Raw genomic sequence first — 144,179 nt, forward strand, 5'->3', positions numbered from 1 at the left:
ATTCCTGCGAGGATTTAAAGTCAGATATATGGGGGGCAAACACATCTCACTGTGGAGTCGTCTTTTCAGCAGTCTGCACAGATAAAAGACACTAGATTTGCAAGACATTCAAGCCAGTGCTTTCTGGCAAACCCAAGACAGAGGAAAACAAAGCCCACTTGGACTGACACAACGCACAACACATAAATCTTGAACTCGAGATCTCGATACTCAACCTCCAGATGTCACTGATATGGGAACATTATGATTTGAAATAAATTCGTGCTACAATAGAAGTGAATGAATTCTGTGCTGTGTTTGATCTTGGCGTGATTTACAATTAAGGATTCTCTGCTTGAAATAGAGAAAAAAATTGCAGAGCGACAGATAACTACAGGCAGGTATGGTGGCTTGACTGACAAAGAGAGGGGGGAAATATTACAGTGCAGCTGAGAGATTTCAGTAGATAAGCAAATCATTTAATATCAGAATAGAGCTAAGAGAAAGCCGGCGCTTATCATTTTTTGAAGCATTGTAAAACTTACTAACAATCTTCCAAAGGAATATAAACAGCCACACATGTCATTAAAAAAAAAAAAAAAAAAAAAAAAAAAAAACAGCGCTGGTGACTTTCACAGTAATTGCACTTTGTTTTTATACTCCCACATTTTAGAAATCATAGAAAAGCTTGTAATCTAAGTCGTTGGAATCGAGCGTAGAACAGAAAAAAATAAATGAAGGACGGAGTCTTTCACGGAGAAAAAGTATATAAAAAACCAACACACAAGGAATTCAAAAAGATATAATCGAAGGCATTGGTGGGAGAAGTAGATGACAGTGTTCCCAGATTGTTTAAAACATTACCAAAGAATAAATTGAGCTATTATGCATTCGGGGAAAAATCATTTATCACATGGTTTTTTTCTAATCTATAAACCGTCTCGCTGGATAAGCACGTTCACAATATTGCATGTACCTTTGATGTATAGAAAAAGTGATGGCTGTTTTCCAAAGTTCATCGCAATAGATGCAGCCTATATGCATGATCGAAAGAATATGAAAAACAAATATTAAAAGTGTTTTCAAAAGTAAGGTATGAATCTTAGGGAGGAGGCAAAAATTGAAAACATTGATGTGACTGTAAAGAATATCAAAACAAACGCTTATTGGAGATCTTAACAAGAGCAATATTATTTGGTATCAGAACATTGCTATATCATAATCAGTACTGAGAGTAAATGATAGGCAAGATCAAAAAGAAGCCATGCAGACAATGTACATTTTAGGCAAAATGGCATTTGAAAGGTATTGCAAATTGCAAATTCAAGTGTAAACGTGATTATTATACAGTAAAAAAAACCAAACATACAAAGACAAAGACACACAGACATTTGACGGGTGCATGAAACATGAATTTACAGGCGAAGTGTAGTGGCTAGTGGGCCTTCTTTACAGACAAGAATCCAGCGCGTATGTATCTTGCCACTTGGTGCGCGCACCTACAAATAGCGCTGATGACGAAATAATGCTTTGCGCCTTCGCATGTGACCCAGCAAGCAGGTGCGCATGAATGTGCTGTTTTGATTGGCTGGCGCGTTGTCTGGATACCATCTCCCTGGCACACAGTGCACAACAAACATCATTCACTGATGATCTAGCGTGCTTGAAAGTACACACTTTGGGTACTCTCCTGCTCCTCTTGGTTCTTTTATAGCGCAGATTATCTTGAAACTTTGCGATTTGTGCTTCCATATCGAGTGATTCTGAACTGTATAGTCAGATAACACTTGCATGATGTCAGCTCAAAGAGATCGCCGAGCTAAAAGGATGGCATTACGACACGAACGGCTCGCCCTCGGGCCGGTCTCCGACCACCAAGCCGAAATCGCCCAAGCCATTCAGGCCTTCACCGCAATGGGTGACAAAGTAACTGTTCCTCAATATGACGAGGAGGATCAGGCCGACTTGTCGACTCAGAGACTGCGGCGTCTTCGTTGGATGGAGAGAAGAGGTCAGAGATTGCACCTCAAGCCAAAATCGCCGGACGGCGATGCAATAAGGCAGGCCATCCAGCTCCACCTCGCCCAAATTTCAGAGTCACAATGTCATAAATCCCTGACAAATCAACACCCAGTCAATGATAAGAATATACCTACTACATCAGCGAGCAATCATGCCGACTCTGATGATCAGTGGGTCATGAGGAAAGCTTCTAAGACTTCAGGTATAGCTTATTTTACCTTGATGGCAGGCCAGGGGGGTACTTTCATCTCTCTGCATGTCTTAATGATTTTGCAATCCGTTCTTAAGTTTTCCAGGTTCTTGTTGATCAATTTCATTGATCGGGTATCCATAAGATAAAGGTCTCTAACGTGTATGATGAGGAAAGAAGTGTCAGCTGTTCCTGATGAAATGCAAAACAAAATATTCGTTTCCATCTCCTCTTATAGACAGTTGTTTTGATAAAAGATTGCCCTCAAAGCTGACTTGCCCGAACGAAACAAAATAATATCAACTGGATGTGGGTGATCTCTTGCTGTTATTGAGCAGGCACTTGAAACAAAAGTCAACCGCCTCTGTATCAATGCTCAATTTCCCCTCTCTTTTCTTTCTATTCCCTTCTCTTATAGCCCGCTCTTCAAGCAGAGAAAGAAAAGCTTCTTGCTGGAGTTTTGGAAGATTCCTGCGAGGAATTAAAGTCAGAAATATGGGGGGCAAACACATCTCACTGTGGAGTCGCCTTTTCAGCAGTCTGCACAGATAAAAGACACTAGATTTGCAAGACATTCAAGCCAGTGCTTTCTGGCAAACCCAAGACAGAGGAAAACAAAGCCCACTTGGACTGACACAACGCACAACACATAAATCTTGAACTCGAGATCTCGATACTCAACCTCCAGATGTCACTGATATGGGAACATTATGATTTGAAATAAATTCGTGCTACAATAGAAGTGAATGAATTCTGTGCTGTGTTTGATCTTGGCGTGATTTACAATTAAGGATTCTCTGCTTGAAATAGAGACAAAAAAATTGCAGAGCGACAGATAACTACAAGCAGGTATGGTGGCTTGACTGACAAAGAGAGGGGGGAAATATTACAGTGCAGCTGAGAGATTTCAGTAGATAAGCAAATCATTTAATATCAGAATAGAGCTAAGAGAAAGCCGGCGCTTATCATTTTTTGAAGCATTGTAAAACTTACTAACAATCTTCCAAAGGAATATAAACAGCCACACATGTCATTAAAAAAAAAAAAAAAAAAAAAAAAAAAAACAGCGCTGGTGACTTTCACAATAATTGCACTTTGTTTTTATACTCCCACATTTTAGAAATCATAGAAAAGCTTGTAATCTAAGTCGTTGGAATCGAGCGTAGAACAGAAAAAAATAAATGAAGGACGGAGTCTTTCACGGAGAAAAAGTATATAAAAAACCAACACACAAGGAATTCAAAAAGATATAATCGAAGGCATTGGTGGAAGAAGTAGATGACAGTGTTCCCAGATTGTTTAAAACATTACCAAAGAATAAATTGAGCTATTATGCATTCGGGGAAAAATCATTTATCACATGGTTTTTTTCTAATCTATAAACCGTCTCGCTGGATAAGCACGTTCACAATATTGCATGTACCTTTGATGTATAGAAAAAGTGATGGCTGTTTTCCAAAGTTCATCGCAATAGATGCAGCCTATATGCATGATCGAAAGAATATGAAAAACAAATATTAAAAGTGTTTTCAAAAGTAAGGTATGAATCTTAGGGAGGAGGCAAAAATTGAAAACATTGATGTGACTGTAAAGAATATCAAAACAAACGCTTATTGGAGATCTTAACAAGAGCAATATTATTTGGTATCAGAACATTGCTATATCATAATCAGTACTGAGAGTAAATGATAGGCAAGATCAAAAAGAAGCCATGCAGACAATGTACATTTTAGGCAAAATGGCATTTGAAAGGTATTGCAAATTGCAAATTCAAGTGTAAACGTGATTATTATACAGTAAAAAAAACCAAACATACAAAGACAAAGACACACAGACATTTGACGGGTGCATGAAACATGAATTTACAGGCGAAGTGTAGTGGCTAGTGGGCCTTCTTTACAGACAAGAATCCAGCGCGTATGTATCTTGCCACTTGGTGCGCGCACCTACAAATAGCGCTGATGACGAAATAATGCTTTGCGCCTGCGCATGTGACCCAGCAAGCAGGTGCGCATGAATGTGCTGTTTTGATTGGCTGGCGCGTTGTCTGGATACCATCTCCCTGGCACACAGTGCACAACAAACATCATTCACTGATGATCTAGCGTGCTTGAAAGTACACACTTTTGGTACTCTCCTGCTCCTCTTGGTTCTTTTATAGCGCAGATTATCTTGAAACTTTGCGATTTGTGCTTCCATATCGAGTGATTCTGAACTGTATAGTCAGATAACACTTGCATGATGTCAGCTCAAAGAGATCGCCGAGCTAAAAGGATGGCATTACGACACGAACGGCTCGCCCTCGGGCCGGTCTCCGACCACCAAGCCGAAATCGCCCAAGCCATTCAGGCCTTCACCGCAATGGGTGACAAAGTAACTGTTCCTCAATATGACGAGGAGGATCAGGCCGACTTGTCGACTCAGAGACTGCGGCGTCTTCGTTGGATGGAGAGAAGAGGTCAGAGATTGCACCTCAAGCCAAAATCGCCGGACGGCGATGCAATAAGGCAGGCCATCCAGCTCCACCTCGCCCAAATTTCAGAGTCACAATGTCATAAATCCCTGACAAATCAACACCCAGTCAATGATAAGAATATACCTACTACATCAGCGAGCAATCATGCCGACTCTGATGATCAGTGGGTCATGAGGAAAGCTTCTAAGACTTCAGGTATAGCTTATTTTACCTTGATGGCAGGCCAGGGGGGTACTTTCATCTCTCTGCATGTCTTAATGATTTTGCAATCCGTTCTTAAGTTTTCCAGGTTCTTGTTGATCAATTTCATTGATCGGGTATCCATAAGATAAAGGTCTCTAACGTGTATGATGAGGAAAGAAGTGTCAGCTGTTCCTGATGAAATGCAAAACAAAATATTCGTTTCCATCTCCTCTTATAGACAGTTGTTTTGATAAAAGATTGCCCTCAAAGCTGACTTGCCCGAACGAAACAAAATAATATCAACTGGATGTGGGTGATCTCTTGCTGTTATTGAGCAGGCACTTGAAACAAAAGTCAACCGCCTCTGTATCAATGCTCAATTTCCCCTCTCTTTTCTTTCTATTCCCTTCTCTTATAGCCCGCTCTTCAAGCAGAGAAAGAAAAGCTTCTTGCTGGAGTTTTGGAAGATTCCTGCGAGGAATTAAAGTCAGAAATATGGGGGGCAAACACATCTCACTGTGGAGTCGTCTTTTCAGCAGTCTGCACAGATAAAAGACACTAGATTTGCAAGACATTCAAGCCAGTGCTTTCTGGCAAACCCAAGACAGAGGAAAACAAAGCCCACTTGGACTGACACAACGCACAACACATAAATCTTGAACTCGAGATCTCGATACTCAACCTCCAGATGTCACTGATATGGGAACATTATGATTTGAAATAAATTCGTGCTACAATAGAAGTGAATGAATTCTGTGCTGTGTTTGATCTTGGCGTGATTTACAATTAAGGATTCTCTGCTTGAAATAGAGACAAAAAATTGCAGAGCGACAGATAACTACAGGCAGGTATGGTGGCTTGACTGACAAAGAGAGGGGGGAAATATTACAGTGCAGCTGAGAGATTTCAGTAGATAAGCAAATCATTTAATATCAGAATAGAGCTAAGAGAAAGCCGGCGCTTATCATTTTTTGAAGCATTGTAAAACTTACTAACAATCTTCCAAAGGAATATAAACAGCCACACATGTCATTAAAAAAAAAAAAAAAAAAAAAAAAAAAACAGCGCTGGTGACTTTCACAATAATTGCACTTTGTTTTTATACTCCCACATTTTAGAAATCATAGAAAAGCTTGTAATCTAAGTCGTTGGAATCGAGCGTAGAACAGAAAAAAATAAATGAAGGACGGAGTCTTTCACGGAGAAAAAGTATATAAAAAACCAACACACAAGGAATTCAAAAAGATATAATCGAAGGCATTGGTGGAAGAAGTAGATGACAGTGTTCCCAGATTGTTTAAAACATTACCAAAGAATAAATTGAGCTATTATGCATTCGGGGAAAAATCATTTATCACATGGTTTTTTTCTAATCTATAAACCGTCTCGCTGGATAAGCACGTTCACAATATTGCATGTACCTTTGATGTATAGAAAAAGTGATGGCTGTTTTCCAAAGTTCATCGCAATAGATGCAGCCTATATGCATGATCGAAAGAATATGAAAAACAAATATTAAAAGTGTTTTCAAAAGTAAGGTATGAATCTTAGGGAGGAGGCAAAAATTGAAAACATTGATGTGACTGTAAAGAATATCAAAACAAACGCTTATTGGAGATCTTAACAAGAGCAATATTATTTGGTATCAGAACATTGCTATATCATAATCAGTACTGAGAGTAAATGATAGGCAAGATCAAAAAGAAGCCATGCAGACAATGTACATTTTAGGCAAAATGGCATTTGAAAGGTATTGCAAATTGCAAATTCAAGTGTAAACGTGATTATTATACAGTAAAAAAAACCAAACATACAAAGACAAAGACACACAGACATTTGACGGGTGCATGAAACATGAATTTACAGGCGAAGTGTAGTGGCTAGTGGGCCTTCTTTACAGACAAGAATCCAGCGCGTATGTATCTTGCCACTTGGTGCGCGCACCTACAAATAGCGCTGATGACGAAATAATGCTTTGCGCCTGCGCATGTGACCCAGCAAGCAGGTGCGCATGAATGTGCTGTTTTGATTGGCTGGCGCGTTGTCTGGATACCATCTCCCTGGCACACAGTGCACAACAAACATCATTCACTGATGATCTAGCGTGCTTGAAAGTACACACTTTTGGTACTCTCCTGCTCCTCTTGGTTCTTTTATAGCGCAGATTATCTTGAAACTTTGCGATTTGTGCTTCCATATCGAGTGATTCTGAACTGTATAGTCAGATAACACTTGCATGATGTCAGCTCAAAGAGATCGCCGAGCTAAAAGGATGGCATTACGACACGAACGGCTCGCCCTCGGGCCGGTCTCCGACCACCAAGCCGAAATCGCCCAAGCCATTCAGGCCTTCACCGCAATGGGTGACAAAGTAACTGTTCCTCAATATGACGAGGAGGATCAGGCCGACTTGTCGACTCAGAGACTGCGGCGTCTTCGTTGGATGGAGAGAAGAGGTCAGAGATTGCACCTCAAGCCAAAATCGCCGGACGGCGATGCAATAAGGCAGGCCATCCAGCTCCACCTCGCCCAAATTTCAGAGTCACAATGTCATAAATCCCTGACAAATCAACACCCAGTCAATGATAAGAATATACCTACTACATCAGCGAGCAATCATGCCGACTCTGATGATCAGTGGGTCATGAGGAAAGCTTCTAAGACTTCAGGTATAGCTTATTTTACCTTGATGGCAGGCCAGGGGGGTACTTTCATCTCTCTGCATGTCTTAATGATTTTGCAATCCGTTCTTAAGTTTTCCAGGTTCTTGTTGATCAATTTCATTGATCGGGTATCCATAAGATAAAGGTCTCTAACGTGTATGATGAGGAAAGAAGTGTCAGCTGTTCCTGATGAAATGCAAAACAAAATATTCGTTTCCATCTCCTCTTATAGACAGTTGTTTTGATAAAAGATTGCCCTCAAAGCTGACTTGCCCGAACGAAACAAAATAATATCAACTGGATGTGGGTGATCTCTTGCTGTTATTGAGCAGGCACTTGAAACAAAAGTCAACCGCCTCTGTATCAATGCTCAATTTCCCCTCTCTTTTCTTTCTATTCCCTTCTCTTATAGCCCGCTCTTCAAGCAGAGAAAGAAAAGCTTCTTGCTGGAGTTTTGGAAGATTCCTGCGAGGAATTAAAGTCAGAAATATGGGGGGCAAACACATCTCACTGTGGAGTCGTCTTTTCAGCAGTCTGCACAGATAAAAGACACTAGATTTGCAAGACATTCAAGCCAGTGCTTTCTGGCAAACCCAAGACAGAGGAAAACAAAGCCCACTTGGACTGACACAACGCACAACACATAAATCTTGAACTCGAGATCTCGATACTCAACCTCCAGATGTCACTGATATGGGAACATTATGATTTGAAATAAATTCGTGCTACAATAGAAGTGAATGAATTCTGTGCTGTGTTTGATCTTGGCGTGATTTACAATTAAGGATTCTCTGCTTGAAATAGAGACAAAAAAATTGCAGAGCGACAGATAACTACAGGCAGGTATGGTGGCTTGACTGACAAAGAGAGGGGGGAAATATTACAGTGCAGCTGAGAGATTTCAGTAGATAAGCAAATCATTTAATATCAGAATAGAGCTAAGAGAAAGCCGGCGCTTATCATTTTTTGAAGCATTGTAAAACTTACTAACAATCTTCCAAAGGAATATAAACAGCCACACATGTCATTAAAAAAAAAAAAAAAAAAAAAAAAACAGCGCTGGTGACTTTCACAATAATTGCACTTTGTTTTTATACTCCCACATTTTAGAAATCATAGAAAAGCTTGTAATCTAAGTCGTTGGAATCGAGCGTAGAACAGAAAAAAATAAATGAAGGACGGAGTCTTTCACGGAGAAAAAGTATATAAAAAACCAACACACAAGGAATTCAAAAAGATATAATCGAAGGCATTGGTGGAAGAAGTAGATGACAGTGTTCCCAGATTGTTTAAAACATTACCAAAGAATAAATTGAGCTATTATGCATTCGGGGAAAAATCATTTATCACATGGTTTTTTTCTAATCTATAAACCGTCTCGCTGGATAAGCACGTTCACAATATTGCATGTACCTTTGATGTATAGAAAAAGTGATGGCTGTTTTCCAAAGTTCATCGCAATAGATGCAGCCTATATGCATGATCGAAAGAATATGAAAAACAAATATTAAAAGTGTTTTCAAAAGTAAGGTATGAATCTTAGGGAGGAGGCAAAAATTGAAAACATTGATGTGACTGTAAAGAATATCAAAACAAACGCTTATTGGAGATCTTAACAAGAGCAATATTATTTGGTATCAGAACATTGCTATATCATAATCAGTACTGAGAGTAAATGATAGGCAAGATCAAAAAGAAGCCATGCAGACAATGTACATTTTAGGCAAAATGGCATTTGAAAGGTATTGCAAATTGCAAATTCAAGTGTAAACGTGATTATTATACAGTAAAAAAAACCAAACATACAAAGACAAAGACACACAGACATTTGACGGGTGCATGAAACATGAATTTACAGGCGAAGTGTAGTGGCTAGTGGGCCTTCTTTACAGACAAGAATCCAGCGCGTATGTATCTTGCCACTTGGTGCGCGCACCTACAAATAGCGCTGATGACGAAATAATGCTTTGCGCCTGCGCATGTGACCCAGCAAGCAGGTGCGCATGAATGTGCTGTTTTGATTGGCTGGCGCGTTGTCTGGATACCATCTCCCTGGCACACAGTGCACAACAAACATCATTCACTGATGATCTAGCGTGCTTGAAAGTACACACTTTTGGTACTCTCCTGCTCCTCGTGGTTCTTTTATAGCGCAGATTATCTTGAAACTTTGCGATTTGTGCTTCCATATCGAGTGATTCTGAACTGTATAGTCAGATAACACTTGCATGATGTCAGCTCAAAGAGATCGCCGAGCTAAAAGGATGGCATTACGACACGAACGGCTCGCCCTCGGGCCGGTCTCCGACCACCAAGCCGAAATCGCCCAAGCCATTCAGGCCTTCACCGCAATGGGTGACAAAGTAACTGTTCCTCAATATGACGAGGAGGATCAGGCCGACTTGTCGACTCAGAGACTGCGGCGTCTTCGTTGGATGGAGAGAAGAGGTCAGAGATTGCACCTCAAGCCAAAATCGCCGGACGGCGATGCAATAAGGCAGGCCATCCAGCTCCACCTCGCCCAAATTTCAGAGTCACAATGTCATAAATCCCTGACAAATCAACACCCAGTCAATGATAAGAATATACCTACTACATCAGCGAGCAATCATGCCGACTCTGATGATCAGTGGGTCATGAGGAAAGCTTCTAAGACTTCAGGTATAGCTTATTTTACCTTGATGGCAGGCCAGGGGGGTACTTTCATCTCTCTGCATGTCTTAATGATTTTGCAATCCGTTCTTAAGTTTTCCAGGTTCTTGTTGATCAATTTCATTGATCGGGTATCCATAAGATAAAGGTCTCTAACGTGTATGATGAGGAAAGAAGTGTCAGCTGTTCCTGATGAAATGCAAAACAAAATATTCGTTTCCATCTCCTCTTATAGACAGTTGTTTTGATAAAAGATTGCCCTCAAAGCTGACTTGCCCGAACGAAACAAAATAATATCAACTGGATGTGGGTGATCTCTTGCTGTTATTGAGCAGGCACTTGAAACAAAAGTCAACCGCCTCTGTATCAATGCTCAATTTCCCCTCTCTTTTCTTTCTATTCCCTTCTCTTATAGCCCGCTCTTCAAGCAGAGAAAGAAAAGCTTCTTGCTGGAGATTTTGGAAGATTCCTGCGAGGAATTAAAGTCAGAAATATGGGGGGCAAACACATCTCACTGTGGAGTCGTCTTTTCAGCAGTCTGCACAGATAAAAGACACTAGATTTGCAAGACATTCAAGCCAGTGCTTTCTGGCAAACCCAAGACAGAGGAAAACAAAGCCCACTTGGACTGACACAACGCACAACACATAAATCTTGAACTCGAGATCTCGATACTCAACCTCCAGATGTCACTGATATGGGAACATTATGATTTGAAATAAATTCGTGCTACAATAGAAGTGAATGAATTCTGTGCTGTGTTTGATCTTGGCGTGATTTACAATTAAGGATTCTCTGCTTGAAATAGAGACAAAAAATTGCAGAGCGACAAATAACTACAGGCAGGTATGGTGGCTTGACTGACAAAGAGAGGGGGGAAATATTACAGTGCAGCTGAGAGATTTCAGTAGATAAGCAAATCATTTAATATCAGAATAGAGCTAAGAGAAAGCCGGCGCTTATCATTTTTTGAAGCATTGTAAAACTTACTAACAATCTTCCAAAGGAATATAAACAGCCACACATGTCATTAAAAAAAAAAAAAAAAAAAAAAAAAAAAAACAGCGCTGGTGACTTTCACAATAATTGCACTTTGTTTTATACTCCCACATTTTAGAAATCATAGAAAAGCTTGTAATCTAAGTCGTTGGAATCGAGCGTAGAACAGAAAAAAATAAATGAAGGACGGAGTCTTTCACGGAGAAAAAGTATATAAAAAACCAACACACAAGGAATTCAAAAAGATATAATCGAAGGCATTGGTGGAAGAAGTAGATGACAGTGTTCCCAGATTGTTTAAAACATTACCAAAGAATAAATTGAGCTATTATGCATTCGGGGAAAAATCATTTATCACATGGTTTTTTTCTAATCTATAAACCGTCTCGCTGGATAAGCACGTTCACAATATTGCATGTACCTTTGATGTATAGAAAAAGTGATGGCTGTTTTCCAAAGTTCATCGCAATAGATGCAGCCTATATGCATGATCGAAAGAATATGAAAAACAAATATTAAAAGTGTTTTCAAAAGTAAGGTATGAATCTTAGGGAGGAGGCAAAAATTGAAAACATTGATGTGACTGTAAAGAATATCAAAACAAACGCTTATTGGAGATCTTAACAAGAGCAATATTATTTGGTATCAGAACATTGCTATATCATAATCAGTACTGAGAGTAAATGATAGGCAAGATCAAAAAGAAGCCATGCAGACAATGTACATTTTAGGCAAAATGGCATTTGAAAGGTATTGCAAATTGCAAATTCAAGTGTAAACGTGATTATTATACAGTAAAAAAAACCAAACATACAAAGACAAAGACACACAGACATTTGACGGGTGCATGAAACATGAATTTACAGGCGAAGTGTAGTGGCTAGTGGGCCTTCTTTACAGACAAGAATCCAGCGCGTATGTATCTTGCCACTTGGTGCGCGCACCTACAAATAGCGCTGATGACGAAATAATGCTTTGCGCCTGCGCATGTGACCCAGCAAGCAGGTGCGCATGAATGTGCTGTTTTGATTGGCTGGCGCGTTGTCTGGATACCATCTCCCTGGCACACAGTGCACAACAAACATCATTCACTGATGATCTAGCGTGCTTGAAAGTACACACTTTGGGTACTCTCCTGCTCCTCTTGGTTCTTTTATAGCGCAGATTATCTTGAAACTTTGCGATTTGTGCTTCCATATCGAGTGATTCTGAACTGTATAGTCAGATAACACTTGCATGATGTCAGCTCAAAGAGATCGCCGAGCTAAAAGGATGGCATTACGACACGAACGGCTCGCCCTCGGGCCGGTCTCCGACCACCAAGCCGAAATCGCCCAAGCCATTCAGGCCTTCACCGCAATGGGTGACAAAGTAACTGTTCCTCAATATGACGAGGAGGATCAGGCCGACTTGTCGACTCAGAGACTGCGGCGTCTTCGTTGGATGGAGAGAAGAGGTCAGAGATTGCACCTCAAGCCAAAATCGCCGGACGGCGATGCAATAAGGCAGGCCATCCAGCTCCACCTCGCCCAAATTTCAGAGTCACAATGTCATAAATCCCTGACAAATCAACACCCAGTCAATGATAAGAATATACCTACTACATCAGCGAGCAATCATGCCGACTCTGATGATCAGTGGGTCATGAGGAAAGCTTCTAAGACTTCAGGTATAGCTTATTTTACCTTGATGGCAGGCCAGGGGGGTACTTTCATCTCTCTGCATGTCTTAATGATTTTGCAATCCGTTCTTAAGTTTTCCAGGTTCTTGTTGATCAATTTCATTGATCGGGTATCCATAAGATAAAGGTCTCTAACGTGTATGATGAGGAAAGAAGTGTCAGCTGTTCCTGATGAAATGCAAAACAAAATATTCGTTTCCATCTCCTCTTATAGACAGTTGTTTTGATAAAAGATTGCCCTCAAAGCTGACTTGCCCGAACGAAACAAAATAATATCAACTGGATGTGGGTGATCTCTTGCTGTTATTGAGCAGGCACTTGAAACAAAAGTCAACCGCCTCTGTATCAATGCTCAATTTCCCCTCTCTTTTCTTTCTATTCCCTTCTCTTATAGCCCGCTCTTCAAGCAGAGAAAGAAAAGCTTCTTGCTGGAGTTTTGGAAGATTCCTGCGAGGAATTAAAGTCAGAAATATGGGGGGCAAACACATCTCACTGTGGAGTCGTCTTTTCAGCAGTCTGCACAGATAAAAGACACTAGATTTGCAAGACATTCAAGCCAGTGCTTTCTGGCAAACCCAAGACAGAGGAAAACAAAGCCCACTTGGACTGACACAACGCACAACACATAAATCTTGAACTCGAGATCTCGATACTCAACCTCCAGATGTCACTGATATGGGAACATTATGATTTGAAATAAATTCGTGCTACAATAGAAGTGAATGAATTCTGTGCTGTGTTTGATCTTGGCGTGATTTACAATTAAGGATTCTCTGCTTGAAATAGAGACAAAAAATTGCAGAGCGACAAATAACTACAGGCAGGTATGGTGGCTTGACTGACAAAGAGAGGGGGGAAATATTACAGTGCAGCTGAGAGATTTCAGTAGATAAGCAAATCATTTAATATCAGAATAGAGCTAAGAGAAAGCCGGCGCTTATCATTTTTTGAAGCATTGTAAAACTTACCAACAATCTTCCAAAGGAATATAAACAGCCACACATGTCATGAAAAAAAAAAAAAAAACAGCGCTGGTGACTTTCACAATAATTGCACTTTGTTTTTATACTCCCACATTTTAGAAATCATAGAAAAGCTTGTAATCTAAGTCGTTGGAATCGAGCGTAGAACAGAAAAAAATAAATGAAGGACGGAGTCTTTCACGGGGAAAAAGTATATAAAAAACCAACACACAAGGAATTCAAAAAGATATAATCGAAGGCATTGGTGGAAGAAGTAGATGACAGTGTTCCCAGATTGTTTAAAACATTACCAAAGAATAAATTGAGCTATTATGCATTCGGGGAAAAATCATTTATCACATGGTTTTTTTCTAATCTATAAACCGTCTCGCTGGATAAGCACGTTCACAATATTGCATGTACCTTTGATGTATAGAAAAAGTGATGGCTGTTTTCCAAAGTTCATCGCAATAGATGCAGCCTATATGCATGATCGAAAGAATATGAAAAACAAATATTAAAAGTGTTTTCAAAAGTAAGGTATGAATCTTAGGGAGGAGGCAAAAATTGAAAACATTGATGTGACTGTAAAGAATATCAAAACAAACGCTTATTGGAGATCTTAACAAGAGCAATATTATTTGGTATCAGAACATTGCTATATCATAATCAGTACTGAGAGTAAATGATAGGCAAGATCAAAAAGAAGCCATGCAGACAATGTACATTTTAGGCAAAATGGCATTTGAAAGGTATTGCAAATTGCAAATTCAAGTGTAAACGTGATTATTATACAGTAAAAAAAACCAAACATACAAAGACAAAGACACACAGACATTTGACGGGTGCATGAAACATGAATTTACAGGCGAAGTGTAGTGGCTAGTGGGCCTTCTTTACAGACAAGAATCCAGCGCGTATGTATCTTGCCACTTGGTGCGCGCACCTACAAATAGCGCTGATGACGAAATAATGCTTTGCGCCTGCGCATGTGACCCAGCAAGCAGGTGCGCATGAATGTGCTGTTTTGATTGGCTGGCGCGTTGTCTGGATACCATCTCCCTGGCACACAGTGCACAACAAACATCATTCACTGATGATCTAGCGTGCTTGAAAGTACACACTTTTGGTACTCTCCTGCTCCTCTTGGTTCTTTTATAGCGCAGATTATCTTGAAACTTTGCGATTTGTGCTTCCATATCGAGTGATTCTGAACTGTATAGTCAGATAACACTTGCATGATGTCAGCTCAAAGAGATCGCCGAGCTAAAAGGATGGCATTACGACACGAACGGCTCGCCCTCGGGCCGGTCTCCGACCACCAAGCCGAAATCGCCCAAGCCATTCAGGCCTTCACCGCAATGGGTGACAAAGTAACTGTTCCTCAATATGACGAGGAGGATCAGGCCGACTTGTCGACTCAGAGACTGCGGCGTCTTCGTTGGATGGAGAGAAGAGGTCAGAGATTGCACCTCAAGCCAAAATCGCCGGACGGCGATGCAATAAGGCAGGCCATCCAGCTCCACCTCGCCCAAATTTCAGAGTCACAATGTCATAAATCCCTGACAAATCAACACCCAGTCAATGATAAGAATATACCTACTACATCAGCGAGCAATCATGCCGACTCTGATGATCAGTGGGTCATGAGGAAAGCTTCTAAGACTTCAGGTATAGCTTATTTTACCTTGATGGCAGGCCAGGGGGGTACTTTCATCTCTCTGCATGTCTTAATGATTTTGCAATCCGTTCTTAAGTTTTCCAGGTTCTTGTTGATCAATTTCATTGATCGGGTATCCATAAGATAAAGGTCTCTAACGTGTATGATGAGGAAAGAAGTGTCAGCTGTTCCTGATGAAATGCAAAACAAAATATTCGTTTCCATCTCCTCTTATAGACAGTTGTTTTGATAAAAGATTGCCCTCAAAGCTGACTTGCCCGAACGAAACAAAATAATATCAACTGGATGTGGGTGATCTCTTGCTGTTATTGAGCAGGCACTTGAAACAAAAGTCAACCGCCTCTGTATCAATGCTCAATTTCCCCTCTCTTTTCTTTCTATTCCCTTCTCTTATAGCCCGCTCTTCAAGCAGAGAAAGAAAAGCTTCTTGCTGGAGTTTTGGAAGATTCCTGCGAGGAATTAAAGTCAGAAATATGGGGGGCAAACACATCTCACTGTGGAGTCGTCTTTTCAGCAGTCTGCACAGATAAAAGACACTAGATTTGCAAGACATTCAAGCCAGTGCTTTCTGGCAAACCCAAGACAGAGGAAAACAAAGCCCACTTGGACTGACACAACGCACAACACATAAATCTTGAACTCGAGATCTCGATACTCAACCTCCAGATGTCACTGATATGGGAACATTATGATTTGAAATAAATTCGTGCTACAATAGAAGTGAATGAATTCTGTGCTGTGTTTGATCTTGGCGTGATTTACAATTAAGGATTCTCTGCTTGAAATAGAGACAAAAAATTGCAGAGCGACAAATAACTACAGGCAGGTATGGTGGCTTGACTGACAAAGAGAGGGGGGAAATATTACAGTGCAGCTGAGAGATTTCAGTAGATAAGCAAATCATTTAATATCAGAATAGAGCTAAGAGAAAGCCGGCGCTTATCATTTTTTGAAGCATTGTAAAACTTACCAACAATCTTCCAAAGGAATATAAACAGCCACACATGTCATGAAAAAAAAAAAAAAAAAAACAGCGCTGGTGACTTTCACAATAATTGCACTTTGTTTTTATACTCCCACATTTTAGAAATCATAGAAAAGCTTGTAATCTAAGTCGTTGGAATCGAGCGTAGAACAGAAAAAAATAAATGAAGGACGGAGTCTTTCACGGAGAAAAAGTATATAAAAAACCAACACACAAGGAATTCAAAAAGATATAATCGAAGGCATTGGTGGAAGAAGTAGATGACAGTGTTCCCAGATTGTTTAAAACATTACCAAAGAATAAATTGAGCTATTATGCATTCGGGGAAAAATCATTTATCACATGGTTTTTTTCTAATCTATAAACCGTCTCGCTGGATAAGCACGTTCACAATATTGCATGTACCTTTGATGTATAGAAAAAGTGATGGCTGTTTTCCAAAGTTCATCGCAATAGATGCAGCCTATATGCATGATCGAAAGAATATGAAAAACAAATATTAAAAGTGTTTTCAAAAGTAAGGTATGAATCTTAGGGAGGAGGCAAAAATTGAAAACATTGATGTGACTGTAAAGAATATCAAAACAAACGCTTATTGGAGATCTTAACAAGAGCAATATTATTTGGTATCAGAACATTGCTATATCATAATCAGTACTGAGAGTAAATGATAGGCAAGATCAAAAAGAAGCCATGCAGACAATGTACATTTTAGGCAAAATGGCATTTGAAAGGTATTGCAAATTGCAAATTCAAGTGTAAACGTGATTATTATACAGTAAAAAAAACCAAACATACAAAGACAAAGACACACAGACATTTGACGGGTGCATGAAACATGAATTTACAGGCGAAGTGTAGTGGCTAGTGGGCCTTCTTTACAGACAAGAATCCAGCGCGTATGTATCTTGCCACTTGGTGCGCGCACCTACAAATAGCGCTGATGACGAAATAATGCTTTGCGCCTGCGCATGTGACCCAGCAAGCAGGTGCGCATGAATGTGCTGTTTTGATTGGCTGGCGCGTTGTCTGGATACCATCTCCCTGGCACACAGTGCACAACAAACATCATTCACTGATGATCTAGCGTGCTTGAAAGTACACACTTTTGGTACTCTCCTGCTCCTCTTGGTTCTTTTATAGCGCAGATTATCTTGAAACTTTGCGATTTGTGCTTCCATATCGAGTGATTCTGAACTGTATAGTCAGATAACACTTGCATGATGTCAGCTCAAAGAGATCGCCGAGCTAAAAGGATGGCATTACGACACGAACGGCTCGCCCTCGGGCCGGTCTCCGACCACCAAGCCGAAATCGCCCAAGCCATTCAGGCCTTCACCGCAATGGGTGACAAAGTAACTGTTCCTCAATATGACGAGGAGGATCAGGCCGACTTGTCGACTCAGAGACTGCGGCGTCTTCGTTGGATGGAGAGAAGAGGTCAGAGATTGCACCTCAAGCCAAAATCGCCGGACGGCGATGCAATAAGGCAGGCCATCCAGCTCCACCTCGCCCAAATTTCAGAGTCACAATGTCATAAATCCCTGACAAATCAACACCCAGTCAATGATAAGAATATACCTACTACATCAGCGAGCAATCATGCCGACTCTGATGATCAGTGGGTCATGAGGAAAGCTTCTAAGACTTCAGGTATAGCTTATTTTACCTTGATGGCAGGCCAGGGGGGTACTTTCATCTCTCTGCATGTCTTAATGATTTTGCAATCCGTTCTTAAGTTTTCCAGGTTCTTGTTGATCAATTTCATTGATCGGGTATCCATAAGATAAAGGTCTCTAACGTGTATGATGAGGAAAGAAGTGTCAGCTGTTCCTGATGAAATGCAAAACAAAATATTCGTTTCCATCTCCTCTTATAGACAGTTGTTTTGATAAAAGATTGCCCTCAAAGCTGACTTGCCCGAACGAAACAAAATAATATCAACTGGATGTGGGTGATCTCTTGCTGTTATTGAGCAGGCACTTGAAACAAAAGTCAACCGCCTCTGTATCAATGCTCAATTTCCCCTCTCTTTTCTTTCTATTCCCTTCTCTTATAGCCCGCTCTTCAAGCAGAGAAAGAAAAGCTTCTTGCTGGAGTTTTGGAAGATTCCTGCGAGGAATTAAAGTCAGAAATATGGGGGGCAAACACATCTCACTGTGGAGTCGTCTTTTCAGCAGTCTGCACAGATAAAAGACACTAGATTTGCAAGACATTCAAGCCAGTGCTTTCTGGCAAACCCAAGACAGAGGAAAATAAAGCCCACTTGGACTGACACAACGCACAACACATAAATCTTGAACTCGAGATCTCGATACTCAACCTCCAGATGTCACTGATATGGGAACATTATGATTTGAAATAAATTCGTGCTACAATAGAAGTGAATGAATTCTGTGCTGTGTTTGATCTTGGCGTGATTTACAATTAAGGATTCTCTGCTTGAAATAGAGAAAAAAAAATTGCAGAGCGACAGATAACTACAGGCAGGTATGGTGGCTTGACTGACAAAGAGAGGGGGGAAATATTACAGTGCAGCTGAGAGATTTCAGTAGATAAGCAAATCATTTAATATCAGAATAGAGCTAAGACAAAGCCGGCGCTTATCATTTTTTGAAGCATTGTAAAACTTACTAACAATCTTCCAAAGGAATATAAACAGCCACACATGTCATTAAAAAAAAAAAACAGCGCTGGTGACTTTCACAATAATTGCACTTTGTTTTTACCCCCACATTTTAGAAATCACAGAAAAGCTTGTAATCTAAGTCGTTGGAATCGAGCGTAGAACAGAAAAAAAAAAAATGAAGGACGGAGTCTTTCACGGAGAAAAAGTATATAAAAAACCAACACACAAGGAATTCAAAAAGATATAATCGAAGGCATTGGTGGAAGAAGTAGATGACAGTGTTCCCAGATTGTTTAAAACATTACAAAAGAATAAATTGAGCTATTATGCATTCGGGGAAAAATCATTTATCACATGGTTTTTTTCTAATCTATAAACCGTCTCGCTGGATAAGCACGTTCACAATATTGCATGTACCTTTGATGTATAGAAAAAGAGTGATGGCTGTTTTCCAAAGTTCATCGCAATAGATGCAGCCTATATGCATGATCGAAAGAATATGAAAAACAAATATTAAAAGTGTTTTCAAAAGTAAGGTATGAATCTTAGGGAGGAGGCAAAAATTGAAAACATTGATGTGACTGTAAAGAATATCAAAACAAACGCTTATTGGAGATCTTAACAAGAGCAATATTTATATAATATTGGATGGCCTTGAGATTAATACAAGGAAATAATGGACGAGCTATAATGCACAAATATTGGACGAGTCGAAGACGAGTCCAATATTTTGCTGAGCGAGTCCAATATTTCCTTGTATTAATCGAAAATAGGACATTCAATATCATCATTATTATCCTACAGAGGATTTTAGCAAAGAATGTTTTCACTTTAATAGGCCTACCCTTCCTGTCTCCGACTCCGAGTGCTGTATGGTCTCCTACTGTGTAGTGATCCTGACATGGGGTATGGTATATACATGTTGATGTAGGCCTACACTCTTCAGTGCAAGTTAATCCACTTCAGTCTCTGATAAAACAGTGATCTATGTATCCAAGGTAGCAATCATGTTACTGTTAGACCGAGATCTAGCTAATTTAGACCAGAATTAGATGTATTTGTATCCGAGATCTGAGAAACAATTCACGTCACATCTACCGTAGATTGTGAAAGATCGAATTAGGCTATACTACCACAACTAGTAGTACTGTACTTAGTCCTACTGTAGTGTGTGCGTACACGTCGCGGTACAGTAATATGCATATCGCGCATGCAAATGCAAGCGAGCGGCGGCCGGCTACATGTATTTGTATCGCGCGCGGGCTATCTAGCAGTAGCGCTGAGCATGCAGAGCTGCAGATCAATCGTCGCCTTGCGCCTGCATGCACCCAAAAAAAAAAAAAAAAAAAAAAATGCAACTTGTTTTCATCAAACCTAAATTTAACTTCCTGTTATGAAAGTGATATTTTGAAAAATTGTATGAAAAACAATTTCAACTGATTGATATATGAAATTTGTTTGTATAAACACATAATTTTAGAAGAAACTATATTCTAGTTAATTCGTGATTGACCAATCACAGACGTTTTTACTTCATATTTCAGGTCATCTCGTATATATCTCAACCAATCACGGTGCAGTTTATAAAAACTTTGGGGAATCCCCTCTTGCCGTCCAATATTTTAAATATTGGTCGCCTCGGCAAAAAATATTGGTCGAGTTCAACAAACTTTTTAAGTGGGTTGGAGGTTATGAGGTGCGTCGACAAAATAACACTTGTATTTGGGCTCTAAAAATCCTCTGTATGGATAATAATATTTGGTATCAGAACATTGCTATATCATAATCAGTACTGAGAGTAAATGATAGGCAAGATCAAAAAGAAGCCATGCAGACAATGTACATTTTAGGCAAAATGGCATTTGAAAGGTATTGCAAATTGCAAATTCAAGTGTAAACGTGATTATTATACAGTAAAAAAAATAAACAAACATACAAAGACAAAGACACACAGACATTTGACGGGTGCATGAAACATGAATTTACAGGCGAAGTGTAGTGGCTAACACAGTAGTGGGCCTTCTTTACAGACAAGAATCCAGCGCGCATGTAACTTGGCACTTGGTGCGCGCACCTACAAATAGCGCTGATGACGAAATAATGCTTTGCGCCTGCGCATGTGACCCAGCAAGCAGGTGCGCATGAATGTGCTGTTTTGATTGGCTGGCGCGTTGTCTGGATACCATCTCCCTGGCACACACTGCACAACAAACATCATTCACTGATGATCTAGCGTGCTTGAAAGTACACACTTTGGGTACTCTCCTGCTCCTCTTGGTTCTTTCATAGTGCAGATTATCTTGAAACTTTGCGATTTGTGCTTCCATCGAGTGATTCTGAACTGTATAGTCAGATAACACTTGCATGATGTCAGCTCAAAGAGATCGCCGAGCTAAAAGGATGGCATTACGACACGAACGGCTTGCCCTCGGGCCGGTCTCCGACTACCAAGCCGAAATCGCCCAAGCCATTCAGGCCTTCACCGCAATGGGTGACAAAGTAACTGTTCCTCAATATGACGAGGAGGATCAGGCCGACTTGTCGACTCAGAGACTGCGGCGTCTTCGTTGGATGGAGAGAAGAGGTCAGAGATTGCACCTCAAGCCAAAATCGCCGGACGGCGATGCAATAAGGCAGGCCATCCAGCTCCACCTCGCCCAAATTTCAGAGTCACAATGTCATAAATCCCTGACAAATCAACACCCAGTCAATGATAAGAATATACCTACTACATCAGCGAGCAATCATGCCGACTCTGATGATCAGTGGGTCATGAGGAAAGCTTCTAAGACTTCAGGTATAGCTTATTTTACCTTGATGGCAGGCCAGGGGGGTACTTTCATCTCTCTGCATATGTCTTAATGATTTTGCAATCCGTTCTTAAGTTTTCCAGGTTCTTGTTGATCAATTTCATTGATCGGGTATCCATAAGATAACGGTCTCTAACGTGTATGATGAGGAAAGAAGTGTCAGCTGTTCCTGATGAAATGCAAAACAAAATATTCGTTTCCATCTCCTCTTATAGACAGTTGTTTTGATAAAAGATTGCCTTCAAAGCTGACTTGCCCGAACGAAACAAAATAATATCAACTGGATGTGATCTATATCTGATATCATCTCTTGCTGTTATTGAGCAGGCACTTGAAACAAAAGTCAACCGCCTCTGTATCAATGCTCAATTTCCCCTCTCTTTTCTTTCTATTCCCTTCTCTAATATAGCCCGCTCTTCAAGCAGAGAAAGAAAAGCTTCTTGCTGGAGTTTTGGAAGATTCCTGCGAGGAATTAAAGTCAGAAATATGGGGGAAAAAAAAAACACATCTCACTGTGGAGTCGTCTTTTCAGCAGTCTGCACAGATAAAAGACACTAGATTTGCAAGACATTCAAGCCAGTGCTTTCTGGCAAACCCAAGACAGAGGAAAATAAAGCCCACTTGGACTGACACAACGCACAACACATAAATCTTGAAGTCGAGATCTTGATACTCAACCTCCAGATGTCACTGATTTGGGAACATTATGATTTGAAATAAATTCGTGCTACAATAGAAGTGAATGAATTCTGTGCTGTGTTTGATCTTGGCGTGATTTACAATTAAGGATTCTCTGCTTGAAATAGAGAAAAAAAATTGCAGAGCGACAGATAACTACAGGCAGGTATGGTGGCTTGACTGACAAAGAGAGGGGGGAAATATTACAGTGCAGCTGAGAGATTTCAGTAGATAAGCAAATCATTTAATATCAGAATAGAGCTAAGAGAAAGCCGGTGCTTATCATTTTTTGAAGCATTGTAAAACTTACTAACAATCTTCCAAAGGAATATAAACAGCCCCCATGTCATAAAAAACGGCGCTGGTGACTTTCACAATAATTGCACTTTGTTTTTACTCCCACATTTTAGAAATCATAGAAAAGCTTGTAATCTAGCCGTTGGAATCGAGCGTAGAACAGAAAAAAATAAATGAAGGACGGAGTCTTTCATGGAGAAAAAGTATATAAAAAACAAACAGACAAGGAATTCAAAAAGATATATTCGAAGGCATTGGTGGAAGGAGTAGATGACAGTGTTCCCAGATTGTTTGAAACATTACAAAAGAATAGATGGAGCTATTATGCATTCGGGGAAAAATCATTTATCATATGGTTTTTTCTAATCTATAAACCGTCTCGCTGGATAAGCACGTTCACAATATTGCATGTATACATTTGATGTGTAGAAAAAGTGATGGCTGTTTTCCAAAGTTCATCGCAATAGATGCAGCCTATGCACGATCGAAAGAATATGAAAAACAAATATTAAAAGTGCAGGGGCGGATCCAGGAATTCTGTAAAGGGGGGGGGGGGGGGGGGGGGCATGACTAATATTTTCTGGTGCCACTTCCGGGTTTCATTTCATTGTTTTTCTTTTTATTTCTTTTGTTTTTTACGAAAAATAAAGGGGGCGTGCGCCGGTTGCGCCCCCCTCTGGATCCGCCACTGAAAGTGTTTTCAAAAGTAAGGTATGAATCTTAGGGAGGAGGCAAAAATTGAAAACATTGATGTGACTGTAAAGAATATCAAAACAAACGCTTATTGGAGATCTTAACAAGAGCAATATTATTTGGTATCAGAACATTGCTATATCATAATCAGTAATGAGAGTAAATGATAGGCAAGATCAAAAAGAAGCCATGCAGACAAGGTACATTTTAGGCAAAATGGCATTTGAAAGGTATTGCAATTGCAAAACCAAGTGTAAACGTGATTATTATACAGTAAAAAAAAATAAACATACAAAGACAAAGACACACACACATTTTACAGGTGCATGAAACATGAATTTACAGGCGAAGTGTAGTGGCTAACAGTCAGACCGCAACGCTGCTGTTAATGAGCTCAAATCAAAAATTTATCGTACGCGCAGGTTTTTGCGCATGTCCTTCTCAGCACCCGAGATTTTGCGAGATAATTCAGAGACAAAGTGCATGGTCTACGAGATTCACTTATTGACGACATGAAGATCTACTATCCGCGACTAATTGACATGGTTTGTGAATATTTGAAATAAATCACACCTTTTAATGCTTACATTATATAAAATGAGCTTATGATACCATTATTCATATCTCTGCAATATATCGATATTTTCCAAATGACCCTGAGACAAATTAGAACAAGGCTTTCTATTTATTGCCAACCCGACCCGTTCACAGGTTGAATCACCACATGAATGATAGTCAACGTTTTAGATATACTTGTTATAATAGCACAGTAAGAACTGAATTGGTCCCTCGCTTAGAAAACAATAAAAATTGAAAGTCTAGTCGAGTAAAAATCATATTGTGGCAATTTGAGATACATGAATGATCATGCGCTCCCAGGGTATCAATAGATAAATTACTCAGCGATGTGTACAGTGGATTAATAAGGAATGATTATTCTAACACCAAATAGAGAGCCCCAAAGAACTCATGTGCGCAAACTTTATAGTGCTATATCTTTTATTATTGATTTGTATGCTATCTATTAATGCACGCTACTCTATCTAGTTGTGCAAACAAAGTTCAAGCCAAAGTTGAGCTGTCGATCAGAGTGGAGTGTTGTTCTTGTTGTTTACGTGGAGATCTCAGCTGCAGTTGCCTGAACCTGAGCGCGTATACATACATTGTGCGCGCGCACACACACACACCATAGGGTCCTACACTGTCATCTACACACAGTGTATTACTGTTATGTAGAGTACACGTTTACTGTAATTCCGCCAGGTTCGTTCAACTCTCCACTCAGAGGGAATTAACCAATCAGAAACGCGTATTCGCGGCAAACTGAAATCTCGTCAAAAATTAACTGTACAACGCAATGATTTATTTGCCAACCTGACCCGTTCATAGGATCAGTCCACATAAAGTCATTATGTTTTCATAGAATGATATTTCCACTTTCATTTTATAACTCTTCCATTTTGGTCCACCTTAATTTCGTTGGTCTAGTGTACCCCTTAAGAAAAATGAAAAATATGCAAATTTTGTGTTTTATAATTTCCTTGTTCAGTATACTTTATAAGTCATAACCTTTTAAGTGGTCGAATTTTATCAAAGTACAACTCTTTAGCTTTTTATCGATGTATAAATCATGAAGATTGATAATGTCGTTTAGATTTACAGACACTCTAAAAATGTGGTCTCCCAGCTCATTACGTATTCATGTCCGCGAGGTCCATGCATGTACGCGTACGATAAATGCGAAGGCTTTTCAGGGGGGCGTTTCATCAACGAGTTCGTCGGAGGTTTTCACCGACAAATTTGCTATCAGCCAATCAGACGCAAGGATTTCATTAGCTTTTAACAGTTGTCAGTGTAAATCCTTCCGTCTGATTGGCTGATAGCAAATTTGTCGGTGAAAACCTCCGACGAACTCGTTGATGAAACACCCCCCATGACGTTGCGGTCTGACTGCTAACACAGTAGTGGGCCTTCTTTACAGACAAGAATCCAGCGCGCATGTAACTTGGCACTTGGTGCGCGCACCTACAAATAGCGCTGATGACGAAATAATGCTTTGCGCCTGCGCATGTGACCCAGCAAGCAGGTGCGCATGAATGTGCTGTTTTGATTGGCTGGCGCGTTGTCTGGATACCATCTCCCTGGCACACAATGCACAACAAACATCATTCACTGATGATCTAGCGTGCTTGAAAGTACACACTTTTGGTACTCTCCTGCTCCTCTTGGTTCTTTCATAGTGCAGATTATCTTGAAACTTTGCGATTTGTGCTTCCATCGAGTGATTCTGAACTGTATAGTCAGATAACACTTGCATGATGTCAGCCCAAAGAGATCGCCGAGCTAAAAGGATGGCATTACGACACGAACGGCTTGCCCTCGGGCCGGTCTCCGACCACCAAGCCGAAATCGCCCAAGCCATTCAGGCCTTCACCGCAATGGGTGACAAAGTAACTGTTCCTCAATATGACGAGGAGGATCAGGCCGACTTGTCGACTCAGAGACTGCGGCGTCTTCGTTGGATGGAGAGAAGAGGTCAGAGATTGCACCTCAAGCCAAAATCGCCGGACGGCGATGCAATAAGGCAGGCCATCCAGCTCCACCTCGCCCAAACTTCAGAGTCACAATGTCATAAATCCCTGACAAATCAACACCCAGTCAATGATAAGAATATACCTACTACATCAGTGAGCAATCATGCCGACTCTGATGATCAGTGGGTCATGAGGAAAGCTTCTAAGACTTCAGGTATAGCTTATTTTACCTTGATGGCAGGCCAGGGGGGTACTTTCATCTCTCTGCATGTCTTAATGATTTTGCAATCCGTTCTTAAGTTTTCCAGGTTCTTGTTGATCAATTTCATTGATCGGGTATCCATAAGATAAAGGTCTCTAACGTGTATGATGAGGAAAGAAGTGTCAGCTGTTCCTGATGAAATGCAAAACAAAATATTCGTTTCCATCTCCTCTTATAGACAGTTGTTTTGATAAAAGATTGCCTTCAAAGCTGACTTGCCCGAACGAAACAAAATAATATCAACTGGATGTGATCTATCTGATATCATCTCTTGCTGTTATTGAGCATGCCAGGCACTTGAAACAAGAGTCAACCGCCTCTGTATCAATGCTCAATTTCCCCTCTCTTTTTTTTCTATTCCCTTCTCTTATAATAGCCCGCTCTTCAAGCAGAGAAAGAAAAGCTTCTTGCTGGAGTTTTGGAAGATTCCTGCGAGGAATTAAAGTCAGAAATATGGGGGGCAAACACATCTCACTGTGGAGTCGTCTTTTCAGCAGTCTGCACAGATAAAAGACACTAGATTTGCAAGACATTCAAGCCAGTGCTTTCTGGCAAACCCAAGACAGAGGAAAATAAAGCCCACTTGGACTGACACAACGCACAACACATAAACCTTGAACTCGAGATCTCGATACTCAACCTCCAGATGTCACTGATATGGGAACATTATGATTTGAAATAAATTCGTGCTACAATAGAAGTGAGTGAATTCTGTGCTGTGTTTGATCTTGGCGTGATTTACAATTAAGGATTCTCTGCTTGAAATAGAGAAAAAAAATTGCAGAGCGACAGATAACTACAGGCAGGTATGGTGGCTTGACTGACAAAGAGAGCGTGGAAATATTGAGAGAGAGTGCAGTAGATAGGCAAATCATTTAATATCCGATAGAGCTAAAAGAAAGCGGCGCTTATCATTTTTTGAAGCATTGTAAAACTTACTTTCTTACTTACTTTTAACAATCTTGCAAAGAAACATAAACGGTCACACATGTCATGCAAAAACAGCGCCGCTGACTTTCGCAATATTGAACTTTTAAACTTTAAAGTCACAGATCAAACAATTTGTACCTGCATCCTGTTGAAATTGTTGGAATTGAGCGTTAAGTTTCAGAAACAGAAAAAAAAAAGATAAATAAAAGACGGGGTATTTAATGGAATTGTAGGTCCTATGTAGAAAAGAAAAAAATAATAACATCGTGCAACGAATTAAGAAGATATTGAAAGTACTGGTGGAAATAGTATTTTATAAGTAATGGGCCTACTGATCCATATAGGCCCTATAGTGTTCGCAGATCGTTTAAAACATTACAAAATAATAACTGGAACTTTGATTATACAATAGGAGTCAAATCGTATATCACATGTGGTTTTTTTTTTTTTATTTATGTAACCACCTCTCTGGATATGAACGTTCACTGTATGATAGATTGTACATATTATAAAACATAATAATACATACATGATTATACATACACACATACAACAACCATTTCCGTTCTGGTTGAATGCTCAAGGCGCTTTACACCAATGCAAAAAGACTGAAAAAATTAATATACCATAAAAGAAGAAAAAGAAGACGTGAATGTTTGTCTTCAAAACTCCACTGTTAAACAAAGTGTTTCAGGTTTCTCCTAAAAGACGTTATGGAGCTTGAGTCTTTCAGCTGATGATCGAAAAAAAAATTGATGGTTTTATGATATCGATAATGAAAATTGTTCTACCTTTATTCAACTCCAAAGTTCATCGCAATACATGCAGCCTCGAAAGAATTGGAATAATGACAAAATATTAAAGTGCTTTGACACATATGGTATGATCTTTAAGGCAAAGATTGAAAATATTGATGTGATTGTATGGCAGATCCGGGGCGCGCGCATCCGGGGCTGGGCCGGGAATTAAGAGGGGGCAAATTGGGGCACAATAATTTTCAAAATTGAAAACGCATGGTCAACTTGTCAGCAACTTGGCAGGTATTTTAGGGTGCACAGCATATAGAACATATATTAAAAAGGTTTGTACATCACACATGAGTACCATTATGTCCCGCTTAACGCCTCCGGAGGGAGCCCTTATTATTAAAGAGTTCTTTAAATACATTATGGATATGCAACATGTATTATGATAGGGGTTATAGTACATTAATTTTGCATAAGTGGGTTGCACTATGCCCTACTTTCAGGGCCTAAAAGGGTCCAAAAACCCCCATTAAAGAATATTTAAATTAGTATTCCTCCTTGCTCTAAAAACAGAACTGCCTTAGAATTGAAATGTTTTGTTTCTGACACAATTTTCATTTCAAGATATCATGGTGGCCCAGTTTTGGCAGGGCCTGTTTACACATTACATCTTCTTGAAAACAAGTGGTCAAATTTATCACCAAACTTTTCAGGCACTATCTCTACTGTGATAAAATAGCATAGTTGAACAAAAGTAGGCACCATGTGCCCTCTCCTTTCCCGGGGGTCCCCATTGGGAACCCCAGAACCCCAAAATTAGAGACTTACCGTTGAACTGTAGTAAAATTTTACTCTTTTTTTATCAGACTAACTTGTTCTTGGACTGGATTTCCCCTTTGATGCCAAAAGACAATGTAACAAACTATTTCAATTTAATCATCATTTTGTAGGTGATTGTAATATACCCTTGGTGTAGGTTCACACTGGTTGTAAATGAACATATCATATGATACTGTGACTATATTCTCTGGTGAAGTAACAATTCAGGAGTAAATTTAAAACCCAAAACAAAACAGAAAGTAGAAGAAAACCAGATATAGAATATCATATTTTTTTAAAACAAAAGTAGCCACCATGCCCCCCCCCTCCTTTCCCGGGGACCCCCATCGGGAACCCCATGAATCCCCAAATATATAGAGACTATTTTAAAACAGCTCTTATCCATGCACAAAATCAGAAATACTATTATGTGAACGGTATTTATACCTTCATCGTTCAAGGTTTTGCGTTGTATCACGTTGACCTTTTGGCAGTCATTGCTTTGTGAAAGAGTGTGAACTTTTTTTCAGATTTTTTATGCTCTTTTTTTTTTTAACAGACCCTGTGCTCAAGGCATGGCGTATATCGATAACATTACTGATAGTCTGATACGGTTACGCTAAACTTGTACTGTCCTCTGAATATCGAATATCCCATCCAATTTCACAACTGTCTCTGTTTTTCTTCCTTCCCCACTTTTTTTTTTTTTTTTGTGTCTCTCATCTCGGCCCTTCCTTCTGCAATATATCATTTTCACTTGTCTGCATATAGTATTCTGTATTTTGCGGGACCTTGTTTAACAAGCTCTGTTTTTTTTTTCTAGGTCCCACACAACTTTCTATGTACGACGGTATGCGTACTATAGGTCCTACCTGTACAATGTTTCCACGCAACGACGGGTTTGCGTATATATAAGCTGATTTTTTTTAATTTCTGAATGTTTGTGAATTAAGTTGAAATGGAAACATATGACTAACAGTTAGATTTATCAGTCAGTAGCAGGAGCCAATAAAAGGGTGTCATTTTCATGACTTGGGTCACGGGCACTGCAGTGGCTGTGTTAGTGTAAAATCACTCGTTTGGGGACGATCGATTCATCAGACTAGCAGCTGACCACCGGAATCAACAATCACCTGTTCCCAATGACGACGAGTCGCTCGTGCGTGCGCGATGCCTCAAATTCCACCTGTATTCTGCTCTGGGTCATCTCCCTTTCTCATCTTTCAGCGCACTCACCGAGCACTTCTGCGACCCACACACAGAACCTCTTTGGGCCTGTGGATATCATCACCGCACACTCGACTTCAGCGTAGCGAGATAGCGCCCGCCGCCAGTGGAGGGTACGTACCACCGGTTCGCGTTTATCGGATCGGATCGGAGAGTGGAGCGCTAGGCAAACCTGTGTGCTGAATACGAACAGCACCGTGTGACATGATAAAGGCTGAAATATACAGGGAAGTGTCAAACGTAAGTTCATGTTTTTTCCCTTTTTCTTTGTGTTTGTTGATATTAACTAGGGAGTGGCGAGAGGGTTGCATATGTGGGACATGGGGGACGTTTAGCCATATAGAAATCTAGCTCGTGTTGTATGATGCCGATGCCATGATCGATGATGGGCTAGACTAGTCTATTAATTGCAGTATGTATAAGTGTACCATTGCATTGGCTTTGTCATCATTGGGCATTGGCCATTGTGTTTGGCTTGCATTATAAATGTGATGTTCATCTTCTGATTAAGTCTGTCTCCTTGAGTTGGCGAAGATTCTTGTTCATTGACGTCTATAAACGTCTAACGTGTTTGACCTCCTAACTAGGTTAGACAAGCTGGACCATGTCCGTCTGACAGTTCCACATTTTGTTTTCTAATCAAACTTTCTACCATAACTTGGCATAGATCTAGAGCTAGAGTCTAATAAATTTATAAAGCATTTTCAGGGGATGCATAATTGTCCCTAATAATGCAATAAATGGTGTCTTTATAAGTTTATTCCAGCATATGTTGAAATCTAAGGCCTTTGTAATAAATATTGTACCTATATAGAAGCTATGTAACAGTTACTTGTAATCTGCTAATACTACTGCTGCACTAAAGTATACAGAGCTGATATAAATTTACCTGTTGGCCTAACCAGTTACAGTATCTGATGTTAAGCTAGACTAAGTGTAACTATTTTTGTCCTTGTTTTACACCTTCATTATTTTACACTTTACAGCTTGACTCGGCATAAGCCAAGGGAGAGGAGTAGAGTGATAATCCAGTATGGGTTGTGGTTCTTCAAGGAGTTTACCTTACGAGGTGGATCAGCAATGGGAGAGTGTAAACCGAACTATTGAATCACGTGGTAAGCAGAAGCGGGTGGTTGTACGACGATCTGGCTGGAAAACAGTACGCGTCTTTGTGTCGTCCACATTCCGCGACTTCCACACTGAGCGAGAAGTGCTGATCAAAGAGGTAATTAAAGCAAGCTGCCCATAATTTGACCATGATGCCGTCCAAAATTTGGCCACCTTCTACATGTAAAACTTATAGCGTTATTGTGTGCGGTTGAATTTTGGCACAGGGAAGTCGAACCTTGGCATTTTTGCTTTACAATACTAAGCAACTAATTACTGTACAAAAGAGAAACATCTGTACTGTAATAAACGTTTACTCTTGCCAATTATAATGTTATTTACATGACAATTAAAAAAAAATATGTAAATGCCTCTTTCATTTCCAGGTTTATGATCTCAAACTGATCACTCAGTCTTCAGTACTCAAGCATTTTTTGTATCTCTTGTTTGTTTTTAATTATATTCTATACAGTATATATGTCACTTTAATCTTGAAGTATTTTTAAAGACCCTATGCTTCAGTGACAAAGAAGTTGAGTTTTTTTAGTGTTGATGCAATATTGGCAAGTATAGTGTTGAATTTAGTTTGTTATAGTAATGCCACCTTATCTTCTCTATGTACCTGGTACTAAAAATCAGCAACGTGTATGAATGAAGCATAAGCTTTGAAATTTTGCCCAAGATAGATTGCAGCTATTGTCCAAGATAGCATTATAGGAATATATTTTGTGTCCAATACCAGAGTATTGTCCTGATTTGTCAGGTAGATGTTATCACAATTCTACATCTGTAATTCACACCGGTTGCACAGGACAGTTCCATGACATTTGCAACAGGACCAGGAAATATTTGCGTGCTAAGCCAGACATAAATTTTACCCTCAAACATGACCCTAACCCTATCACAGCCTTAACCCTAAACTTAACCTTAAGTCCATGGAGAAAATAAGACCAGAGCAATTGCCGTGTCGCCCCACGGGACATCTCTAGATTATTATGAAAAATCTTTCAAAGCTGAAAGGGAATGACAGTTTATGTTTGCCTTTTCAATTTACAGGTCTTTCCAGATCTGAGAGAATGGTGTGAAAAGAGGAGGCTACATCTTGTCGAGTGTGATCTGAGATGGGTATGTTAAATCAGTGTATTGATGCATCAGAGAGAATAATACTGTATGTTGCTCATTGTACCATTGTACCAGAGGGTCATTTTTTTAAGGCCTTTTTTTTTTTTTCTCGTTAGCTGATGAAACCTGGAAGTGGCACCTGAAATAAAAACTGCCCCCCCCCCCACACACACTTTTGAAAATGTGGTGTCGGCTGTGCACAAGAACAAAAGAGAACAGTTAAAAAGTGAGAAAAGATGCATGCATGTTTTCATAATTATTCTATGGAGTCTGCATTAATTAATATGATCTGAGAAGCCGTTGTGGCTCTGCGGGTAAGACCATGGGCTGTCAATCATAAGGTCCCTGGTTTAAGGTCCTGGGTTTGAATCCCCTGGCTGCAACAGTTTTGCCCCTCAGTAAGGTGCTGTATCCTCATTGCCTTGCCCATCGAGGAGTTTAAGTCATTGATCCTAGATTTGGTAAGCATCCATTGCTTCCGTAGCAGCCATATACAATGTAAAACAAAACCAACGCAATTTCTAATAATCAGCACTAATCTTTATGTCATTCAATACCCAGGGTGTAGGTTCTAGATGTGCACATCTATTTACATTCATACTGTGACCATTTTCTTGGGTAAATTAACACTTTAAGAGAAAATATATCCAAAAACAAAACAGAAATCAGGAGAAAAACGGTGAGGAACAGTGAAACTAGATTGGATAAAAACATATAAAGGAAAATGGAGATCATTCGCTCCTTGCCCTTGGTAAACCTTTATTATTCAGCAAGTGTTTGATAGAAAAGCAGATGTACTGAATTATGATATTGTCACTTATCCAGCTGTGTTTAACTGAGATGGTGGTTGTCAAAATGCATGCATCACTTGGCAAAAGTGTTTGTGTAAAGTTGGTTTCTAGAATCAGCAAAGCCACTGAACCATACAGATCATTTACCATGGTAATATTGTTTCTGTTTTTCCACAGGGTGTACCCAAAGATACCACAACTGAAGAAACACTCCGCACCTGTCTTAGTGAGATTGACAGATGCTATCAGGAAAATATTATGCCTTTCTTCCTCAACATGACCAGGTATGGACAACTCACAGTTACCAGAGAGCACTGCCATAATAGAGGACATACTCAGCACATTCCATTTCTGACACATGCCATGTCTTGCTTGACTTGTATAATGGTGTTAGGTTTTGCTGAATATGCAATTAAGTTGACAGAGTTTCATTTGAAACCGCATATTTGTTGTCGTTGCCATGCACTCACTGAGCAGATTTGGAATAGCAGTGATTGAATGTTTCAGTTTGATATCTTGATTTAAAAAAAATACTACCATGATAATACTGGAGTATCTACCATTGTAGTATGGTATGCATCAAAGTGGGTAAAAATGAGCAGGAATAGGTAGGAATGTGCATTAAAATAGTGATTAGGAATAAGAATGTATGATCAAACCTGCCAACAGCAGCCACCCAAGACAGATAAAAATAGTGGCAGTTATAGACAGGTAGTCTGTTGGCCAGCATGACTGTGAGTAGAAAAACACACTGCACTATCATCTAGGCTGCTGCTCTGTATGGGTTTTTGGCTGCTAGATACACAGTTGAAAATCTACCTTGGGACACAGAATTGGTGCCTGCTGGCTACTGTATGTTGAGACAGGCTGCTATGCACAGTCTGATAGTCTGCTATATTATCACCTCCCCCCCCCCCCCCCCCACTTTTTGACAGTGAGCGATGTGGATGGATACCCGCCATGGATGATGTGCCCTCTAGTGTCGCAAATGAGTACCGCTGGATCAATGGTCTGTCAATCACTGAAATGGAGATCATGCATGGAGCCTATCGGAAGGACAACCCAAATTGTGAGTCTTTTCTTTCAAAATGAAACTCTGTTGCTAAGAGGGATTGTCTCATGATGTTTATATCAAAGTTGATGTGTTTCTTGTAAATATTCATATTTGATGTTCTTTGAAGGTGTTATTGAAAATAAGTGATCGAAACAATGTCATGTTTACTTGTTCGATCAAGTGGTGACTGATATTGCAAAGTTGACTGTAAATCATATCTGACGTATTGATGTGTGGACTTTGATTGTCTTCTAAAGAATGACAGTTACGTTCTGTTACGCATAATATTTTCGTAAGTTTCATCCTTGCAGTGGACATAATCTAATGTTATACCAGGCATGTATCATAAAATGTGCATTAGTAGGTATGCTGTACAGGTAGTGATGTAGATGTGCTGATTGTATTGTGAATGTGATCAGCTTTAGATGAAAGATAGACCAAATGCCAACAGGTTCAGTCTAGTGTTTGTTTTGTTACCTTTTATTCTATGTTATTTGCATTATTTTGTCTTGTAGCTTTGTTCGCCTTGCGGGATGAATCCTTTGTTAGCTCCATACCAGACAAATATCAAGAAGAGTTTGTGGACACAAACCCCATAGCCCCACACAAGCTCAAGGTCCTCAAAGAGATGCTGCAGAATCGTTTTGGGGTGAGCCCTACTATCTCTCTCATTTGTAGTGATGGTAATAATCAGAAACCGATATTAAAATGTACGGCTGTCAATAAAGATTTGCATGTACTCGTTTCGGAAAGAGATTAATACACATACATTGTAGATCAGGACTTTTAATCAACTTCACATAGTTTTTTTTTTTTTTTGATACTATGTTTCATACAATAAGATTATAAATCCAGAAAAGTTGATACTGGAAAGAGTATTTTGACTCGAGCATTGATGAAACACTGAAGACTTGTTTTGCACTAATGAGGATGGTATTGAAGCTTATATGTATTTGCTTTTTGAAACTGCAGGAGATAACACTCAAGAAACATATCAAGATATTATGATTATTTGACATGATACATAGCATTCGGGTATCATTTGATATAATCTGTTCATCTAATTTTCTATTCGCATGTCAATTTTTTGTTAGGTTACATACATGTATGTAGGGAATGATACAAGATTGGAATGGAGTTGTCGTGACCCCACCATGTCAAATGGGGAAAGTTATCAAGTATGACTGTGTAGACACAGAGTTAATGCCAATTGCTGTATTAAAACTGTCTTTTCAAACCATTTCAGTTGGAGAGAGTTTTTAAGTATGGTTGTACATACTGTGGAGTGAATGCAGACACTGGCAAAGTGGAGCTAGATGGCCTTGATGAATTCAAGAAAAAGGTAACATCTATAAACAAAAACATCCTATTGCAATCACTTAGATTTATCCATCAGTCATTTACCAGTCAACCAAATCCATGAGCATTGTCTTCCTGCTATACAGAATCACACTTCAAAATAGATGTCTAACCACTGCAATCTTTATTTTGTGTGTGGGGGCTGTCAGCACTCTTGACTCTGTATTGCCATGGCTTCAGAGATATTCTCTCTACCTTGATAGTCAAAGGGATTTCTGCATGGATGTAAAAGTTCCAGCTTGTGTTTTACATAGATCAATGCTGAGACTTGTGGAAACAAAACTTACAAAGTGTGCATTCTGCTGGAGATGACAAGCTGTAATGAGTTATGGAGAGCAAACAGTGTTGACTTTGCCAATGTAGTGGCATACAACAAAGACCATACAAGACAAAACACAAACAGAAATGAGCCGCCATAAAGAACAAAGCCTGTGGTGTTATCTTCACTTAAGAATTTATCCTAAACATGTATATTCTGTATGTCAGGATTGATTGCAGGACTGTGTTAGCTTAAATATATTGACATTTTATCTGTCGTTATGTCCAAGGTCTATGACTTCTTCAAGAAGGCTATTGCAGAGCAGTATCCCCTCGACGAAAATCGCCAGCTTGACCCATATGAGCAGGACAAAGAAGCCCATGACTCTTTCATGAGGAGCCGCAGTGCCATCTTGCTTGGGAGGAAAGACATTCTAGAAAAGGTGGGAGGCTGTCCACTACCTGCTATCCTTCAACCCCCCCCCCCTTTTTTTTGTTTTCTGTCAGTGTTGATTTGCAGAACTTTGGATGCAGTAATTGCAGTGACCTTTGTTGTATGCATGTGTTTATTTAATATACAACATGTTGACTTGATATCATTTTCAATTCTAGCCTATGAATGGAATAGGAGTAAATAAAAAAAAAGGGGGGGGGGGGGAGAAGTAATTTGTGTCACTTTACATGACAAGAGGGTTGTTATACCCATGTCAATCTGTTCAAAATTCTCTTGTGTGAGTGCATGTTCTTGCTTTGTTGAAACTAATATGAAAGAACATTGGTACTAAGCTAAATGATGAAGTGTATTTGGCCATTGAAGCTATGCATTATGATTTCTTTCACCAGATTGAAGCCCACATTCTTGACAAGGAGCTCTGCTGTCCCCTTCTTCTTCTTGGAGGCCCAGGGAGTGGGAAGTCCTCCCTGCTGGCACGTGTTGCTGATGTAGCTTGCCTTAGATCTGAGAAAGGAGAGATACCAAGGTGAGAAAAATATCTTTCAGAATCTTTCTCTATAAACTACATATAATTTTTCCTTTGTCCTTCCACTGAATTCAGATCATCTTTAAAATTGAAGTGTGTGTGCATATGAGAATGCAGTAGATGATTATACTTATTTGTACGGTACCTTATATGGTCATGTACATTATTCTATTGTATGCTTTTATGCATTGCTGCAAGACTTCTCCTGAAAATTCGATCCGGTTTCGAATCTGCTTGGGACCAGTAGTTCAGTAAGTAATGGAGTTTAATTTGTCTTTGCAGTTATGATGGGAGATGAACGAACAACTGCACAGCAGGAAACATACATGTACGAGATCACTGTTATAAACTGAAGGATGAATGAATGAATGAATGAATGAATGGGTATCAAATCTATGTCATGTTCGTATTGCTATGATAAATGTATAAGAAATTAGAGCGTTGTGAATACTAGGAACATCAGCTACTTTTCAGGGATAACACTCTGTAAATGTCCTCATAATCTTAATGCCCATGACAGCGGTGGAGGCAAGTGGCATATCTTCTACCACTTTGTTGGGGCCATCCCTGGTTCCACCAACCCTGAGAGGATGGTCAAACGGCTTCTGAGGGAACTCAAAGTCTGCAACGTGAGTGCCAGGTTTACAAGTCAATTACTTTTACAGTTGTTTTTATGTTTGGATACTTTGTAAAAGATTCAATTGCTGTTACTGAAACTGAATCAGTACAACTGTGTCTGAAGTCATACCCTATATCTTCTTTCGTACAGTTGGGAAAACGTTGTTTGATGTATTTTGAATAACTTTATCTCTCATCATGTTGAAGATGTCTTTCTGCATATATGATTGCAGTTACTGTTCGTGATTGTATTTGATGTTGTAGTGATGGTGATGATGATGATTATGATGACAATTTGTTGATAGGGCTGTGGTGCCGTGTTAAAAGATTACAATTTATTTTCATTTTCAGAATCAATACAGTCTGTAGATTGAGACAGTGGATAGATGTGTTGCCTGTGGAATGTATTAATATCTGACTGGAGAAATATGTTGTTAGTTTTTGTGCAGTTTTGGACATTCTGCTATTTAGTGTCCATTGGAATCTCCTTGTATGCCCACACTGAAAGGACAGTAATGCTCATTCAGTATTCAAATTCCTTGTATCACTAGCAATCCAGACAAATGTGTGGCAGTAAGACATACAATATTCTTTCAAATTTTTGATGTGAAACAGGATACCAACATGCCAAAGGATTATGAGTCAGCCGCCCAGATTGCAAGCAGTGCCCTATCCAATCCAAACACTGTGCCTACAATAATCATCATTGATGCACTAAATCAGGTAAGTCTTCAGACTCAGGCAGCAATTGCTTTAATTTTGTCTTACTATGTTTATTTGTTTGTTTGTTTTTTAAAATTTCTGAATATGTTGCATATTTTTGAAGTTCAAATCTGTACATCTTAAAGGTATTGAAATAGCAAACAATCAAATGAAAGCATATGTTTCATACTTACTGTACAGAAAGAATACAACTGCATTGAAAAGTTATCACTTGATTCAAGTTTGGCTTTATGTGTTTGATGACTGCATAATGATTAAGCTTACGTCGTGCTTATCATCATGAAATAAACTCGGCATGTTCTTATGCCGTATATTTGGTTGGAAAATCCTGTGACCATTGCCATGTTCTGTCTCTTTATGTATCATGTCACTTGATGAGGATAAAGTTGTTTCAGTAAAGCAATTCACTTGACACAGCTGAATAAGGGCACAGGTACTTCTGTGGTATAATTTCTGTTTCATGAAAAATGAAAGCCGACGACCTTTCTTGTGTTACATGTACACTATATTAGGAATAAATTGACATTTTATATCTGTTTCGTTTTGAGAATGACGGCTGGTGAGTTTTGTCATGTCATATCACTGTGATGTATCTTGTAGCTCGACGAGGACCGCACTGCATCAACACTGAGGTGGTTGCCACGGAAACTTGCACCCCAGATCAGATGCGTGTTCTCCACAATTGATGACACGCCTCCCCACAGGTTGCTGAGAGAGAGGACGGTCAAACCAAATGAAGTCCCAGTGACACCACTGGACATTGAATCCAGACAGGTGAGCTGTGAGACCAGGGTCCCAGTGCATAGATAACCAATAACCAATAACCAATATTCATATATAGCTCCTTTTCTGTAAAGACAGAAAATGCTTCAGCAAATTCAACAAAATACAAGAAATCAACAATGTAACTAAACAAGAGAAAAAGAACAAGACAAAACAAAATAAACAAATTATGACATAATAGTAAATTGTCTGCTGGTTGTCCACATCAGTTATCAATTTTGAGTACTGTATGTAATTGATCATTACGCTGAGGGATTATTTACCAAGTTGTATGTTGCATGTAGTTGCATGTGTGTTGTATGTAGAGGAAAGGAATGGTTATAAATGACCAATATTCAAATACTAAATGTCAGAATTGCACCAAGCTAAGTAGTCATGTTTGTTTGTTTGTTTTTTTATATAATAAATACAACCGCACAATGCAACACATGCATAGCTCGAAAAACATAACTAAACTACAGGAAGCGTGACTTTGCCAGCTCTAGCAATTTTTCTGCCTTCGAAAGGGTCCCCAATGATGAAAAAAAAAATTGTCAGGCTAACAAATGAAAAAGTGCATTATATTTTGCTTTATATGCCCACTTATGGTGCGGGAGAATACAAGTGTTTGATATCAATGCAAAGCTTAGGAAATGGGCAATGAGATTCAACGAAAAAATGAATTTCAAAATTTCTGACTTTTGCCTGGAACCGTTGTAACCGGTCATATAATATATGTTCCAGTAGTTTATGTCCTGATTCCACGAAATTAAAAACATGTGAAATTTGTGTTACCCGGCCGAGCGCAAGAAATAACTTGTGTGAAAATATTCACTTTTACAGTGGTCCAAATGGTTGGACATGTTTTGTAACCATTCAGAGTTTTGTACCGAGATCCATCTGGTTCTTAGCCATTGATGTATGAAACTGAACCTGTTGACTTGTAGGAGATAGTGTCAGAGCTGCTGGGAAAGTTCAACAAGCGGCTGGACAAGGAACAGATGGTGAGTCTGCTGAGTAAAGAGGCTTCCCAGAATCCCCTCTGGCTTTCTATTGCCTGTGAGGAGCTCCGAGTCTATGGTGTCTTTGCCAAGGTCACGGACAAAATCAACATGCTAGCTGATGGTCTTCTAGAGTGAGTAGCATTTTTTTCTTGTCACTGTACCGGGCATTCACATGTACTGAGATTGCTTAATTTGAAACAATTTTGTAATCAAGCAAACTTCAATCAAGTTTGTAATCAAGCAAATTTGCCGTGTGAATGGATACTGAAATTGCGGAGGGCAATTTGAAACTTGATTACAATCAAGTTTCAAATCATGGTCTGGAGGTGTTTTTCAATCACTTATCACCAGAATTAAGCAACAAAACTAGTGTGTGAACATGACTTAACTCTAACCTTGTTTTAGGGGGCGGGGATGACGGTGACCTTCCAATCACTCTCAAAGAAAGAAGGCTCAAGAGTGATTGACGGAAACTGGCCAAGAAGTCCAACCTCCCCTCCTCGCTCTGAAATTTAAAATGACAGAATCCACAAAGCTTCTTCCTGCGGTGTGAATGGACGGTGATTTGAAACTTATTGCAAACAAGTTTGTAATCGTGTTTCAAATTATCAAATTAAGCAACTTGGTACATTTAGAAATTCCCTTTGTTGCTTCAATCAATATTCAACAATGTTAATATTTGGCACTGATAGTTAACAACAAAAACTATGATTATAGACAGAAATGCTTTAACAGGTATATTCCTCATATTGTGGGGTCAGGTTCTGTGTATCGTCTCTCTAGTAATGGCTGCATGGCTATAAAGACAAACCAAACACATCTTCCTCAAGAACCTCTGCATATTAAAACCAATTTTTTTTGATATCATCAGATACCTGGAACAGAATAATTCATTATTCCTGAAACACACAAACAAATGAAGGAAGTAAATGAGTACCTGTTGTACCATGTCCCACATACTGTACCTGTGCATGTGCTGTTAGCATTGAGCGTACATGGGCATCAGTAAAAGTTTTTGTAGTGTTCCTTGATCTATGGTGATCTGGATAGTAATAAATGAAGAGCACCTTGTGTATCCAGTCATGTAGAATGCAGTTGCAACAGCTTGCATCAAGACAAAGCTACCATGGTCATTGGCGTAAAACAATTCTATAGGTGCAATTAGACTGGCAAAAGATTGAGAAGTTTAAAATCATGATCTTTAAGATCTCGAAGTTTTGCCAGTGTGACTGCAAACTTCCCGTGAAACTTCTCACAAAACTTCCCACTCCAAGTAGGGATAGATATTTTCCCCTATGCCAGCCCACCAAACTTCTCAATCTTTTGCCAGTGTGACCAGATGACAAAAGATTGTAAAGACTTCGCAATCTTAAACTTCTTGATCTTTTGCCAGTCTGACCGCTCCTATTGTTGACTTTATGAACTGTTCAGACTCCTGGCACAGGTCCTGGAGAGGTTTGAAGAGGAGAGCGGAGGGAACCTGATGACAGCCACCCTATGTCTCCTGGAGTGCTCCTCATCAGGGCTCCTGGAGACAGAGCTGCTCAGTATCCTTGGAGATGAGGACAACCTGATGCCTTGTGAGGAGGAGGGAGAGAAGGAGAAAGGTGAGGGGACATTGCCCTTAACCCATTGAGGACAAGCTGACTTTGCTATAACACACATTTCCCATAGACACCTGCCCAAATATACTCAGGGCTAGTCTTAATTGGGTTAACCTCAATGTGTGTCAGGACCCCCCCCCCAAAAACAACAACAACAAACAAACAAACAAACAAACAAAACAAACAAACAAACAAACAAACGAACAGGGGTACAGGCAAGTACACATCATGTTTCAGGCAAGTGGATATCATGTTTGAGACAAGTGCTGTAAAACATTAATTTGTTGTTGAGAAATGACAGTGTGAGGTGTACAATATCTGTAAGACATTGCAATGGCTTAGTCTGCATAGTTGTTAATTTCTTGATTGTATGCAAGTTATGCATATGGTTACTATTGCATAATTATATCTTTACTCATGTCATCTGCTAATCTTGCTCTCAAAATCCATCTTGCTTTATTTTTATCTTTCCCTCTCTTTCTGAAAAGTTTTTTTGTGTCCTTTTTTGCTGTTCTCACTCTTTCGCATGTTTGCTAGTCTACTCTTGAATTCCCACAGTGCTGTAGCCAGGGCTCAAGATTAGCAGTGGCCTGGTTGCCCCATGCCACTTGAGATTGGTGTGGGGTCACCAAATTTATTTTTTTTGTGGCCTGATCAGGAAACTAAAATTCAAAATGGACTTTGATCTGTCTGTTATTTCAAGTCAATTCTTAGATTTAAAGATTTTATAGGCAGCCAGAGAAACCAAAAGCCCACGTTTAGCCCTGCTATAGCCATGTATTTATGTGCTGTTAGGAATGTCAAATGATTTTTGCCAATATTTTGTTTCCTCAATCTTCTGATTCCTCTTATACTAGTCTTGCCATCAACTATTCCTCATTGTTTGTGAGCATTTCAGTTAATATACTCGAAAGGCTTTCAGACAGGATCTGCAGGTGTGCACATTTTAAAGGGACTGTACAGTACCGGTTGAGGGGAGGATTCAGGTTCATAATATTTTTCGGTGAGATAATGAGAACCACTTAATGTGAAATAGGAAAGAGCTTGTCATTTCAAGAAGGATTCAATGTTTATTTGATGAAAATTGGCCATGAAATTGCTGAGATATCAAAAAAAAAAAAAAAGATAATGAAATAGGAAAGAGCTTGTCATTTCAAGAAGGATTCAATGTTTATTTGATGAAAATTGGCCATGAAATTGCTGAGATATCAAAAAAAAAAAAAAAGATCGTAAGAAAATTGATAGGCCACTACTTTTATTAGGACCTCTGTGTATTACATTGTGTTTAGATATCTCAATCATTTCAAAACCGATTTTCATCAAATAAGTTTTTGATTTCCCTTAGAATTGTATGCTCTTTAACATTTCATGGAGTGCTTTCTAAATATCTCACAAAACGTTACAAGCTGAATCCTCACCTCAACCAGTACAGTACAGTCCCTTTAAAGTATGATTGTTGTGAGATATTCCATGTTAAATATGGTTATCATTTGTACAGGTGCCAGTGAGAAGGGTGAAAAATCACAGAAGCTGCAGATTCTACCCGCTGTGAAGTGGGCACGAGTGTACCGCGCCCTTCGTCCTTTCCTGCGCCCCTTTGGTGACAGTGGGGAGGGCCGATTGGACTTCTACCATCGATCCCTCAGCAAGGCAGTGCGCAAGAAGTACTTCAACGTGGAGCTTGGGTCTGGGGAGGAAGGGGCTGGGGTACCATCTCCCGAGGCTACGAGATGGTGGAACAACAAGCTGGCAAACTTCTTTGAGACGGTGCCCAATCTGGACCGGAAGTGTGAGGTACACATTGCCTGATAGAGTGAGGCTACGAGATGGTGGAACAACTGATAAAATGATTGCTTGTGGGTTACTTCCTTGAATTAGTGGCTGTCTTACCTGTGAAAACTGCAAAAATACAATGCCAATATGATGCAAGTATGACGCAAGTGATAGCATACCTCTGCCTTCTTCATTGTTCTATCTGGGCAGAGTACTGTAAAACGAGGAATGTTTGCGTGCATTCTAATTCGCAAATTTCGTGAGCACCAAGATTTGCGAAATTGAAATGCACACGAAAGTTCTTGTCTACACTGTATGCACTGAATGCCAGTGGCAGTTCACGAAAATTTCATGCTGCAAAAAAGACCGTCGGCTCCAATTCGCAAAAAATTCATGCTGCGAATATATCTTGTTTTTACAGTATGTAGGCTGCACTATATAATGATAATATGTTGCAGTGTAAAGTGCTTTGGAACAACTTATAATTTGTAAGAGCGTATTGTATTGTATTATATTGTATTATGTTGTTTTGTATTGATTATTTCCCAATATATATATATATATATATATATATATTATGTTACTTTTGTATGAACAGGAATATCCATATCAGTTGATTAAGATGGGGGACACCAAGAGACTGACAGAATGTCTGTGTGAGTGGGACATCATCAACAGACTTTATGACACAGACTACAGCTCACAGCTTCTTACATACTGGAGAAAGGTAAAGACTGTTTGGCTCTTTGTCTGCACAAATTAACTGGACTTTTTATGTGGCAGCAGACTGTACATGCCAGTCATTCATTATCTGGCACAGCAGGAATGTTACACAAATAGAGTGATGTGTATTCATTGACTTTGTATTTGAGAAAAGTGGGACTGTATAGTTTGTAAAGTAATTAGAGGAAAATGAGGCTTTTGTATAATGGAGTAGCAATGGATAGATATAATTCGCAATTCATCCAGGTTATACTCACTGGAGTGGAGATGATAATAGTGCAAAGATGTGGGATGCGTTCTGGCCAAATGTGCATAACTTACTTAGCTCTGTATCCAAAACAGGCTCTATTTACAGTTGTTGTCTAGATCTTCTAGACTTTATGATGATGGCCTTCCACGCTTTCTTTCCTGTCACAAATGGTATTTAAACAAATTGTATTTCTTGTTGTGCATTGTATGCTGCTAACCATTCAACTATAAACACTTTGCAATGAAATGGCCCCTTTCCATGTATTTAAAAGTTGTATCACTTATATGGTATGAGGAAAATACCTTCAATAGTGAAAAAAGGTAGAATCAGTCATATCAAATATGCATAGACCAAATGTCCCCTCAGTTATGAAATGTATTAGTTAATGCTTTGAAATTAAAAAAAAAAGAGAAGAAAAACTGTTGAAGGAGCCGTACACTCACTTTATAGAAATACCAGTATTATTGGAAAGTTTGATATTAGTCCAGAGATGGACTCTCCAGCTTAAAGAAATATGTAGAAAACAGATTGTTCCAATTAAGAGAGTTTGTGTCTTTTGTACAATGCACAGGTTGATGAGAAATACGAGACCATGGTTGACAAATATACTGAGATGAGTGAGAACATGACTACAGATGACTCCCAGCAGAAGGCAGATCGACTCAAATGTCTGGCCCACATCCTGTGAGTTGACTTAGCCCATTGGGGCCGTGTTTAACTAACATTGGAACTATAAATCGAGATAAGCAATGAACCCAAAGTTTGGACAGGTTCAAGTCAGATCTAGTTGAGAAGGATGCATAGATATTCAAGACCTACTCAATGTGGCATGGTTGTCACAAAATGTTATTCCCAAATGCCTTTCTTAAGTGAAACATTTAACCTCTGAGGACTGATTGATCCAGAAATTGTCCCTAAGATCAGTTGAATTAAACTTTAGGATTCATTTTGGGGCTTAGTGAAACAGCCCCCAGGACTCAGAAACCTCATATCTAATGCTGGGTGTTTTATCTCTTGTTAAAATTGCTGTCATTCTTTGTAAGTATTTCTTAAGTGAGAATTAAAACCTCTTTTTCATTTGATCCCTATAGAGGTCATGTTCTGACTGTGTAATTGCGTTACCTTATTAAAGCCCCTTAGTGACTAAATTCATAAGTCAGCAACATATTTTAGAAAATCAAACTCAATGTTTCTCTCCAAGGCAAGAGTTAATAATGATTGCATGTCCCCCTATTAATATTTCTTTCTTTCTCTATTGATGTTAAATGTCCACAGTATCCAGGCAGGGCAGTATCAGCCAGCCAAGGGCATGGTTGATAACATTCTGGTGCTGGAGACAGAGGAACTGGGCTCACAGCCAGAGAGACTGGTGGAACTGTATGACTTGTGTGGAGAGCTCTTTGATGAGGTGTGTAATTGTTTGTTTATTTGTTTGTTTGTTTGTATGTTTGTTTGTTTTTGTCAGCACTATTATCTATGCTTCTGCCCATGCCCACTTCGGGGCCTCTTGCATGAACTTTATACCTGAGAAAACTCAGGTTACGTTTGAATTAGCAGAGCTCTTTCATGTGTTTTAAGTCAATGACTGACTCATACTTATCCTCATTTTCATTTCTTACCAGAGTTTCTCTCTGGTAGAAAGTTTTATGCATTAGGCCTCTGGTCAGTATTTTAGTGTATCTGATATCTTGGTTGTCTACTTATGGGTTAATATACTTGTATATGTGACCTCTGTCTGTTATCTGTCCCTTTCAAATGGCATTCTATGGTATTTCCAGAGCTTTTTTCTGAACTTTTATACCATTGGTCATGTAGCCTTACCATGAGGCATGAAACAGTTTCACATATTATCAATGGAATCCAGTGAAGGTCAAAGGTCACATACTGTCACTTTAATTTCAAGAGTATCTGAGTGGATTTTGATCATACGAAATCTTCAGAAGTATGTCTCCAGAAATATGCCTCTGGAAATCAATAACCTGATTACATGTGAAATGAAATATCAAGGTAGACTTGTTTGAACCCCACACAGATACAGCAAGAAAGCAAAACTGGTGCACGTCAATAGACTAAGAGAGCTGTAAAATCTATGTCAACAATTTCAAATTTTTGATGAGTTCACGTATCAATGTGAATTTTACATTCTGTGACCAATGCCATGTTTTCTTTGCTTGCAGATTGCCAAACTGCATGACTTCATCACCAGGGAGCAGCTAAAAGATCTGAGGCCCACCATCGACTACTGCAGGAAGGCTATTGGAATCAGGAAAACATTAGAAGGACCCAGACACAAGGTGAACAGTTTTGCTTTTAGGACCGTTCCGTTGCAGGACACATTACATTTCTTGGTACCACCATTAGTGCCATGAGTGCCATGATGTTTATAATTCATGTTAGGATATGACACCAAAACAAGAGAACCAGCTCAAATAGTGCTAAGGATTGAGAGCACATGTCTTCTGTCATAAATAGAACTTACATGTCCCCAGTAACATCAGAAAGTTTTGATATATGTAGCAAGCTTGGGCAGAAACTTAAAGGAGTTGTGTAAAGTCAAGGTAGGAAATGTACTCTCCTGCTGCAGATTAGAGAGAGAGAAAAAAGAAATTACCTGTATCAAACTTTAGATAACAGAAGGATACATCAAGAACTCCACAAAAACTGTTCAGATCCAAGGTCAGTAGTATTCTTCCTTTTCAAACCAGGGAGTAGTTTTATATGAAATGTGACCCGCTACAACAAAACGATCCTAAAGTTGGGCGAGGTCGATTATTTGAAAATTGCATGATATAATCCTCTAATCTTTCTGCTTTAAATTTATATATAACACATTCTATAAAAATACTCGGCTGCGGAGATATCGATGTTTAAAAGAGAGCATGTCGAGACGTCTGGAAAAGAACTGTTTCGAGAAAAGTGCCCTAAAAGTCTTCGTTTCGACGCAATCACGATCAAGAGACACGCAAGTCAGTTTTCACCTCTGGACAATAGAAGGTAAGCCCTAGCAACCCCCGAAGAGTTCATTCAAGCACATCGTGATCAGCGTCGGCAGTACTCTCCTCACCAACCAATCAGTGACCAGGATGTGAGAAGCGGCTGAGCATAGCGCACCCTGCCCGCACGTGCACCAGTCGACTGGGCAGTGTGCGAGCTTCACGCTTCAGTTAGCAGCAAGCAGCAAACTGACCAATGATATCACTCTGGTCGTTGTTAGGGGCGGAACCTATCTGTGGCGCTCAATCCAAATTTTCGAACCAGTTTCTGCTTCGTTGAAATGCCAAAAACATGGCTCAGAAAAATGCTATTTTTTTATCTTTCCTTTGATCATTTTGCTTCAAAATTTCGACAGATGATAGAAGACATGTTAGACTCCAATAATATAGCAAAATCAGAAAATCGTAAGTTTTGACCAATTTTAATGCTCTGACTTCAAACTCGATTTTCACGGCTTCAACCGTGCGCGACTTTAGGACCTTTTTGTTGTAGCGGGTCACAAATGTCTCAAGTAATCCATGGATCATTTCTGTTGCTGGTGAAAGAGGATGCATAGTATCACATTCTTGTGTGCAGGCATTGTAGTAAACAAGTTGGATTGTTTCTCTCTTCATGCTTTCTGCAGTTTAAACTGGCCGACACCCTCATGCGTCTGTCTTTTGCCCTCAACACCTGGATGGAGTGTGGTGGAGATAACACCCTACCCTCAACAGAGGCTCAGGAGGAATCTCTGAAGCACATAACCACCTCTGTCAAGATGTTCAAAGAGGTATATTAGGGACTTTTTGATTGTGTGGACATGGACGCCTTTCTCGTACAAGCATGGTTCCAAATTGCTGCAGTCCCCGCGTTACGTCCGCAGTGTAATCACCCATTTTGATTTTCAGTGCACGCCATACTGCTATGACGTCGTGGCCCGGTCCCCTCCCCGCAGGCTGGCAATTGGTGCGCCAAACGATAATGTCACTCGCATCCTGAATCTAGGGGGACCTGAATCCCTTGGAAGATGCGTTCGCAATTCTGGCCCCCCCCCCCCCCCCCTTGACGTTTCGCGCTATAATTCTGTTACGCGAGAAGGCGTAACAGAATGTAATCTTTGTAGCAGAATGTCGCCCCAAAATGGGCACAATTTTGTGATTTTGTGTACATTTCCTATGGAAAACAGTGCTCTGTCATGAAAGTCATAAAAACCTGATTATTTTTACAATTAATCACTTTTACTGATTAGTTTTGGGCTAATTATTGTAGAAAAGTGGTCAGTGACAATTTCCAATGAAAAAACAAAGAAAAAACAAAAGTTGAAAAACAGAGAAATACATAAGAAATTCTGAAAACAATAAAATACATAAGAATTGAAATGAATTTTGGAAGTTTTTGTGATGTACAATCATTGAATATGCTAAAAGAGATTTACAGATCAAAAATTAGACTCTCAATGCTTTTAATTAGGCTAAAATATGATCTTGAGCTTAATTTGCATAATTAATTAATTAAAATTAGAAATTGATTGTTTCAAAAAATCTTATGACACAATCTTGTAGATTATGACGCCGGTCTCACGCATGCAAAATTTCATCGCGATCGCGCCACCGATGGCTGAGATGTCGGGAGGGGGGGGGGGGCGGAATCCATCCCCCCTGGCCTGAGCATAGCCAAAAAAGCCCGGCCCCTTTAGGGTTAAAATGACAACATTACCTCGACGTTCATCTCCAGGGGGTGAAATGGAGAAGTTTCTATTGCATGGGTCCCTATCACTGGTCCCCCATTTCACAGTCTATGCCTCATAGGCCCATGTGACGGGGGGTTTAGATTATTGTTGTGCTGTGCGTCCAGTGCTTCATCTCGTATATTTTTCTCATGGGAATACTTTTTGTGTCATCTGTTATCACTAACTTTTGCCTATGCGTTAAGAAGTATTAAACTGTGATTCCATTCAGACCAATAGATAGGCAGAGTAGGAGGGTGATAGTAAAGCAAACCAGTATTTCCCATAGGGCCATGAACATCAGTCATAGATCAGTGTGCTGGTGCTATTCTACTGTTTATCCATTAGTACCGGTACAGAGTTGGTTGTCTGAGAGGAGGATCCTTGATGTTTGTTCTCATGTGTTGGTATGATTTGCAAAGCATTGACAAGGCTTAGAATTTTCTAAAGTCTTGTAAATTTTAAGGGTGCTATCACAACATAATTTCTTTATCATATCATGTTGTAGTCTGGAGCTATACATGTATTTAGAAAAACAAAAACAAAAAACCCCAAAAACAAATGGTAGCATTTAAAGTAAGACTTTGCAGAATTTTGAAGTGCAATACATGGTCCATATGAAAATATGTACTCTATTGGATGAGAGTAGTGTATTGATTATGCTATGTGACATGTCACTATGTTACCCTGATACAAAATGGTAATCGTAAAACTGAGCAAAATGTTAAAGAAGGTCAACTGAGTGAAAAGTTCAAAATTAATGTCTGTGAAATAAAAGATTGATATCTTTTATGTACCTCATATCCAAATATCTATATCTAACAGTAATCGTTTCTAAGTATTAACCTTTTTAGTTTTATCCTTTTACGAACATTTTGCTGTATTGTTTTGACTTGACTTAGTGAATTTTAGTGCATTATGTCTTGCAGGCTTGACTGCATTTTAACACCCAAGCATATCAATTTGCTCATAATTGTGTTGAACAACGTAGTTGCTGGCTTTCATACCATTTCTGTGAAAGGCCATCGAAATACAGTGGGACAAACTAAATATCATTGGAAAGCTCACAATCTGGAGAATTCGAAAGTACCCAAATTAGGAATTTTGTGTTCATTGACTTGATTTGTCTTCACAATGATTGGTTATATATTTTAAAGAAAAAAACAGACAGACTGAGAGAGGCTTTACCTTCATATTTTTTTTCTTATTACAGATTGGAGATTTGGGCAAAGAGGCTGAAGCCAGCATGACAAGGGCCATCCTGTATGAGAGAGGGTCGGATGAACAACTAGAGGTAAGGAAATTGGGAGGTTTAGAGTGGGATCAAGGGTCAGTATGGTAGTAGTGGGGTCAGTCAATGTCACACTCTAGTGGTTTGTTCAAAACGTTCTGCCCATTAGGAGTATTGTTTGTATATGAACACCTCCTGAGTTTGTTATTATTAGCTAGTGTATTTTCTCTACCCTGTTGCTTCAGAATGATCCCGGAGGCCTTGAGTCTATTGTGAATGAATGCCTTTACCTTCAGTAGACCAATTATATGATGACAGATAATCTCATGCATACAGTTGGCAGCAAAATTATTCAACCCCCCATGCTTTTTTGACATTTTGGCGAAAAGAATAACATTGCAACTGCAGACTGTTACTATATCATTCACGTAGCCAACAGATAGTTTATCACAATTGAATACCGAAAAAAAAGTCAAGATTTACTTCAAAGTCCATCCAAAATTGCAATTTTGACACAAAAACCATGTTGCAAAATTATTCAGCCCCCTATAAATACACATGGATGAATACACAAATAATGACAAATTAAAAGCTACATGCAGAATTTTCATTTGATGTAAATTGAACTCTGACTACAATTGTCTTATGCTTGTATTTGACTTATGCATGATTCTGAATAATTGATTTAAATAAAGTCCCTCAAATTGAGGACAAAAAAAAAAAAAAAAGCTACATGCACATGTTCTGAGGTGAATGCCAGATTTTATTTATAGTCCATCCAAAATTGGAAAGTTTACATGCACAAAAAACAGGTTGTTACGTTACTCAACCCACTAGGGTGTGTCTTTAGTACTTAGTGCAGCACCCATTTGCTGCAATGACCTGCTGTAGATGAGAGGTATAGTCTCTCTCAAGCTTCTGGCAGCGCTCTGGGGGGATTTTGGCCCATTCCTCATAGGCAATGTTCTCTAGGTCAGCAATGCTTGTAGGTCTACGTGCTGTAACATTACAACCTTTTTTTTTTTTTTTTTTTTTGACAACTGTGAAGCTTGCTTACACCTAGCGACAAGTTACACATTTGAAGTGCATTACAGCTAACATAAGAGATTTGAGAGCAAAAGCTAACATCCATAGAATTCAAACCTCCCCAAGAATTCCACCAGATATTTTTGGTCAGATCCTTCCAATCCTTCCAACAATGAGATTATTGTGAAGCTTTTCTGTGGCATTAAAATCTCTCTTGCTTCACTGCTATTTTCCCCCCAGTGGTATCAGATTTCAAGGGAACAGTGCCAGCAGGCCTTTGGTGAGAACTGCAAGCTCATGACACGAATAATCAGCAACACTGGAATTTACTACGAGGACATCCAAGACTACCACACAGCACATGACCACTTTGTCAAGTGGCATCAGCTGTGTATTGAGGTAAGTGCATGCCACATTTTGGATGACCTCTTTTAATGGCTCCCTCGCTGTAAAGAAGAAGTCCACCCCCAAAATGAATAAACTTCAAAAGAAAGAAAAAAATATTCTCTACCGAACAATACAAAAATTACAAAAGTCGAATAAGAAATAAGGAAGATGTGACATATTGAAATTTCAATTTTTTTCAGAAAATATTTCTTGACCAGTCCTTATGAATATTCAAACAGCAAGTTGACAATGTCATGCTCTCACAATTTCTATTCATTTGTAAGACAGAATTGACAAAAATTTCATATTTCAGCTGTATAAATCTAACATTTGTCCTATAGCCACCCAAAATAAAAAAGAACAGATGTTAACTCTGACATATCTTGGTTTGGGAACATGGCATTACTTGTATTAGCTATAAATAATTTGTTTTTCCAAATTACATATGTGACCATGCATCACAAAACGAACAAAAAGTCGCACCCCTTGATTTCATGTGAGGACTCAAAAAAAAGGTGAAATGGGTCAACCGAGTCAATCTTGAGTTTTTCATATTTTCTGAAAGAGCTATCCTCCTTCTACATTACTCTTTAGTTTGGGATCATAACATGAATTGGAAAGTGTGTTTTCACCAGTTTTTCTACAACACATTTTGATTCTGCAGCATTAAAAATGTGCAAAATTCATCTTACCGAACTGAGCATGAAAAACTACAAACCCAAAAGTTTCCACTTTTACAGCACACAACCTGCATAGCCATTTACTTTAATATCTACTTCAAACAAGAAAGATACTGAAGTGAAAATACATGCATATACTGTAAAACGAGGAATGTTCGCGTGCATTTTAATTTCGCGAATTTCGCGAGCACGAAGATTCGCGAAATTAAAATGCACACGAAAGTTCTTTTCTACACTATATGCATTCAATGGCAGTGGCAGTTCGCGAAAAATTTCATGCTGTAAAAAAGGCCGTCGGCTTCAATTCGCAAAAAATTCATGCCGCGAATATATCATGTTTTACAGTACACTCTTCCATATGTGCATACATTCAAAAGCAGTGCTCAATCTGGGTGAATTGACCTTATATGAGGGCAACTGCCATGTTATGGTATATCCCTGGAGCATTTTGATGAATGCAGCATTGTTTTCTGGTGCAGGTCTTTGGAGAGACGCATCCAAGAACCATCTCCGCAGAGAGCTGCCTAAACGAACCCCGCTACCGGCAGATAGCCAACTTCAAGGCACGCCAGGCTGCAATGAATGAACGGAATGCTGACGAAAATGTCGCTGTAGAGGAGGGAAGGGAAATTGACCGTAACAACGATGATGACAATGATGCTTATGCTGATGAGGATGATGATGATGATGACTTCTAAAACTATTCCTAATTCTTGAAATGGCATTTTAGTCACCATTAGGTGTTGTTTTTTCCAGTTATGTTCAAATGTTATACTTACTTAAGCATTGATTATCATGTAAGACCACTGTCATGTTATATTTTGTATGCTTTCTATGCAATTTGCAGTACCGTACTTGAAGTGAAATAGCATTGCACATTCGTCACAATGACTCAAATGAGCATTATGTGCAGTGCAGCATCCCTTCAATCAGGTCATTTAATTGGCTACACACTCTATAGGAAATATTATGGCTGATGTTCTTTGTTACTTGTTCTGATCATTTTGTAAAAATAATTGTTTCTACTCTTATTGATTTTTAAGATAAAACTTTTTTTACAAGCTGCAGTTTTCTGTGAGTTAAGAGAGAGAAAGAGGGGAGGAAGAGAGAGTGAGGGAGAGTAAAAGAGATGACTTACTTTCAGTATTTTGCATGGAAGTAGTGTCTTGAAAAATATTTTTTACAACATTTAGGAAGGCAAGTTCACTTTAAGATGCATTCTTAGATATATGAAAGTAATAAAGTAATCTAGGAAGAGTATGTAGTATCTGTGTTTCTGTGTTTTTACAAGTGTTTATGACAAGTGACACATCTGCAATTCTTTCAAAATGTGACACCTTGTATTAAAGTGAAAACATAGTTTTGGTAAGGGTTTGAGAACCCGTCTGGCACCATTTCATATTTGCTTGCAATATATCGAAAGAGTCTGCAACGAAACTTACCTGGCTGACACGATTTGCCGGGATGATGAGTCATTTTGGAGTATTTTGAGAAAAATAATAAAAGTCGGAAAACCAACTTTTATTCCAAAAGGAACCAGACTAACTCGGTCTCAGGGAAAACTCGACCCTATTTCAGACAATTTACTCGCAGTTCGTGATCACCCTATTCTACTGACTGTATAATACCAAACGAGGCCTAACTGAACAGACAGAAAAGTGCGTGCTAATCCTGTACAAAACAAATGGACAGCGCGCGGTCCTCAAGCCATACGCCCATCACCTCAGTTGTTGAGACGCGCTGTCTCTGAAGTTTTTGTTGTTGTTTATCAAGCGTCTTTGATTGTTTTTAGAGGTGCTTGATAGGCGCACACTAATTTTGCATGCGCGCCAAAGAGGTTTTTGATGCGCGCGTTGTAACAACTCGGACCATTACTGCGAGTAGCCAGAATGCTACAATGTAGTTTATACAGGCCGCTCCCATAGTACAACACTGTACAATCCAGAGGGATAACCGATACATAGCGAGGCCGAATTATCCCCGAGTCCGAGTTTAGCCTGACCCCGTTCGGGTAAGTTCTGAGACTGAACCTTTTTGGTTGATATTTCGCATTTTTGTCATTACCCATCGAATATCTTGTTATTGCAGCGTTATTCCGCACATTTCCTAAGCATACCTTCACATTTGGGAGCAAAATTTGACAACTTTTGCAGGCGTATCAGAACTATGTTTTGGCTTTAGAGAAGGAATATGTCTTTGGGAAGGGCCTTATGCCATCACGTGTGTCATGTAAGGTGTGATAACAGTTTTACCATTGTCAAATGGGTATAGTGTGAATGTCTTTCAGTTCACTCATTGTCTTTCTCTCCAATGATGGCTTATAGGCAATATTTTTCACTTTGAAAAGCTGAATGTTGATGAGATCTGTGTTCAAAGTTGTAGAGTATTTATATATGCTGTATATATTTGTATATAGAAAGTAGCAGAGTTAGATACATATTTTGTATCTGTCCAAAGAATTGGACCATATCCAGCATTAATTCAAATCTTAAAAGCCATATCAGCAGGGGGACTATTCCTATCCCTTCTTATCCCAGTCGTAGCTGGTCAAAAATACATAAAAACAGAGAATGGAGGTATACTTATTCAGGGACTGATTATAAAGTAGCTGCCTCAAATATGCCTTAACTAATTTGTAATGTCGTACATATGATCAATGCTAAAAATGCAGCACTACCAAGTGTTTGCTCTGTCTCAAGATTTTGTAAGAGGGATAGAACAAGCTTTTTGTCAGAGGTCATGTTGTGGAGGAATGCTTTCTGAGTGATCTTACCAGATTTCAAAATTGTTTAATGCAAAAAAGGAATTACAAAAAAAAGAAAAGTCCTTCCTGTGCACCAAGTTTACTCACCAACATTTCTGATCTCTTCAATCATTAGATTTATGTCCTAGAATACAAATGATGTTCAGCTCGATGCAGACAGCCACATTAATTTTCGGAAGATTAGTCTTCAATTTACCAAAATAAATATTGAATTATGCAGAAAGTTGTATGAACAGTACACATACAGGAAGTGCACTCAGCCAGGTAGATACTCAAGGTTCATGCAGTAACTCTTGATTTATAAATGCAAGATCCTATAATCTTCCTTCCGGCATGATTTTTAGAGGTGTGAGAAAGGTGGTGTGATTGTTTAAAGAATTTTGCAAGTATGACGTACTACCATTAGTGTAGTAAGGTGCGTGTCAAGCTGAATTGAGAAGCTTTAGTATTTCCAGTGTCTTTTAAAGGTTCTTGCATCTGTGCATTCCTATGATTTTGTAGAATACTCTCTGGGAGAACATTTCATACACAAGTGTAAGAGAATCAGTGGCAAAGCTGTTTATGGCATAGAATTATGATGTCATCCCTCCAGGTTTTTTTGCTCACGTGTGTGCTAGTCCTATAAAGATTTATAACTTGATAATGATATGAAAGGCTGCATCAATTTTTATACAAGAGACATAGCTTCCCATGTATTCTTTGTCCACAAAGATTTCGAACGAATCCAAAGTTCTGATAAAGTGTGATTATATGAATAATGCATTATTCATGTCTTTCATTGTACTTTGGTTACAAAGCAAACGATACACTTGGTAGCATAAAAAACAACAACAGAAGAAACCTAACATCTCAGGGTCTTATCTTTTATGTATTGTGATTGCAAAAAAAAAAAAATTGTACTTTAGTAGTGTTCATTATTTGTTGCAATGAACACATTTGTACTTAAATGCAATCGTTGTTAAAGAATAGTGCGCTTACAGAATGATTATTTTTATCTCATGCATAAAGCATCAGAATATGATGCTTGTCTGAGCATTATTCTACAGTGATTGTTTTCGACAGGTAAGTTTGATATAGTTGTTCTAGGTGATTAATCATGTAGAATTGCTAACAATGTCAATTTTGTACTTGATGGTGAATATTTTTGCACATGTGGTGAAGTGATTTTGTAATGCTTTCTGTAATTTTTCTACTTTGGTTATAACATTTGACTTTGTAAGATATAATGTGAAATACTAAACAAACAATGTGCTTGTTATAGATTGGAATAATCTCCTTGTTCCACTTGTCTTTCTGTCATGTATTAAAATCCATCACCAAGATAGATTATTCTTCAGTATTTTTATCAGCATCAGGTTGTGTGTATTCCATAAGCTGTTCTCCTTGTCATTAGAAATTCAATAGCCTTGATATGCAAACCGTCCTAATTTTCAGCACCCATGTGCAGAAAGTATTACAGTATCATTTTGTTTGGGGTCAGGAAGGTGTAATAAAAGTAATATTATTCATTTAGACTTTCTATGTACCTATATGGCAGTGATATATGACAGTATTCAGTTGCATTTGATCTGTCTCCTGCATTATGAGTCAGCCATGTGGAACCTATATTTCCACTTAGGATGGCTATGATATTTTAAGGTTGAAATGTAGATATAAAGTGTTGTGCTGTTTGACTGAATATTTTGGCAGGCAAGTCATTTATTTCACCCATGAAGTCATAAATCCCAAATTATGATCCCGAGTTCCTTTGTTAGTGAGGACTACTGGTCAGTGAGATTATATGCTGCTACCCTGGTGTATGCATAATGGTGTCTTCAGAGCTCCTGTGCAATATTTAAACTGGGTGAAGACAGTTGCCCAGAGGGATGAAAAGTGGATGTGTTGATGTGTGTGGTACATGTTTTTTTTTTTTTTGTTTTTTTGTTTTTGAGGATGCTTCAGAGATGCATGTACTTCAAAGGGGATTTCAATCAACTTTTAAGATACATGTAAATGAAATTGGTGAACTCCGGCAGCAGATCAGTAATATACAATGCTTAAAATTGAAGAAATCTTACAAACGCAAGTATGAATGTCGGTAGGTCAAGTATATGAACCCTTGTATGATATGTTTAAAGCCACAATATAGTTTGGCTCGAACATTTCATTTCAAGAAAAACTAAAACCTAAAATCCACTTGGAATGAACTTAGTTGGTATGATATGATGTAATTTGCAATGGCAAAATGAATTCATTCAGGCTGTTGGTTGCTCAAATATTGTTCTTAAAGGGATTTCCCTCCCCCTTCTTTTATCCAATCCTTCCTTGAACATGAACTGTAGTATCATAGTTACAATGTATATTCTGTCACATGACTTGATGAGAAAACAACTTTTAAAGTGTCAGTTCTGATGCATTCCCTGAACAATATTAGGGCTTTAAAATGGCAAAGTGCATGTACTTGTAACATAGCTCAACACCCATGTACAGCAATGCAAATGTCACTTTTTGAGGCTTTCTGTTGCATGGCAGGTGCTACATTTTTAGAAGTGGGGGGGGGGGGGGGTATGGGGAGAGGGCTGTTTAAATTTCTGGTGCCACTTCCAGTTTTATCAGCCGACAAGCAACCCCCCCCCCCCCCCCCCCCCCCCCCTCCTCAAAAAAAAAAAAAAGAAAGAAAGAAAGAAAGGCCTAATCACTTTTTTTTTTTTCTGGTGCCACTTCTGGGATAAAAAAATAAAATAAAATAAAAGTGGAGGGAGGAGCCCAAGTAGTTAGATCCTGTATATTCCTATGTATTATGCAAAAATAGTTTGGGGAGGGGAGCACTAGCCCTGTCTTGGTCAAAGGTTTTGATAGTATCCCTGTTTTTTAATGTATTTAGTTAACAAAATCTCTGTATGAGTGTGTCCTGATTCTTTATGTCAGATCACTGTATTATATAGATATCTGAGAAAACAGTTTATATATCTAGAGTGTGGCATTACTGTGGTTTTTGCTCTTTCTGCAGGTCCATTCCTATGGCTGAAGTATATTGTGAGATATTGAATGACATATATTTAAGTTATTCAGAGCTGTGTTTGTAGTTTCATGCTTCTTTGAATTCCATTGTTTCTTAAAACTTATGAAAGCTGTGTCCTGTTTACAATCTTTAGTTTGTCTTTCTTTGTTTCTTTGTTGCAATGCTGAACTGTCAACATTTTGTGTGTGTGTTTTTTTTTACATCACCAAGGCTTATAATATATATGTTTCTGTCAACACCACTTTTCTCTTATTTACCTTGCATGTTATTTTTACTGGGCTGTTTACATCATACAGACATGTTAAGAGAGACATAGGAGAGAAGAGGAGAGAGAGAGAGAGAGAGGGCCAGGGGGAGGGGGAGAGGGAGGTAATTAAGAGCTGAATATGAAGATATCATGATATATTAAAATCAGTGGTCCAAGATGGTCATAACATCTCATCAAATGCAAACCTTATAAGCTCCCATTGTTTTGCTTTTACAAATTTCATTTCATTTCATTTTATCCCTTTTTCTTGGTATATGCCACTTTTGATATACAAATGTAGTCATCTTTGGCAGGGTTACCACAACATATATGACACGTACCAATTTTGCTGGGCTGTATGCAAGTTTCAATTATTTATTTCATGTTAAAAAGTGGAAATTTATTACAGATTTGTGTGGTAGGTCTGTGGGAGACATGCCGCATCCCTATCTATTCTGACGCATGATAATATACAATGTATTCTCGCGTTAATTGTTAAAAATAATAAAAATGTATTTCATACAACTTAGTAGTACATGTAACTACAACTATCGTCCACGTCTGGCATCTGGATTTCCACACCACTTCATCACCAGAATGGATTTTACCCTGTCTGTCCTCAGTTGAAGGTTTGTTTCGAGGTCATGATCATCGGAGACGTCGCTGAGGAACGTTCTGGGATCGCAATCTGTACGTTATCAAATAACTTCCTTCAGGTTGGCTGCTCAGACTGTCACCGTTGCAAGGGCCAGTCAGTCAGTATCGACCCCTAGATTTTCCTTTCATCGATCGTGTTCCCACGTCCTCCGTGAGCCGTGTCACAGAATTCTGTGGGGCCGTGTACGCCAAAGCAACAACGCCAGCTGGTGCTAGCAGTCTAGCCAACGCAACGCACGCATCAGCATCACACAAAAGATCGCAGGACGTACACATCATCGTAGAAAATGTAATCGTACCTCGTATGCCTATTCTCGTTTGAGACCAGTTTATGAAGAAGAGGGTGTCGTACGATTTGCTCGACTTGTTCGGCAGAGAGTAAAAACAAAACTGGCAGAGGTAAGTTACGCGAAGATGAATTATATTACCGGTATAGTAGACAATACTGGCGCTGGCAGACGGTAGTCCGTCTTGATTACGCAATCAACCTGCTGACTGTTGAGCCACGAACAGCACTCGTAGTCGTACTCGGCTGAGACCGGGCGGCTAGCCTAGGCCGCTAGGGGCTGCTCCCCCCTGCACTCACTGCAGGGACACTTCCCCTTTCGCACAAGAAAATCTAACGCTAGCCTTGGCTTTGGGGTTGGGCTACCAGGTCCAGCGGTAATTTTTTTTTTTTCTTTGTCGTCCGCTCGGTGAGAATGTGTATGATGATTTATAGAATAAGTGCGAAAGACGTTGATTATTTCATTGCAAAAATCGTGTCCGGAATTATAATCTGATTTTGCGCCGCGCAAAAAGACAACTTTTTGGAGAGGGGTATATTTAAAGTCTATTTTCCAAAAATCGGAGGGAGTAATTTTCAAAATTTTGCCAAATTTCTAATTTTCAAGACTTAGTGAATAACTCATGTAATTTTTTGCTGAAATTTTGTCCTCTAAGTACGGAATTCAGAGCAAAAAAAAAAAAAAAAAAAAAAAAAAAAGCGTCCGGTAATACGATCAACTCTCCTACCCTCTTTGTTAGAAAACACCCAAAGCTGTAGTGAAGATCCTGGGTTTTAGGGGGCTAAATCATTTTGATAGGCTTCTAACTTCGATCAGCACAGCCCCTAAACCTAACTGCAACCAGCGCGAATGCTCCAGGAGCAACCTGAGGTTTAATACCCCTAACTAGCTAGCCCTTTACCTGCCCTACCAACTGTGTGTGTAACTGCGACCAGCCCGAATGCAAATGCGAGTGTGTACAAGGATCGCTCCAGGGTTAACCCTAGAAACCCTAACCCTAAAACTCTAAAGCGTAAAGCCACCGGAATTTTGATAATCAGAATTATTACTTGATACGTAAGACCCTATCACCTTTTTTTTTTCAATTTTAGCGGGGGTAAATTAAATATTGCTGTGCTGTCGAAGTTATTCTGAAATAATTTAGCCCCCTAAAACCCAGGATTGCTCATTATAGAAAATTTATATCTGATACGAATAGGAGCCTTGTAGTATGATCATTAAACTTTATAAATAAGTGTTGAAAATTTTGCAAACGTTCTTGTGAAGGGAATGGGCTGATACAGTACGTAATATTTTGCAATTTTTCCCAAATATTTGTTGGTTGCAACTTGCACTGTGGTATCCCTTTATGAAAAATTCATCATGCAATATCATGTGCAGTCTATTACTGGGTACTATTAGTACGCAATGAAATTAAGATTCATGGAACAGATTCATAAAATTGATACGATATTAAAGAAGCACTCCAGTGTCACCCCCGTTATTGAGTTATTTTTACTCTAGATTCAGTTTTTCAGTGTATCTATCATAATAGGTCCTACACTCAGCAAAAAAAGAAAGTAAACACTTTTTCAGGTTTATCTTTCTCATGGACTAACTGGCTGAAAATGGTGTTTTATATACCATGTTAAAGGTAATTTAATTAGCTATCAACCTAGTAGGTCAATGAGAATGTTAACTTTATGCATGAGTGAACACATTTGTTTTTCTCTTCCAAGGCGCAAAAGTAAAAATTGCAAATGGACAAGTAATTGTTATTCAAGCGTATTTGCTCTTCCATATGATAATGAGAACAAAAGACAAATTCAACACAATAGAAATGCAAATTAATTTGCAAAAATCAACCCTTGATCTCAATAATGTCTCTGTAACCCTCCAAAGATAAAGAAAGGCAAAAAATAATGGAGGAAAATGAAAAATCTTCTGTCAAATCCGCAGTCAAAAGACATAAGAGAAAAATTATGGTAACAAAGAAAGTTAAATTTGAAACGTTATTCCAAATTAAGAAAATTTGAAATAATATTTGGTTCTTGAATTTGTCTCGTGCATTCTTAAATTCCTTAATTAAAAGGTAAAATGAAGAAATTCTGTCGATTTTACCACCTTTACGGTTTACTCCATGTCATTTAAAGTTTGAATTAATGGAAAATGCTTATGTTCCACCTTCAGTTTCCCCACTATGTTTTTGTTTTGAATATAAAGGGAAACAAGGGAACGGAAACTTATTTCTGCTGTTTCATTCATGTCTTCCATTGCGTTAAATTGGTCTTTTGTTATCATTCCTATCTTGGAGGGCATTTGCAAATGAATTTCAATTGATATGTCCAATTCTGCAATTTTTACTTTTCTGCCTTGGAAGACAAAAACGAATGTGTTCACTCATGCATAAAATTTCTCTTTGTATAAACCTACCAGGTTGATAGCCAATTGAATAATTTTTGATATGGTATATGCAGGGCTCGACACTAACGGTGGCCCGGTGGCCCGGGGCTACCAAAAATGAAAGTCGGGCCACCAAATTTCAGAAAAGGGCAAATTTGGTGGCCCACCTCGGGCCACCAAATTTTTTTGAAAAGTGTGTCAATAAATTCGTAACTTTTTGCGCCGGAAATGCATAAATGCATGCTGTGAGTGTGCGACTTAATAAAAAAAAAATTTGACTTTTATCAATTTTTTTTTCGGGCCACCAAATTTTTCTTTCGGGCCACCAAAAATTTGAAATTGATGATTTTGGTGGCCCCATCGGGCCACCGAAAAATAAAGTTAGTGTCGAGCCCTGGTATATGACACACTGATTTTTATCAAAATCTTCTATGAAAAATATTAACTGGAAAAAGTGTTTACTTTCTTTTTTTGCTGAGTGTATATCTTTCGTGCAATATCTTTCATCAAGAATATACATTAAAAAGGTCACAGTTATAAACTTCATAGTTCTCAGGTACAACTTTGGTCACCAATGCGGAACACTAGAGCTTGTATAATCAATACGTTGATCATACACTAAAAACAAATATGTTATATATATCTACATGGCATAACTGTGGTATAATTACGATACAATTATAACCTGATCTTAACTTTCATAATTGTGCATCTTAAATCATTTATGACACACTTCCCAGGGAGGTGTATCAGAGTCCATCACACCATGAGGTTAATATGGGAAGTAGGCTTTCCTGCATTGCACAATTCATACAGCCAACTGTTTGCAAACTGCGTGTAAAACAATGAGGGGCAAGTCCAAGATAACACGCGCGTTACGTATGGGACATTCAGAGACTTTTATGACCTGAAAAATAGTGTTAATGGCTTTTGATCATATCAAACTTTATCATGGTGATTGATATCTAGGAGAAGTATAATCATGCAAAAAATTGAGAAAAATGACCCTCACAATTATATTCTAGAAGAGAAAATTAGTGCCGTTACGTATGGGACCAGAAAAATTTTGTTTTTTTGAACATTTTTTTCAACCTCAAAACTCTCTGAAAGTATTTCATTCTACAACTTGTAACTCACTGTGATGAAAGTCACAACACTCAAGATAATCACAGGTAAGTTTCGTGTCATTAGGTAAAAAGCTCTAATTACAGGTTCTAATTAAAGACAGACATGACGTGTTACGTATGGGACAGTTACGTATGGGACAGTTTGTCCCCCATTCATTTAGTGTGTGAAGAACCATGTTTATGGGTATTTTGCATAATTATTGAAGTAAAATCAGTTGAAACTACTCAAATACTGATCCAGATTGTCAAGGAAACAATATTCCCCAAATATTCACCATCCTAATCATATTCAATCATATTTTTGTATTTTTATGACCAACCTGAGTATGCATGCCCTTTGTCCCCCATTCGTTTAGTGTGTGGAGAGACATGTTTATGGGTATTTTGCAAAATAATTTTGCAAAATACCCATATAAATTTTTTTTTTTGCATAATTATTGAAATGGAATCAGTTGAAACTACTCAAATACTGATTCAGATTGACAAGGGAACAATATTCCCCAAATATTTACCATCATAATCATATTTAATCATATTCTATATTTTTATGACTAACCGGAGTATGTACACGTGTATGCCCTATTTCTATCAGGATAGTTACTACTGAAAAATTGAATAGTTTAAAGTCTTTACTTCCATTGATGATGGCCAGTTTGCCATTTCGTTTCAATAAAAAAAAACTTGACACAAGAAATATTAATTTTTATAAATAAGCAATACCTGCTGCATGGAACCTCAGTGATCGAGTAGATATATGATGTCTGTCTAGCAGTCAGGTCATTGATTCGAGTCACACCTCAGTATGTATACCCATGAATTTTGTCATGGCTATTATTGAAACCTGAATAAGGACAATTTTTGTATCACTTGCAATAAAAAAAAAATCATTTTACTTTATATTTTTTTTTAATATTTATATCACAACCATTTCAAATTGGATCTCCATCACTAAACTTTGAATTCCTCTTGTCTTAGGATTGTATGCTCTTTAGTAATTCATATGATTGGTTTCCAATCATCTCATCAAATGTTGAAAACTGAATCCCCATTTCTACAAAAAATTATACCATCCCTTTAATGCTGATTTTTCATTGTGTATTTTGCCATTTTCCACTCCCCCTTTCTGAAAATTGTTCAGTCAAGTACATGTATTGTTTAAAGTGTCTATAACTCAAAAAGTAGTTACAATGTTGGGATGCTTTCTTCAGGATGGTTGACCATTTGTGTACTGAGAGACCTTCCCAGCTAGCTACATGCATTCACATGCATTATGTATGAGGATGTCCCATACGTAACGCATTTGTCCCATACGTAACATTATTTCAATGCCTCATAAAAAATATTCCTTTTGCTGTTTTTTCTTTTTTCTATGGTATTTAATTTCTCTAAACAATAAATTAGAACTTTCCAAAAGGGAATTAAAATAACCTTAGCAATTTCAGAAAAAACCTAAAAAAATGACCTCAATTTGTTACGTATGGGACATCTCATGATAGGACACGAGCTAATTTGCATAATCATTTGCATAATCCCTAAATTTTCATACCAAGTTAAACTATTTGATGAACTTCTTATGTCCACATATTAATCAAATATCATTTGCTTTCCTTTGAATTAATATGAATTTTTATAAATGTCCCATACGTAACGCTGTGTTTCACATTTATGCAAATGAAGCCCCTGAAATTTGCATAAATTTACATAATATAATTTTTTCCTCCATGGAAATCAAAACTTCAACTCATAAGCTTCAAAATGATACCAAACATGTCAATATTGAGCAAAGATGAAATTTTGCCTTCTGAGGGGACCTTATCTTGGACTTGCCCTGAGACATTTCTTGTCGCCTAGGTAATTTGTCTCAAGGATGCAAACAATGTGTTACATAACATTATAATCACATGCACTGTTTTTAAACAATCTCAAAAATTATCAAGCTGAGTGTTCATGCAGTGTAGCTAAGTGTTTGCAAATTAAAGATGTGAATAGTTGACAAGTCATTGATCAAGGTACAAGGCTGTTGGTTATTTTAGTTGTGTGCTTTTTTTTTCTCTCTCTCTCGTCAAACATTTAAAGGGCAATATAATACATAGATGTAGAATGCAGTATGCAAACAAATCCCCGGTAAAGGTACACAACTGACATTTATGGGGGAAAAGCAGAAAGTTTGTTCAAAATTATACATTTTTACAGTTTTGGTTACGTCCATGAGCCATCATCACTTGATTAGAAGGCTACAGAAGTCCATGATGTCTTGGCAGCTGAAATATAAAGAATTTGTTAATAGATTACCATATATTTTCATGTTTATAGCATTTAATAAAAGAGCACTCTCCTCTTTCAGAAGGCAATAAATAATTTCCTCTCAACATATGTATAACATGTCAGTAATGAAAAGAAAATTATACGTAAGTAGAGTGTGAACTGCAATATGGCTGACAGTGCTCAACTATATAGGAGCCAACAATATATACACTGTACATAGTAGGTGGAAGGCGTTGCTTTATTAGTAACTTATACATTGTAGCTGGACAGTCTGTTTCGGCCCAAGCCTCATTATTATGTGTATATCTATGTCTATAATATATAAATTATTTATTTATTTTTTGTACAAGATGTGATCAAGTTCTCAATTGTGTGAACTCAGTGATTCTTAGACTCAATCATATCCCATCAAGTTGGATTCAATACTCTTTCATGAAAGATATAAAACAAGATGGGAATGAAATTTGCTTTTAATGATCTCAAGGAGAAAGCAACAAATCAAGATTACACTCCATAGCCACACAGAGAATGCACAGTCAGCTGGTCAAGTTACTGATTATAAATTTTGTCGTAATCATAGCAACATGCAGCAATTTCTCTAGTCAAACCTGTGTACACTTTTAAGTCACAAAAGCTTGCAATATTTCTGTAGTGCCATAGGATGATTTTACATTGCAGTGTGAATGGGGAGGTCTACTGTTGGGACTGTAAATGCTACAAAATTTCCAACTGATGATGAGCTTCACTGTCCACAGTTTCATGATTTTTTGACTAGAGGGCATGTCATATGTAGGTCATGTGCACTTGATGAGGCTTTCAAGACATGTTCAAAAACAGATCATGAGCTAGTCACAACCCAGAATGTAGTAAATTTTCCCAAGAAATGTCAAAAGATTTCGAAATTCCTGCCAAGCTAAAAGCAATACCCTCGACCAAACCCCAGCGCTGGTTTGGCAATCTTTTGCAGACTACATACACCTAATATGGATGTTGGACTTTGCCACTTTTATTGACATTAGCATCCTTTGCAAATCTTTCACATGCTCCGGTGAAATCAGCCCTTTACTGTGGGGTTCCAGCATTAACAGCTAATAGATTGAAAAGTAAGTGGATGTTCAAAAACACTTTTCCTGGCCTGGAAAAGTCGTAGAAGCTTAGGGTAGTGAAAGATTGTTTTATGCTTCTCAGAATCACTTTTTAGTGGTCGCAATATTCAAATTGTACTGGAAAATGGGAAGGTCATGGAATTATAGTAGAAGAAAGGAATCCCGTTTATGAACCCCCCAGCCAAGTTGACCAGTTAAAGTTACCACATATACACAATAGACAAAGGCTGGCAGGTCACCAATAAATTCCGGAAATCCTGTGGGCAGTGGAATTCCTGGATCATGAGTGCCTCATACAGCTGTTTTGGCACTTCAAATATAATTCACCTTAGATACCAGTTTCTTTTTTTTCTTTTTTTCTTATTTTAGTGTATTTTCATCAGAGCCACTGGAGGACTGGTCATTATTTTTATGCCAAGGTTACAAAGCTCATCTGCAAATCCATATGCTACAAGTGATAAGAAGGGTAGTTTAAATCTGGTTCAGGAAATATGCACATGTGATTGTGTAAATGGGCACAACACATTGTAGGCCTATATAATGTCGTTCAATACCCAAAAGTGCATACTGACACTCATATGGAAATGGAAAATATGCCTTTGTTTGGATATGTTTGTTTTAGTTTTAAACTATGGCAATTTGATTGAAGACTGTACCTTTGTGAATTTGGGCCATATTTCTCCAGATACAAAGCAGCACTGTACTGTTATGCCCTGATTTACCTGTCAGGGTGTTAGAATTTTGTTTCTTTGCCTTTTCTTCCATTGAATTATTTATGTTTGATAGCAATTCACAGTGATAATTAAAAAAAAAAGTAATGACATTGTCTTTCTTGGTGTTTAATTGATCTGTTTTTGTCATGAATTAAATACTTCTTAATTGTCTTGATCTAAGATGTTAGTGATGTTAACACACATGGTTCACAAATTTATGTTTCTACAAAGTAGGTAATGCTTCTAACCTTTTCTACATTTGTTGTGTTCCCCTCTCATCCCTTTCATGCTTCACTGGTTTCAGCGTTACTGAGGAAATTGGATCTTTCATTGCACACTCAGACAATCGGCAGATTACCGTACAGGTTCCCAGACATAACTTAAGGAAGAAGTGTGTGATAATTCCAACAGGGCTCCCGTTCAGACTGTTGCGAATGCACAGAAGCCGCATTTGAGAAGAATTATGGGATCCAATGCTAAGGTGAGTTGAATGTGTTGAAATATTCTGCTTATAGCCAAATTGTATCCATCTTAAATATGGTTTCGGTGTTCTCTTACCAGCACTTACTTTTTGTGTGTGTCATTCTTGTCGCAAAACAAATTGCAATTTTCATTGCATTTTCTGCGCTGTTTGATTTCTACAGTTTACCATAATACATGTATACAGCTGTAGATGCAATAGGGAGAATTTTCCATGATGTTAAAGTGCATCCAAGGTAAAATTTTGCTATGCAGTAACGTACAATTTAATTACACCCTTTTTAAACAGGATAGTGAATACCTCCATTCATCGTATATGGCTTAGTTCGCTTCAGTGCTTCTGGTCAATATATTTCTGCTATTTTTTCCCTCTCTCTCTCTTCCAAAGTATAATCCTGAAGGTCATGTAAAGTGCAACCATATAGGTACCGGTACCAGCTTTGTTTGTGCCTCAATTGTTTCAGATTTAAGTGAACAACAATAGGCCTACTCCTTTGGTCAACATTGTGGGATACACCCAAACTTCCTCTTTGCAAAGAATATAAGCTATATACAGGGCCCTGTTCCATAAAAAATGTGAGGATAGTAACTCCTGCTGGAATAGCAACTTCCAGTGCCAACACACAATCAGGAAGCTGGATTCTTACCGTTATCATGACAATTGCAAGAGTTGCGATCATATCAAGTTTTCATGAAATGGGGCTGTTATTTCATTCTGTTCTCACTGAAAATTTGATTTCATGTCAGTCCAGACAACCCAAAATATATCTGCACCTTCTCAATGGATTCATCAGAGAAGAATGTCATAATTTTGATTTAAATATCAAACATCTTGTTTGCTATTTTATCATTGTCTACATATCATTTTTAGTTTAATTATTATGTTGCTATCATTTTTTTTCTACTGTACTATTATGACTACTGCTGTGCATAGTACTGCTGCTATGTTATTGTTATAGTTTATGAAACAATGTTATATTAATTTTATTAATTGATTAATCATAGTGAGCATCTAGAGAGTCTTTATATTAAAAGGGATGTACAGTTCTGGTTGAGGCAAGGATTTAGCTTTTGATATTTTGCGAGATATTCAGAAACCATTCTATGAGATGTCAAAGAGCATGCAATTCTAAGGGGTATCAAAAGTTTATTTGATGAAAATCAGTTTTGAAATGGCTGAGATAACCAAGCAAAAGGTGAAACAAAGAGATCCTAATAAAAGGTGTGGCCTGTCGCCTTTATTATCACTTTTTTGGATTTCTCAGCAATTTGAAAACCAATTTTCCTCAAATCTTCTCATTATTTCACTTAGGAATGTTATGAACCTGAATCCTCACCTCAACCAGTACTATACACTCCCTTTAAAGTCATGTGAACTTCAGTATTCAGTGTTGGCTGTTCATTGTACATAGGGCCTACATGTACAGTGTACATGTAGTCATATTATTGATCCTAGCCCCAGTGTTTTTAAAATGCAAAATTCTTCAATGCTAATGTTTTGATTTTTTTTTCTTTGATTTTTATTAAATGTTTTTTATCAAGTTGAAGTATCAATTTTACTTCAAGTAATGGTACTTGGTATTGTTTGCCTTCTGCAAAAATGTTTGTGATAATTCATCAGGTACAGTCGCCCCCACTTGATTTGGACATCCCATAAGTAGAGCTTTGTGCAGATCATTATTAAAAAGCCATTATCCCAATTAAATGAGTCAAATATCTGATATTTGATCATCTACATACTTCACAAAGTTCACTACATGGGGCCAATACACCACACCACAACTTGAACACACTTGACGCGATGTCACTAAATCTCAGACTGTATATTGTGGTCTGTAGACCTTCATCAAAGACATCTGTATTTATCTATTTTATTTATTTTTTAGTTTTAGTTTTGGCAGCAAATTTTGTTTTTATAGACCTACAATGTATTAAGTGGGGTTGATATGCACAACTGTAAAACTAGCATGTTTCATCAACCTATTGTACTACATTGTAGAAAAAAAGGACATGACTGTCTTCTAGCACTACTCCAAAAGCTTATCAGTTGTATTTAGAGTAACTGTTTGCAACACACCTAGTTGATATCCGTATGTCCTTAAATGATATTTTGTTTTGTTAGTCTTTGAAAACTATAGCCGTTGTCCCTTGCTTTAGAGGGCATGGAGGCTGTTACGTAGTCGACCAATAATGTTTGAGTTGATGGATTACATAATGCATTATCCAGCAAGAAATTCTCTGCTACAGTTGAATATTTCATCATAATTGTCCCCGCCGAACGAGTTCGAGCAGGGGACTATGAAACGGGCTCCGTACGTGTGTGTGTCCGTCCGTGCGTCCGTGTGTCCGTCCGTGCGTCCGTGTGTCCGTCCGTGTGTGCGTCCGTGTGTGATCAAAATGTTCAAAATGCTACTCCTTCGCCATTTCTAACCCGATTTTGATTCTGTTTGCTTTATATGATAGCACTACATGGGAGCTTTGAAACTTCTATACAGAATTTCAATTGTGACCTTTGACCTTGACCTTTGACCTATATTGTACATTTTGCTTCAAAATGCTACTCCTTCGCCATTTCTAAACCGATTTTGATTCAGTTTGCTTTATATGATGGCACTAGGTGAGGGCTTCAAAACTTCTACACAGAATTTTGACCTTTGACTTCTTTGACCTTTGACCTTGATTTTTGACCTATATTGTACATTTTGCTACAAAATGCTACTCCTTCGCTATTTGTAACCCGATTTCAATTCCGTTTGCTTTAAGTGATGGCACTAGGTGAGGGCTTCAAAACTTCTACACAGAATTTTGACCTTTGACTTCTTTGACCTTTGACCTTGATTTTTGACCTATATTGTACATTGCCTACAAAATGCTACTCCTTCGCCATTTCTAACCCGATTTTGATTCCGTTTGCTTTATGTGATGGCACTAGGTGAGGGCTTCAAAACTTCTACACAGAATTTTGACCTTTGACTTCTTTGACCTTTGACCTTGATTTTTGACCTATATAGTACATTTTGCTACAAAATGCTACTCCTTTGCCATTTGTAACCCGATTTCAATTCCGTTTGCTTTAAGTGATGGCACTAGGTGAGGGCTTCAAAACTTCTACACAGAATTTTGACCTTTGACTTCTTTGACCTTTGACCTTGATTTTTTTACCTATATTGTACATTGGCTACAAAATGCTACTCCTTCGCCATTTCTAACCCAATTTCGATTCCGTTTGCTTTATGTGATGGCACTAGGTGAGGGCTTCAAAGCTTCTACATAGAATTTTGACCTTTGACTTCTTTGACCTTTGACCTTCATCTTTTTACCTATATTGTACATTTTGCTACTAAATGCTACTTCCGGCGGGGACATATATTACGCACCGCGTAATTTCTACTTTTCCTTGTTATTTGTAATGTACTTAGTCTCAATAGTTATACCTTCAGATGGTGATGCTTCACCTCAAGAAGCTAACTTTGAGAATAAGCTTTGTGGGGCATCATTGAACTTGGCACCCTATGGCCTATAGCACTTATCCTTGAGGTTTTACATAGCTGTCCTGGAGGATCACTGTCTGAACATATTAGAAGGCAACATATCTTGCTATATCAGTGACTACTTTTTATTCTGCTTCCTCCTGTAGTAAGATAAATTTTAGACAAAATTTCTACATACATGTATGTTGTACTCGGATCCAGGAATTTCGTGAAGGGGGGGTGCAAAGAATATTTTTGGTGCTACTTCCGGGTTTCATCTCATATTTTTCTTTTTATTTCTTTTGTTTTAACAACAAGTAAAGTGGGGGCGCGTGCCCGATGCACCCCCCTCTGGATCCGCCACTGCTTTTAGAAATTGTATTCCTCGGTAATGTAAAGTCGAGATGTGTCCTGTTGCAACCAGCATGCATTCCTCTTCAAGCAGTAAACATACCGTGATACTGGAAATGTTAGCATGCATTTTAGTTTTGCGAATTTCGCAAGAGCCAGGATTTGTGAAGCTTAAATGCCCATGAAATTTCTTGTCTTCACTATACATGCGTTGAATGCCATTGGCAATTTGTGAAAACTTCATGCCATCAAAATATCTTGCTTTACAATAGCCTGCTTGGGAAATTTTGCGTCACTTATGTACACCCAAGTAATGTTCCTGTTCATTTCAATCCCAGTTTAATTATCAGCGGTGACTGTCCTCAAGATTGAGTTCATACATGTACAACATTCATTGGCTTACAGTGGTGCAGTTTCATAAAAAAGGGAGAAGATTTAAAGATTTGGGTAACTCGGGCGTGCTGTGCAGAAGTATCATGAAAATCACAGTGAATTGAGCAGTGCCTGGGGAAAGAAATATGGGTCCAGAATAACTGATAATGATATGCATCAATTTTGGTTTTATTTTAAAGCCACCAAATATTGACAGTAAGTAGAGAAGTGATTACCGTCCCAGGTAAGACAAACTTTAAACATTTGAGTAGGTCAACCCAAATGACTATTTTGGTCCATTACAGAAAATCCTAAAATGTAATTTTTGTAGATTTTTGAGCTTTTTTGTCACATGCTGTATGTATGATGCTTTTCACCTATTCTACAGCCATTCACCTATTCTACAGCCATTCATAGCAGCTGGTAATATGTCTTGGTAGTACAGTTCGACCTCGATTATCCGGCCTCCTTCTATTATCCGGACGCGTTCACGCAATGAAGGACTTTTTTTTTTCACCCAAAAATTGAGAAAAAACAGTGACTTTAAACTCAATTAAGATTTCTACAAAACTCACACGATTTACCTGCAAGATATTCTTTATTTTTGTGAAGAAGGGACTACAATTTTGTGCAGGCTAGCATAGCATAGATTACACCACCGTTGTGGGGTACGCTACCTACATGGTACCTGCCTAGCTGCCAGTGCACTGGGATGGCAGCTTTGACGGCAGCTATATACATTAACATTGTGTCTCCTATATCCGGCCAATTCGCTTATCCGGATGAGTGCCGGTCCCGACATGGCTGGATAATCGAGGTCGAACTGTACATTCTCGGGGGTGTATGTGGGAGCATATGGTATGACAGATTATAACAGCCTCCGATTGTGTACCCTACCTCTAATCTCTCACATTTTATTCTCGTACTTGCAGGAAGTGTCATCCTTTCGACTGAAAGGGATCATTGCCGCCCCTTTCACACCATTTCTTCCATCTGGGTTAGTAGTTGCATGGATTTTTACCTCCGCCAAGGAGGTTATGGTTTTGCCGGTGTTGGTTTATTTGTTTGTTTATCTGTATGCAAAATAATTGAAAAAGTTGTGAACAGATTTGGATGAAACAGGAAAGGTTGATAATGACACAAGGAACAGCTTATTAAACTTTGGTAGTGATCCAGGAATTTTTATGGATTTTTAAAGGATTTCTGATCTTTTGGTAGACAGCGTCAATGAACTTGTGAGTTCAAGCTGCGCATATACATTTGTATATGCGGTTTGCATACGAGCACTCAGTGAAACATGTTTTGTTCCTCTTGCCTGAATTTGGGGCAAGAGCCCAAATGTTCAACAGGTTGGTTTTTATTCATATTACTTGCCCTACAGTAAGTTGTAGTAGCTAGAGGCAAGCAGATTTTTTTTTTTTTGTGTAGCATCCTGACAATAGTATGTGTGCCTTTGTTAGTGGCATTGTAGCATTGAGAATACAAAATCCTTTGTAAAGAAAAGTTTGATTTCATTTCATATTTTTAAAAAAAAGGTCCATGAGGAATTTTCCAGAAATTGTTTAGTCACTCTGAGTCACTTCAGAAGAAAAATGTCATAATATGATGAAACAATGTGATATGATGACTTTGATGAAACAAGTAAAATCAATAAGCCAGTTCGGAGATAGCTCATGTGCACATGGGTACAAATGACCTTTCATTTTTCTCAGTTAGTTAGGCACTTCACTTGATTCAAAGCGACTCTATGCTTCAGCTTGCCCAACATAGCAATTTATGGAACTTGTATTCAAACAAAGAATGAACCTGATGGGGAGTCAAGTGAGCAGAATAGTTCGTTAGTCAACACTTTGGGAAGCATCCATTTCATTGTGCTGTATTGAATACATTATAAAATGGGTTAAAGAATGTAGCCAATAGGAAGCGCTGAAATGAGTCGCGTGTGCTTTGGTTACTCAGTCCCATTGCACTGCGTGTTAAATCCTATTGCCGATCGTCTGTGCGCGCGGCGGCTCCTTTGAATTGCATGCATACGCGCTGTCAATCCAGTAAACAACTTCTAGTTCGGGCTGCCGGCCGCCGGCCTTTCTTGCCTTGTGCATATGTGTGGCGTACGTAACTCTACTTACGTACACTTTGTACAGTACAGTAGACCAAGCGTTGTGGGATCGGACGCGTACATGGAGTCACTTTGAAGGGCAAATCCAACGATTTAGCAGGTTAATTCTCACGCCGTTTTCAAAGTATGTTGTCTAGTAGGCCTATATGAGGAGTCTATATCAAGTCTTTAAGGTAAAGGGTGCATATTCTATGTAAAATAAGTAAGTTTTCATGCGGGAACTTAAGTGTCCGGAAACCCAACCCCCCATCATACAAATATGTGCGGGATTTCCGAGTGCGACGTGCGTAAATGTTTGGGACGAACATCTTCGGACGTCTTGACCCTCAAAGGTATCTGTATCTGTATGGTTTAGTCAGCAAAATGTCCAGGAAGACACATCCACGCTAACTTGTACGTGAAAAAAGGTACGTGAAAAACGCTGAAAAATGCTGTTAGTTTTCGAATTTTCGACCCATTTTATAAAACAAATGATGCACAGGATTATTTCGTGGCGTTAGTGGAGGCGTATAGCTCACTCTCGGGTATTTACAATGTAGTGCAACAAGCACTCGGCTTCGCCTCGTGCATGTTTCACAATTGTAAATACCCTCGAGTGCACTATACGCCTACACTAATGCACTCTATCCTGTGCATCATTTGTATATTAACAAACTTTTTTCTGTTAACATCCATTGCCAACCCAGGCTTGCTGTCAGGTGGATGTACTGGCAGGCATCATTAATAAGGATTGCATGAATAATCATTGCATCACAGATACCTATTTCAGTGAATTTAAAAACCAACCTGTCTCTCGGTACAGATGACCTTTTTCTGCTCATGCGCAACCTGGAACCCCGAACTGGCTTATTGTTCCCTCTAACATTATGTGTGTGCTGGTGGTGTTAAGTATCAAGGTAGCTATATCCCATGTGGGTGTATCACCTGGGTCCCATCTCATAAAGCTTGTTATCAGTAACAAATGCCACATTTCTATGACAAATTTGCTCTCAGCCAATCAGATGCAAGCATTTCAGAGCTTGTAACAACTATCGTAACTTGTTATTGAAAACAAGTTTTATGAAATGGGGCCCTATTCTGTACCTGCTATAAACCTGCAGTTGTGTCTTAACCGGTGAACTGAGAGTACACAGTGTGTATCTTCTGACATTAGTATCATTCAGGATTTAAGCTGACTAAAATTATGATAAATTGATGTCACTAGAACTTGATATTTGTTCTCTTTTTTTCTACTCTTCACAGGGAAGTAAATTACGACATTCTAGAAGCATACATTGAGACGTTGTTGGCCAATGACGTGACCTGTGTGTTTGGTAAGATGACAGGAATAAAATCAAGGAGAAAGTACTAGAATGTAAGATATTGTAATAGAAAGGTTCATACACTGTATTAATTTTGATATGCAAAAAGGTACACCTGGGGGCATTTCATGAAGCATTTGTCAGACCAATTTGCTCTCAGCCAATCAGATGCAAGGATTTCAGTAGCTTGTAACAGTTTGTCAGAAAAATATCTAACCAAAATACTTCATGAAATGTCCCCTGGTGTGATATTTGTGAAAATTCATTTACGGCACTGTGTTAAAATTGTCTGTCATTTGTTGAATTTGACTTGGTTTTATTCTAATTGTAAAAACAAATTTAAATTGTTATTCAGTACTCTTAAATGTTGTGCAAAACTATTCCTGATAAGTGAATAAAAATGCTTGCTTGGATTTCATGGACTTCTAAAGTATGAAATAGAATAGTGAAGGGCTATTAATCAACTTTGAACTACTTCACCACCCCCAATACAGAGAAGAGTAAAAAGAAACAGTACTACTTCTGTTGTCACACTAGTACCAATTTCTAGCAATGCTGTTAACAATTGCGATGTGATATGGAATATGTCTCCTCTTCTTCTCCCCTATAGTGAATGGAACCACAGGAGAGGGTTTGTCAATGACCATTGCTGAAAGAAATAAACTTACAGAAAAATGGATATCTCTCGGGAAGAACAGGTAAGCAATTGATTTCCCCGAGCTCAATGTTGTACTCAACCATTATTCTATCTAACATTGCTGTAGTGTCAATAAAGACTACCAGCTTTGGATGGTTTGTTTTATGCCTCGATCCGCAAATTAGGAGGGTGTTAACCATAAGGGGCATGCAGCAATCTTGGGCGTCATTCACACACTGGAGTTGTCGGTTTTATTTAAAACCATTCACTCACGCCGCGCAGGACTATTGTCTTGAGAATTTCAAGCAGTCAAGCTGGAATGAAAAGAAAAAAGGATCACTGTGTTGCAAATGAAACCACGTGTAAAAAAAAAAATGACCAGAACATGACACTTGGCAGCTGAGTGTACAGACTTAGATGAGTTGAATTATGGGATTAAAAAAAATCAATGTTGTTGTGGTTTTTTTTTCGTGTGTGTGTACGTGTGCTGTTCGCTCATGCCACTCAGGGCAAATATATATTTATCTTTTAGTGATCGTGAATTCTGTAATCTCATTGGTCAATCAACCACTTAATATATCCCGTATTACGTGGATATGACGTCATGATACTGTATTACACAGCCAGCTGCGCGTGTACCAAAGACGCTTAATAGGAAAGTGCGCGCTAGTCCTGTACAAAACAAATGGACAGCGCGCGGTCCTCGAGCGTATTGCGCACATAACCAGAGACCACTAGACGCTTGATAAACAACAGCAACTTATATCTATCTGGCTACTGCACTGCAGTATCTTATGGCGTGTACGTACATGCGCGCATCGCATGCAGTAATCAGCTCGCGAGACGTAACGTATAGGCCTAAGTCAACATGGTCATGGCTGACAGCTGGCGATTTCAACATCATTCACGAGGGGAAATCAGCGAGAAGAAGGTTAGCACTTACACTAAAAGATAAAATTGTTACCCCCTGCTTGTTCTTACGAAATATGGGAAATATCTGCAGTCTGGTGCCATATTCCATTCGGCCTTCGGCCTCATGGAATATGGCACCAGACCGTAGATATTTGCTCGTATTTCGTGAACAAGCAGGGGATAACTAATAGTATTTTGGGTTTTTGTCAATACAGCTTCTGAATTTTGACATATTTGCTATAGATTGCCTCCAGTGAAGGGCTATGAAGGCAAAATGCACTGCTCTGGTGAGCACTGCTGGGTCTCTTGTGTGTTGTTGGTTTTTTTTCTTGTGTTTGTGGTGTACAATTTCCTTAGCCCCAACAAGTTAATGTGAATATTAAATGCTTTTTGGCTCATGTACACAATTGTGTGAATTCACTAAACATAGACTATTAAGGGGTCAAGGGTACAATGTAGTAATATATGGCATCGTGACGTTGCACATACGTTATAAATCTATCTAGAATATCATGTGCGAACACATGCACGTATGTACACTGTGCCTAGAAAAATTCTCTTTGTTGCATTTGTCATGTTATTTACTGAAAGAAGTAATAAAAAGCAACAACACTACATGTAAATCTGAATTGTCAAGTCTGTAGAAATGAACGAAGTGATCAACTACCACATTCAATGGTCAACTGTGATGGATTTACCATTCTATGTTTAATAGCAATATCCAATGTGAGTGTGCAGAGATCGTGACACTTTCATTACATAGTGTATTTACAAAAGTTCAAGTTCAAGTTCAAGTTCATATTTATTCGTTTTTTCCACAATATACAAACATAACATAAATCTCACTTTCTTGAGTGACAGAAACAATGCATACAATTGTACAAAGAAGACTACAATAAAAGAAAAAAAAAAACTAATAGTAGCGATACATTGCAATAATTGCTAAGATAACGAAAGTGAAATACTTTTCAATATATGCAGAGACTCCAACTCTCCCGTTTTCGACGGGAGATCTCCCGCCGAAAACCCATTTTTGCAAAATCTCCCGTTCTCCCGTTTGAGATTTGATTTCTCCCGCCCTGGCTCTTTGTCTCCTGTTGGAAAGGATTTTTTACATATTTCTATCGTATGTTGAAAAAAATAAGCCTTAGATACCACCAGAGAGCATTTAGGTCCCTGGGAATTTCACGCTTCGCACACGTCAACTTTGAGTCTCCCGTTTGCTAGGGGTTTCAGGCGGGAGAATCTCCAGATCAGAAGGTACTTTGGGTTGGAGTCTCTGTATATGCACCGTGTGAAAAAAACGGAGGGACCCTCTAAAAAGACAAAGCTTGTAGAGTGTGGGCCCCTCTTGTATAAGTCCAATGCAAAAATTGAATTGAAAACAACAACAAATGGGCACAAAAAGTTTGTCACAAAAAAGTTTGGCAGCCCACTGAGAGACAGACGAACAAACAGTTATACATAAAACAACAACAAACATAGTAATGAGCATAAAACAGGACTGGGACAGCAACAAGACTACTTTTTAGGGAAAAAAAACTGACTAGATGACACAAGAGGAAACAAGACTATAGCGTGATAAAGAGGTAACAGAATAGACAGGAATATGCAACAAAGACAACGATCCTCGGAGGTTTGAGGAAGAAAGAGAAGAAGAGAAAGAAGAAGAAAAAAAGACTATAGAACAAACCCTTCAACTGCAAAGTATAGGTTAAAGAAGATATAGTCAAGGCTTAAGCAATAGTAACAATAATAAAGTAAATGTAATATTTAGAGTGAATGCCTGTGATCAACGTGTCAACCCCACCAAGTAAAATAAATAATCCACTTCAAATCTTTTAGGATTGTGTGCATTCTATGAAGTGCTGGTGATCCAAACATGCCATCATTTGGTGATATGTCTGTAAAAAAAAAAAAAAAGGAAAAAAAGTGAGGAAAAAACGCATACATGTTGCTCGGGGTCTGAAGATAGTTGAAATGACAATATTCAGTTGTTTTCTGCAAGATGTTCTCTTTGCTTTTTACCTTGTTATCCCAGCATAGTTGGTTTCTTCCGGCTGAGTGCTTCACTGTGGTGAAGATTATTGGTACAGGAATCGTCAGGCTTGAAACAGACTATTTTGTAGGGAGTGTCAAATAGAGATATTCTTCCTTATCACAAGGTCATCCATGTTTGTAGGAATGATATATTATTAGCCTTATGCCGCTTCCTCTAATGACTTTATTTCTGTGCTCTGTTTACATTTTGACAGGTTTCAAGCGGTGATCATCCATGTGGGTGCTACAAATCTGAAAGACATGCAAGAAATGGTCAGATATAACAATACTCTGCTAGTGTGTAGTTCACTTTAACCATTCCATCTCATGTAACATCTTAATCACATTCTAAACTTTCTACCCAGTCAAGAGTTGTATGTCTTGTACACTTCCATCATGGTGTTTAGTCCCATTGTCCATAATTTCTTATTACTTTCATAATCTTTGTTTTTATTTATCAGTGAGAGAGCATGCAGATTACATATTTATAAAGCATATGTGCAAGATTTATATCGTTTGTGTTGCCTTTCGTCTCCTAGTAGTTTTTAGTTGTTGTTTTAATTCTGACTCAAAAGTCTTTCAACCCTAGTGATGTTCAATGCATCAGAAATGTTTCAATTGAATCCTACTGCATGAACATACTGCTTCATGGAATGATAAAATGATGATTTCATTAAAATTCAGTAGATCAGTATGTTCATTTTTGCCAGTTCAAGTGCAATTGTTACATATCCTTGAGATAGAGACTTTATTTTTAGTATTTTCCATCCCTTATCTCGCCCTACCTAATCCTGAATATGTCACGCTCTGTTTAACCACCTCCTCTAGACCTCCCACTCTACTGGAAGTGATGTGTTTTGTGTACCGCCAGACAAGGGAGTGCAACATTCTTATTTTCACACAGTCAGCTTATAAAGCAGTGTCTGGTTCCTATTGATCTTACGGCTGATTGGAGTTTCCATATGACTGATTCTGATATGTTTTTTTTTTCTTCTGTCTCTTATAAATTCCCCCAATGTTCTACATTTTACATGTTCAAAGTTTGCCATCATGTTTAATGTATTCTTCTTCTTTTTTTGTGTATGTGCATGCTCTACCATGCATGATTATTTGATGGATTTTTTAATTTTTTTTTTTTAAATTCGTATAGGAGGTGCTCTATGGTGAAACTTAGCCCCCATGTTTTTTTTTTTTTATTATTGTAAATTTTTTGGTGATGCTGCACCTTGTGTTTTGCCTTGCATAGGATCAAAGGTCTTTTTTTTCTCTCTCTTTCTTTGGTTGCTGTCTTGAGTGTGGCCTATGGGCTGTATTTCTTGATGGATTTTATCAAAATTCTGTATCATTTAAATTTAGCTGCCTATGACTTTTGGTGATAGTGCCCTGGCTTGTCCCATCTTGTTTCACACCCAAAGAGGTTAAATTTTAGGGTCCGCCTGTTTGCATTCTACTCGCCTCATTTCCAGACAGATTTTGTTCAGATATTGTACAGCTCTTTTATCATAGTCAAATATAAACCCTACAGTTTTTGGTGACACTGCACTCAATTTTCTGCCTTCTATGAGGTCAGAGAATGCCACCATGATGTATTTCCCGTGTATGCTCTACTGTCCATGTATTTCGTAGTTGGTTTTCTTCAAAAACTTGTATGGAGGTGCTTCATGGTGGAACACAGTATTTTTGATGATGCTGCCTTCATGAGGTGACAGTATCCGCACTTGTTCTGTCTTCATACAAAATGCTTGGTCTGCTCATGTGTGCTGTAGCCACATTTCTTGAAGGATTGTTTTCATATCTTGTGTAGATGTTTTTCATGGTTAGACTCTGTGGCAGAGATTTCGTAACAACGGGGGATACTGTACACTGTTTCTGTTGCGTTGCAGAGGACATTTCTAATACATTTGCATACATTGGGATAGACCCAGAGAAATCTGATTTGTGTGGTAGAAAATATGTCAAACTGACACCCCTGTGATGAAATTGATGTAATCAGTTTGTTCCTGTGCACTTTTTTATGTCTCCATAACAATACAGGCCAGACATGCTGAGGAGCATGGAGCAGATGCAATAGCCACCCTTCCACCCCTTTTTTACAAGCCTTCAAATACGGGTGAGTTGTATTACCTGCTCCTGTAGTAACTGTAATATCAGGGCTCTGTTTTATGAAGAGTTATAATTGATTATATAGTTGATTTCTATCATAAGTCTTTGGCTACCTGTGTGTTAAGGAATTTTATAATCGATTATATCTTTTGATAAAACGGGGCCCAGGTAAATGAATAAAAATGGCTACATATAGACATCGTTCATAGTTGTAACGTGTAGCGCTTGAAAGATGCTACCACAGAAGTGAAGCTCAAATGCTTGGTGGTTTGTCATCCTCATATCAGGATTAACTCTTTATGTGCCATGGTGGAAACCCCCTGTATGCCACATTATACTGAGACACCAATGTAGTCATACTTTGGGAAAACATTCTGTTTTTCAAATCTACATAACTTATATAGATTTATATTGAGCTGAATATGTAGTGAGCAAAGTTGTAAAGAAAAAATGCCAGGCTTTGCTTTGATGTAAATTGTATGACAAATCTATGACTGTTTTTCTTTCAAATTACCAGGAGCTACATTATTGTAAAGGCATGACTTTTGCATACAAAACAATGACAGAAACTTTACACGCAAATCCAGTAGGAAACGCTGCATACTAGTCAATCACCACATAAAATGCAAGCTATGTGTGAGAGGAACAGAATCGTGAGAAACACTTTCATTGTACTGTGGCATTTGGCGATTTATCAATTTGTTTCATCAGGTTTGTGCATTTGAGCAGAATGTGCAAAGTTGGCACGCCTTTGACTGAGTCGGGCATGTCAACTTGGCACATGAAAAGTTGAAATGTTGTACAGCTTCAGTGAATATCATGGGGTCACAGATTGTGAAATGTGGTACTGATATGAATTGTTCCTGACACTGTCAGCTATGAAACCACAATTCTTGTTTGATTGTCCATGTCAACTCTGAAATGATGAAATGGTAACCCAGTCTTTAAAAGAGAGCTCCTAGAATTTTAGGAACTAATTTACATCTCCTGTTCATGCAATTTACTATACTAAACAGCTTTCTATGAGATTGTAGATGTTTGTTTGTTCATGAGTTTGATTAAAAACAAATTTCACATACAAATCTTCACATAGTTTCACATACAAATCTTTACATCTGAACTTGCAATTCCCAGAGGGTAACGAATGTTAATTGACCTTCCAATACCAAATAATGTTAATGCTGTAAGAACCACTCCTGTACACAGTGTGTAGATGGTAGTTGAGACTTTGTTGAATGCAATTTTCAGATTCGCTGGTTAAGTACCTTCAGCAAGTGGCATCGGCTGCACCACACACTCCGTTCTTCTACTACCACAACCCCTTCATGGTGGGCAACATGGCAAGTGAGTGGGAAATACTCTGAAATCTATATGAGTGTGTTTGTATTCCTCCTCTGTGTCAATATGTGTGAGTATTAGTCCGTGGGCCAAGACCCGAAAAATGGGTTGTTGGTACCATCTGAGGTGGCACAACCTTTTTGGTGTCAGTTTGTTCGTCGGGCATATATATGCTTATCGAGCTATGATAGCATTAGTAGCTTAGTCATAATAAATGAATTTTTAACCAATTTGGTCTCGTTTTTATATCCCTATACTTCTGAATCGAAACTAAACCGCTATACAAAGAAGAGCACTGCCTTCTGTATGTCCACAGGTGTTCTGTTGTAAACGCGGTGCGCTTAGTCTTTATTCAAGGCAGCGAAGGGAATATCCAAAGGGTTATGATGTCCACAGCTGTCACACGGTGCGCTTAGTCTTTATCTAGACCAATGTACCGTTATCATATCTAAAGTTCCTCTTAAAAGGGATTATCTATACTGTTTTTATACTACCCTATCAACAAATACATCAGTTTTAAACAAAAATTACTCTGTTCATTTACAATATCATTCATTATAATGTATCGTAGTTGGAGGGAAATGAATATATTGTTGGAGGGAAATAAAGCGACATTGGCGTGGTATCATCGTTTTCACCGTAGCGTTTTTGCCCGGAAAATGATAAATAATTGAAAGATACGGTAAAATTCACGAGGAATTGCTTTTGTTGTTGTTGTTGTTTTTAGATAAAAGGATATACACTGTATCATACGCTTTGGATATTCCCTTCGCCGTCTAGAATAAAGACTAAGCGCTGTGGACATCATAATCTTTGGATATTGCCTTCGCTGCCTTGAATAAAGACTAAGCACACCGCGTTTACAACAGAACACCTGTGAACATACCATAGAGCTGCATTTTTCATCTCTATGAAACATACAGAAGACAGTGCTCTTCTTTGTATAGCGGTTAGTTTCGATTCAGAAGTATAGGGATATAACAACGAGACCAAATTGGTTAAAAATTCATTTACTATGACTAAGCTACTCATTTGGAAATGCTATCATAGCTTGATAAGCATATCTATGCCCGACAAACAAAATGACACCAAAATGGTTTTGCCACCTCAGATGGTACCAATATCTGGCCTGGCCCATGGACTAATACCCTATATTTGGGCTGAATACTTCACACATATTGTCAGCTGAGAGCCAGAAGGGCGCTATTGCGTTCTAAGATTTGAGTGTAAGTAAAAACAAAAATCAATTTTCATGAAATTAAAAAATATTATTCAAACAAAATTATGAAGATGTATAAGCATTTATTAGTTCCAAATAGGGGGTACAATTATAACACCCTTGTGGTTTTCAATTTTAACATTTACTGAAAATAAAGATGAATCAAAATTGACACTATAATGTACAGGAGATCGATCTCTACAACATAATACCAGTAACTCAATACCCCCAAAAACTGCAATAAATCCCATCTGATTCTCACCTGGTGATATGTAGTGTTGCTTGAATGCACGACTAACCTCAGATAACCTTCAGATATGGACGGTCCATGTTTTTGTTTTTGGGGATCTGTGAGAAAGATGATGAAATTGGTCTGCCCTTGATATCATACTTACGAAGTCACAAAGTGCTCAAGGATCACTAGACACAATGAGAGAGATATCAGTTTTTATACCCCCGCCAAACGAAGTTTGAAGGGGGTATATAGGAATCAGCGGACAGTTGGGCGGTCGGGCGGTCGGGCGGTCGGTCGGGCGGTCGGTTGGGCGGTCGGGCGGTCGGTCCGTTGCAAATCTTGCGTCGCGAACTACTTCCTCAGTTTTCAACCGATTCCCATAAAACTTGGCACAGATGTGTGTCTTGGGTTGTAGATGTGCAAGACGTATTTTTTGACAGTACCCAAAAGTACGTTGCCATGGTAACGGCATATTATGGGCAAAAATGGGTACAAATCTTGCGTCGCGAACTCCTCCCACAGTTTTTGATCAATTTTTATGAAATTAGGTACAGATGTTCATCTGAATATGTTAATGTGCAAGACACATATTTCCGCAGTGGCAAAAAGTGCGTTGCCATGGTAACGGCATGTTATTGGTAAAATATAGGGCAAAATGCTTCATGGCAAAACTGCTTCATCAGTGTTCTTCCAATTCTCATGGAATTCATATTGAATGTTTGTCTTAGGATATAGGTCAGCATGACACATTTCTTGACAGTGACAAAAAGTATGTTGCCATGGTAACAGCTCACATATTATGAGCCAAAATGATGGAAAATTTTGTGTTGCAAACTACTTCCTCAGTTTTTGCCCAATTTCCATGAAACTTGGTACAGATGTGTGCCTTTGGTTGTAGATGTGCAAGACGCATTTTTCGACAGTACCCGAAAGTATGTTGCCATGGTAACGGCATATTAATGGCAGAAGATCAAGGAAAGATCTTGCGGATTTAACTACTTCCTCAGTTTTTTGACCAAAGCTTATGAAATGTTGTTTTGACCAAAGCTTATGAAATGTTGTTTGGCGGGGGTATGACCAGTCGCTGAAGCGACATTTCTAGTTTTTTCTAGGAAGGAGTAAAAATGGCCAGGTACCCATATTGACATTCTTTCCCACTTGATCTTCGAACCCTAATTGGTGCATTCAGCCTTACACAAGATGCTTTTCCCACAATATCCCTCTTGACCCATGAGTATAAATGAGTGCCTTGCAATGCTTGGGCTCATAACTTCCTCTGGTAGGGCAGTGACAATACAAGAGGCAACCTTGGGGAAAGAGAACCATCATACTTTATCATAATCATTATTGTAGAATTAATTGGACCATATGTGAATATTTGTTATTTTTCGTACTCCCTAGGCTTATGTGTCGTAGCGTACATTCATTATACACAGGTCTCTCTCTTTGTCTTGTCCAGCTTGTTTATAGTGAAATATACACACCTTTTCTTTTTATACGAGCCCATTATGAACCTGAGCTAGTATATTTTGTTCAATTTTATGATTTTTAAACATTCTGTTGACAGCTGACTGTAAAGAATATTAAGGCAACTGCTCCCCTAATCCAAGCTTTTGTGAAAGAAGGGGAAATGAGGCACTCTTGATTTATAACTTCTTTGTATACAACCACAATAACATATACACCAGATCGATGAATCACCATGTTAACCCATTGAGGACAAGTCCCGAGTATACTCGGGCAGGTGTCTATGTGAAATGCATGTTGTAACAAAATCATTGCGTCCTCAATGGGATAATAGATGCCAGTCCATTCATGAGTAACACCAGTGTAATGTCAGATGCATATAGTATCACATGTTTTTGGACATAAGTATATTTTAACAGAATCACTGACCTCATAAAATGACACTGCATGCCATCAACTTCACGTGCATAGTGGCATGTGTATATACAAGTGTGTGTGTGTGTGTGTGTACACGTAAATGTGACCTTTTTTATCAGATTGTGATTAATCTTTTTTTTTTAATCCTTTGTACAGTCACCCTTGAAGGCCTTGTAAAAACCATCTTTGCTGACAATCTTATACCCACACTCTGTGGTGTAAAGTACACATCTGCGGATCTCTACGAGTACGGACGGTGTCATGCACATGTCGCCAAATATTGCCAATTTATGTATGGCATGGATGAGGTATGTTTGAAAATTATGGTGAAATATCTTAGATTTATATTTTGATGTTGGCTAAAAAAACAAGCAAACCCAAGACCAAGTGAATTATACTTGTAATTCGCTGTTCAACATACCTTGAGTGTCTAGAACTTGTTAGTATTGTGCATCTCAGGAAATTTTTGTAATTGTATGGATTTTACTGGTTGGCACTGACCCAATATATGAGTAAATTTGGATACCAGTTCTCAGATACCTTGCGGCCAGTCGGTACGAGTTAGTGCATCAGTTTGAATTTCATGTGCAACTTAAAAATTATCTATTTCTTACATTATATCAGTTCTTTATCCCATTTTTTGTTGAATGAATTCAATTAATTTCGTTAATCTATCAAAGACAATGTTACTGTGATGTGGATTGGTGCTATAATGTAGAGAGCGTTTGAAGAACTTAATACCAGATGATATTCTATGAAATGAGACATACTACTTTCTACATTATTGTTTACAGCAACTCTTGCCAGCATTGACCCTAGGTGGAGAAGCAGCAATTGGCAGGTATATCTTTACTTTATGTATCAATTTCACGAGATTTTCTGTGATATATTCTCATAGTTGTCATGCTGTAAAGTATTGTATGATCATGAAAAGGGGATAATTAGTCAAGTTTGTCATGAAGTTAATAAACAGCCCATTTCACTTCTATTCAAACATTTGTCAGTGGGAAAATTTGTGATGAAATTTTTTGCAGATTTCATAGGGCCTGACTTCGTGTTTTCCACTCCCGTATTGCATGTATGTTTAGCTCCATTTACCGTGATTCAGAATGCGTCCAAGTAGGATACGATGAATACTCGAGTAGCATGAGCCCAACATTAACATAATTTTATAGTTGCTCTGAACGTAGCACAGCTGTAGCAAGGTCGTGATGAGCATACGGATATCATATTATCATTGTTTTGATCGCAAAAGCAACATGTCTCGGCCTGGAAAAGCGGCACCAATGTGGCAGCATTGTACTATCATCATGGCACTATCGTCTTCAGCACTGGTTGAGCATAGAGAAGCTGTGATGTGATCGCCTTGCAGGCCAAAAATGGAGATTGAGGGCAATTGGGCCATGATTAGTAAATTTTTCACAGATTGCCATGGCTGCCATGGTCGCCTTCGTAGTAAGATGGGGGTATCAGGACATTACTGTTGATAATGTTGCCAAATGAAAGCAATGCATGTTTTTGGGTATACCAAGTTTGGAGCAAGCTTTAGTAAATACAGTTATAGGCTATATGGAGAAGATTCTGGGTAATTATTATGCCAACTTTCAGTTCCATAGAATAAGTACCAAGTACATAGTTCAATATGTTACACATTTAAATCCTATATTGAGGCATTTTGTGTGTGACAAGCACTCTTCTGTCATTCAAACCAATAAGAAACTTTTATGCAGTATGTGCACACCTCCTGTGAAAGATATGGGCTACAACAGCACATTTTCATCTATTTCCCACCCAGTACTTGGAACTACCAAGGCAAGACGGCTGCCAGACTGATAAAAGCTTTTGAGGTCGGCAACATTGAAGAGGCAAGGAAAGAACAGGTGAGGGCAGCAGACAGTTTGCACCAAGCTGAGCCCACAGAGATAGTAGCCCTCTCTTCTATTAGCCATATTGATGTTTCACAGAGAAAGTGGCATGTTTTTTGTTTTGTTTTGTTTCTAATTCAGCAAATGACTAGTGGAGTCAGTGTGCTTAGTAATTTAACTTGTCATGTTGCAAATAGGTGAAACCTCAAGGATTTTTCACTCTGACTGGAATATTTTGATATGATGGAGGTATGCAGTGAATCTCTCATTTGAAATATATGTCAAAACTTTGGTAACACTTGCTCTTGCACAGAAAACCATGAACTAAAATTTCTTGACAAAAATGCAAATAGTTGTTTAAGATACACAAAGTATGATATCATGTAGGACTATCTAAACACTCTCATGTGCACAATGTGTCAGGAGCTGAAATACAGTCAAACCTGCCTTAGTGGCCACCTGTCTATAGCGGCCACTGAAAAATCATCCCCCCCCCCCCCCGAGATAAAAGCCCTGTGTATAGTGGCCACCTGTCTAACGCGGCCAAAGGCCACAAATTTTGTTTCCCCGCGGTAGATTTTAATGTGTATGTAGCAGCCACAGACCTGATGGAGCCGTAGCGGAGCTAATAATTCAGTGTGTTTTTCTGCTTTGTAGCCATGCCAGTCATTCATGGGCAACGATCAGTGATCGCCACCGCTGCATTCATCACTCATTCAGTCATAGCTTTCTTTACGACTGTACACATGCTACTGTGTAACAATTTCATAAACACCGGCATTGTTCAATGCATGAAACACACATGTGCTTATGTGTACACATGCATGTACATGCATGTAAGTACTTTATATAGATGTATACAATGATGATACATGTACATGTAGGCAGTGCACACAAAGTTGTATAAACCTGTCTATAACGATCACCTGTCTATGTCCTTTCCCTTGGGTGGCCGCTATAGACAGGTTTAACTGTATTATGAAGTTTATATGCAAAAAAAAAAAGGCAAAGTGAAAGCCTCACTCAGATTTGGTTTGTATGTATCAGTATATGACTGTCACTATGCATCTGTTCCTCCTTTCTCATAGAAATTTGACAGGATTCCATGTTTTAATGGCAAACTTTTGACTGTGTCCATATTATGGTTCTTTCAGAGACACTGAGTGAGATCTGTTTTGTACTTTTGTTCAAACATGTGAATTCATTTCACTTTCTGATCTTCCTGCACAGTTTCGAATCCAAGCTCTTGTGTCTGTCCTGAAAAAGTATGGTGAGTGCAACCTTGAATTAACCATTGGGAAATCTGCCATGGACATGAACATGGCGAAGGTCACAGGTCACATTCAGTGGTTAGCATGCTGCTGTCTAGAATAGGGTGTGTAAGACTTGAAGTCATCTGATGACAAGAAAGAAAATGACACCCAAAAGTCCACTTAGTGATTCAGTTCAATTTCAATTGGTAGATGACTTTTAATCTTTGCAGAGCCATCACTTGTGTGAGTATCTTATATTCAGAATATTTGTTGATTATTTTTCACACAATCAGTATTGACAGAGTGTATGATATGCTTTAATGTGTAGTATATCCTCTATTCTTTGTCTTTGTATGATTAAACAAGTAATGGGGATTAATAATCATACAATACTCATCATTGACAATGGTGGCACTGAATTTAAAAAAAAAAAATGAAAATATGAATACATACAGGGTGAGGCACTGTGAGGTCTTGATATTTGTTATTTTGGGGGGCATTATACATTTAAAGGGATTGTATAGTTTTGATTGAGATAAGACTTCCATGTTTCCAACCTTTTTAGTGAGATGATGAAAAACCTCTTTTGAAATATAAGAGAGCAATTCTAAAGAGGAATTCGAAAGAAGAATGGCATAGATATCCAAAACCAGAGAAGTCCTAATAAAGGTGGGATCCATCTTTTATTAGGACCACTTTGTCTATTTTTCTTTATATCTCAGCGATTTCAAAACCAATTTTCATGAATTAAACTTTGAATTCTTCATAAAATTGTATGCTCTTTAATATCTCATAGGTAATTTCTAATTATCTCGCAAAGCGCTAAAATCTGAATCCCTCATCTCAACCAAAACAAACCACCCCTTTGAACTATGAACAAATGTGAAACTGTTTCACTTTCCTCTCTCCTTTCATTCTGGCTCCAGGAGGTCATCCAGGTGTGGGCAAGGCTATCTTCTCATTCGTTGGGCCGGACCTGGGCCCATGCCGCCCACCGATCTACAACCTGACCAAAGAGGAGAAAGACAAGCTCTACAAGGATCTCACGGACGTTGACTTCTTTGAGTGGAGAAATTAAGGAGAGCCGTGAGGAGAGAGAAGGACCTTAAAGGTCTTGCTAAGCATCAGGGTCAAGAGGAGAGATGATTAGGTTAGGATAGGTTGACAAATGTTAGGGAGAGATTAGTAGAAAAGGGCTGTGAGATATATCACTCTATTGTGCTTTACCGTGATTATTACCCTTTTTGTGGGTCATTTATCTCCGTTAATCAGTATTTGTTGATTTAGGTTAAGACTGACTTATTAAGTTCTATTAATACTCATTGTAAGTTTTATTGAGATTATTGCCATGTTTTAGTAAGATCCTCACCTTCACAGACTTGTCTTAGAGTGCTTTCATAATGACAGGACATTTTGTTCTTCTGTCGAGCAATGTATGTTGTTTATGTTGAATATGTGGGGGCACTGTGGCATAGTGGATATGACTCCCGGCTCCTAATTGGAGGACCTTCGTTTCAATCCCGCCCAGTGCTTACGTCCTTGGACAAGATGTTTTTACCCACTATGTCCCTCTCGACCCAAGTGTATAAATGGGTACCTGGCAGTGCTAGGGTAGTAATGATAGCAGGGCTCTCTGGTAGAACAGTGGCAACACTGAAGAGGCTACCCTGGATAAATAAGACCTTATTATTATGTCACATATGTAATATGTGTTTAGCTGAAGAGAAAACAAATATTTTGTGCATTAATCTGAAGTGCTTCCAGTTAACCAAAGTCCTAGGAGATTCTATAAGCCCCATAGGATTGTACAGGTTTGTCTGGAGTTATTGCCATAGGCAATGGTTTAGGTCTCTGAATATGTTTCACTCTATCTTTGAGACATATGATTATATATTTGATGCCTCAAATATTATACACAGTTGTCAAAGTGATTGTCTATTTGGTTATTTGTAGGAGCGTGTATTCTGTTGAACCCATTCCCTATAAGATTTTAACCTCTCCATAGACTTTTTCGCGGGACCTAGCCTATTCTGCGTGTGCAGGGGCTGAACTTGGTAACCGAACAAACTCATTATCCTTCATAGAGTCTGTAGTTGGGGGTAGGGGGTGGGGGTCTTCAAGACCCATGTGTGTAAGATATAGGAAAGCTTCAATACCTTATAATTGTGTTTGGTTGTCAAGTGACACAAATGGGTTGATATGATTGCCTTGGTGAAGGTCCCCTTTGTGATCAGATGGACGTGCCAAAGTAGCTTTATCACATTTCTGTTGCATACTCTTTAGTGAATCCCTACTGTACTGAGGTAAACCACTCACTGCTATGTTTACTATTAAAGGATTTTCATTAGATTGTAGCCTGCAGTAGGTTAGCCCCACCGTAGGTTGCCCTGACCATCCACAGTGTACAGGGCTGGCATGGGTATTGTATTTTCACTAGAGTCACAAGGATTCCAGTGGTAAATTGCAACCCATGTGCATACATGTATGTCCGGAGCCCACATGCAGGGAATTAGTGTATGACTGTAATCAGGCTTGTGTGTGGAAATATGCGATGAATGATTGATAGACATACACATTTGAAAATTTCCTGTGAATCTGTATATTCTGTGGTACTTGATAGTAAGATGTACTATTGGACAAGATTTCTTGTCTGTTTGGGCATTATTTATGGTACAAATCACACGTGAAGAAATGGGTTATCTTGAATGATGTAATTTATAATATCAACTGGTGATGGTGACAGCATATTCCAGACTTTTGCTGCTTTTAGCTCACTTGAACCAAAGACCAGCAATCACAATTTTTTTTTTTTTTTTTTTTGGGGGGGGGGGGGGGATTGGGAACACCATGGTCAAATTTCCTACGAACTTGGCAGGTATTGCCGCGTGTTGGATATAACATACAAATGGAAATAATGCTCACCTAAGGCTCCCCGAAGCCCTCCCACTTTGGGCACTACGTTCTGCCTAGGTAATAGTCGGCAAGAATTTGTGGAAGATGAATTTGCGATACTCAGGTGAGCGGGAAACCGTCTAGGTCTCTTGTTAGAGTGTTGTGAAGTTTTGGGACATCCATATGAGTCTAACTTGCCTGCATATTTTGTGACTTTAGCTTCGAGCCTTTTTATTCCTGGCTGACATTGATGTAGGCATTATCAGATCTCAGCAACAGCAACATCTCAACAAGGTGTTTTTTTTTAATGTGTGTGTTTGGGTTTGGCCATGTTTTTAAAAGTTCTTCTGTTTTGTTCTGCAGTGACATTGTCAGCCATGCTGGAGGTAATGAGGATTGAAAATGTTCTCGTCATTTGTTTGATGTTATGATTTTCTCAATTTCCTTCTGTGTTTGTGTCATTTCATGTACCAGGTATCCCTTCATTAGCAAGTAATAATCATCGAGTGATGTTTAGTGATGTTTTTATGAACGTCAAGAGGGTAGACTTAAAGTGAAGCAGTCCTCACGAATTAAAAAAAAAAATATGTTGTTGTTGGTACCTCCAATGAACTACTTTCACCAAAAACAAACTTTCAAATCACCAAATAAGCCCGTAAATTTTTGTCGAAAAAGTGTGAATCTGCATGGTGAATATGCCAATGAGTGAGTCTTGGCGGAGAGTCCGACGTCACCGAGGCACAACTCTTCCCAGCCATGTTCTGCTTGTTATGCGTACGGATAGGCAACGTTAGACGGACTACTGTGTACATTAGTATGGTAAGAATTCACGCGCGAGAGTGGTTTGTACGCAAAGTAGCATGCAACACGGACAGAAGCTAGAAAAGGACCGTGCCTATTTGATGTCAAGTACATGGTATATTTGATTTTAGAATATATATAAATTTGTTTACAATATTAATTTACATGAATTATATATAACTAAGCTTGAAATGCTTTGTTTGAAGTAATAAAATCACTTATTTTCACATTTTATGATAAAATTACAACTGATCATTTGAACACTTAAATTGGTTTTTACAGGCACGGCTGTCAACTTGAGAGTAGGGCATCAATGACGTAGCATCTTTTTGCAGGCTCTTACACGATCGCTTGCAGGAATTATTTTTCAAAAATCGCATACGGAGACAGTTCTTAATTTCCACGCGTATAAACTGGTGAAAGGTTATATTTTTTACTCTTTTTAATTATCAGTGCAGTGAAAATCTCAGGACTGCCTCCCTTTAAGAGGAAAGCAAAAGTTATCTGATTTAAGACCAAAGCAAGATGTTGAAAAGCTACATTTCAAGTGTGTCTGTCTACATAGGGAAATGTTCTTTCAAATGAAAGTGATACTGAATGTTATTATAGCTATGTGGAATAGATATTTCAGTGACATCACACTAAAATTTAAGCTTCATTGTTCAGCTGGTACTGATTAGGTGGTGCTGAGAGAGCATATACGTACCAGCAAATCTTAGACATGACACGTTTACAAAACTGTGTTGTCAAAACCTTGTGTGTCTGTGTTTTTATACACAGCCGTGCACTCGCCAGTTTGTGTTGAAATGATATATATTGTGCTCTACGCTCTCAGAAAACAGTCTTTAGTACGAGACAGAAATATTATGGATACAGTCTGTAAACTTTATACTGTTCTATGTTTTTGCCTAAAAAGTTAATAATATTTTATGGAATATTCTACCTGAAAATCAACTATGAGAATACGAAGGATGCAGGAATTAACCTCAGGTGTTCTCTAATCTCTTTAAACCTTTTCTACTCTTTCTGACAGGTCAGGTTATTTCATATAATTATAGGTGTCATTTTTTAACCACCAACTCTCATTCCAGTCATTGTCCATGATATGTGTACCAGTATTTGTACGTGTGTGTTTTGAATCTTGGCAATGTCGACAATTGAATGTGTTTCTTGAGATATAGAATTTAGTTTACATCTCAATAGCAGCATATGTACATGAAATACACACGTAAATATATTCTTTCTTTCTTTTGTGCATTTACTTTGTCACTTTTTGATCAAAATATTGCCATTTTGATATTCTCAGGACTACCTCCTACAAATGGCATAGATGTGAGACAGTGTATGATTGAATTCCTCTGAAGGGGGATTCCTCATGCGATTGGGTGGTAGTCTAAAGTGGGTATGTCATTTGCGTGGAGGCTAGGTGGCGACCTAGTGGCAACTCGAGTCTCACTAATTGTGGAGCAGTCTCCATAACATCTCAAGGAGACTAGCCTGGTCTGTGAGGAGTGTTGAGAAGATTGAACATTTTTACTCTTTTTGGGGGAGACTTTTCCCAGTCTCCAGTTGGTCTCAGAGACATCTCCTTGATGTCTCCTTAGTCTTGGTAAAGTTGCAGAGATTGATTTTAACTGTGACCTCACAGAGACCCATTGGCGACATACTAGAGATGTTGTGGAGACATCTCAGTGACTGAGAAGATGTCTGAGAGAGCATGTGCCATTTCTTGGTTTTAAAGGACAAGTTCACCTTCATAAACATAAGGATTGAGAAAATGCAACAATATTAGTAGAACACATCAGTGAAAGTTTGAGGAAAATGGGACAATCGATGCAGAAGTTACGAATTTTTTAAATTTTTGTGTTGGAACCGCTGGATGAGGAGACTACTACAGCTTGTGAGTCATATGCGTACAACAGTATAAAGAAAATGTAAAAGAAAATTCAACATATTTTCACTTTTTTCGCATAATAAAAGAGCACTTGACTTGCCTCTTTCTAAAGGCAGGGGGAATAATATTACCCATAACATTTGTCGGTAACGAGTCAGGGGAATGTGTACTTTTTTCAAAAGATGGAATTTTGTGAAATTCTCTTTATATTTTCCTTATATTGTTGTACGCATGTGACATCTAAGTTATTCATACACTGCAGTAGTCTTCTCATCCAGCGGGTACTGCACAAAAACTTCAAAAATTCATAACTTTTGAACGGATTGTCTGATTTTCCTCAAACTTTCAATGATGTGTTCTACTAATATTGCTACATTCTCTCAATCCTTATGTTTATGAAGGTGAACTTGTCCTTTAAGAGTCGCATGAGTTGTAGCAGTCACGACGAAGTCTAGTAAAAAGATAGGCCTTTTACCACCATGTACAGACCGTGACTTAAACATTCTATATTCTTAGGATATTATAAGACATCATCAGTAGAATTGGCGTCTTAGTAAGAGTTGCTGTCTTTCAGAATATGTAGTACTTTGTGGTTTTCTATATGTCTTTCTACAATTTAGGAGTTGTGATTTAACCACCTTTAATAAGAAATATTGCTCCAGGCATTTTTCAAGTTTATTAGAAGTGAGAACAAAATGTTGGTAAATGTCTTTGTAAAGGTTTGATTAACATCCTCACAATATACAGTTTGTAGGTGATATATTTATCAATAAACCTCACTGTTCATGCCACCTTGTATAATTCACTCATTCCCCTGTCTTGGGCTGCAGTTACCTTTTCTTTTAATGAAAGGGGAAGGGCATTTTCTCTAAAACTTTCCCTACAGTGCGTGGACAAACTCTGAATTTGATACATGTATATGGTAAAATTTCTTCTCTGGTACCTTAAAAAACATAGAATTCTTATAAACCAGTAGGTGTGAAGTGCTTTCATTGGCATTTACAGTTATGTGAACCATTTGCAGAACATTGCATATTATATTATAGCCTTTCCTTTCTTTGAATGCATAGGGACATTTACACAATGTGTCATGCACTACCGGTATATTATAAGCCATAACATTTGAGCATGGCAACTTTAATTCTTCTTTATTGTCCAAGTTTTTATGGTCATTATTATTGACAGGTCAATGATTTTGTTAGTGCCCGCTCAGAAAAGTCAGCAGGATTTTGTGTGTTAGCAGTAAATTAGCAGGATAGATGCTGTAAACAGTTGGATAGACGCTGTAAACATGCTATCGCATACTGTACTTGGCAAGTGTTTGCGCACCTTCCAAGAGATGGCTGACTGTTGCCTTGCATCCAGTGATAGCAAGTTGCCCTAGTGTCTCTGTTTTCTCCGCTCTGAAATGCAATTCAAGGTGTGATTATTACGACATTGATTGCCAATGTTTTCAAGAATGTTCTAGAGGTCTGATTTTGTGAATCATGGTAATATGGACTGGCTACTTTCAGGGGATACAACATTTGTAGTTGCCCTTGCTAGAATTGTATTGCTCCAGTCGTGGACTCAGCCAATACAATTCTAGTTCAGGTAATAATGTTGTATCCGCTGAAAGCAACCTGAAAGTAGCTTGTACTAAAATTGCTCTACCTGTCAAATGTTGCTATTCCCCAAGCCTGAAATTAGCTTTTACTATTGAAATTGCTGTACCTGTCAAATATTCTGTTCTTTTCCACAAGTGATATTCATCATCCTAGCAGGGAATAATGTCCTAATGATAGTGATATCAAATGGTGACAGTCTTTCCCATTGTTTTTTTGCGATGAATGCGTAAGCATCATTTTGTTCTGCATCTTTCTGATCTCTGTATCCCAGGGATAGGAGACTGTTGAAGAGAGGTAGAGTGTCTGAGAGTCACCGACTGAGGTGGACATTTTTAAGACTTCATGAAGTTTATCAAACATACCGTGTTGCAGCATATGTTTTGAGGAGCGGTTAGGGCTTTTCTCTTTGGGCTGTGGTAGAATGTTTCATAATTGGCAGTGATAGATGATCCTAGCTCTCTTTTAAATCCAATCAGTTCATGAGCTGCAATTGCATCAGTGTTAAACGGAGAATGCTGATTGTGTATTAGCTCTTGTTACTGTTGTGCTGTGTGCTTAGAGTGCATGATGTTTTAAAGTAGTGTAATTGTAGCTGCCATTATTCTCATACAGTTTCTTGTTCTTTTACTGCCAACTGCAGACTGATGATCAAACATTGGAAACTATTTACTTTAAGAAAGATTAACAGAGCAAACCCTTACTTTGACCATTTTTGTCCAGTGTGATTGTATTATTTCCATAAAACTTTCCTTGTTCTACTGTTGCAAAATTATGAATTTGTGTTTTTGGTGTGTGGATGTGATGAACCTGTTATGTGAAATATGTGTAATCATTTGCATATTGCCCTTTGCCATTGTTAGATATTTCTGAAATGTTGTAATAGACAACTCAAAATAAGTACCCATAAGAAGTTCTATATATCTTGTTATAAAAGAGTTCCATGCTCCTGGCCTGTTCTGAGAGTCAGTGTTGCAACTGCTCAGATTGATAATTAGTATTCTGTGTGTGCATCTCATAACTTTGTACTTGTACTTTGTACAGTATGGCAATGTTCAGTCACGAATGAAGCAAATTCTGCCAGACTGAGACTGAACAAGGCCAGACCATGGAAGAGTGCTTTCAAAGTGAAACAGATTTAATGAAGATATGGCTGGCAGAGATGACAACTGAACTCAGGGAAATGCCATCGATTTAGTGATTAGATGGAATTTCTCCCATTTGATATCTTTCATGACCCGAGAACTTAAATGAACAAAAATTGAAAAGAAATGCCTTCTTGTAACATGTACTGAAATTGCCTTAATGAAGCTTTTTAATTCAAATGTTAAACAATGCAACTTTAACCAGAATGTCTGTTTGTCTGAATGAATGTGTAAAGATTGATGTGCAAATATTCCTACTCTTGTTCTGTATCTATGTAATTGCACCCATTCCTTTAAGGTACACTATTAATGAAAGTTGGGTATAGAGGTTCAAAAACAAATTAAATGCTCTGATGAGTATGGCTTACATGACAGTGATGAAGATTTGTTATTTAGGTGTCAATGTGTCCTTTACTGTGTTTGTCTATTATTGAATATCCATCATTCTACTACTGTAGTGTAATTGTGTGTGGATTGAATTCATAGTTCACATCATACAATACCATATTGCAAATTAACGTTACAGCAGAAGTTCCATATTCCATCCGATCATGAGACTATGCAAATTAGGGCAGTGCCAAGCCTCACTGCCAGCGAATTTTTCTGATTGTGATTCAGCGCATGCTGGTGAGAATCACGTGGCTTGCAAAATCTTCACTGATTGCTAGACGCAGAATCTAATCACCACATTTACCACAACCATGACACCCAATAGCATCACCGCCACTACCATCACACTCGTGAGTACAAACACTGCTACCATCACAACTGAAATCATCATCACCATCACCACTATCACCACACTCATCACAATAAACATGGCTATTATCATCATCATTATCATCATCATCATCATCATCATCATCATCATCACCATCACCACTACCACTATACTCATCATGATAAACACTGCTACCACCACAATTACAGTTATCATTACCATCAACACTTGACACCATCATTATCACCACTGCCACTGCATTTGTCATGTAATAAAGACTGACACCATCACAAAGTGCAATCATCATCATCATCAATTGTCGCTATGATCACCATTAACATCATCAACATTGATAAATTATCAATGTCATTAATTCCATCATGTGTTCATCATACACATATAGGCCACTCCCACCCGTAACAGTGTATATCGAAATCCTAAGAACCATCAATTTTCTTTTGTCATATCAAAATTTCACAATATCCGAATTAAGTGTATAAGGATATGTGTAGATGATAATTCTGGGCCCTGAATGTTACTTTGTTGTATCCAAAAGTTGTTATAAACGTGTTCATTACAATATGAGTGCACTAAACATTTCTGTAGACTTTTCATTGCCAATTTAGCAGCAGTATGCTGCAGTGCCTGTTATACTGTATACACCATATATTTGGCGAGTCTAAATTTTTGTGAATCGCGACTTTCCGACGATTTCATAAGTGGTTAAATTCACGATCACGGAGTACTCTACTGAACGGAGAAATTATGTACACATGTGCATCACATTCATATCGGGATCAGAGTCATTATTTTTGCGTGTCTTTAATTTCGCGAATAGCACCTGACTCGCAAAATTCGCGAAAATAAAAACCTCGCAAAATATTTGGCGTATACAGTATCTGGTATGTTGAACTCACTAGAAAAAAAAAGCTTCAAACATTATTAAAAGCTATGTCGACTTTTGGAACAACTCTTATTTCATATGATCATTTACACCGTAAAATCTCAGAAAATGACATCACAGATAAGATACAAGATACATGTACTTCTTTGTTTCAAAGTTCTTTTATTTAGTAAACCCCATTGTCCCTGTCAATATACAAGATGAATTATATCTCTAATGAATTCAAATGAAGTAAAAGGATCAAGAACAAAAAGCACCTTTTCCACAAAATACAACAAAAGGCAGACATTTCAGGATTTCTGCCCTGTCTCCTATAAACCACAGCCGTAATCGCCAACAACTGATTGCATGAAAATATTTTCAAAAGTCCAAAGAAGTTATCTTGGGGCATAACATTACTCTTACTTCAATAAGATACATTCCTCTTAAAGATACTGTCAAGGAGGCAAGTGTCACCTTCTCCAAAGAATCAATTACTTATCCACAGTAAATATTAGTAAATGATAATCTGAAAGTAATAGCAGATCACAAAGGTGAAATTCTTACCAGTTTGGGTCAATGTGTAGGGGGGAATACTGTGGCATTCATTGAAATATCACTTGTAATTTCACAGATTCTGAGGATATTGATAGAAACTTCTCAAGTAAAGTTAAACAAATAATAGAAACAGAGTGACCATAATTTCGCAGGCAAATTGAACATTTAGAGTTGTGCAGTCACAAAATATGTCCCATCATTATAATAATAATAATTTTAATAATTGCTGGTTTTTATATAGCGCATTTCAAACTTGTGCACTATTATATTATATCATATTACTGTATAAGTATTATAAAGAAAACTCTGGCTATGTCACTCTCCTTGGAACCTGGAGACACTGCATGCCAGTGTCAATGCTGTTCACGACATTATTCTTACAAGGATTTTTGAGATACTGTATTTACACATAAAGCATTGCGGCATTGCACTGTCATAACATCTTGGATAACTTTAACAAATACTGCTGAACCTCATTTTAAAGAGATTTAATTCTGTAAAAGTGGATATTTTCGCGTGTTTTCATTCCGCAGAATCAAGGCATCAACAACTGGAACATATGGCAAGCAAAAATATTCACGTGCTTTTATTTTCGCGCTAGTTTCTGGTTGCGCGAAATGCGCAAAAATGTCAACACCTCGAAAATTTCAACTTTTGCAGTACATGTATAAACTATTAAGTTTAAAGAAAATACATTCAGGTTTGCAGATTAAAGGGGAAATTGTAAACTTACAGCATTTAACCTTGACCTTTGAGATTTGACCTTGAGCATGTGTGCCCAAAAGTCGTCTACTCGTACATCCATAGGCCTCATTTCATTTGGATACCTCAAACAGTTCGTAAGTTACGCTATCAACAAAATTGATTATGGACGGATGGATGGACAGACAACCCAAAAGCATAATGGCTCCATCGCTGTATGAAAATATGATTGTGCACAAAAACTTTGTTTAGTTTTTTTTCTTTAAAGGAAACCCAAAACTACAGTGTGCAACATGTCAGTAACAAAACATAAAGTATAAAACTTGTCTCTAAATACTCGCAAGATTGCAAAAATGTACCACTCATTGATCTCCTCTTTTACAAATACACATGTACAGCAGAAGTTCATTTCAGTACAAATTTTCAGCCACATTGATGGACAGAATGACTTACACTTTAATCTGAAACGACCATGAAGAGACAATCAAGGCACTTTGGGAGGTAACTGTGGATAGCTGGAGATCTGGGAATGCAGCAGGCAATTGAGTCAATGGTGTAAACCTTGCATACATAGAGTGTGTTGAGCACTTCATAATTGCAGGTGACCAAATTTTCCTGCAATTCAGCTGTATTTTAACAACATACTACACTGGCCTTCAATATGATACTACCATCCACTTTTAAAAAAGAAGAAGAAGAAAAAAAAAGTTTTAAACAAGGTGTATGTATGTGTCTGAAAAGGTGCATTTCTGTGACATGGCAAGAAATGTCAGTTTACACCATACAATGCCAACATGGCAACATATTCCTTCTACTGACTTGGATGAAGCAAGTTACAATTTTCTATTCAAACCCGCAGCACCTGTTCACTGGCAATGGTATCGATGCGACTTTCAACTGGTTTCCTCGACAAGCATTAGGTTCAAACTGCCCAGCAATCACCTCTAACAAAGTCTTGTTATCTAACTTTGGTAAAATACGGTCATAAATTTTAATGGACTTCACAGAAATATTTATGCAACGTGTGACCTTTCAATGCCTTTTCATGTCAGTGCAAGTATTAGTTTACTACATCCACCATAAAGTACCATAAACTTCTACCAAGGACAACACATGTAAAAGTTATGCAAAACAGCAAAAGAATTTTAGGATGTCAAGTTTGATGCTCAATAGTTCAGTTATCAATAATTCAATTCTACAAAAATAGGCTAAGTAAGATGAGTTAATGGAATGTGCTCTTCATATCAAAAAAGAAAAAAGAATAGAAGAAACTGCAGAGATTTCATGAGTTGCTGGTAAGAGAGATGCCATCATTTTGTTAAGAGATCAATACATTTTAACTTCTCTGAACTCTGAACTTTGATACCAGCCATAGACTAGTGGTATAAAGTATCAAAATGAGAGCACAGGATTGTAGGTTCAAACATGGACTGGCAAGGGACCCTGTCTCTGAGCATACCAGTGTTAGGCTTGACTTTAATGACCCACATAAAAAACCACTTGGATGTCAATGACACTGGCCACTTCATCTGTGTATTCCTACAACCAAGAATGTTGTGAAAGGGATTGGAGATGGTGTATATACTACAGGTCTATAATGGTGGGAGCACATTGGATGTCAATGACACTGGCCACTTCATCTGTGTATTCCTACAACCAAGAATGTTGTGAAAGGGATTGGAGATGGTGTATATACTACAGGTCTATAATGGTGGGAGCACACACGATCCCCTGCCCCCATACCAGCTGTTTGCTCCAGTGACACGACATTTGCTCCTACGACAACTGCTCCAGTCTCATTGTCCTCAAGGACTTTGGTTTAAGGTTAAGGGTTGTGTTAGGGTTTTAGGTTTAGTTTGATGTGAGGTTTAGGGTTAGGGATAGGTTTGTGGGTAGAATTTATGCATGGATTAGTGTGAAGATATTTCATGGGTGCAATTGTCTCAGGAAGCAAATGTCATGATGAAACCATTTGCTCCATGCTGCAATCATCTATTAACCCTTTCTGTGCTATGGATTCTAAACAGTGTGTAACGTGCTATGGTGTTTTCTGCCTTAATCAGTACTCAAAACACACAAAGGGTTAGATCATGTCCCAATTCCACTGACAATCTATGTGATGCTCTGAGAGCAATGGCTTCCATAAACACGATTCCTCTCTAATTGGCTCTGCCATGATAGTTACGACAATAATCGCATTACACTACATGACATCTTCCCAGCAACCCATTATCTACTGTAAAAGTGGAAATTTTCACAGAGGAAATTTTTACGCATTTTGTGCAACATGAAACTAGCACATGAATCTTTCACTTGTTGTACAAAACACTATTACATATTTCATTTCGCAGAGTAAAAAGCATGCGAAACTCATGTCAACTGGTCAAGCACCCCCCCAAAAAAAAAAATACAAGGCGAAAATTTCCACTTTTACAGTACTCTACACTGAATTCTCCACAGCCTCCCTTGTCCCTATTGTTACATAAATACTCTCCCAGCAGAAGTAAACTCATCATATGGTCTATTAAAGCAAGATCTTCGAATATTTGTGGCAACCTGAATTCAACGGAATACACACATCATTGCTACACTTCTCTCCCGGATCTCACCAATGCAAAAGAAAGGCAGTGCCAATATTGACTTTGCAAGTGGCCAATGCCCAATATTTGTTCACCGCAGTGCAACAAAGTTTTTCAAATATGGACATTTATTTGTCTATTTACCATACCAGCTTTGTGGCAAAATGGAGCATACTACTACCTGTACTGCCATTTAAATATCACCTGATTGGCTGATGCTTTCTCTGCAATGATATGATTTAAAATTAAGAACTGTAGAAGAAAATTATTTTACATTCCATTTTGGGACATTACATTCAAGAAAGCAATCAAGAGTAATAATGCATATGTATAATTTAAGTAAGGCAACTGCCCTTATGTCCTGCTTTGTTATTTGCATTTCTTTCTCTCATCTCTTACAATTGTACGTTGGTTGGCCACATTTTATAAATTTTGGAAAATTATATCTCTATTGATCTGCAGTGATGAAAATCATCTAATGAATGCTGGAATTTGACAGACAACTTGGACCATTAGATGGATTAATTAGTTGTTAGTTTGTTAAATGAGTTGGCATTCTACTGTACAAGCCAAAATTTTTGCAGTAGTTTTATTTTGATGAATTTTACAACATGACTGTTTTAAACTGCAAAAAGATAAGAATGTGCAAATACAGAAACCCAGGAAAACAATGCGAAAAATTATCATTTCACAACAAAAAATTAAGCCATGCCAGTGCTGGATCATGCACAACTAGTAAGACTAGCACTTTGTGGGGCGTGACGTAGCAATATCTGGTGCATAACAACACACTTATTGGGTACTTCAAATGAAGATGACACTCTTTGTTTATGTACAGAGAATCACCGAGATTTAAAAAAAAAAAATCAGTGAGTCTGCTAATGTTGTCTCATTCTTCTCTATTATGTAAACAGAGGAGTAATGATTACTGGAACCTTGCAAACATAAAATCAGTAACACCCAAAATTGTCAGACAAGTAGCGATTCGCGAAAGTATCTGTACGCAAAAATTTCAGCTCAAAGAGCATTCAATAAAAGTTTTACTTCCGCTGGGAGTCATTATTTAACACTAGAACAGAAAACACCTATGATTCATGAAAGACTACAGTGCTGTTATAGTTCTTGTTTTCTTTTCTTATTTCCCTTTCCATTCAAGTCAGCTGGGTTGGGTCGTACGACCTTTGCCCCCTCTGGAAGCTCTATTGTGATTGGTTCTTGGTCGTCCTCCGTGGGGGCGTCCTTCTTCTTTCCCTTGGGCTTCTTCTCGCTGGTTCCGGTTGGCATGGAAACGGCACAGCGGAAGCCCAAGTTGTCTGAACCGGCATCTGCCTCATTGCCCATTCTACAAATAAAATGGAAGAAAAGATGTACAGTATGTCCAAAAAAAAAATTACAATCACATTTTCGCGTTGATAACACCCAATATGATAAAACTGTCTAAATGCTACTTCAGGGTCTTGAAATATAACATCTAAGCGCTATTTTGCAGAAACCCCCATTCAATTTGGTTAAGCGGTCACAGAGAAATGTGGATTGTCGTAAAGCATGTCATGAGTCTGATTCTCCCAAGTTTAGCACTTGGATGCTCTTGTGTGTGAACACAATAGACAGAACTTGGAGGGAAGAGATTCGTGACATGCTCTACAAAATTCCTTATTTCTCTTTGACTACTGACACAAATCGAATGGGGTTTTCTGTAAGATGTGGGCAATGAGTTATAGTTTCGTACTCTGAAATTGTATTTGGATTGATTTACTATTTTTAAAATTATCATTGTGGAGGTTCCCGTTGTAATTTTTTTTTTTTTTTTTTTTTGGGGGGGGGGACATAAATGGTAGAGCTCACAAACAAATATCTCTAGTAATCTACTTTGTATCAAGCATTAAAAATACTAAAAGGTCAGTGCAATGGGTATCTAATGAATTAACTTACAAATGGAATCTATGACTTTGGGCAAAAGTGCACATGGTCATTAAAACATTGCAGTTTCCTTTAAAGCATCTACAAATGAAATACATTGAAAGACACCATACGAAACACACGACTAATATTGAAGCATTCTGTATATAGCCGCGAGTTACAGCTAAACTTCAAATAATTTTCTACATGCGTGTAGTGACTTCGTTCTGTGAGATAAGGGATTATGTGCCCTCCACTGTGTGTGCAATGCCATTTTCCATTTTGGGGTTTGAATAATCTTTGAAAGCTTCGATATCATCATCCACAAATATACATGGCTGTACATGTTAGTTGTATTTCTACATCATGTCAAATTTTCTAGCATAATGAAAGAGCACTTGACTAACCGCTTTCAGAAAGCAGAGTGAATAATTGCTACTCTTAACATATGTCAGTATGAAGTTGATGGAATGCATAATTTTCACGAAATACAAATTTTTGTGGAATTCCCTTTATATTTTCTTTATATTGTTGTCCACACATTACATCATAACCTCTTGTAGTCTCCTCATCCTGCAGTTCCAACACCAAAATTTTAAAAATGCATAACTTTTGCATTGATTCTCCAATTTTCCTCAAATTTTTGCATCGATTGTCCGATTTTCCTCAAACTTTTACTGATGTGTTCTACTAATGTTGCTGCTTTCACTCAATCCACATTTCTCTTTGGGTTTTGGTTTCCTTTAAATACACACACCTTGTTGTAACCCTGGTGGCATGGTTGAACTTGCCGTCCTTGGAGTCAATGTAAGATGCCCCCCTCAGCACATAGCGCACCTGGGTGGGGTCTTCTTTCTCTGAGGGTGGGGCATCATCCTTGGCACTGGGGGTGGGGCTGAACCGAGTGGAAGTCCACTCCCACGCATTGCCAATCATATCAAAGAGTCCTGTGATTGGTCGGATACAATTAAGAACTAGTCTCTTTATTCCTACCAGGTAATACACACATTTTTTCTGTTCATGTTAACCTGTTGAAGACTAGTCCCGAGTATACTCCAGCGGGTCTCTGTGGGAAATGCTAGTTATAAAAAAAAAATAAGTTTGTCCTCAATGGCCCGAATTCACGAAGGTGGTACAAATGAAACCATGGTTTAAACCATGGACAAAAACCATGGAGCGCCAGGTGTTGCATGGAATATTTCGTTAAGAAATCAGTCATTTCGTCGATAAAATGATTATTTGGTAATGAAATGACAACACTATGTAACTAAATGAACATTTCGTCCACGAAATGATAATTTCGTTAACGAAACAGTCATTTTGTCGACGAAATGACCAATTTCGTGACGAGATATTCCGTGCAACACTTGGCACTCCATGGTTTTTGTCCATGGCTTAATTTGTACCATCTTCGTGAATTCAAGCCAATGGGTTAATATCTCTCTATCTCTTCATATTTTTCTCTCTCCTTCATTTTCTCCTCTTTTTGTTAGCCTCATTCTTAATCCTCAGCATCAGAAGCAGAATAAAAGCACTAAAAAATATGGAAAGCAAGTGAAAGGATTGATACTGCTCAATTCTAAAGAGCCTACGCAGGGGTAGCCATGTCCAAAGGCGTGGTCTGAGAATTGACTGAAAGTCCATTTGCATATTCGTCTGACGACAATACACATAGCTATACCTGAGGATTTGGCTGATTGCTATCAAACATTGCTCTTCGGATTCATGCTGCCCTCAAAAGCTGGTGTGAAAGTTGTCAGTGCTCCTCAAAGGATATTCAGCTAATCACTTTCTCGTTTAATAGAACACGAAAAGTTTTCCCTGCAGCAGACCTCTTTCTCTTGACTTTATGAGTGCAGGGTGCACTTCATTCATTCATACCTATCAAAGGATGTTGCAAGCCATGCACCTGTGATGTCATGCTACACATATGAGTAATTTCAACCTATCTATACCCAACACCTCTATTGTTTAAAACACCTCCTCCTACCGTAGTCATTCTGGGCTGGGAAAGCATCCACTGGTGCAACACCATGGTAACCATCAGATTTCTTATTTTCCGCCGGAAACTTTCCCTGGAATTTGATGTGCACAGAAACAACAAATCTTTGAAATAAAAATGCCAATAGATAAATGAATAAAGAAATAATAAATGAAATATTTTTTATAATTTTCTATTACAGAGAATTATCAACAATGCCTGCAAACTACCTACTATATACAGACTGTGCATTTTAAATTTATAATACTCCATCAAACAAGAAATAGGAGTCCATCTGCTTTTATTTTTGATATCTTGCCAAGTTTGTAATAAAGCTACACAGAATAATTCAACATACATGTATTCATATAGCTTCTTCTGACCTGTGTGAGAAGCTGTTTGCATGAGAAATCAAACAAATCTGAGATAGATTTATTACAACACATACCTGCCATATATTCATCCTGTTCTTCTCAAACTTGTTGCCCCATGGATACGTTTTTCCCTCCAGTCCGCCTCGGGCGGCATACTCCCACTCTGCCTCGGTGGGCAGCCTCCATCCGTGCCACTGGCAGAAAGCCCTGGCATCAACTTGGCTGACGTGGACCACGGGGTAGTGTAACCTCTTTTCAATGCCGCTTCCCTTTCCTTCTGGCTACAATAAACAGGGAATCACAACAAACAGACAATTATTCCATTGTATGAAGACTAGTTCCAAGTATACTCAGGCAGGTGTCTATGAGCAATGCCTGTTTCAGGAAAATCAGCTCGTCCTCAATGGGCTAAAGAAAGAAACAAATCCTGGCACCATGAATTCCGAAATGACACGTGCAAAGCTCATAATTCATGAAAGTCACATTTATTGGTCAAACATACAATATCATATTCTCAATTGAATTCAAACCATAGCAGAAGTATTGTTTGAAAAACGTCATGATTTCCTCTGCTCACTTTTGAATGAAGATATTGTACACTGTGTTTACAATTACTACTTTAATGCCTGTAATGAACTGTTCTATGAAATGACCATATGCTCTACATACTACATTGTAATTCATCAAATATTAATGATGTGTATATGTATGTTGGATTACAAATGCAATACTTCACACCATAGGGAAGTTGATGGTAATCCCTATTGCTTTTTATTCACCACTGACATTTAAAAAAAAATAATAATACTCACCTTCCTCCAGTGGGCTTGTTCAACTGGAATCCACCATGGGGCACCCTGGAAAATGAAATAAAGATATATTCCAATTTTTTTAATGATGATCCTCATCTATAAATTTCCTTGTTTGTTTATTTGTTTGTGCTGCTTTTTCTTTTAGAGCATGGCAAGTGGTGCAATCTTTTTTTTTTTAGTTCAAAATTGGATTGATATTGAAAATAAGTGAATTCAGACCCTGCTCAACAGTCTTGAGTCACATCCATTATGGTTATGGCACAAAATACATTCTAAGCATGGTTCATTGACACAATGAATGAAAGTTCATACAAAACTGTTGATCCTTTCTCCCAAGTTTAAACCAATCTCAATCATGTTCAGCTTGACTGTCTTCCCAATGGTATTATCCTTTGGGAGTCACCCCTTTTGTACACTGTAATATTGCTTAGGAATTGCTGCATGTTGTATTTATCAATCTGTCAAACTACCCTTGAGAACTGTTCAGTACACTGTTTGTTTCAACCTTAATAAATACTCTGCTTCATTTACCGAATGGCACACATGCAGGATTAGTTTATTCGCTGATTGGCACGCTGGAAAATACTTGCCAATAAACATGGGATTATTTTATTGCCCTATTCCCTATTGTGCCATTTTGGCCTTTTATTGGACTGATGCATATTGTCCCACCTGAGTGGGCTTGCTGACATTACAACTAGACCAAGCTTGCCAGGTTAAAATATCAAAGTGCCCTGGCAAATAAAGGGTTGATATGAGGTATAACGGGTGGAGTATGAACCATCTTAAGATCTTACATTATTAAATTTGTCACCTTTTTTCTTAAATGTGTCACATGAAGTTTTCCATCTATGGATTCACAAAAGTGCAATGTCCACACAGAACAAACTTGATTTCTACCAATATCACAAATCGTGTATATACACAAATGGACACCACATTTGATTTCAATGATCATAAAGAGTGTCTACCACATTCCACATCATGTACAGAACCCTTTAGTGGTAGTAGAGTGTATGCCTCAGCAAAGACATGTCACAAAATCTGAATAATTCATCATTCATCATTAAAATCAGTTAATAATTAAAATCTGGAATGATTACCGGAAGTCTTTGTTCAATCTGCTGCTTTATTTCTTCTGAAACAAACGCATCAAAGACAAAACTCCAAGTGTACTTTTCTGCATCTGTCTTGTACTTTTTGGCACGAATGAACTTTCTGTGAGGGAAAAAATAAGTATAAGAGCAAATTGCAAAAGTGAGAATGATCCAATATCTGTTGCTGTTTCTGTTGTTTTCAACTGTTTCCAGTGAAAAGACCCCCCCCCAACAAAAAAAAAAAAATAATAAATAAAAAATAAAATAAAATGAAATGTACCCATGCAATTCACAGTGAGGTAATGAATTGTACCCTTCAAGCTGATTTCACCAGACGACCAGCCTTAAATGGTGACAGCATGGATGAAATTTGCTTGCTAAAGTGGGCAAGGAATAAAATGTCCGCAGTGATCAAACATCTATAAAAAGAATACTATAGGGTGGTTACCAATTTAATTGCCATTAAATACTAGTAACACTCTATTACTGGTCGCATTTTCTTTTTGATTTTTGATCATTGCATGTACAGTATGTATATGACCAGCAGATCACAGTCTATTACCAGGGGTATATGATGACTGGATTGGGGGAGATAAATGTATCAGTGGCTGACTGGCAATGTGCAATAATTCATGTTGTAGAAGGGCAGGGCATCCATAAATTAATCAAACCCCATAGAATGGGTTGTCCTTCACCTTCCAGGGATATCACACTAAGCCATATGCACCCAGAACAAACACTACAGCAACCATATACTCCGTTTGCTCAGAGCTCCAGCAGCTGTTACACTGTTTTTATCATATGTCAGGTTCTTGTAAGCCTCCTCAGCCTGTCTGCATCCTATGTATAGAATCTGAATGCATATGTCCAATATATGCACTAGAATAACAATACCATCTTGTCCAAAGAGACCACTTTTATAGCTCATTAGTATCCTAATTTATCACAGCAAATTTTGTGCTATATTTTATATCAACTGCATGCTCAAAAGGAATTGACTGGATTAAGGATGACTCCTTTTCAGCTTTAAAGCAACACCAGGCAATAATTTCTGAAAATCTTGACAGAGTAATACCTGTATACATGTATATCAAACACATTTTTGTAATGCTGGACATGTAATGAGCACAGTTTTAGAGAAGATGCCAAGCTTTGCTTTGATGTAAGTTTTATGACGAATGTAATCACAAGAGATGCTTTCATGGTACTGTGGCATTTGTTAATTGGTTTGGGTGGGTTTGTGGGTTTAAACCAAACATGTAAACTTGGCATGCTGTCGATTGAGTTTGGAGAGTTAACATGATGCATAGAGAGTTGAAAGAGTCTTTACATACTGTTGTACCATCTTAGTTACATCTGTATGGACTACTGTAAAAGTGGATATTTTCGCGCGACTAATTTTTCACGCTTGGCCGGGTGAGAAGAGTTTCGCGTCTTTTTAATTGCGCAGAATCAAGACATCACACACAGGAACATATGGCAAGCAAAAATATTAGCGTGCTTTTATTTTTGCGCTAGTTTCTGGTTGCGCGAAATGCGCAAAAATTTCAACACTGCGAAAATTTCCACTTTTACAGTATCAAGTCCTCTGAAATGGAAGCAATAAAGCAAACACAAAATCTACATAATTTAAAAAAAGTAGTATATTCCCACAAATATCAATAAGTTCTAACCATTTAAACCTAAAGAAGCCTCACTAGGCTTCCCATTGGGCACCTTGAAATTATTCTCTCTTTCACTAGCTCGAGATGTTCTTTGCATGGAAAAGCATGAAATACTATCAACAGCTTTACATTATCTGGATTAAAGACCCACTTTCTTGATCAAAAGATGTGGGATTTTGCACAGCCGACTCTTCTGCTCAGACTTCCTTTTGAGCATGGACATAATGACTCGAAGATTTCTATGGGATAGCTACAAGGTTGTACAGTCGAGAGATTTTTTATTCAAGCACAAGTAGTCTGGGGTCTACTTATGCTCGAGTGATCTTAGCTGGGGAGAATGCCACGTGTAACAGCTCTGTATTAGGAAGGCTTTATCTGTGTGCTGGATGTACGGTAACTCTTGTAACCACACACAAGTAAAACTTGTACCCCACAATCAAGGGTGTCTGGAAATGATCTTTTCCATATTTCTGTGTTGTGTCCTTAGTATTGGACGAGCAGTTTTCAGCAGCTTTTTTTTTCTTTTTTTCTTTTTTTGCTACTTTGCATTTTGATTATGATTTCTGACTAAAAACTACTCAATACCCTCTTAATACAAGATAAAAAAAATATGACACTCTGATTGCCTCTTATAATGCAGAGAAACTAAGCATAAATCAGGAAGTTTGACTCCATGATAGGAGGGGAAATGATATCTGGTATCACAGTTACAGCCAGCATTAATATGACAAGGGGAACTGAAAGGTGTTCGTGACCCATTATCTTTAATTCCCGGTAATATAAGTATGGTTTGTATGAAACCAAAGGGGTCATTTTAATCTGTATCTGTGTGTGTGTGTGAGTGTGTTCGTGTTTATGTGCATGCTGGTGATTAACGTACATGTATAGTGAATTATACTGCTTTCACGGTGATAAAAATAAGATTAATTGTATCCATAATAGGTTTTGCTAATACTGTATATCCACTTACAAATACAGCAAAGGTGACGCAATTTTTTTTATAATACTACAAACCATAAATTCACATTAAATTTGGTGCATATCTATCATATCAAAGTAAAGAGATACAAAACTGTACCATAACATGAGAAGAAAAAAAAAGAACACACCAACAAACTCTTTTTGAAATAGTTACTTCACAGCCTTGACTGTCAAAAGTTGTTCTACCAATAGAAAGGAACCAAATTTGGAATAATTATGAACTAGAAATGTCGCTATGGCGACTGATGCCTCCGCCATAATGCACGATTCTCCCAACAGGCGTATAGTACAATGTCTTCACAATGTGTGATCCATGACAGTTTCACATAACTGGCAAAATATTGATATGACAGGTTTGTCAGAAATGACTTGAATGTTCACTTTCCTTGAACTGGGTTTGCTATGACTGTCGAAGAGTGCAGGTACACATATTTTGGGAAGTGAGAATTTTTACTTGAATTCTGACGGACCCTTTTATAAGTTTATGCATTGAGTAATTTCCAAGGTATGAAGAAAGAATGTAATTGCAGTACAAAATAGTTTTTTTTTGTTTTTTTTTTTGGGGGGGGGGGGGGCATTGAAACCTGGCCTTTGACCCTTAACCTTTGACCTTTGACATTCTGGCTGGAAATTTCCTGGAGAATCTCCATCAGGTAATGCATGTATATATATTAAGTTTGAAAACTAATAATGCAAGCATTTCATATACTAGTGTATGAGGGAAATAGTAAAATATTGAGGAGTTGACCTTGACCTTTGACCCCATGACTATTGACCTATGACCCGTAAATTCCCTAGATAATCTCTGCCAGTCAGTACATGCGTATGTACCAAGTTCCATGAAGATACATTGAACCATTTGTGAGAAAAGTGATATTACATTTTCACCTAACCTTTGACCTTTTGACCTTTGACCTTATGACATGAAACTCTCTCTGGAGAATCTTTATGCAGTAGTACATGTCTACACCAAGTTTCAAGAAAATACCTTAGGGCATTGCATAGATATTGGGGGAATAGCAACATTTTTAGCATTTGATCTTGACCTTTTGACCTTTGACCTCTTGCCAATGTCACTAAAATCTACTCAAGTAATTGCCCCATCATATATCATCCTTGGACCAAGTTTGGTGAAAGCTGCTTCATCCAGTTTTGAGTTATCACGTAAACAGATAAATTTCAGGATTTGACCTTGATCTTTGACCTTTGACCTTAGTCCGATTTCACTAAAAAACTAATCAAGTAATTGTCCCATCATACATCATCCTCCGACAAAGTTTGGTGAAATCTGCTCAATCCAGTCTTGAGTTATCGCGTAAACGGATACAATTTCATGATTTGACCTTGACCTTTGACCTTTGACCTTTGGCGGATTTCACCCAAAATCTAATCAACTAGTTGCCCCATCATACTTCATACTTGGACCAAGTTTGGTAGAATTCAAGTCAATATTACTTAAGTTATCGCGTAAACGAAAGCGGACGGACGTACGGACGTACGGACGTACAGACGTACGGACGGACGGACGGACAACCCGAAAACATAATGCCTCCGGCACCACTTCGTGGCGGAGGCATAAAAATATCAAATAGACCTTGAAATTTTCAGTCGGGGAATAAAAGGCACCAGCTTGTATTGTGTTCATATGGCAACTCTCTCTTTTAAATTGTTACCAGTTGTAACAGCATGTGATTTTGACAACATTGCTGTGGTCATTAATGTGAGCAGCATGAAACATACTGGTACATGTAAATACAAGTTTAAAAACTGAATGCAAATATGTCTGGAGTTTCCTCAGTCTACACACTGTGTATTGAGAGACATTGAGTACATATATTTGGTCATTCACTTTACTGTGCCCACAGTGGGTTAAATATTTGGAATATAGGGAATTTGAATATGTATCTGGTATATTATCACATAAAATACAGGTGTTACTAAGGTTAAACAGACCTCCAAACCTTGCGAAGTGAAAAATAGGGATGACATTGCTAAAAAGTACATAGGAAGGAAAGAGCAATTCCCATAGATGTGTGTACATAGTAAAATTATCAAGAAAATAGGAAACTCCTATCAATGAAACAAGAAACCAAAACAGAATGGTTGGGAGGTGAGGGGCATATCTTTTCACTCCATTCCAACATTTTCAAATGTTTTGTGACATGCACATGTTCACTGCAAGATTCTCTTTCCATGGAAATATGATCTACAATAAAAGATATATTAAACATATACATTGTAGTTTAAAATAACCTGATAATACATGACTCTTACCTGAATGCTGCATTTGTAATAGGATATTTGTTGATTTTGAAAGGCTTCACGGACACCTTTCTCTGAACACTTTCACCATCCTTGCCATTCTGGGCTGTGGATCCCATGGTGAACTTTCCCCCTGGCAGCTCAACCATCTCTTCATATTTATCATACTCTGCATCTGTACAAGGATGAAGACACGTTGAAAACTGGATTAGTATTTACTTCTTCTTTATCATTCAACATAGAGAAAGAGGAAATTTCAACAATTACAACTCTCTGTCCCCACCCCCCCCCAAAAAAAAAGGAAAAATAAGAATAGATAAAGCACACACACACACACACACACACACACACAAACAAAAGAAAACATTAATGTTCAATCATTTCAGAACTCATATTTCAATTTTAGAAAAAGAAAGTACATGTACCTTATATTTGCACCTGCAGTTGTTTTTTTATGCATAAGACAATTGTATGATGGAAATTTGTGAATGTGTACGTACAGTCTGTGTGTGTGTGTGTGTGTGTGTGTGTGTGTGTGTGTATGCAGGAGGGTAATCTAACCAAAGAAAGTGATTGTAGATTGTGGGCCTCTCTTTAGCTCTAATGAATAATACAATATGACACTCCAATTTGTCATAATTCATCCAAAATAATGTCCTAGAGCTATCAATCTTGCATTATTGATTCTGATGATCTCACAAGAAAATGCTCTGAAACATTTGTAGTTCTAACAAGTTTGTTTGTTTGTTTGTTTGGTGGTTTTTTTTTTTCAAACTAATACTGCATTTAAGCATTGGAACTGTGTCATGTTGCCTTAGCCTGAGCTATTTTACTTTATACATGACAAAGTCAACTAACTATCACTTTGAACTTGCATATTTTACACTGTACACACAATGCCAGTACAGTAACAATAATGGTGGAAGGGACCCTTGTGACCAAAAGATAACACAGGAAATCTGTTTAAATAACCCTATACCCAACAAACCATAGTGGGCTTACTGTCATTTCATAAAGTATGTCACTCGAATAGCAATCCTCACTTTTTGTTGTGTTTTTTTCAATCTCTTGTTGAAGTGAAAACTCTGAGATTATGGGATTAATAAACTTGAAGGCTCAGTGAATCCCTGCACCACGTCAACTTAAAGCATGAACAGTTTGTGAATTACGATAATGTGTATCCATTTAGGGTCCCGAACACAGAACGATATTCTACAGGATGTACAGATCAGTTACATAAGATCTGATGTGCAATATTCTGGGACACACCAGATCTTTTCAAAACATGTGAAGCAGAACGCTGCTCCAGGGAAAACATGGTATACTCAGCACTAAAAGCCAGTCTAGCCATCTCACTGGAACACTGCCCTTTAGTATTTCCTTTCTACTCCAGGCATTCACCTATTAAGGTGGATTCTCATTGTAAAAAGTGTAATCTGCTGGCTTTCACTGATCATGGGACCTCTAGCCAGGACTGCAATGCTTCCCTTGCCTTCTTTGTGTGATGATGAATTGTATACCAAGACTTCACAGAAGGTGACACAGTTTAGATCATAGACTTCTTTAGAAACATTGTTGATAGTGTGAAATCCAGACAGACATGATTAAATGAATAAATAAGTTTGCCAAAATAAAACTATATAATAACTTACAGAATAATGCTGACTGATAACACTGTTTAGTTTAGTGTATAAGATATAGGTGGGATATTTCAGAAGTGGAAGAATGTGGCATGATTTTAAATGAGATATGGTTGAGAACCCAAAGCATCAAGACAGCGAGATACAAATCATTTACTATGTATGATAGCCCTACTACATATCGACCACCTTCTTTAAACCGACCGCGTATAAATGGCACACTGAACGCTTTAATTTAGTACGCACTTCACTGCCCGCAAAGCACATAAAAATGGATTGGCTTTGACTGTTGATGAGGATGGTGTGGGAAAACGCGAAAATTCACTGTTCATTAATGGTTTTAATCAAGGACAAAATTTCGAATATTTTCACCGAATCGTAATGACAGCACAATGTAATGTCTATGGAAGTTTCTAAAAAGCTTCATACAACACGGTGTTCAATACAACTCGGTTTGCGTGCATTGTCAATGCAAAAACAGCAGTCGATCCTAATAACGAGATTTACCGCGGAGAGCTGAAACGAGGCCACGCAAGTTCGTCGGCGATATTTTTGCACTGAAACTTCGAATCAAAAGTTAAAAGGGAACAACGGCATTTGATAGAGCTGGATTTTCTCAATCACGTAGGTCAAGTTTTTTACGTCAATTTCAGTGTTAAATATTCTTATCAAGCAAATAAACATTAGGAGGTCGATGAGTAGTAGGTCCAACCCTATATGCCACCATGCCTACTTTGCAGAAGTGGTTAGGACCAAAATCACTTTAAAAAAAAAAAAAGAAGTATTGCACTGTGTGGAAACTTATTCTGAAATTGTTATATAGAAGCATATCCTCCCCTCTACAAGTACATGTACATGTAACCTCTATACACCAATGCATCAGCCCACATGCATATCACATACAAACATTTCATACACAAATACACACATCCACATATAGGCATACACATAATCATGTTTCTGTATAGATCTCAAAACAATAAAATATCACATCACACAGCTTTGCATTAACCTGCTCTTCAACTTCTCAATGACTGGCCTTTACAATACTGGAAACTTTTTAAATCACTGCATGAAGCCTAAATAATCCATTTGTACAGAATGGCATGTGAACATAGTCAGTTATCAGTCATTGTTTTTTTCATTTGCATACATACTATAAAAGTGGAAAGTGAAGCAACTTATGTTTACGAATGCTGATATGTGTGCCTCTTTGAGTGTGCTAGACTAGAGAACTGATTGAACCTGAGCCCTACACTGAATGGGAATTCTATAAGTGTGAAGCTGAATACCAAATATTTAAGACACATTGTATACAAGAAAACCACAAGTCAGCATTTACAAGGAATGGTTTCCTATATTACATCTAATGACGGCTTAATTCATACACATATCTAGTGCATTCCATGCTACTAATTAATGTTTTAATCCTCAAGTTTGGAGAACCACACTGTATATTTAATAATAAAAGTCACTAACCATGTCTTTGCATTCATTATTGTGTCATAGTCAGGTGTCTTTAGATCAGCACGATTGCTTTGAAGTACAATACCTAGAAATCTAGGCAGTTATATATATATTATAAATATATGCAGAGACTCCAACCCCAAGCACCTTCTGATCTGGAGATTCTCCCGCCTGAAACCCCTAGCAAACAGGAGATTCCAACTTGATGTGCACGAAGCGCGAAGTTCCTTGATGCCGGGGTCCAACTCTAGGGTCCTAGATGTTATCTTGTGCTATCTAAGGCTTATTTTACAACATACGATGACACAGAGTAAGAAATCATTTCAAGCGGGAGAAATTATATCTCAAGCGGGAGAGCAGGAGATTTTGCAAAAATGGGCTTTCGGCGGGAGATCTCCTGTTGAAAGCGGGAGAGTTGGAGTCTCTGTATATGTAATTTTGTACTGGTACATACATGTAGAAAGTTTACAATGGACATCTACAGTATACTTTTACTTCTACTTAACAGACAGAATAATCAGCTCATTGATTGCAGTCACTCACCACTAGGACAAAGAAGGACAAGAAGAAGACTACGTTGAGTCTTTGTAGATGTCTATGGTACCTCATTCAAATACAATTACAAATACAATGTATTTGGTGTAGCACTTCACATCAAATTCTGCAACATAATACTACATTACTAGTCAACATCTTGAAATCTAAGCACAATTATATAAATGCAAGAGAAAACCTTAAACAACAATATTGTGCATGGGGTATATCTCCAAGGTTCTATGAAAAGATGCAATTTGTTGCTGTCAACAAAAGCCTTGTTGTTTTAACATTTCCAACACAGTGAACTAGATTTCTAGATAGACCTATGGACATGGGTCATGGCTAACCGCAGCAGCGACCCCATACGGACAAATACGTACCGTAAAGGGCTGTTACTGTGTTACAGCGCCCCGCGACGGGGTTAGGTCATGGCTAGCCCCGGAGACCGCGCCGCCAGGCGCGGTCCTGGCGGCTTCCCCCCAGTTTCGCTAATGTGAGAGCTCCCCTATTCTGTGTGCTTGTGCGAGTGATTGTGAATTCTGTGAACATCGGTGAGCTGCTTATAAGACATCATTTTGTGCATCACAAGCAATGAAATGCCTCAAACAGTCGCCGATGATAGTCATTTAGGTTTCATCGACCCATGTAAGTATTCCTAGTAGTTTCTGTTGAAAATTTAAGGAAATATAGCGCCGCAAAGGCACCCGTTTGTTCAACATGAAGATCTGAAATGGGAGCACGGCGCAGCCGCCACACTGCGTGTGGCGGCTGTCGCAGTTAGGTCATGGCAAGCTACAGTACAATCAACAGAATCTTCAGCCAGCTTAATTTAAGTTTAGGTCTGATGTCAATACATTGCTGGCTTTTGCAAGTCGTTCAAGTCGCCAGAAAAGTCTGCTATCACTTCTGTGAGTTCTAGAATGTTAGAAATCCGGGCGGGTAAATGGAGCATTCTTCTTACTTAGTCTACAAGTGGTCTACGTTAATAGATCTACACACAATTATCACAACCGGCTACACAGGCAAGTGACGCTGAACCCAGGGGATCAGGGGATATCACACCGGCCGCTGCCGGCTCGGAACCACATAACGTTCCGATGGTAACCTACCTGCGGGTGCTTTATCTTTAGTTAACGCATTTGCGCTCAAAACAGCACACAGTATGGCGACAAATGTGAAGATCAGCGATTTCTTGTGTAGTTCCATGATGTCATGAGCAATGCAGAGAAGTCAAGACTCCGCTGCAGCTTCCAAAACGTCGCCTTTGTAAACCTCTGTAGGGTGGCAGCAAGCAGCAGTACGACGACTCGAGCATGCACTTCGCTTCGCCTGTGAAGAAATATTACCAGTATGCGTTCGCGTATGCAAGCAAAGATTGAGTGTACGATCTGTGCAGCGCGTTTGGTCGCTACGCATGTGGTGCACAGACTCCCCACCCACATACGCTTTTTGCGACGAGGAGGGGCCGGTTTGGGAGGGGGGGGGGGGGGAGGGGAGGTGGAGTGTAGAAGAGAGGGGCAGGGGAGGGGCGGGGCGGGGCAGGGGCGGGGCATGGTATGGAAGGGGGCGGAGCGTGATGGCTAATGCACACAAGTACAGTACTACCATAGAGTTGGATTATAACAGCTCTATGAGTACTACCAAGGAGGTTCGAGAAATGGGAGTCAAATTGGATCTGCCGCTCAGATGCGAAGACAATTGACTCGTGTCTCATTGCATAATCACCAGCCACTTTCCAAGGAAGATTGTGTGATGGTAATTACTTTTCGCTATCCCTACTTACAAACGATGGGCGGTAGACAATGGTAAAGGCACGGGGGTGTGCGAATAGAAATTGCTCAAATATTGCTGAAATAGATATCAAAATAACTCGACTGTACGTGTCTGTACGCTAATCTGACATATTAATTCATAAAGAACTATACTTGAAGATGATACCATATTAGTTTCATTTGGCGGAAATAAGGAGAAAAGTGATAAAACCGGCTTTCCATGAGGGTAAAATTTCAAACACTTTCACAAAATACAGGTCAGATTTACACTTTTGCACATATTTTCGAACGGAATTGACTTTTGTTTTATATGCTTTATTATTAGGTGAAATTTCATTGCATTTGATATACGAGCAGCATATATCCGATATTATGTGTTAGCGTTAAAAATTAATCTTCAGATTGCTCAGAAAGATGGCGGCTTCAAGCATCGAACATCGAAGGCACAAATGCTCCTGTGTAATTCTTTTGTCCATCCACAGAAAACTGACAGCTGATTGAATAATTATAGTTAGTTGTAACTCCATCTCTCGAACCTCCTTGGTACTACTCGGTAGTAGTAGGCGATACGCTGCCATTTTACGGCAATGATCGCCTAGAGCTGCTACTAAAGTATCCATTCATTTCCATAACGAATGACATTGTACAAAAAAGTAATAGACATTGTTCAAAATATTTTGGTGGTAGGGCCTATTTGTATTTGAGCATTTCCACAGTAAAAGGGTTCTTTTTCAGGGATGCATCTTTATTTTCTGTTTCCAATGTGCTTCCTCCAACAATAATTCAATATTTGATTTGATTTGATTTGATTTGATTTGATTTATTCATTCTCCGTATGACAACATTTACATTTTTTTTCAACATAATCAAACATAATGATATACAAATATGAAACTCATTATAGCTAGTTTCAACAATTTCAACAATTTTGATTACAAATGCATTTAAGACAACATTACGATACATGTGATACGAATTACCATACAGAACGGTCGCCAATAATAAGCTGATCTTCTTTTTGCCCCAACATGTCGCATTTGGGTCTGCCCATGTTACATACATTCACCACGAAATCTAGAAATAGTAACGGATAAAACACACTGCTCAATAAGATTTTAGAGAGCCTGTTATTATCTTTTCCAATAGGTATTACGCCATTCAATTGAAAAACAATAGTTTCTATGAACATTCATAATTTGACCTTCATGTTAGTTCACATATTTCTGTCCAGCGCAGTACTATACGTTCACCCATTTTTTGTTTTCATTTTGGCATAAATTCTTATAGATAACTTGTTTGAAGAAATTTTTAGGCAAAGTAAGGTTGTCTCTTATTGAAGTGCTCTAGAAAATCATATTGTGTGTATGTGGGGGGGGGGGGGGGGGGGGGGCTAACGCACATTGGAAACAGAAGATAAACCGATACCCCTTAAAAGTGAAATGTGTGGTCTGCTAAAGCTATGCATAAACTCCTGTCATTTACATGTGGTTGTATAGTGCATTCCCCGTTTTCTTTTCTCCCTTCCTGTTTTATCTGTCTGTATTATTCATTGTATTTATCGTATTTTTTTTTAAACTTTCCTTTGTTATTTGTATTCAGTGCCAAATGTTACGTACCTATAATATAGCCTTTACTTGAAAAGAAAATTCAGTGCAAACTTATGCGCAGATCAATAGCAGACCGGTCACTGAGTGATGACATTGTCATCACCTCTGATTTGAATAGTTGCACGAGACTGTACTATGATGACAACTATTTACGTAATCACTGAGAAATGTTATAATTCCTGACAACTTCCTCATTCTTTATCTACAAAACTGTAAGTGTTTGTGGAGTTTTATGTCACATTAACATTAACGAGTATCAGTCCATGCACATAGGTTCGTAATATCAAATCTTAATCATTGCATGTCGTCTCCACAGCAACTCCTCGTGACGCTTCTCGACAAGTACACGCAGCAATTAACACGAATTGTGTGATGTTCGTTATTCCGAATGTTCGAAAATGAATTAAGGTCCCCCCCCCCCCAGGTTAGTTAAATTGTGATTAAAAAACAAAACAAAACGTGTTAACCGAATACTCGGAATTACAAACAGCATAAGAAAAACATTCATTTTCGAAACTGTGAAACTTCGGAATGACGAATCTTATTTTATTTCCAGAATGATAACGAACCTTCGGAATAACGAACTGTAACCATCATGTAAAACGCATCATCGTGATACTCTATAAGAGTCTGGTCAAAGTGTCACGAATAAAGCTCTCTGACAGTTTCTTCCCTGGATTTTTTGTATACATCCCCGCAAGATAAATGCTGTCATAGTGTCATGCCTTTTTCATTCAATTCCGGCAACTCTCACGATATCACTCTATCAAAATAGTATCATAGAATAGTATTATAGCTATCATTCACATAGGTATGTATTCACACCACGACGCAGTGTGGCGTATTGCAAAGTCGCGGAGGTGAAACAGAAAGTACAATATCATTGAACACTCTGGAGTACACACGGGAGTAAATTGAGTGATTTTAGTAACTCGAATAAGATGCATTTAAGGACATGTCAAATTGGTGTCAAGGGACAGGGTCTTCAATATGTCGGCTATGTCGGCTATACACATTGCTATGACATGCTTAATTGGAATAAAATAGTTAAAAAAGAGAAGAAGAAGCAATTACGTAGAAGGGATGCACCATCGCAGGAAGAAATTGTCAAAGAAGTGTGTCAGAGCGGTTTTTGTGTTAACATAAACATAAAGTGCAGACTTATCTCGGAAAGGTGATCACTGTGATCATTAAAGTGTACGGGATGTTCAATAGGCAAAAGGTAGCACGTCATATAAAAACCACGACTGAAAGACATGCTTGAATTGCATCTGCGATAGTTTTATTCTATGCATAAGATGCTCGATAATTCGAGTAACAACAATCTAAGCATATCCCATATAGGCCTACGCACGGCTCGACACTCACATTCTTCTCTGGCTCGGGTCACTAAAAACTTTGAATTTGAAATTTTGATGGCCCGAAAAAGAAATGTAGAGTGGCCCGAAATAAAAGGAATGCAGAATTTCCTTTTTGAATTCTATAGCTGCCCAATCGGACGACCAAAAGATAACCTGCTTTTAAATTTGGTGGCCACACGTATTTCGAGTGGCCCCGGGCCACTGGGCAATACTGGGCCAACGCTGATGTCGAGCCGTTATAAGCCTATACATGTATCACTTCTATATCAGTTAAAGTTAAGGCAACGTCATGCTTATTAAATATAACTGTTATATATAGATAGCATAAAATCATTGATATACCGGTAGAAGTTTCATTCTAATCAGACATGGAACATGAAAGTTATGTAGAATTTCAAAGATTCACTGGTTTTCATGAAATAGTATAAAGGTGCATAGAAATGATACAAAACAAAAACATAATGAACTCTTCAATTGGTCTGCACCTGAAATACCATCAGAGTCATTTTGATCTCGTAATTCATTCTCCACAGTACCTTCCCTTCGAGAAGTAATGATTTGCGCAGTTATCACTTTATAAACGGATTGAGTATTTCAGACGAATGATTTCACTTTCAATTTCATATATATTGTAGAAAGTGAATTTGATGAAGATTTTAAGTTCGCAGTCCAATATGAGGGCATATGACATTTTGAATTTTCCCAATTTAAACAAAATTACCGATATCACTTTCTTGTAAAGAATACATTCCATACCTCTTGTCAGATTTGATAAACTTCAACAAACATTATGTTTAACTGTTTTTGATTATTTCCATTATACGGTGCATCTTTATAGTAAAACAATTCTCAGGTCTTATGTATTTCTGATTTATGATGTCAAAACCTTGAACATGGAATAGACTTTCACTTGAAATAAGCCGATGATTTCAGATGTGATTGAATAAGACATGATTTCTGTCATTATGGAGCTATTTATATCGCGAGGTGTGATTGCGGAATATAATAGTGCGCTTGCCGAAGTATCCATGTCAACGGTTCTAACCTTTTCCACATAAGATATCAGATTTGAGCACAGCTCGTTAAACCTCACCATCACTACCCATTCTGTGGACGGAGAATAACAGCCTCATCCACCTTCTACAGATACTGTGAAATTAAAACTCCTAAAATGGTGAATTAGAACACGAACGTGGGGCCGAAACAACAAGAACAACAAAGTCAACTATTTCGATATGATGCTGAAGTTAAAGTCTGAAGCAAATTAGGATGCATGTTTTGATGCAGGACTGCTTCAGAAATAGACTATTCTGTAATTATTGCAGTTTATGGATTTTTCTCCCACTCAGCCTATCGTACACTGTAAAAAATCGGTGTTAGATTTAACACCATGGGTGTTAAATCTAACACCGATCAAACTTCAATAGAGGACCACACCCACAGGTGTAGAAAATGCACTGTGATGGTGTTGAAAAGTGTTCACCTGACACTTCGTGGTGTTAATTTGACACTGTACCTGGTGTTATTTTGACACTGTACTGGTGTTAATTAAAAAATGACACCACATGGTGTTGATTTGATATTTGTTGGTGTTAATATCAATGGTTTAACACCCGTCCAGCTTCAATAAGAGACCACACCAGCTGGTGTTACTGTGGTGTAAATTTATTTTCACATTTTTTTCAAAAAATCTAGTATTTTAATGTAAAATTCTTGATCGTCTTGTTCAAATTAAAAATCAACAAGAAGTGCAATTACTAAGAAACTCTTCAAAAAACAGTTTTATATTTGGAAATGACACCCGGAGGTGTTAATTTAACACCATAAATGAGCACCGAAAATTTAACACCAGCTCGGTGTTCACTATTTAACACCGGACTTTTTGCAGTGTAACCATAGTAACTATAGTATTCCATTCACTTGCTCCTTCCCATAGAGTGCCATAGAAATGGATTCACTTTAGATATAGTTCTTGTTAGGTAAGACAAGCTTTGTGGTTGTTACGGGCAAATTTTGTGAACGATCACATGCATAAAATCTGAATACATTGCAGAATCGGTATCTTGCAAAGGGGATCTAGAATATCATACAATATGAAAATACGAGCATATAATTATTATATACGAATTACCTACAATTCAAAAAAAGTAAGAAGCTAAGGACAGTCACCGATGAGACTACTGCTACATGAGAAATGCATAGGAAACATGGTGACTTAATCCTCTGTCAATTAATTCTGTCATCTATGCCACCGGCCACCAGTTTGTACATGGGGTTTTCTATATAGGTGGTGACGAGGCTCAAATGGTTAAAGCGTATACGTTTGTACTAGTAAATACAGCATGCGGCTTGTTCGCAAGCCATGCATGCCATGAACATTGACAAGCCATGAATTGGCTAAAACACCAGACGCATTTGGATTAAAAAGAACTGCTAGAAAATTAAGCCCAGCATGTCAACTGTGTATACTGCAAGCTAAGTAACGTCGCATAATCGTAATGAAGTTCATAGTCGTAAAGAGAACTTTACATGCGTATTTATAAGCGGGGTTCCCACTATCACGATTGGCGCCACGATTGAAATCGTGGTCTTAATCGTGCAGCAAGCGTGATGGTCTTATCAGATTGTATCAGATCTCAAGGTCAATCGTGGCAATCGCGTTAATCGTAGGAAAATTTTGGACGGTTCAAAAATTTTCTACGATTAACACGATTAGTTTTTGATCGTGATCATCGCATCAGATCGTCTAGGATCGTATCCAGACGCAGCGAATCTCTTCTAATCGTGCTTCTAAATCGTGTTGATCGGGATCGACTTTGTCACTTCACTTCCGCTTATTGTTATTATTATTTTTTGCCCATTTGCCCTTATTTTACACATAAATTGATTTATTTTGTATTCTGATAGGTGGTAGCCTGCATCTCTAGATTATTATTTCCAAACGGTAAATTGTATGACGGTGTGGGGTTTAATTGTCGTAATTTTTAAGGTACATTATCAAAATCATTTTTTTAATGGTTTCATAAAATGGAAGATGTATTACAGATTTTTAGATGTTTTCATACATTATGTTAATGATGTTTTCATTAATGAGTTGCTATTACCATTATACAGACACACAAAACAGGATATGGGATAACTTTTGTAACGAAAACAAAAAATGAGCAAAAATAAAATGGCAATTGTATGTCTGCACGTATTGACTAACGTCAGTACAAAGATGAGAATACTTTAATGAATCGTGCTTGAATGGGTACATATCAAAGGCAAATGGTTAATTTTTAAAAATATATTACAGAGTATTTCTTTTTGGGGGTGCAGTATCCTGCTGTTTGTGTATTGTACATAGCAATTAAGGGTTGTTGTTTCATCAGCCATCGTTTGACCCCTTTACATCTATTTTGACACTTTTCAATGTCTTTTTTTTGGTATGTTTTGTAGAGCATAATTTTAGAGGAAAATTGTTATTTTCAACTCTCATTATTACTGCAAATGTAAAAGTGACCATTGTCGTGGATGTGAGATCACTGGTATGATTATGACAATGAAGATCACTCTTATTATTTTTCACAGTTAGTTATTCAATAAGTGTAGCAATATACCCCTACGAAATAATTTTGCGTAAACCTCCTTTTTTGTTTAAAAGCGACATCATTTTGTTTAGGGAGTCACTTTACTGTTGTGTGTGTGTATCAGTTATGTTAAACATTGTGAAGTAAAACAATATTAAAATCAAGCCGAATAAACCAAACTTTTAATAACCAATGAGATAACGACATTTTGAAATAAAAAGGCATATGATACATACACTTTGCGAATATGAAATCGAACACAAGGAATACTATCCATTCGGCAAACTTTCTTATATCGAGCGTATATAACACATAATACTATGTTACATAACATTTAAAATGATCCCATCCTCTTTCCTAGCTTCCATTTCATCATATAATTATTTTCTTCATGTATTGGAGAGAAAGGTCATTTTGTCTTGCCGTGGTTTTTTTTTTTTTTTTTTTTTTTTTTTTGCCTGGGGAAGAGGGGCAATCATCTGATCTTATACATTTGGGTTCGTTATTTCATTTCCTTTTTTTTTGTGAAGGGGGAGGGTGACCATGTCGATTTAATAATCTATTAATTTCTTTACGTTTACTATTAGACGAGGGAATATCTGAGGTTATAGCTGGCCTGGGTGCTGCTTTCTCTCTGATAACATAATCGTCATTAGCAATACTGCAAAGGTTACGTTGTCATCATCGTCAACTTGTCAAGCCTTGCCATCATCAATGGCTGTGGATAAAATTAATAGGCCTAATCACTCTTCATAATCTAAGGGAAACAATGAAATCCATCGTCAGCCGGACTATAATATTCCCATTCGGGTCCAATCGCGCCTTAAATGGGGGTCGCTTCTGATCCCGATCGTAAAAGATATCGTATCTTATCTCAGCAGCCCGTATTGGTTCGCGGTATTCGTATTAGAACGTATCAGTACGTTGCTGCGCGTACCAGATCGGGGATCCTGATCGTAATGGTCATGTTAGATCGGTACCAATCGTGAACTCAATCAGGGCAATCCTGTCGGATCGTATTTGAACGGCAGACCAGATCGTGACAGATCGTATCGCTTGAAATAGACCAATCGTGACCATATCGCAGCTAAGCGTACCAACACGTATTGACTCGCATAACCTCGTATCCAAACGTGAAATTTCAGACGAGTTCAACAAATTTTCCACGATCAGTTACGAATGTCCAATCGTGGCGTTCGCAATGGATCGCACGATAGTGGGAACCCCGCTTTACCGGTAAGCATACAATTTGTTAGCAAGTCATGGATGATTTGACTAAAATACTACTCTCTAAATCTCAGGGATCACTCGAAGATCTTCGAGCGATCCCCGAGGTCACTCTAAAATGAGTGAAAATGAACATTTTCACTCAAAATTCACTCCAATTTTACTCTAAATTCACTCTTTTTTGTATTCACTCCTTCAACAATGAATATTTTCACTCGAGTTTTTTTTTAGAGACTAAACGTGTTTTTGGAGAATCTGCTGGAAAAATCAAGAAAGTCAAATGCATAAATACCTGTACTATAATCATTACATTATTCTAAAGTGGTTAGAATAAAGATAATTAACGTCGCATAATTGTGTATTATATGCTAGATTTATACGACAATAACTTTCAACGTAAGCAACTACGTAGACCTACTTCAATAATTCAATGACTATTCACGGCTGGTATACATACAGCTAGAAATTCTCTATGATAAAGAGTGTCTGTACATCAGGTCCTGCCTTATACGTGTATATTCTATTTGTTGTTTTGTTACGACTGGTTACAGGTTGCGTTTATGTATATGCTCACCTGCACTGAACTAGAAATTGAACGTTCATCCGCTTGTATTTACAACAGCATGCAAACATGCTCGTAATTATGCAATTGTGTCATAATATATGCACTCATCTAAGTAATGAAAAAAAATATCACTGGTTTGACAAACGCCATTTCAAATCTCTTTTCATCAATCAACACATATTTTATGAACACCATGAATGAGAGTTAGATTGATTAACATCTTCTTTTTCTACATTTTGGACATCTCGATGCGCCGTGCAAAACGTTTTTATCCTTAAAATACTATGTAATCACATGCACGAAGTTTTCCTAATCAAATATTTTGTTATATGTTTAAACCTATAGTGCATGGCATCTGATAACCATGTTCTCTCCACTCGATACAATCATAATGTTACACTGAATATGCATAACTCTGCTTAGTAAATCAATTTATACCTACCGCGCTAATCAAAGACGACGTACATGTGTTCACTACTTATAAGAAAGACCATCACAAACTCACTTCATAATACACAAAATCTTCGTCTTATGGTGGTCAGTATGGTGGCTACACACCTAAGTCTCAAGAATGTGGTACTTGCCGTAAAGAAGAGTTTCTATATGGTAATGGAGAAAATTATATCTGAATCAAGTGTTCATATGTTGAAAGACTGCGCACAGAGACAAGAGACACGAACAGTTCAATTTAGTCTTCACACCCAAGTGAACTCATGATTCTGCTCCATCACCGAAAAACCCAGGGCAACTTTCCATTATTGATTACCACCACAATTATTAATCTGACATTATGGTAACAGGGCCACGTTTTATCAAGCGAGAGTTACTATTGATCGTGGAATCAATGATAACTCCGATCCACTTATAATCGATTATAAGTTTGATAAAACGGGACCCAGAAATAGTTGTACATGCAATTTTCCTCGTTCATTTATAAAACATTCTTGCCCACAACCGAATATGTATATACAATAACCACAATCGCGTCAAAGTGACACACGATAAATCATGGCGTTCAAAATTCAGTTGCAACGTAATTACTCGGCACTGGCATTGATAAAGTCGAGATACATAAAATGCAATTGACAACAGACATTTAAAACGAAAACACAATTGATGACAATGTGTACAAGAGTTGCTCATGTCTCAGGGATTCTATCACTTCGATTTATACCAGGATTTATACACATGCACTTCCCATCTGTCGCACACACAAATATAAAAACACAAATCCGTAATATTAACGATCACGTAATAATTACATGTATTTCCTTTTAACACGATCAGTGTATATTCTATAGTTTTTGTTTTAAAGCAATCCTCACTGTAAGATGCAATTAACGAACCGTCACTTAGAGTTTTAACTGTCTCAACCTGTTTTTCTGTGCATACCGTCAAGAGCAATTGAAGCGACTGCCAGGTGGGGTCGACTGATGGAATACCTCCGCCATCTCACACTACCACTCGATTCCAATGGTGCATTTACTCATAAAGTAATTGAATATAGTTATCATGTATATATCTTTTTAATTTTGTACTTTGAGTATTGGCCTCTCAGCCAATTCCATGACAGGAATATCATTCTATTCATTTCTCTTCATCTAAACAACTTACTTTCTGGTGGACTTTCCCAGCTGACATTATGGCTGAATATTGGCTATTTATCATTGAATTCAATTGAACCTGTCATTCACGTCTTTGTTTATAAATGGCACTCCGGGTTGAAGTTATCGGTTGAATATTAGGACATCTAAAATATTTATGTTAACCTGAAAGATTTCAACCGAATCATTATATACAACTCATTTACTCTATTTTCTAATGATGCACTTCACGTATAACAAAGTCAAGTCAGGGGTTATCTGAGAGTTTCTTATAACAATAGGTTTCTGTTTAAAAAATGGCACTCCGGGTTGAAGTTATCGGTTGAATATTAGGACATCTAAAATATTTATGTTAACCTGAAAGATTTCAACCGAATCATTATATACAACTCATTTACTCTATTTTCTAATGATGCACTTCACGTATAACAAAGTCAAGTCAGGGGTTATCTGAGAGTTTCTTATAACAATAGGTTTCTGTTAAAAAAAAAAATGACTGACTGATCCAGAGATAGACAAACAAACAGACAACCCAAAAAGACAGCACATCTGACTCTCTTTGAGGAGTACATAAAGACCCTTAATTCTCATTTGATTTTGTTTTCTTATTAATCTTTTTGGTGGGTTTGTACATCATCGTTCTTCTATGTCGTTACTATATAGCATTTTTCTTTGCCATTTCTTGGTATAGGTTGATTTTTTTTTTAGTATGGCATAGGGCCTATACCACTTGTAACAAGGACCTGTCCGAGATTTTCATAAAATCTGCAAGTTAAGCACACGCTTGTACGGAAGTGTTGGAAACTTATCTTTTTCTTCATTAGTAATGAATAGACACTTTAGTTTCATTTTGTATAAGTATCTCGCTGTGAAATACAGTATAGTTGAACTATGGACGCATTGCATAGTTTGAATGCATGTAAACGGTGACATACACATCATATTGAGGACAGAAATCCCACCGACACATTAAAAAACAGATTAACTCTTTTTGTGCCACGTTTGCACGCCAGACTCAGTCGACGGGCGTGCCAAGTTCGCATATTCTACTTAAACGCACAAGCCTGCCCAAACCGACTGATGAATTGCCAAATGCTACAGTACAATGAAAACATTTCTCGTGACTCCGTTCCTGTCACATGTATAGCTTGCGTTTTATGTGGTGATTGACTATCAAGCGTTGTTCCCTACTGGATTTGACAGTAAATCTATCTGTTTTTGTAAAAGAATGATATCGATGATTTGGCATTGGATTAATTATTTGAACTTACAATTATTAACTAATATGACTTGTGTTCGTTTCTCTTGTTAATCGCTCATGTTAATTCGATATAGCAAAGCGCTAGGAAATATTTTGCAAAAGGCGATTTACAATCTTGTTTAATTATAACAATCATTGCTTTATCAACACTTTGTTATATTTCTTCATCATAAGCAATGACCATTCTCTGCAGCTTCAATTTAGAATTACCCCCGATCTCATCTCTTGTTATTTGGTGCAGAACAGAATCGTTCTCATGGTTGGAAGTGTAGTTTCTGGTAACGACGACACCGTCCTTCCGCAGCCAGTAGACTGTAGCATCGAATATGCTCACATCCACAAGACCTTCTTTTTCACTTGCTCCTCTGCCAGGTCCCTTTATTAGCGTTCGTCCGGAGTTCGTGGTATTAGACAGGCTTATGTAGTAGGCTTTATTGTGGTGAAAATCACAATAGAGCAGTCTCTCAGCTGTGGGACAGAAAATTCTTCATGAGTGAACATCGCATGGTCATGCAGTATACCTATTCCAATTTAAGTAGACTACTCAGTTATTCATATGAACGTATAGTATACAGAACAGTCAAGACTGTAGCTTCGGAATTCGGAAAATGATATGAACATTACATCAAGATTAAAATGATAATATAAAAAATCGATATCACCACTCATGTATGCCATTATAATTATACTCTTTCTTATTCCTTGCTCATAACTTTAACATGAAATGATCATGGTGTTTGTTTTTAGACCATTTCCTAACTGACTATAAATACAAATGCATGGACACTAGTGAATTTTCATAAACTCGACTCATACCATAAGGTATATGAAATTGAAATCAAGCATATAGTAAAACGATGGTACCAAAGTTATGATAGAAAAGATGCATACTTGAATTGTAACCGCTTGAGCTTTGCAATGAGTAAGGGCAACTTTAAAAGTGAATAATCTCACTTCAAAGTGTAAAGACACAACCGATTTTGTTAATCGGTCGACTGTCCATGCGAGGTGCAACTATTTCGAAATGCGATCCTACTCAATCAATGCTGGCTTTAAAATGACTATTACTGGTCAGAGTGCTTATGAATTACTCACAACTTGTGTCAATGGTAAAGCCGGTAATCCAGCGATGAGAAATGGAGATACACTCAGCAGAAGACGCAGTGCTGGCTGCTTCGAGGATGCTGCGGCAAAGTACTTGGTTGGGATATCGGCGGGCCCAGTAGACATTACTCAAATGTGGAGAACATGCAAAAGAAACCATGTCACTTCCAAACGAGCGCCATCATCATAACACTGTTATCGTACATGTACATGGCCAAATAACGTAGGTATAGACATCGTTTATGTTTGAGAGTGAGAGGGTCGTGTGTTATAATTGCTTCATTAGATGACAATGCTAATAATGTTTTTGACAACGTGTGTAACTAATCAAGAAAGTTTAAAACATACAAGCTGCAAGATATGAATATATGTATATATATATATATATATATCAGTATATATATATATATACATATAATATGTATATATATATATATGTATATATATATATCTTTGCTCAAAGTTTTCACTATCTATTTTTGTTTCTAGTAGGCCCCGTTTTATCAAAAGATAAAATCTATTTTAAATTTCCTTACCACACAGGCTGCCATAGACTTACAGTTGAAATCAACTATATAATCAATTATAGCCCTTCATAAAACAGGGCCCTGGTCAGTTTTCCCTCTCTTTGTTACAATATATATATATATATATATATATATATATATATATATATATATTGAACAGAGAGAGAGAGAGAGAGATAGAGGGAGGGAGAGAGGGGGAGGCATGTGAATACGAATTCCACTCAAGACTGAAATCATTTTAAGTTCAGGTATTTATATACTGTATAAGAAATAAAGTTTGTAATCCCTATATTATTATCATGTGAACCACTAGGGTAGATGCAGGAGAGTTGATCCACCCCTATTATGTAGAGTTTACAGGTCCAAGCACTAGCTTGTACCATCTGTTAGTAGTGCTTAACATCACTGTCACTTCAACACAAACAAACAGAGGTGGTACAGCACAACAAAGGTCAAATAGGTGAAAAAAGTGGAAAGACAACAAACGGTCAACTCCTGAGTTTAAGGTAATACTCTAAGCTTTCTATATACTCACATGACAGCAATTGATAAGTCAGTCATTTATGAGTAATATAGTTCCGATTGTATGAGCAGTTTTTCATGTTGATAGAGTTGATGGATGTTTGATTTTATTTTGATACGTAGAGGGAAATTTAAAAATGGCCACTTTGAATAGAGATTAAGAGCCATATCTCAACTCTCTTGGTATTGAGGAGACCATTTCTTTATGTTCTAGAGCTACTCGCCAAAAAAAAAACTACGAATAAAAAAAAAAGAGGAAGCTTAACGGATGTACTTCATGCACGTTTTTTTTTTAGAAAAAGGAAAAAAAAACAAATATGAAAATAAAAATATAGATTTATTTTATTAAAACTCCCATTAAACGTCAATAGCTTGCCTATAATAGTCAGAGCAGTGGCACCTATACGATTGTTAGAATATTGACTTATTATATTCAGTTTAGTTCAGTTCATTTCACCATCATTAGTAGTATACAATAAATCTATACACACAAAGATTTGTAATTCACAAAATGATTTGTATTTATATACAAAGTAAACATAAACAAAATAAAAGCAATTAAACTAGATGGTGGGGAGCCCCAGGCGAAGCTTATAGAAAGGGGCCCCAATAATTCTTGAATATTAATATACACATAAAACAAGGAAACAAACAAAGAATCAGTATACAATTGTCTGTACTATGGTGTGGTGGGAAAAGAGGCTACATTATATATTCTTACAACTTAAATCCAATACAAACAAGTATAGAGTGACTTACTTTATAGAAATTAATTTTCATCCACAAACACATGCTACACCACGCCTATAGGCGTTTAAGTTGCATGATTTCAACATTCATTTCGACTGTGAAAATTTTCATCAGGAGGCTATAGATTATAAAGTCTATAAAGGAAATATTAGCAAATTCCTGATGGCATGAGTCATTTTGTATTTATATACATTTGGGGATCTCTGCTCTTCATGTAATATTATGAATGTAAACAGTGTAAACACATTCTTGGTCATAAATCACTACTTTTCAGTTGCAATATGGCACCATTAAACTTTTTTTTTTCACTACCCAAGAAGAGTATAGTTTATTCGAACAAAGTTCATGATTTGTGTTAATCAACCTACGTTACTTGCCTGTAGTTTTATCACGTTTCATGCATATCAATTAAACAGAGGCTATACAAAGTACGCGCACTCTGAAAACGAAAATACGTGTTTGATTTGATACAAAATATGACTTTCCTGAGCAATTCTTTTGTATATTTCTAAAATTATGATGCCTCATTGAGTCATTGTTACTTTCTAAGATTCAGGTTGCAGTTCCGACGAGTAGCTTGTTTCTGCTTTGCTTTATTATACAAGGAATTATCCTATCTAAGACATACGAAGGCCTAGGTGATGAGTAAACGTAAATAAGTCCCATTGCAAAATACTCAAAATATTATCAAGCAAACAACTTCACTGTAATATACATGGGATTCTCATGAGGGGTGTTGATAATGTGCATACAATGAGTGTTAGAACGTCTTAGATTTTCAGATGTTCCTATACATGAATGTAAGATTAAATCAATTTTGTGAGCTCAGAGTTTCGGAGTGTTTTCTTTTAGCTCCATGTCAGCCCATTTTTAAAATTTCATCTTTATCTGTTTACATCATGTTTCAACTCTCCAACAAGTGGCACATGTCTTCCAAAGCTGGCTCAACTCTCCTCACACTGCGGGAGTGTTGAGCCACTTGAGTTGTTTTTTGTTTTGTTTTTTGTTTTTTTCAGAGGAAAGTTTTTCAATATCAAAAATGCAATGATCTAAAATGAATTTTCAAAGGTACAAGACAGTTTTATAGTTGCACTTCAATAGGGTAACAAACAACTGTTATACGCAAGGATTAATGAGGAAATATTCTCCAAAATAGAAAAAGTGGCTCAACTCTCCTGAATTCCCCCCCCCCCCATTATAAACTTCCTTTTAATGATTGTGTGTCTGTTGTTTTTTTTTCCATGAAAAGAGAAAATTGCACGTGTGACACCTATTCATAAGAGGGTAAGCGCAATGATGTTAATGATTGCAGACCAACATAAGTTTTGACCACATTTTGCAAAGATATCAGAGGGATGTATATTTAATAGATTTATTGAATTTATACACTAAAGGAATCCCAAACCCAAGACCAATGTGAATTGAGTGAAAGCAGCAACATTATTAGAACAATCAGTGAAATTTTGAGGAGAAACGGACAATCGATGCAAAAGTTACAGATTTTTAAAGTTTTGGTGTTGTAATGACAGATAAGGAGACTACTTCATTTTATGACATCATCTGCGGACATTAATATACAGAAAATATAAAGAAAAGTCAACATATTTTCACTTTTATAGCCTAATTAAAGAGCACTTTACTAACCTCTTTTAGAAAGAGACAGTATAGGGGAATGATATCCCTCACTGTCAGTAACAAGTTGATGGAAAGCGTAATTTTCATGAAAAATGAATTTTTGTGCAGGAATTCTTCTATTTTCTTTATATTGTTTTTTTTCTTGTATTCTATTTATATTGTATTTTGATTGAAAGTCAAATTGAATTTAGGAAGGGCTACACAACATCAGCAATATTATATTAGACATTGTCTTTAAAATATTATATTAGACATTGTCTTTAAACTGAGTGGATGATACCAAATAGATAATAAAGAATAAACAATATTTATTATCTTACTAAGGCTTTATGTTATAGATAACAGAAGGCAACATCAGTATCAGGAGCAACACATAGGTGAAAGATAGGAAAAGGATGAAATAACAATATTGAGTGAATGGGGGGGGGGGTACAAACAGAAAGCCCTTTTGAAGATAATGAAAGAACACTTATTTGACTTATGGCTCGGTCACAAATACCATTAAGAACTGCTACGAACGCCGTACGAACGATTTTTAGACAATTTCGTAAGATCTTCTTAAGAAGGCCGTACGAAACCAGCGTTCGTTTCTATAGACTGTTCGTAGACCATTTGTAAGTTCGTAGCCTGGTCGATGGTCTTGTCCAAGATTTTTTTTTTTTCATTTCGGACGAAACCCTCTCTTCGTGAGGCGGCCGTACGAAAGCCGTAAGAACATCGTAAGAACTACGCAAGATTTTGTAGGGTCGAGAGACACTTCTAGAAGCCTTAAATTCTTACGATGATTGTAAGAACGCCCTATGTCGTTCATAGAGGGCTCTTACGTCTTTCTTGAGAATGCCTTGCGAACGGAGATTCGTACGGCGTTCTTACGAACAACTCTTCGAGTTTGTAAGGCGTTCGTAAGGGACTCGTAAGGCGTAGGTACACAACCACTCGATCTTCTTCTTCCTCCTCATCCTCCTCTACTTGCAGATGCAGATACAGTTGTAGTCTCCTCGGCAATACTGCCATCTTGAAGTATAAAACTTTCAACTGTTACAGAAGTTTCGACAGGACACGGCAGCCTCTTTTAACAACCCGACAAAATATATTTTTAAAAAATCGTAAAATTTTCTTACGAATGACTTGAGAGTGCCGTGAGTTGCACGTACGACCATCTTACGACAAAAATAAATCGTAAGATGGCCGTAAGTCTGACGAAAGAATAACTCAAGGCATTCTTACGAAAAACGTACGGATTCTAGGGCCATTGTTATAACTGAAAATCATTTCGTTTCTCTAAAAGGTCTTAAGTTGTTCTTGCGAATTAAACAGCGTTCGTACGAAATTCGTAAGGCCGTAAGAATCTGTGCCCCATCTACGAATCTCTACGAACTCCAGAATTCGTACGAACATCAGTGACATTCGTACGAACGCATCGTTCGTACGAACCTTTGTGACCGTAGCTTTACTTATTCCAGAAGGAAGGGGAAGTAACATAAGTCCCAATATGTATAGGTCAGTAACAGGTGGAAGGAATGTATTTTTTTTTTTGCATTAAAAACGAAATATTGTGTGAAATCTCCGTTATGATTTCTCTAAATCAGTGTCATCAAATCAATTACCTCCAATTTCACTGATGTGTTACCGATATTTCTGCATTTGCTCAATTCACATTGTATACTTTGAAGTGATGTAAGCTGCTCTTACCCATTGTACAGTAAAAACGTTTGGGTTTTGCGGCCAGAGGGGATGGAAATAACAACTGTCTCATTCCCATCTGGGTCGATTGGCATCCTGATAAGTTTTCCGGCAGCATCTCCTTCAGTGTAGAGCACGTACAGCATGCTTGGTGACCGAGAAATTGCGATTGCCTTGACTTCTGTAACCCAAACGTCAGACGTATAGCAACGACTTTGTCGAAATAATCGCATCTTACCTCTGAATTTCATCAAAGTATGCAATCAAACTTTCTTTAATGAATAGATCTAGTCAGATAAAAAGGACTTGTAAGGGCTTCTTCAATATTGAACCACAGGGGAAGAGGTTTTTGATTTTCAAAGTTTATCATTTCATTTTTCTCGACTTGTTGATAGAAACTCGCAGCTATCAGGCTATAGAGAAGCGATGATGTCCTCACATAATAAGACTCCCATTAAACTGTCACGGAAATTCACTCATACATATCCTGTTTTGACATGAAATGAATTTTAAGTTAAACAAAAATGACAGCATCACTACCTCAAGTGATTTTAATGCACAAATATAATTGAAACCAATATCACCATTCCGGCTACTACTATAGTAATGATTTTAAAAGGGAAGTAATAATTCCATTAGCAATTCATTGTATGTTACGCATAAAGTTACAAACATTTATAATCCTTCATGCTCTTTACAAACTTTATGGTAAATCCAGCAAAACGTATAATGTATGTTTTATGGTTATAATTCAAATGGCCGTTGAATATTCAATACAAACTTATGTAATGATTAACAGATAAGTATCAAATGACGAGGTATTTCTTGTCTGGTAAGGGCGGACGTCCACTTGGGCGCGGACAAGCCCAGGAAGGGTTGCGGAAGCAAATTCTGTCATTTCGGCATCCTGTCCGCGTCAGACGCCGAATAAGTGTGTGAATCGGCTTGTCCTGGGACATTCCTAGAAATCAATCCGGAAGAGCGCGAAACACCTTGGAATATGCTAATCGTAGCCGGGCAGCGCGGAAACATCTAGGATGACACCAGGAATGAACGCGGACAATCAGGATGCCTTCCGCACAACATAAGTTAGACATGCGGACAAACTGCGGACAATACCAGGAAAATGGAAAGGTATAAATTTGGCGCTGACTTTGAATTTTCCTCACGTGCTTTATCCATCGTGAAGTACATGTTTTGTCTGATACTTCTGCAGAGCATGCTAAATGATCCTAATCTTTAAATTTGTTTTTCGTTCTGTCATTTTTAATGAGTTGTGAATCTCTAACTATCCCTTATTTTGATCACTTAGAACAGTTTGCAATGATTCAAGTCCGAGAAGTTATTTTTTTTTTTCATGCTGAGAGCTTACTATTGTCAATGAAGTGTAAAAATGGGGAAATATTTTTAACCTAATTTTATTTTTGTTTTCTTTTTTTGTTTTCAGCTGGGTTGTCAAATTGAACAATCCACTTTTCTTTTTTTATTTGCAACTAAAAGAAAAAGAGAAGATGAAATTATTAAGTTATAACAACTACGAAAATCATTCAGGTAAAAATATTTCTGAAATGATTTGTGATGCTTAGAGTGTACTTAGATATATACACTCAGCAAAGAAGAAAGAAAGAAAGAAATGAAACACTTTTTCGAGTTCATAATTTTCATAGAAGATCTTGATGAAAATCAATGTTTTATACATACCATTTTATCAAGGGTAATTTAATTGGCTATTAACCTAGTAGGTCAATATAATACAAAACCTTACGCATGGGTGGTGTGTCCTCCAAGGCACAAAAGTAAACATTGCAAAAATTGACGTATTGCCTTTCATTTGCAAATGCCCTTTAAGATAACAATGATAACAAAAGACCAGTTTAACACAATGAAAGACATGAATGAAAAAGCGAAAATAAGATTTCGTTCTCTTTATCTCTTTATAACCTCAAACAAAGTCAAAGTGGGAAACTAAAGGGGAAATTGATTATTTTCTTTTGACAACTCAAACTTCAAATGGCATAGAGAGCAAGGGCACAAATATGATTAAATGAACACAATACAGTTCTTTCATTCATTCAGTTTAGTTATGTAAGAATAGATGAGACAAATTCAAGAACCAAATATAATTTAAAGTTTTCCTAATTTGAGAAATCAATGCCAATCCCTATGATTTATGTCAAATTTGCTTTTTCTCTCATTTCACTTGAATTTTGATTTGACAGAAAATTCTTAATTTTCCTCCATTATCTTTAGCTCTCATTGTTATTTTGGGCTTCAAAGATATTACACTGTAATGAGACCATAGGTATATTTTTGCAATTGAATTCATGCTTTTTATTGTGTTGAATTTGTCTTTTGTTCTAATATATTGTATAACAGAAGAGCAGTTACGTATGAATGACAACTTGTTCATTTTTATATAACACATTAACATATAGCCAAAAATCTTATGAGAAATGTAAACTTGAAAAAGTGTTTACATGCACTTTTTTGTGTGTATTTTCACCTACTTTTGTGAATTTTCAGCTGGGCTGTCACATGGGACAATCTAGTTTGTTCGCAAATAAGATAAGAAAACAACATAAAAGAAAATGTACCCTAGTAGGTAATGGCAACCATGAAAGTCACTCAGATGAAAAATGATTTCTGAAAAGATCAAATCAACATAAACTTACTAGGAGGTGAAAGGGGGACTTTCGTGTCTGGATATCAAAATGTCCGCATCGGTTCCGGACACTTGCATATATAGCTCCGCATCGGCTCCGCGCTGTCCTAAAACATTAGGTGTCTTCCGCTTTCATTCGCGAAGCTTCCCCACACCGCGGGATTCTTTCCGGAGCGTGTGCGGAAGGAGCGGAAGGGTTCCGGACAGGCGGGATGTCCTCAGGACATCGTCAGGACAAGTTGCCGAAGGTGTCAGGAAGTTCATTTCCGCGTCCAAATTTTGGTCTCGATCAAAATTTGGACGCGGAAATTTTTCTCTCTCCCGAAGGTGCGGAAACGCCCGGACATGTTTAGGACAGTGAGCGGATACGTTCAGGAACGTGCGGACAGGTTGCCGAAGGAGTGAGGAATACCACATTTGCTTTCCGGGTCTTGGCCGCGTCTTGTCCACGCCCTAGTGGACGCCTGGTCTTATGGGTTTGACACCTTATGTTATTTACTAAAGATATTGCGGTTTTACACCGAGGCCGGCCCGATACCGATTGTGTGTGTGTGTGTGTGTGTGTGTGTGTGTGTGTGTGTGTGTAAATGCACACGGGCCGAATTGCGGTATACCAAATTTGGTCTCCTTTGCGATGCTGTCTTGGGTGCAGGGTCTCAGGGTGTGCGCTCTCCTAAAGCGAACCGTTACGTGCCGTACCCGCGCCAGAGGAGCGCTCGAACGCTCCTTAAGTGTACCGTACCGTACTGTACCGAGCCAAGAGTGGATCACTTCGCAATGTGCTAAAAAAATATATAAATAAATAAATGAATGAAAAATGAATGAATGAAAAGCGTACCAAAAGCGTACCGACAGTTCGCTGTAAAGATTGCGCGTATCATGCACATACGTGACAATGAAAATATATCATTCTCTTTGTTCGGGACAGCTGTAAGTTGCCAGGTGAATCGGCGTGTTTACACAGAGAATCCGATAGACCTGGAATTTAGGACACGCTGAAAGACATTCTTGCTACAAAAAATGCGTGACCTTTTCTAAAAATAACTCGTTAATGTACGCTTTCTCAACAGAGCTCTCGAACGCTTCAAATCTGGCACCGTTCGGTACGGTAAGTTTTGGTTCAGTTCGCTTTGGTTCGCTTTAGAGGTTGAGGGCGCTCGGACGCACCCGAGTGTAAAAAGTTGACGAACTTTATGCCTAATTCCCGTGGGTCATACAAAGGAGTTGAATGAATTTTAGTTTATGCAGGAAAGGTGCAACCAACGGAGTGACCAACGGTGGAGGAGGGGGGGGGGGGTGTCATACACCTCCTCCCGCAAGAGCGGAATTTTGCATTTTTGAATCTGAAATTCAGCGATTTGGCGCGCATTTTTAGTAAAATAATTCATTTTTTTAATGAAAAAATATTATGCATTCATATTTGGAAAACATTTAATCAAAAAGTGTATCCCCTCCTGCATAACGGTACTATTGAACATTAATGGACATGACAGATCTGGTATGAAGATGCACACTATTAAGGATATATTTGGATTTCTGTCAGTCCAGAAAAAAAGTACAAAGTCAATGGGAAGTACCCCCTCCGACGCCAAGGATTATTTGCATTTACAGAATTAAAATTCTGCGATCTGCATGCATGGTGCACATTTTGGATGATTATTTTGGACAACTTCCTTTCAAAAACGAAAAAAAAAAAAATCCAAATCAAGAATTATGGGGGGGGGGGGAGAGGAGAAAATGATATCCCCAAACATTTCATGGATGGGGGAATGACTGCCCCCCCCCCCAACACACACACTACGCCCCTGCATGTAACGTAAAGCTTGCATTTCATTTTTCATAAATTTTCACATAATTAGGAAAGTTTTAACCAATGCTTCATCTATGTCTTTTAAAGTCCTCGTAGGGACTAGTACGCCATTAGTCCGAGGCCCACGAGTCACACAGCCCATGAGCTCGGCACTAGGCAAATAAGGCCCGTGAGTCCGACACTGTAGGAAAACAATTAAAGCCCACAGTCCGACACTGAGCAAAAAAAAAAAAAAACCCAAACAAACAAACAAACAAAGTAACAAACAATCAAACAACACGAGACCAAAAAAAAAAAAAAATCATGGGCCTTAAAGGAGAATTTAAATCAGTTTTAAGTTTATAAGAAAGAGTAAAATTTTACCCGTACGACAGATAAGGGTTGATCAAAATCGAATTAACATAAGCGAGGAGGTTGTAAAATTGTGAAGTTCCTGCAGAACAGTTCTCGAACAGCATACTGTTGATATGAATATGCAAATGAGTGAGTTGATGATGTCATCAACTCACAAATTTTTCCATTGACTGTGTACAAAAATATGACCAAAAAAAAATCCATGTGTGCATAATTAAAGTGTAAATATGATGTTACAATAATGATTAGTTAGATGTCAGGACTTGTGACTGAGACTGGGGCGTAATTGTGTTTAAAGGGGATGGCTAGTTACTGATCAGTTGGAATCAGTGGGAATGCTGGGGGATGATTGTTCCAATCCTTGTGGGATTCATTTAAGAGTACATTATATATCTATTGTTGTGTGAAAATTGTTCGCTTCAGAATGGTCTCATATTCAAGTAATGTGCAGTTTAATGTTTCCAGGTTAGCATGCCTGTACAGTGACGGGGCATGAAAAATTAGGAGGTTTTTGACATTTTGTAGTTTTGCTAATTTTCAGGAAACTATTCTTGGACAGTCAAAAAGTGATGTGATGATGTCATCCCCTCTTACATCAATTTCTTCTTTCCCGTCACATCTCAACTTGTTTCATATATTTCCTCTATTTCCTATCCTCCTTTCGCATCTCTTCCTCAAAATGCGGAGCTTCAGTTTTATAGTTGTTGTTGTTCTGTCAGCTAGTTTGATATACAGTACATACTCTGTTTTTGTAATGTGTTTAATTCTCACAATGATGTGATTTAATTTTCGGAGGTCTAAGTTTTACTGGGTCATCCCACGAGACCGACACCCACAAGTCACCTTACAGCCCACAAGTTCAACGCTCTATGGTCTACGAGACCGACACATCAGGGAGGTGAGCTCCTGGCCCCGTGTTATATCTGTCTAACTCGTGGGTTGTTTTTACCCCTGTGTCGAACTCATCAGGGAGGTGAGACTTTCCTCTCACCTCCCTGAACTCATGAACTGGACTCAATGACTCATAGACCTGTTTCTAATGTTGAACTCGTGGGCTGTATGTCCTATGACTTGTGGGTGTCGGTCTCGTGGGATGACCCCGTAAAACTTAGGCCTCCGAAAATTAAATCACATCATTGGGGGAATTAAAATCAAATTACAAAAACAGAGTACAATGTATATATACCAGACTTGCGTACACAACAACTAACACCGAACCTCCGCATTATGAGGAAGAGATGGGAAGTGAGGATAAGAAGTAAAAGAAATAGATGAGACAAGTTGAGATGTGAGAGGAAAGGAGAGATGGAGGGACGGGATGGATGTGGCAAGCTGAGGGGATGACATCATCACTTCACTCTGACTGTCTGACTGTTCAAGATTGTTTCCTGAAAAAAAAAATAGCAAAACTTCAAAATGTCAAAAAACCTGTAGAGCCCACTAATGTCATAACACGTCGACGATAAATGTCATATGTCAAAACACGTCGACAACAAATGTCAAAATTTCCAAATTTACTGCAAATGTCATAACGCGTCACAAGGGGCGGATTCAGGTATTCCGTGAAGGGGAGGAGCCTTCACAAAATCAAAGGCTGGCGCGACCCCCCCCCCCCCATTTTCTTCTGTTTATTTCTGTTGTTTTAACAAAATATAGAGAGGGGGCACCAGAGGGGGATGCGCCCCCTCTCGATCCGCTATTGCGTCAACCGCAAATGTCAAAATCGGATTAACCACAAATGTCATAACACGTCAACCACAAATGTCAAATCGGATTAACCACAAATGTCATAACACGTCAACCACAGATGTCAAATCGGATTAACCACAAATGTCATAACACGTCGATCACAAATGTCAAAAAAAAGGGGGAGGCGTCTTTATAAAATCAAAGGCTGGCGCAACCCCTTCCCTTTTTTCCCATTTAGTTTCTTTTGTTTTAACGAAAATAGAGACGGGGAGGGGCGCCGCACCCCCTCTAGATCCGCTACGGCGTCAACCACAAGTTAATGTCAAAACCGATTTCTTGCTTGCATTACAGGGGCAGATCCAAGAATTCCGTAAAAGGGAGGCGCCTTTACAAAATAAAAGGCTGCCACACCGCCCACCCCTCCCCATTTTTTCTTTTATCTCTTTTGTTTAAAAAAAGAGGGGGCACTTGAGGGGGTGCGCCCCCCCCCCCCTCGATCCGCGATTGCGTCGACCACAAATGTCAAAACTCATCACTTGCTTACAGGGGCGGATCCAGGAATTCCGTAAAGGGAAGGCGCCTTTATGCAATTAAAGCTGCCGCTCCACCCCCTCCCTAATTTTTCTTTTTATCTATGTTGTTTTAACACAAAGAAGGGAGGGGGCACCAGAGGGGGATGCGCCCCCTCTCGATTGCGTCAACCACAAAATGTCAAAACTCATTGCTTGCCTTATAGGGGCAGATCCAGGAATTCCGTAAAGGGGTGGCGCCTTTTAAAAATTACAAGCTGGCGCAACCCCCATTTTTTCTTCTTATTTCTGTTGTTGTAACAAAAAATAGAAAGCTTGCACCAGAGGGGGATCCGCCAACCTCTCGATCCGCGATTGCGTCAACTACAAATGTCAAAACTCATTGCTTGCCTTACAGGCGCGGATTCAGGAATTCCGTAAAGGGTAGACGCCTTTACAAAATGAACGCTGCCGCACCCCCAATTTTTTTTTTACGTTGTTTTTTTTAAGAGAGGGGGGTCGCGCCCCCTCTCGATCCACGATATCGTCAACCACAAATGTTAAAACTCATCATGCTCATTGCTTGCATTTCAGGGGCGAATCCAGGAATGCCGTATAAAGGGGAGACACCTTTACAAAATTAAAGCTGCCGCACCCCCCATTTTTTTTCATTTTATTTCTGTTGTTTAACCAAAAAAAAAAAAAAAAAAATGAAGGGGGGCACCAGAGGGGCACGTGCCTCCCTCTCGATCTGCGATTGCGTCAACCACAAATGTCAAAACTTATTGCTAGCATTACATGGGCGGATCCAGGAATTCCGTAAAGGGGAGGCGCCTTTACAGAAATAAGCTGTCGCACCCCGCCCCTTTTTTCTTCTTGTTTCTGTTGCTTTAACAAGTAAAAAAGAAGGGGGGCACCAGAGAGGGATGCGCCCCCTCTCCATCCGCGATTGCGCCAACCATCGCTTGTATTACAGGGCGGATCCAGGAATTCCGTAAAAGGGAGGCGCCTTTACAAAATAAAAGGCTGCCACACCGCCCACCCCTCCCCATTTTTTCTTTTATCTCTTTTGTTTAAAAAAAAGAGGTGACACTT

The 144,179-nt window shown here is 38.2% G+C and overlaps 3 protein-coding genes across 3 annotated transcripts; 2 read left to right on the forward strand and 1 right to left on the reverse strand.

Annotated features, from left to right (window-relative positions):
• The first annotated feature begins 30,229 nt into the window (after positions 1-30,229).
• Positions 30,230-52,947, forward strand: LOC139735862 (telomerase protein component 1-like). Its single transcript, XM_071646608.1, has 23 exons — positions 30,230-30,338; positions 31,085-31,323; positions 32,262-32,330; positions 33,296-33,402; positions 34,054-34,187; positions 34,688-34,821; positions 35,419-35,514; positions 36,080-36,232; positions 36,633-36,769; positions 37,290-37,398; positions 38,003-38,110; positions 38,711-38,884; positions 39,820-40,007; positions 41,308-41,483; positions 42,979-43,274; positions 43,852-43,980; positions 44,798-44,910; positions 45,502-45,634; positions 46,404-46,520; positions 47,846-47,989; positions 50,139-50,219; positions 51,423-51,581; positions 52,729-52,947. The coding sequence occupies exons 2-23, from the start codon at positions 31,132-31,134 to the stop codon at positions 52,945-52,947; spliced, it is 3,168 nt and encodes a 1,055-aa protein (XP_071502709.1). The 5' UTR covers positions 30,230-30,338; positions 31,085-31,131.
• A 6,233-nt stretch (positions 52,948-59,180) lies between these two features.
• LOC139735905 (N-acetylneuraminate lyase B-like) lies at positions 59,181-89,550 on the forward strand. The gene is made up of 13 exons (XM_071646661.1): positions 59,181-59,317; positions 67,103-67,279; positions 72,404-72,468; positions 74,833-74,903; positions 75,502-75,589; positions 78,696-78,753; positions 80,515-80,590; positions 81,832-81,927; positions 85,416-85,567; positions 86,054-86,100; positions 87,055-87,139; positions 88,355-88,394; positions 89,304-89,550. The coding sequence occupies exons 2-13, from the start codon at positions 67,262-67,264 to the stop codon at positions 89,453-89,455; spliced, it is 948 nt and encodes a 315-aa protein (XP_071502762.1). The 5' UTR covers positions 59,181-59,317; positions 67,103-67,261; the 3' UTR covers positions 89,456-89,550.
• Positions 89,551-103,130: 13,580 nt separating this feature from the next.
• On the reverse strand, positions 103,131-118,188 carry LOC139735906 (inactive C-alpha-formylglycine-generating enzyme 2-like). The gene is made up of 8 exons (XM_071646662.1): positions 117,980-118,188; positions 113,239-113,401; positions 108,326-108,440; positions 107,223-107,267; positions 106,485-106,691; positions 106,046-106,130; positions 104,813-105,002; positions 103,131-103,498 (listed from the first exon to the last, which is right to left on the reverse strand). Exons 1-8 carry the CDS (start codon positions 118,074-118,076, stop codon positions 103,270-103,272), a joined length of 1,131 nt encoding a protein of 376 aa, XP_071502763.1. The 5' UTR covers positions 118,077-118,188; the 3' UTR covers positions 103,131-103,269.
• Between the last annotated feature and the right edge of the window lie 25,991 nt (positions 118,189-144,179).

Source organism: Diadema antillarum, unplaced genomic scaffold (assembly GCF_040938485.1).
Source record: "Diadema antillarum isolate AM-2024a unplaced genomic scaffold, OU_Dant_1.0 seq00000604_RagTag, whole genome shotgun sequence".
In the NCBI taxonomy this organism is placed as follows: Eukaryota; Metazoa; Echinodermata; class Echinoidea; order Diadematoida; family Diadematidae; genus Diadema; species Diadema antillarum.

Bases quoted from the DNA above. Each gene is read 5' to 3' on its own strand.
- LOC139735862 (XM_071646608.1), top strand. From the start codon at position 31,132: ATGGGTTGTGGTTCTTCAAGGAGTTTACCTTACGAGGTGGATCAGCAA. The intron at 43,981-44,797 runs GTAAAGACTGTT...TACAATGCACAG, and splicing joins TTCTTACATACTGGAGAAAG to GTTGATGAGAAATACGAGAC. The intron at 44,911-45,501 runs GTGAGTTGACTT...AAATGTCCACAG, and splicing joins AAATGTCTGGCCCACATCCT to TATCCAGGCAGGGCAGTATC.
- LOC139735905 (XM_071646661.1), top strand. The intron at 85,568-86,053 runs GTATGTTTGAAA...TATTGTTTACAG, and splicing joins TTATGTATGGCATGGATGAG to CAACTCTTGCCAGCATTGAC. The intron at 88,395-89,303 runs GTGAGTGCAACC...TTCTGGCTCCAG, and splicing joins GTCTGTCCTGAAAAAGTATG to GAGGTCATCCAGGTGTGGGC.
- LOC139735906 (XM_071646662.1), bottom strand. From the start codon at position 118,076: ATGGAACTACACAAGAAATCGCTGATCTTCACATTTGTCGCCATACTG. The intron at 106,131-106,484 runs GTATGTGTTGTA...ATCAAATTCCAG, and splicing joins ACAGGATGAATATATGGCAG to GGAAAGTTTCCGGCGGAAAA. The intron at 103,499-104,812 runs GTGTGTGTATTT...TTTTATTTGTAG, and splicing joins GCCACCAGGGTTACAACAAG to AATGGGCAATGAGGCAGATG.